Source organism: Melanostigma gelatinosum (genome assembly GCF_949748355.1).
Source record: "Melanostigma gelatinosum genome assembly, chromosome: 11".
NCBI lineage: Eukaryota > Metazoa > Chordata > Actinopteri > Perciformes > Zoarcidae > Melanostigma > Melanostigma gelatinosum.
In genome coordinates, this window is record NC_136644.1 from 22,602,846 (window position 1) to 22,720,507 (window position 117,662).

The window sequence follows — 117,662 nt, forward strand, 5'->3', positions numbered from 1 at the left end:
AATACAGTAAAATTACTCCACAACAAGTACACTTTTTAACTTGTTAAAGTATTAACAGCAAAATATATCAAAAGTAAAAGTATTCATTAGGCAGCAGAAGGACCTCTGTCAGTGTGGTATTAAATTATTGGATTATTGTGCATTTCTGTATCAGCAGCATTTTATGTTATAGCTGGTCACAGTTAAGATCACTTCTTTATACTGTGTTGGATAGTTTAATCTATAAAAACTCATCTATAATGCACCATACTTAATACAATTCGTATATTTTATACTGGAACCTTGATCTTCAAAGTGACTTGTAAATATAGTTGTGTGTGTGGTGTAAAAAGTAAATTTTTTGCTTCTGAAATGTAGGTGAGTAGAAGTATAAAGTAATATGAAATTGGAATACTTGAGTAAATGTTCATTTCCACCACTGGATTAAAGATATAGTATTTTTACATTCTCTGTGGATAAACAGAAATACCTAAAATATTGCAAAGATTTGGGTTTATTTTGTGGACATAAGTTCTTTAATTCTGACAGAGAAATGAGGAACTACAGACTAGTTATATATTCCTGTAACACTGTTATGCGCTATTATTATCCAAAGTGTTCCAACTAATATAAAAATGCATTAGCAGTTTGTTAAGTGTCTGTCAACAGTTAATTAATAATCAGTAAATACGGTTCAAACCATGAAATTCTGTTTCAATAAAATAGTTAATGTGACCTCTTAATATTTCTATATTACAACTACATATGACTTGTCAGCAGTCCATTCCACACAGTTAGATAATAATGAATACATGTGATGTATAATTACTTCTCATTCATTTAGATGTCCACATGATGGCATCATAAAAAGTTTAATAGTGAAGTGATACCGAGGCGCTATACAGTGTGTAACATTTAGGGGGATTAATTGGCAGCAATGGAATACAATATTCATAAATGTTTTAAAATGTGCAAAATGGTTGCAAAATGAAGTCAGGTTCTATGGAAGTCTAAGACAAAATGTATTTACCTCAGTTAACATTGTAACAGTGGCGGGCCGTGCATTTGATACCTGGGCCTTCACTGTTGTCTATTATGTCTTCACTGTTATTAATGGAGTCAAGGAACATTAATAAACACATTTGGCATGAAATAAAAAATAAAAAAAAATGTACCTGTAGGTCGGACGATGCACACTGGTCTGCACACCGGGGGTCCACCGGAAGCCATTATATCCAACAGGTATTGTTTGCTGTAAGTATTCAACTCAGTTCTCCAACAGTTTGTTTTCAAGGCGATCAGATCTCTGAGAGCTCAATCTGGTAGGTTTTACAGGTAAACTTGTTAGGTTCAAGGGCAACTCAGACAGGCCGTTTTTCGATGAGGTCACTATTATGTGGCCACGCCCCCTCCACTCACGCAGGGTTGCGTGTGTGAGAGAGATTTTATTTTGTAGTAAATTGTGTAAATGTAAATAGTTTGGACTGTGTGTGTTTACAATGGGTGTTTCCATAAATCCGTGATTTGTGTGATGATCTGTGATGAAACACTTCACATCATCTTGACCCAGAGCATACATACAAGGTTCAACCAAGAATGAAACATATCAGCAGTTTCATTTGTGTTGTTGTTGATTTAGATATGAATATAAAGGCAGTAGACATGAGTAGACACAAACTTAACTAACTTGAATCACTGCATGCTTCCAACGACATCATGCAAAGATTGCACAATTCATGAATTCCAAATTTATCGCATTTAATTGAGTACCATGTGGGGCTTTTTATTTGTCACTGGATGATACCGAGCAGCCCACGGTCTGTGATTTCATTGCTTTGTGAAGTAATAAAATCAGTTTTATTTTTGAATTGTTATTAATATTCAACTTTATATGCACATGGTGAGAAGATCACTTTGTGGTGCATTTTGCGACATATTTCTAAAAACAAGAAACACTAATCATGCATGTATGTCATCTGGACAACCTCCACATGATGGCAGTATTGTAACTTCATTCACTTTTTATTCACTGATATATTTTTGCCAACAGATGGCACCACAGTCTCACTTGCAGCACTACAAGTAAGAAGCCCTCTTTTCTTCTTCCAAACACAATCATCCCATCTCCCCAATGAAGCAAGACAACACTGTGCGGGGTGAAGCTGTAACATTAACTCAGACTGCAGACTGTGTTGAAAGTATTGTTCTCAGCCGTGACCTCATTTTACACGTTTAGTTTGTTGCTCATGATCAGTCGGTGGGATAAGTCTGGGAGCAGGAAGGGTGGGAGAGTCTTCCTCTCGCTTTACTGTCAAACATCTGTGTGTGATCATAACAATCCAACTGAGAGCTGGACTGAGATTTCTATCCAGTTCATATCATGCAAATTGAACACTGATTTGAAACAGCGTCTCCCCCCTGAACCAAATGTATTTACAAAACTCTGTTTCACTGATGTGGTGTTATATTATGAGTTCTGAAAATACTATAAGGTCACTAATGACTGTTGCTAATTGCAACAGCTTAGTACCACAGTCACATTTATGTCATATTAATACAATCAGTGATAGCTGAATACTTGAAATGCTACACATAAAGTGAGCCCATATGTGATAATGATGAATGCTAAAACAGTGAACATATCTATTTAAAGGTTACATTCGCCGCCCATAAACTACTGGTCAGACCAGACCAAGTAAGTATGTTTTATTTCTTCAAAAGCCTTGTAGTCTGGCATGAAAATAGTTTGGAATCTTGGCCACTCATGTGGGTCGGTTTCTTATGCTCCTGTATCGTTCTTATTTATTCAGCAGTCTTCTGTTTTTAGACCTTACTCATCAAATTGTAAATACTCTTCAAGAAACATTGAGAAAATAATCATCAGCATTAGTGACTTACGATTGTAAAACCAGCAATACATTCCAATGCAGAGGAACTGTTCTTAATGTATAGCTAGTATTTCTTAGGTTTCTCTGGAAACGGCCACAGTGAGATGATTGATATGTATTTATCCAACATTCCAGATGTTGTACATAATTATATAAATAGCTTTGTGATTCTGTTTAGGCCAGCAGAGAAGGCCTTGCAGGCCCTGACGGCCCGCCACTGCATTGTAAACATGAGTTTATGGTCTCAATCGCTAGTTTCAAGTCTTCAACACAGTATGTACATTTAGTAAATTATGGTCCATTTATAGTAAAACGAACCATAAAGCGGAGTATACTTTAGGACGGGCTTACTGTGATTGACAGTCCCTGTCACTCTGCATTCGTAATTGGTAATTTCCAGTCATCGGGTGCAAAAGAAAACATTGTTTCCAAGATGGCGACAGCGAAGTCGCCAAACTCGATGCTTCACAACGGGAGTCCACAAACCAATGGGTGACGTCACGATGACTACGTCCACTTATACCAGGCATGTCCAAAGTCCGGCCCACGGGCCAATCACGGCCCGAGGTCAGATTTTATACGGCCCGCGCCTTCTGTTTTAAAATGCATTATTTATGGCCCGCCAGCACAGTCAAAACGGAATGAATAAATCATACAAATTCAACATGCAATTCCTATTTTTATCCTATTTATTTGTATCCAGTCTGGCAATCCAGATCCTTTCAGCCCTTTTCCTCTGGGCGATGTTCCACCTGGGGTTACACTCAATGACAGTCGTTAAAACTGATTTCCATTCATGTAATAAAAAGTGTTTCACCAAAGGTGTCTCCATCTTTTTCCTCTTCAGTATATTGTGTTTGTGTTGCATGAAACGAATTGATATGGTGTTGCCTGTTTCACCCACATACTGTAAACCACACTTTTACAAGAAATGAGATATATACAATTTTTTGACTTCAGACTGCCCCGGGTCATTGTCTGAAAGACCTCTTTTGTGTACCGATTAGTGAACCAGTTTTGGTGTTTAAAATACTGGCCCTGTACTCTGGATTTAGGATCCGAGAGGGGTTTAATCTTCGCTTTTACCAGGAGATCCTGTAAATTCTTATTTTTCCTGAATGCAGCAATAACACTGTAGTTTTGTAATGTTGAGGTTCCTGTAATATGTTTGTGAAAGTTCCTCCTACTTTCTCTAATCAGTTCAACCGTTGACGGGTTAGGGTTAGGGTTAGGTTTAGTTAAAAGCGGGGCCCTCCTAAGAGGGCCACGAGGGGCACTGGCACAAGGGGGCTGTCCTTAAAAAGGCTTTAAAAAAACCCTAAGAAATAAAAAACAATTAAACAATTTTATTAAAAACAGCCCGACAGCAGAGCAACCGCCAGCGGGACAGACGGAGAGGAGATGCTAAAAGGGGAAGGGAGGTTAAAAGGCACAATAATTATATAAATATAAAAAGATAATTTAACATATAATAAATGTAAATACACACACACACACATCTAAAACTTAAAAAAATAAATAGATAAGTGCTTTTAAACCAATAAATAAGTAATAAGTGCTTTTTTTTTTTTTTTAAAGGAAAATTTAAATAAATTAAGTGCTAAGTGCTTTAAAATGTAAAAACATACAAAAATGGAAAAATGTCTAAAATTATGCCAAATAACCCTATCCAGCTTCAGCCACACGGTTGGGAGTCTAAAAAGTGGGCCTCGTCTGCCTGTGGGGGGAGGGAAGGACATAGGGTGCATCTCCAACATGGGAAGATTTAAAATAAATAAATAAATAATCAGATAATTAAAAATATAAATAAATAATTTAACAATAATACACAATTAAAATAGTTAAACGGGTGAATAAAAACATGCATAATATATTAAAACCACACGTGAAAGACAAGTATAAATATATAAAATATAAATAAATAAATAAACATGTATATAATATAAGATAAACACCATGGTGGAGATGTAATGGGGGTGAGAGAAGGGACAAAGGGATGGCAGGCGAGGCTCCAATAAAAACAGACTGGGAATTAATATTTTTCATTCAGCCCGTGAGGGTCTATAGTACCCAGTCTGTGGATCCATTTCCTCTCCGCTGCTTGCCGCTGTGCCCTGCTCCACTGCCCGCTGCTCTCCAGGCCCACACTTTGGAGACCATGTGAGCCATGGAGTTTAAAATGTGCATATAGGACGCTCGTGCCATTCCCACTATTGATCATATAGAAATGCTGCTTAATTCTAAGATGCAGCTCATTCTTTTAGGTTAGGGTTAGGGTTAGGGTTAGGGTTAGGGTTAGGGTTAGGGTTGGGTTAGGGTTAGGGTTAGGGGGTTAGGGTTAGGGTTAGGGTTAGGGTTTAAAAAGTTACTTTTTTTGTTACTTTGCAAAAAAAGTTACTTTTTTAGTTACTTTGTAAAAAGTTACTTTTTTAGTTACTTTGCAAAAAAAGTTACTTTTTTAGTTACTTTGCAAAAAAAGTTACTTTTTTAGTTACTTTGCAAAAAAAGTTACTTTTTTAGTTACTTTGCAAAAAAAGTTACTTTTTTAGTTACTTTGCAAAAAAAGTTACTTTTTTAGTTACTTTGCAAAAAAAGTTACTTTTTTAGTTACTTTGTAAAAAAAGTTACCTTTTTAGTTACTTTGCAAAAAAAGTTACTTTTTTAGTTACTTTGCAAAAAAAGTTACTTTTTTAGTTACTTTGCAAAAAAAGTTACTTTTTTAGTTACTTTGCAAAAAAAGTTACTTTTTTAGTTACTTTGGAAAAAAGTTACTTTTTTAGTTACTTTGGAAAAAAAGTTACTTTTTTAGTTACTTTGGAAAAAAAGTTACGCCGAAAACCGAAACAACTGTGTCTCCCTAATTTGTCATGAGACTGTTGCCTTGTTTAAGGAATATAATGTAAAGAGACACTACGAGACCAAACGTGCTAATGCTACAACAAGCTATCAGAGAGCGTCTGTGCTAGAAAAGTGAAGCAACTCCAAGATAACTTGGCCACACAGCAGCGGTCCCTTTCACATGAAAACATCATCAAAGTAAGCTGCGGAGTGGCCGTGGTAATTGCTAAACATGACAAACCTTTTACGGAATGTGAGGTTATCAAAGACTGTGTTATGAAAATAGCAGAAAACATTTGCCCCGAGAAGAAGACAGAGTTTGCTAATGTTTGCCTGGCTCGTAACACTGAAGAGCTATCATCAGATACGAAGAGACAACTTGATTTTTTTCGTGAGCCTGTTTCATGTGTGTTGAATTTAAATGTTAGACAACTTTTCATCACCCTCACTAAGTCATATTTAAGATTGTCTTGAGGTGAGAATATTGATCGGTTCCTATGTAATTAGCTTTTAGATGGCTTGTTCTTTGTTATCTGACTTTCAAGATGTGAAAGAAAGGCAGAATAGTTGTTGAGATGTGTTCACACATGAATGCTTACATTTGGTTACATTGCTATTTGCTGTCATTGAAAATAAAATGATAAAATAACAATGTATGTATAGGCTACTTGTATTGTTTAAAATAATGTCAGCAGGGACTGTTGGCCCTTGGGCATTTTCACATTATCAAATTTGGCCCTCTTTGAAAAAAGTTTGGACACCCCTGACTTATACAGTCTATGCTTTACATTTACATCATTTAGATGCATTTCAAATAAAAACTAATTAAAATTCCATATGTTTTTAAAAGCAATTATGTTGACATGTAGAAAGCAGAGTATTGATAAGAGTAGCTCCTAATTGTACTAAAATCCTAAAGGCCATCCTAGTTCAACACACTTGGGAGTGAGCAGAGCAATCTGCTACACACTACTAGATGGCACCAAATCTTACACGAGCCTTTAACAATCCACTTGATTTATGTCACTAAATGGGTTCCAATGTGGACAAGCTTTATGGATGGACCAAAAGACTTTAATATTGTTCAGAACTATTCCGATTGTTTCGTTGCTGCGGTTTACTTTCCTCCTGATGTAAATTCAAAGATGCACTTCGGTTTTCTTTTATAGTAAACTGGCAACTGCACATTGTTGTGCAGCCTTGGGTTGTCTAATGACAAATCCGTGAATCCTTTGAGACAAAGTGTAAATTTAGTCAGACTATACTTTGTAGGGAGAGCCTTTTGCCGTAGTAGTTTGAGACTTCTAATTAATCCTTAGGGTAGAACTATCAGATTTCACTGTTTCCGTAGTAAACAGGTTTTACCAACAGTAATAATGGCTGTTCTATTCAGTGGCCTAGTGAGCCATGCCAGTGTGACAATACCAGGACCTTGAAACTGAAGTAACTATGGAATTCAGCAGTCATTTTAACTTAGTGTGTGATTGATACAATGTAAATTCTGAGCTGATTAAAATGAAAGACACTCATGTAGACAGACTGGAATCTCAGACATGTTCACTTTATTGAGTAGTTTTGTACACAAGAGGCTTGAAGCCCCATGCACAATCCTTCCTACACCCCCATACAAGGTAGAAGCTTTGTCTTTTGCATAATGACAAACAAACAGCACCAAGTATTGTTTAAGGCTGAAAGTACAAAAACAAAAAGACTACATAATTTACATAAGCAATACTACAGGTCTGTTGGGCAGTGGGCCCACCAGAGAAAAACCTTCATAGAGGCAAATAAGGTGGTGAACAAACACATCTGGAATGACCTACACAAACACGACAATGGACATCATGTTCCTCTCACAGTCACACCGCCTGGGACGCTCTGTACTTCCTGCAGAGTTTCTCCCCATCAGGGGGCATGGTGCCGTAGCCATAGCGATGGGGGAAAATGGGAAGTGGTGGTGCGGGCTCAGCATATACCGGTGTGTTGGTGTAGGCATGTATGCAGAGCCAGTCGTTTGGGTTTGTAGCAGTGTGTGTTTCGGGGGAGTGGACTGACAAGTCTGTTTAGAAGCACTTCCTGTGGACAATGCTGGGGCCGGACTCGTCGTACTCTTGCTTGCTGATCCACATCTGCTGGAAGGTGGACAGGGAAGCCAGGATGGAGCCACCGATCCATACAGAGTACTTCCTCTCTGGGGGAGCAATGATCTGCAGGGAGCAAGATTAAAAACAAGGCGTCAAATCAAATCCACACAGACATCCTGCAAGTATTTCATTTACAGTTAAATTCAGGAGAAGCGAGAGAGCTTGAACGCTGAATTAACCACGTTTTGGCAGAGTTATACCTTGATCTTCATGGTGGTCGGTGCCAGGGCAGTGATTTCCTTCTGCATACGGTCAGCGACGCCAGGGTACATGGTGGTACCTCCAGACATTACGGTGTTGGCGTACAGGTCCTTACGGATGTCCACGTCGCACTTCATGATGCTGTTGAAAGTGGTTTCATGGATACCGCAGGACTCCATACCTACGAGAGGTTGTAAAGAAGAAAGTAAGTTTTTGTGTCACACTTAAAACTACAACCACCCCTCCTATGTATTTATTATCAAACTCAGTCCTTGAGTATATTTCAGCCAGTGCCCCGATTGAAACCTATTTCTGCCTTAAAAATAAGTTTCCCTGAATTAACCTACCAAGGAAAGAGGGCTGGAAGAGGGCCTCGGGGCAACGGAACCTCTCATTTCCAATGGTGATGACCTGTCCGTCGGGCAGCTCGTAGCTCTTCTCCAGGGATGAAGAGGAGGCAGCAGTGCCCATTTCTTGCTCAAAGTCCAGCGCAACGTAACACAACTTCTCCTTAATGTCGCGCACAATCTCACGCTCAGCTGTAAGACAAGAAAAGACATTTTACAGTCAGTCCCAGGTTTCTTTTGTCTCCCCCTGTCAGTTTTCCCCTTCCGTCAAAGATTCGTTTGTTTTGAGATCTGTGCCAACCTGTGGTGGTGAAGCTGTAACCCCTCTCAGTCAGGATCTTCATGAGGTAGTCGGTGAGGTCTCTGCCAGCCAAGTCCAACCTGAGGATGGCGTGGGGCAGGGCGTAGCCTTCATAGATGGGCACTGTGTGGGTCACACCATCACCAGAGTCCATGACAATACCAGTGGTACGACCGGAGGCGTACAGGGACAGCACAGCTTGGATGGCCACATACATGGCAGGAGTGTTGAAGGTCTCGAACATGATCTGGAGGAGAGAAGAGACGAGCGATGACTCAGTGAGTCAGCGTTACCTGAAGTAAGCTAGTATTGGTTAGTACAGAAAAGCACACTGGCCTGTTTTGAGTCGAACCACCATATGAAAATGAGTCATTACAATAACTTATAGTTTAGTCATATTGAATGTACAAGATGAGTGCAGCAACCTGCTCAGTCATCTGGTGCACCATGCAGACACCAGTGTAGTTAGATCCTCGTCATCTACTTTAGGAAGTCTAAAATGAGCCCAATTTGAAAACTGCAGTGACCATGCTGCAACAAAGTCATTCCTGATGCATCACAGTGCAGAGAGATAGAAACCTGAAGCATCCGCAGAGATGAAAAGATCAGCACAGGACAAAAGAAACCTGGAGATTGAAGGAGCAGGAGGAAATGGACAGATTGAGCAGAAGCTGAGATGCCCGAGCAGCAACACATTTTCTTGTTGCGGGGCCCTGCAGGAGAGTTGAGTTTCCTGTGTGAGGGGATAGGTCAGTGTGTCAGCCCTTGTTACCTGGGTCATCTTTTCCCTGTTGGCCTTGGGGTTCAGGGGAGCCTCGGTGAGCAGGACTGGGTGCTCCTCAGGGGCAACTCTCAGCTCGTTGTAGAAGGTGTGATGCCAGATCTTCTCCATGTCATCCCAGTTGGTGACGATACCATGCTCAATGGGGTACTTCAGGGTCAGGATTCCCCTTTTGCTCTGGGCCTCGTCACCTACATAGCTGTCTTTCTGGCCCATACCGACCATCACACCCTAGTAAAGTCAAATCAGAAGAAAAAACTAGTTAAAAATCTGGACAAAAACAAATGTATGATCGTTTTTACAAGCTTTGTTATTTACAAGTCATGATTTATACAATGTGTGGAAACTGTACCTGATGTCTGGGACGGCCAACAATTGAGGGGAACACAGCACGTGGAGCATCATCTCCTGCAAAGCCAGCTTTGCACATACCGGATCCATTGTCAACAACAAGGGCGGCGATTTCGTCTTCCATTGTCTGGGCAGAAGAGGAGACAAAAAGGCAGAGAATGTTGAACACTGATGCTCTGTGTGCAGCAGTTGTGAATGTTGAACACTGATGCTCTGTGTGCAGCAGTTGTGAGTTACAGCTGGCGCACACAAGCTACTCAGTTAAAGCCTGGTCGTTATAGAGACTGGACGCTGGATGTCGCAGTGGCGCAAGTCCCAGTCCTAATCCAGCGGCTCAGCAACAAAAGGCTCCGTTTCTCTCTCGGTCTGGCTATGGCCATATAAGGCAAAAGTGAGCGCAGCTGAGAGACTGCGGTAGCCCGGCCCGTGAGCCGTTAAACCTCAAAATGACACCGACAAGCACGGCCACTCCAGTCACCGGAACCACCACAAACTGTGTCCAAGATAACGGGCCACACACGGTTACGCACGCTTCAACACAGGCGTTTAACAGTTCATTTAAGGGGAATGAACTTCCACCCATCAGTCAGCAGGTGTACCGCTATGTCGTGACCACCACTGTTAAAAGCACACGTGAAAATAAAAAAAAATAAAAAACACACAACTTCTCGCTTTAATGTCAAAGCAACCATTTGGCATTTCTACGCGCATATCTGCCATTTCTGTTGCCGTTAAATATTTTAGATTCAATCCTTCTAAATGCGCAATCATCTGTCTGCGCGTGGAACTCGACCCAGAGACCGTGTCAAAGCCAAAGCAGATGCTTAACGTTACACGTAAGCGAGGTCAAGCACGCGTCTCTTTTTACGCAGTCTGATTTGTGAAACTGATGAAGTGATGACAGCATGGGTAACCGGGTTATTGCACACCAGCCGTTAGATATAAACGACAGTATGCCAACACGTATCTGTACTGAACTCAGTTAGTGGGGACCTCCACTCAAACCAACTCATCACAAACATTTAAGAATGAATGACCGAAATTAAAGTTAGCTGTTCCAACTGGTGTCTGCGTAAAGTCAGGCAGAAAACCTCGTATCTTGAATTAACCCGCCGGCTAAAACTATGACGCACACACGCATATGTTAAAGAACTGCATTTAAAACAACACAAAACTTCCATCTTCGTCTTACCTGTTTAAGGGAGGGTTATCGGCTTAGGCGGACTGACTGCGCGGTACACTCCGGTAGGGTTTAGTGTCTAAACCTGACTGCAATGGAGGCCAACAAATGGCAGGGTTTTATGAGAGCTCTCGCTGCAGCCCCTCTCCATAAAAGGAGATCTTTCCGCTTAGCGCTCTCTGATTGGTCCTGCCGCATCCACTGGGTGTGGCGCATGCAGATAACGCTCCTGCGCTCTACCGAGGAGACGAGCAACATGGAAACTAACCTATATTCTGTCAACTATTATTCTGGGGTCTTTCAGTGTTTAATAAAACACACTTTATATCCGTCTTCATCATTATTTATTATAATGGAAGCGATGGGAATGAAACACCCGCGAGCAACAAATGACTGCTGCAAAACACAGCAGACTCTTAAAACAAGCTGAAATATTTGTTTTCATGTTGTTGTCTATTGAGCTGAGTAGCACATTTTGATGTACTTCATACCACCCTATTATAGTTGAATCCATGTAATCGGGTGGAGAAGGGGCCTGCATATTTTCTCTCAGCCGTATTTGATTCATCTACTTGTGTTCTGTTTTATATTTGTGCATTGGAGCAAAAGTGCAGAACACAGACACACATTTAAGCGAAGGACATGCGGGAATGAGACAGAACGAGATTGCACTGAAGACTGTGCATTTGCAAATTCATGGGAGATACTCGTGCTTGGTAGTGCCGGGACGTGTGGTGGTTCCAGTCTCAGGGTCACTGACAGCACTGTCAACACCCTGATTAACATGTCTACCCTGGCATACCAGTCTCTCTCTCTTTCTCTCTCTCTTTCTCTCACACACACACACACACACACACACATGCAGAGTAAAGTGATACATGTGGTCAAGTTTAGCGGAGGTATGTTTACAGCAAACACTCAGGAGGCTGTAGATCACTTGTCACTTGTACAGTTTCAGTGAGTGTGTGTGTGTGTGTGTGTGTGTGTGTGTGTGTGTGTGTGTGTGTGTGTGTGTGTGTGTGTGTGTGGGGAGGGGGGGGTTCAATGAGATGAGTAATAGACAAGATAATGTGGGTTTGAAATGAAAACCGTGAGGCCTATTAGAAAGAAACTATTTATTTCTGAAACTATTTCGGAGGAATGTGACTTTGATATGTACGTACACATCTGCTCCACACACCAATATGTGCATACAGCTTGCCTGAAGTACTCATTTATATGAATTATTATGATAACACACTTGGACGTTTCCATGCAAAGCTCATCTTATTGACTAGAGACTTAAGTGCGTGGGTAGGGTTGCAGTTTTAACTCAATAAGGGCACCGGACAAAGACACATGAACTTATGGTAGGAATTCTCATTGGCTCTTTGTGTTCCTAATAAGGGTATATGGTAGCCAGCTGGCCAAAGGAGACAGGAAGTGGGTTTCACAGTGCTTCACTGCTACAGATGCACACAGGAAGACACCGCACAGATCCTACAAACACACACAAACGCCCGTATGTCACCAGGTACGGAGCAGCTAAGGATAACATAGAAGGGAGAGGGAGAGTGAATGATCTAATCAGGGAATTGGCTTTTCAGAGTGGCATTATCCTCTTCTAGACAGACACTAAACACACACACACACACACACACACACACACCAAGTATAGACCCAGGGCAGGACAACCATCCCTTTAAGAGTTCCTTTGGATGACATCCATATAAGGAGATATTGGAGCTCGTCACATGGGGGGGAAGAATGCACTGCTCAGGTCATGTGACCAGTCTGAGGAAATGAATAAATCTCCCTTTTTAAGGATGTGCATGGATATACTGAGTGTGAGAGTGCATGTTGCTATAGGTTGGATTTCTGTATCCTTCACCAGCACCCAAAGATTAATATGTAGAAAGTGAAATATGAATACAAATAGAAATTGTTTTTTAAACTTTGTACTCACTAACTCCTCCCTGACAGATATTTCTCAATGTTTCTTCTCATGTCTTTCTTCAAGCCATTTCATAATTTGATGGCGTGCGTGTCTCATGCATGCATTACATCACACACACACACACACACACACACACACACACACACACACACGTAGACACTCCCTGCATTGCTCACTCACACAGTCAGAGAAATTCACAGGCCTGGCTCTTGGCTCTGACTAAGACCGTATATGGAAGAAGTAGCAGGTAGCTTCTGTCCACCTTTCACTCATCCCCTGTCTCTAGCGCTCTCTCTCTCTCTATCTCTCTTCCTTAAACGCACATTCACTCTCTTCCTTTATTTGCAATATTTCCTCTCTCCCCGAACCAATCACTCCCTGATTCCTCTTCCCATGACAGGGACGATGACAGGAGAGCAATGCAGTGTGCGTATTTGCCAGTTTCACTCTGCAGCAGTCTTCCCCAGGCATTTATGGCATCACATTCCAGCTGAGGTTCATAAGCAGTATTGAGTGGAGGTGTGGCTTGTGTGTGTGTGTGTGTGAGTGTGTGCTTGAGTAAGACCGAGACAGGAAGATGGTATGTGAAATACTCTTTGAAATGTCATTTTAGAAGATGCAGATTTCTCAACAGAAATTCCCCCCCCAAAAAATTCCAACCTGACAAAGACTTGTGAACACATCTCACCAATTCTCAGGTCTCTGCACTGGCTGACCGTCAGTGTGTCATTAAACAGAGTTACATTTACTGCTACTTTACTGTGATTTAGGCCCAAAGACACTTCTGAATGTCTTTAACCAGATTAAGCCTCGCTACCTCTCAGGTAAACAGTTGTCTGTTAACCATAGTCCAAATAGAGAAGCAATAGAGAAGTTACTATGCAGCGCCACAGAGCTTGAACCGTGGCCTGATTAGGCAGCAAACTTTGCATTTGGGTTCCTAACCCTCTATTGCATGGAGTTGCCATATGGTTTACAGTTCTACAAAATCCACATTTTACTGTTTTGTTGTGAAAAAGGGGGTCTTCCACTTTGATATGACCAATAATTGATCACATCACATGAGCAGGAAATCCTGTTTGCACTTCCGTTTTTCACAGACACCTGACACTAGAAGGTCATGATCTGAGGACTCACAAAGTTGACGAATTGTTTAAGTTTTGTTTAACGCAAAATTCCTTTTAAAAAATCTAAAAAAGACATTATCTGGGGTAAGTCAACTAAAAGCAGTCTAGAGACCTTTTTTGTAAAATGAATTTGATGTCATATGTTATAACCATACGTGAATATGTGTTGTGTTCATTCAACCTATTGGACTATTTCATAAGACTAAGCTACACTGAGACCACGTTAACAGGTTATTACATTCAAAAAGAGAAAGAACATATATATATTTTGTAATTCCAGACATTTTGGAACCGTCCCAGTTATCTGGATTATACATTACACCACTGGTTGTAAAAAGGTTGCCACAGCCTTGTGCCACCTGATCCGGTAAGAAGGGACAGACTACTGGAGGTTGCAAACAAACAATGGAGGAGAAGCCTGGATGGAAAGGAGCAGGTGCTCCAAGTGGGCCACGTTCCTTTGATTCAGACACGACCCTGAGATTAGATACAGCAATAATCTGAGACACGCCTTTTATCTCTTGTTTGTGTTTGTATGGTTTATGCTGTGCTTTCTGTAAAATGTTTCAATGCATTATATAAAGCATTTTAACGACCTTTGTGTGAAAATGTGCTCCACAACTTTCTAAGCGATGACCTCAGAGTGCAAAGCTCAGTATGTTTAAAAGGACTCACATTTGTAATTGCCAAAAGCAAATGCATTTATTTTTGCCCTGAGTAAGATTTATGTTTATTAAAGCATGATATGAGGCTCTGCACCATTTAGACACACTCTTTTGTTCTTCTTTCTTTACAGTATATCCTCCATCTCATCAGAAGGATCAGAAACAGAACATGTAGCAAAAAATATACACTTATATACACATTTACACTTATTGTTTTTTTTACAGTTTTCATCAACAAAACAAGAACATTCGAGTTGACCAGTGTCAACTTTTGATTCCATTCTTCTTCACGTGCTTCAAGCAGTCCAGCCCTTCCCCAGGTCTACCAGCTCCATGCCTTCACAGTAGGACCGCGGCCTCGACACCCTCACCTGGTTTCACAGGGAAACATAATGAAACCAGATACACGTGCGCATATGCATACAGATATACCTGCCAAACACTCACTGTGGGAGTCCTTTGGGTGGCCAGTTTCTGCAGAAGGGGGAAGGGAGTCCACTGAATGGGTTCCACGGGCCAGCTGCAGACAGAAAGGTCACTGGCCTTGCCCGAGTCCAACACACCGTCGCCCATGCTCATCCCGCTTCCCCTCCAACCATACTGAGAGCTACAGGGAATACAGACAGCCAAGGGATTATTTACATAGTATACGAGTGAAAGAATACTTTCACACATACATTTACATTCTGGGAACTAAAGATTAGTTAGATTAGGAAAAGGATATGAATGTAGTTGTATTCATTGATATTGGCTTTAGTGATTTATTCACTTCATTTTTACTTGTATTGGGTTTTAAACATGTATTAAGCCATAGCTTGGGATACACTTTTTGTTCTATTTAATGTCACAAAATTGAATTAATCCAGTTGTTGTGTTTTATCTGTTTCTTTTATATCTTTACTTTATTGCTTTTGCTTTGATTTAATACAACATTTACTCATGAAAGTAGCATTCAATCGTTAAAACAGCTTTTAAAAAATATTTCTCCAGCAGCCAAAGGTGAAAAGGGGCAGATGAGAATGAAAACCTCGCAAAGAATTATCGCCCAATTCAGCTCTACAGGCCTGTTTTGTTTTTAAAGCATCTTTCAGGTTATGGTTTCGGTTTTACGGCCCATAACTTTAATGTTTTGGCTTTTAGTTCAGTCTGTCAACCTCAGCAGCCTGACTTCAAGATGCTGTTTTCAGAAAATGCTCTGATAAACCACTGAACACTACCTGCCTAGCGCTGAGCGATAGGTAGTGAGCAACTTGCTGATGAACACTGAAGCATTTAGCAGCTAAAGCATCAAATGCGTGGATCTGCTGCCCCCCAACTGGCAGCTGTAAAAGTGAGGTTATTGTTTTCTTGTAAGATTTCGTGGCTTCTAGTGCACCCCTCCTTTTCCAAGCTTTCCAAGAACAAAAGCGACCTTTAGGGAACATCAAAATGAGATGCTAGTGCCAGTTTTTGTCCTTACTGGGCGGCTGTAGAAACATTGTGGTGCAACATGACAGACTCCATGAAGAGGACCCACTCCCTATGTCGATGTGAAGGACTCGTTCTAAGCTAGCGAAAGCACAAAGATTCTTAGTTTCAGGCGATTATACACAAATGAAAACATAATTATGAATATTATATTCCATTTCTGCCTAAAAAGTCCCATAAAGCCAACACACTGGTCCTTTAAAAGTAATTATTCGGTGGGTCCAAGTTCAGTTTTTCTGTTTGTGTAATTGTGTGCGTGTCTAAGTTTGGGTTGCAGATCTAATGTCTGCTTGGTTGCTGAACTTTTCAAAAGTAGCCCGTTTAGATCTGCATTTAGCTTGTTTGTATCGTGTGTGTGTGTGTGTGTGTGTGTGTGTGCGCGTGTGTACCTGTGTGGGTAGATTGTATTGATGCGAGCCCCGTGGCTGGGGCAGGTGGAGGCCAGCGACAGCGTGTCGTCGTGGTAACAGCAGGTGCGGTCGAGCGCCTGCAGGTGCAGTAACTCATCGGAGCGCGTAAAGGCGGGATTATCCAGCGAGTCCGCCGATCCTGCCCACAAACGCAACCCGAACCGCCCTGACAGCTCATCGAAATGGTTGAACCTGCGATAGCTGCAGACACAACAAATCACAGTGTGAGGATAATTATTTCACGGCACAATATTCATATTCATGTATGTGCAAGACTAACACCTCACAGACTTGACGCGATGGCAGTGAACGTATCACGGTACGCATGACTGAAGTCCTTCAGGGGCTGTCTGCAAGTCTAGACGGTGGACATTCGGCTTCAACCAGACTGACTCCACATTTTCCAAGAGTTCACAATGCAGCCTTCATCCTAAATATGTGGTTCAGCAGCCAGACTGCGACATCTAGTGGACGTTACTGTTACTACAACTAAAGTGAGTGAAGTTAAACCCATTCTGTGCCAGGACACAATTTCCCCGAAGGTGTCCTTTGTGTTAATGGGACGTATGTCACATTAATCAGAGTTGTTTGGTGTCAACTGCATTTTCATGTTTACTCAGTTGACCATTTCATTCATTTTCAAAATATTTGTTGAAACAAAACACTTCATATTTCATGTTCAGGGTATCTGTGTGGTGTCTGTGAATCGGTGTGTTTGTATGGTAGCTTGAGCGCTGTCAGCTGTGATTGTGACGTGCGAGTCGGTGCATACCTGCTCCGAGTCTGATCCACTTTGGCCTGGATCAGAATGGCTCGGTAGCGTCGCACTGCCACAAGAGCCAAAACGGCAATCACTGTCACCATGACGAGTAAGATGGCAAGACACGCGCCCACGAGCCGCGCTCGAGTCATCCTCACGTCACACCTCTGACCCATGTACCAGAAGTCCTCTCCTACAAGGCAGCTGAAACACAAACAAGAAGACGTTTGTACAAAAACCTTCTTGGATGGAAGAGATGCAAACTGTATGTGTTAAAGCCTCTGTCTGGTCCTACCGGCAAACTGGGAGCTGGCCCGGGTGGTGAGTACAGATGCCATGATGGTGGCAGTAGTCAAAGTGGCAGACAGAAGAACAGCTGTAGTTTGAAGTGGCAGGGTTAAACACACACTCGTAGCCTGCTGGACACTGCAGTAACCAGTCACACACGTCGCCCTGCAGACCTGGAGGGAAGATATGTTGAAGAATGAGGCTGGTGGTATTCTTCATTTTGATTATTGCCAACAAATCCCATGAAACAACAACAACAACATTGTTTAGTCAGTCTCAGTACTTTGCTATCCTGTCTGTGGCACTCACTCCCAAGCTCATTACAACACCCACTGAGCAGCTAGATCTTAAATATTTGGCTTCATTTTTGATCACATACCACAGTAACCAGTTTAATATCCGAGTGAGCCAGACTTCATAATCAGATTTGCCATAACTGGATTGTGAGTTTAACTGAGTCAATCTGACTGCGTGATGATGTTTACATGAGTCTGCCTGTAACTGGGTGAATTAAGTAAGCAGGTTAAGAAAGGAATTCCCACAGAGGACATCTGGGGCAAGGGTCTGCAATGTGTTAATGTCTGTTCCCTTCACGCCAGGCTCTCTTTGATGCAGTACACAGGTTGCTGTACTCAAAAGGTGAAACTGCATAAAAATCTTCCCACAAATGTCACCAATTAGTGAGCAATGTGACCAAACAGAGGCAGATTTACTTCGTAGCTAAGCGTTATGCTTGAAGTTACAAGAATTCTGCGTTGCAATATTTAAATTCTGTTCAAAGAATTTAAAAGTCAGAATAAGACCCGATCCACTTGTGGTCATACTGGGGGCCAATGAAAAGTCTAAAAACCTACAGAGTGCACAAATCAACTCCTGTTGAAAGACTGGAATGCCCTGTCAGGTAAATGTTAAGGACAGTAAAGAGATGACGGGATATCAGAGGAGAGAGAAGAACGAGTTGCAACGATTCGCCTGCGACCACTGGTGCCTGAGAAGTTCAGCATCTTTGGTCAGCTGTGCGTAGGCTTCACAGCTCCTCACCTCCCAGTGTGATGTTGGTGATCTTGGATGACCTGAAGCGCCTCCCCTCGCACACAGCCTGAGCTAGTCCTGTTCGTTCCAACAGCGACGCGGGGCCAGTCATGCCGAGCCACCGCAGAGCCCCGCTGGTCCTGAACTCCACCAGACTCTGCACTGCATGGCCACTGAAAAACGCCAGCACATCCACTTTCTGTGGCTCTCCTCACAAAACCCGATGCAGCGCAACCCCACTTTGTGCCTCTCATGTTTTACCACCGTATTTGAATCACGGAGCTAAGCATCTTTTCTAAAAGATAAATACCTGGCCATCTATGAAACACCGTCAGCACTTTTGCTGTAGTTTGCACTGTTAGCACTGTTAGCGCTGTTAGCACCGGCTCATCCGTCACCATGTTGAGAGCCGTTGAGAGGCAATAGAATTCGCTGATGGACATAGTGGAGCATTAAGCAGCTAAAGAGACAAAATACTGTCACTTGAAATGTGTCACTTGACCAGAAACACAACTTTAAATGAAAGTTAATGTAGTTCCATGTCTGCTGGACGTGATAATAAGAAACTGTTTGCCAATAACAACTTGTTAGTGGGTCAAAATGTCTACGTCCTGTGACTTGACTTCAATGGTATTAGATGAGAGGCTCAAAATGGGGCGAAATGCAGCTCAGCTACAGTATATGTACTCTATACTAGGACTTCACCTGCTCCAGACTCCCAGCAGCTGGCTGAACCCCGGGGCTTTCTGAAGGTACGGCTCCACCTGAAGGAAACATGGAATGAGGACTTTGTAGCAGCCCCTCAATCAAACTCGAAAGCTATTGTATAATCACACGATTTGTTGGTGCTTTTCTGCATGCCAGTGTGTGTGTGTGTGTGTGTGTATGTGTGTGTGTGTGTGTGTGTGTATATAATCCCTCACCCAGGCAGCGGCGTCTTCCTCCAAACCAGAAGAAAAAGCCGATCTGGACTCTTCCACAACAATCTGCAGCAGCAGCTCAATTGACTCCACTGGACAAAACAGGAAAATAAATCCATTACAACAAGCCTGGACACAGAAAAAAAACGATTATTTAATCACACACAAATATGTACATTACCTCTGATGGCTGAAGGTTGGTCTGGCACGATGTAGAACTTGGGTGTGCGACTAGTTGTGGGGCTCCAAGTTGAGGTTAAAACAGAAGGTGCGAGTGCCAAACGGTTCCCCTGGCTAGGATGCAAGGTTGTCCACGATGGAGCTCCGGCTGCGGGAGTCAGTGTGCTTGTGCTGCCTGTAAACCATTGCCAGGACTTATCCTCTCCCTCTACTTCCTCTACCTCTCCATGTCCATAATCCAAATTTGCAGTTGTGAGTGAGAGCAAAGACGTCTGTGCAGTAGTAATGTGGTTGCGGGGCTGTTTAAGCGTAACTGGGACATCAGTAGAAGACGTCAAAGGCAGGTGGTTCCGTGTATGAGGCGTGCGTGAAGATGTTTCTGAGGGCGTGGGCGTGGTTTCGTGGTCGACGAGTGGCGTGTGGGCAGCGGATTCAGTGGTAGAGGAGGGCAAAAAAAGGGGTGTGTGAGATAAATGTGAACGACCAGGTGATGGAGTGTGTGTTTGCAGCGTGTATGGAGGCGTTGATGAGGGTATGGACGTACTGGACGACAAAGGAGGAACGGGAGTCGGTGAATTTGTGGGCGAGCTGTCGTGTGAGAGTGTGTAAGTGGGACGCAGCGTGTACGTTTCAGTGGTTGTTCCTGAGGGAGCTGAGGTCTGGACTACATCTCCCAACGTCAGCGGTGTCGAAGAAGAACCCGTGAAACTCAAAGTCCGGTCATCAACTTCGGTGATGCCAGGCGAGGAGGACATGGTGTCGGCAAAACGTTTGCGCGTGCTCTGCGATGCCGCTCGTGTCTCGTCTTTGCTCGTCTGTGTGAGCGGGGAGGACGTGTCAGGAAGTGGCGAGCGCGCAAGGCCCTCTGTGCTTTGGGGAGAGCTTGTTTCACTCTGTGTGGAGGAAGTGAAAGTGCGAAGGCTCTCGAGTTTGTCAGAGGACTCGAACGCAGCAGTTTGATCGGTGACCTCTGACGCAGATGATGCCGATGAGTCAGTTCCACTCGCGTTCGGATGAAATGAAGCAGACTCCACGGCACCAACAGCGGTTTCAAGCTCTGCGACGTGGGCGGCGGATGAATGAGTCCCGCTGGAGAGCTGTGAGGATGATGGCGATGGAGCAGTGGGTTCAATATCAGTGTGTGAGTCCCCCTGCTGAGGTTCGGTGGGGGATTGTAGAGGATCAGAGGTGACGGCGGAGGTCAGAGCCGAGTTAAGTCTGTCTGTGCTTCGCTGGCTCCTCCAGGAATGGGGGAGTTCCTCACCAGAAGCCCTGCTCACGGCTCCATCACGTGGGATTAGGACGGTACCACTCTCCCAGGTTGTCCTGGAAGTTGAAGCAAAGTTGAGAGGTGGGACTCTGGGGCTGGAGCGAGCTTGTGTGTCTGTAGATAGCTCAGATGTCTGAGTGGCTGTATATTTGTGAATATATGTGTCAAGCAAGGTGTTAGAGCTAACGGCTGTGGCATGTGTCACTGCAATCTGGGTTTGAGGGAGCTCGTTGCTTGATTTAATCCCCGTGTTTGTCGTGTGCGATGGTTGAAACAGCGAGTCTGTAGGCTGAAAATCGGGGCGTGCTCTCTCTCTGGCAGACATTTTTCCATCGGCGAGGTGAGGAGCTCCAGATGCATCCGCTCCATTGTTAGGTTCTTCCTCAGGAAGAGGGAGAGTTTCCCTATCAGCTCTCCCAGCCACAGTGAGTCCCTGCGGGGGTGAGGTGGGGTGCAGCGGGTCCTGAGAGGAGGGACTAGACGCAGACCGAGGCCCGGAGCTCCACTCCGGACCTTCAAAGAGGCGACCCCTGCCCCCGTCTGTCCCCCTCACCACGTCTTGACCAACAGGAGCGGCGCTTGTAAAGCTGGTTCCTGTCGGCGACCAACGCAGGAGGTCTTGGTCTGAACGTGGGCTGGTAGGGTCGTCCGAGGAATTCCTCTCATCTTCCTGGACTGGATGACCAAAACAAACAGAAAAAAACAGAGAGGGAGAGGGTGAGGACAGACAAGAGTGGAAATCACAACAACATAACATGTCTCACACCACAGTGAGTGTGATAAGAACTTTCCGACGGACTCAAAGCGCGGAACAATACATTTCCACAGTTTCACATAAGTCAAAGTAACTATAATAAACGAAACAAAACCTGATGTATTCATTGAGACAACTAAATAAGCAGCTTTTTCAACAGTTGGATCATACTCTCATGATCAGGGTGCAGGAAAGTGGGCCATCCTGACTCGATAAGTCAAACGAGATGATTGAGTAATGGTTGCTCACCATAATAGGACAGCTGCATTTCATTTGAGGAGCGTCCTGCTCCTGTCCAAGTGAAGGTGGCTTTGTTTCCATCACAGTGGGAGAGCAGAGCCGTCCCCCCGCTCCGCAGGACCTGATCTGCCTCGTTCAAAACACAGCGCACGACTACGCTTGAACCACTGTCCAACCACACTAACTTTAAAAGGACCGTCGGACCCAGAGGAACACCTATCGTCCAGGTGCAAACTGAAGCCGTCGGGGTTCTGTCAGACTGCTGGTTCATGGGGTTGAGTGTGTTGCTGGTGTCAGTCAGCAGTCCAGGTAAAGTGAGATTGATGTGACCAGCAGGCTGTTTGTCCAGGCTGACATCTCCACCGCAGTGGTGGTGCAGCAAGGTCAGTGTTTTATCTGAGGAAAGACGAGAAGAAAAAAAAGACACGGTTTTTTGAAGCAGGAAAATGTAAAAGCAAAAACCAGACAATTAGAGGAAAAAACTAACTCAATAAAAATGCACAGATCGTCCCCCTCTTTAATTATCTCTTGAATAATCTGATGACCCCTATATATTTGGATCAGGGCTTGAAGCAGGGTACAAAACTCAACTCTACAGAAACCTACCAACCTCTTATGTATTGACAGCAGCGCAGCGATGTTGTGACTTCATATAAAAGTAGCTGAAAACGAAACAGCAGTTTCAGAGAAAAGAAAATACAAAGCTCGGTGACAATAAAAGGCTTCATAATAAGATAGCAGTTTACAGCAGAGGTCCTTACCTGTTGTGATCATAAAGAGCAACAGGCAGGCGTGGAGCTGCATTTCCAATCCTGAGACATTTCAGTGTCGGAGACCTTATTAATCCCAAATCCATATAGCTCAGATGTACAGTATCTGTGCGTTATGATGAGGACGCGTGAACCGCGCAGAGCGAAAAAATGATCTCCGGTTTTCCTGCGAGCAGAGCAGTCCCAGCAAAACGCAGAGGCGTCAGAAACTTTCCTTCTCCATCATTTCCTTCCAACGGAAACCGCCGTGCTGTCAGGGGCACGGCGCCGCACGGTCACCTAAATGAGTTGCACGTGTGTCGGACGGTGCTCCTCGTAATGTGGGACGGACAGATGTTTTTTGTGCGCCCCCGGGCATGTTCCGTGCGCCAGTTTGTTTGAGTCAAACGAACGTTTCCAAAGACGAGAGGAAGGAATCCAGTGGTCGCGGCAGGGAGCTGGTTTTTACGCACATGCTTAAACGCAACACAGGAAACCTTTACCACAGGAGGCATGGAGACGTGACAGGGCAGTTTATTGGTGCTTTTACATTCACACCCCACTGTGTGTCAGACAGGGAGAGTTGTGACCAGTGGCCGGTAGCAGGATGGCTTCATTATCACTCATCAGACATGAAGATGAATTATAGAGCCGGAGCCTATTATTGTTTGTGCGCGTGGCCACATTGGGGCAGAATAACATCAGAACAAGCTGACAAACCTGAAATTAAAGGCAGGGTTGGTAATCTTCTTTTAAAATGTTTTTGATATTTTTGTTTAAAAATCGTATTACATCCTAACAGCAACATATATAAATGAATCATACCCTCTGACAAAAAATTTAAATATTTAGATATCTAAATATATAGGCTGTCAATCTTGGGTTGGTTTTTAGCAAATGTATCGGCTATCGGTCGTCTCTGGAGGATTGTTAAAATGCATATCGTGCTTTTCTTTCAAGGGTCTCACTGAGATAACAATCTTTATCTTTCTCAGTAACCATGTGACGTGACCTTTTCAAGATACTCTCATCCATAAACTACCATTTGAAAATGTATATGATCGCATTGTTTAATTCTGCTCTAAATCAACCCCGAAACAAGAGACTTATAAAAAGATATTTTTTTATTGATGCAGGAAAAATAATGACGGTGTTACAGGTCATCTGAACTTTGATGCTTTTAAAAGCTGCAGAGCTGATTGTTAAAACCTGGATGTTTTCAACTGTGCCATCTTTATCTTTGCATATCCTAAGGGAGCGGAAACATGCACTTTTCAAAGTGGATTATGTCAACAAATGATCGTTTCTTACTGGATATCTGCAAAGGATAACGAACTTAAATCAATGTGAAATGTAGAGAACTCAGAATAACAGCACTTTCTCAAACTGCAGCGTATTGGATGTATACTGTATATTTAAAGTATTTTAAACATCTTATGAATTCATTTTCCAAAACAAGATCGAGGATCTGTTCAGGCACACATACAGTAGAAATGGAAACGGTTACAGGAAAACATACAGTAAATGGTCCTTTTTGAAGACATGCACATACAAAAACAAACTTTTACAGACGCATTTTCAAACGCCGCGCATCGCGTGAAACTGTTTCCACGGGAGGAATCACTTCAACAGAGTCACAGGCACTCATGTTTTTATATAACGGTATTGCCAGGGTTAATAAAAGCTTGAGGTCTCACAGGAATAATCTGCGATACTGCTTGATGTTCAGTGTGATTTAATTGTTCGTACATGTCAAATAGCAAATTATCCCATTAAACTCTTGTTAATTGGGTGGTGTGGATCATTAAAATAAACTAGGTTGGGTTGGACTGTGTGTGAAGACTTGAGAGGAAAGTAAAGAATGTGGCTTCTTCCCGTCAACCAGTACGTAGGATGATGTGGACTCCAGATTCAGTAAAAACAGGACCGCTCATGTCTCCCACTTTGAGAGCAAAGGAGGCATCTTCAAAAGGCTTCTGCATTTGACCTAAAACATAAACAGATATATTATGTTGAAGGAATATTCTTTTATCCACGTTCAAATGAAAACTCACACATGAACATGTTGTAAATTGTCATCTGTGACCTGTGTGTGCACAGATACTTTTCTTAAAGTAAATTTGGTTTTACTTTCAACTGTGGGCGTGTCACTGAGGCACAGCCAGTCAGTGATGGTTATCGAGTTGGAAGCGTGTCAAATATTGCCAGAAATTAAATGAAAGTAAAACAAACGTCAAAATAAATTTCATTTGAATTTTAAAAAGCCTAACCAGGTACTGGAGTACGTACCTTTGCCAAATAATCCCAGATCTCCACCAATCTTAGCTGAGCTGCAGTCGCTGAACTGAGAAGCCAGGTCCTCAAACTTCTCGTCTCCAGACTTGATGTCTTCTATGTACTCTGCACAGAAGAGAGGAAAAAACAACAACTTTAACATGTTGATCAGACATGATCGAACCCCCCCCCCCCCTCCTCCAGTGCCTTACGTACTCTGAATGAGCTCCAGGGCCTCGTCTTTAGTTCGTGTGATAGTTTGTTCTCGCAAAGAAGATGGACGACGTGACTGATTGTGCTTCACCAGGAGGTGAGAGCAGCGTACCTGAGTGAGTGAAAAAAAACACAAACCGATCAGTGTCAAGAATCAATAAGACTGGTATGAATAAGTCAGTACCACCATCTAATACGACAGAGATACATCATAACTAATGGCTTTAGTGTTAATAAAGTCTGCATGTTTGCACTTCCGGTTCCCTCCTCTCAAAGTAAATTAGTTTCTTGAATGGGTTTTTGGTTAGAAACCTGAAATAAGTCGTTCCTGCAGCTAACTTTTCCCAAGTTAATGGCTAACTAGAAAGTGACAAACCCATGACTCTTTAATGAAGATGTAATAAGATCACCGTGCACATCCAAATCCTGTTGCTGGACAGATAGAAGAGAACAATGATAACATTAATGGGACTGTAGATCCCTTTCGTGCAACATACTGGAAAGTGAGTAAATGTTTTTTCTTACTTGAGTTGTAAAAGTCAGGAATAACTGATTGGGTCAGGAGTTGTAAACGTTCAGAATCTTTTAATCTCTCAAACCTCAGTCGGTACAAACTGACGCTGTTCAGTCAAAGTTTGTTTTAACCCCCCAAACTTTAATTGAAGTTCTAATTCACCAGCCACATTGACATTTTCCTAGCAAACCAAATGTTGTTGTGCAATGATTTTCTAAATCTTTAACAAAGCACCATTAAAAGTGTCACTAGTTACAATTTATAATCCTGTGTCTTAATACAATAACTAATTAAAAACCACCCTGTCCTCACGCTTGTGTCTGAAGTAAGAGGTGTTATTAAACACGTGGGACTGAAACCACAGCATGCAACCAGCAGGTTTGGCTCTAGTCTTACGGGGCTGCAATCATTTCTACAAACCACCACATGTCCCTGTGTTTTTTTATACTTTACTTCTTTTAGGCAGGAAGCCCAAATCTTCATAAAGCCTCGTCCACCCATCACTAATTTCAGTCGTCACTAAACTAGTTCAGTCTTCTTTTTATGTAAAACACTTTGTAACTCTCATTTTGAAAAGTGCTCTACAATAAAAGTGTGTTATTATAATAATAAATACATTTTAAATATTACACATAATAACCTTATCTGGCTCTCCACGGCCATCTCCCACCGGACGTTCCCACTGGCTGGCGTTGGTGATGTGGTTGAAGTAGTAGACTTTTCCTGCAGGACAAATGGTGAGAGTCAATAAAGATGCATTCAATTACTTTTAATACAAATGAAGGCAGCAAAACAAGCTGAAGACACATTTAATGGTGCTCAATATGAAATTCTGAACATATATATTGCCTCCACGAGGCTCTCAACATGGCAACATAAAGCATCGCTGTCCTGCGAGAACCACATATCTCTAAAGTCAACTTTTCATTAGCTCAGAAAAACTGCTTTCAGCTTTGTGACGGTGCATTTTCCAGCGGATCCAAGTGAGGTTTTAAATAGTTTATTTCGCTAGAAAATGCATTGTCGCAAAGCTGAAAACAGAGCTGTTTTTCTGAGCTCATACGTTGTGCTCACAGGGCGGCAACTGTATACAAACATATGATGATCTCATAGAATATGATGCATTGCTTTACATTAAACCAGCCAACAATATAGTTAAAATGAACATGGCTCAAACATCTACAGCAGTAAAATGCAACATAGACATTAATGCAGCACTGACGGGGACCAATTTACTGCTCAATGAGTACTTTTACTTTTCACACTTAATGTACATTTTAAGATTAAGATACACCCTTATTGATCCCCAGCAGGAAAGTGTTGTTGCAGCAGGACAGAAATAAATAATAGGCGGTACATTGAATAAGAAATTGACAGCGGTGTAATTAATGTGTGCATTAATAAAATTGAGTACTGTAACATATTATGTTATATGGTACATTATGATATAGTATGGTAAATATGAAACAGCGTAGAAAGTGCATCATTGTAATAAAAAAGTAGTAATAACATAGCAGACCTATATAGTATTTGCTCACAATACTTTAAAATGTAAGATTTTGAATGAAGGAATTGTATTTGTAGTAGAGTATTTTTAGACTCTCTGTATACTTATTCCCTTCACTGTTATGCTGCAGCCATGTAAACCATAAAATAGTCATGTTTTAATGGAATTGCAATCTACTAAGCTTGTTTTTTTGTCCTCCCAACATAAATATGTAAAATCTGCTACGGCTCGTGCAGTGCAGGTGACTGAGGCACTGGAGCAGAATGCCGTCATGCGGAGGGCCCTGCAGCAGCAGCCAGGTTTAATTGCTCAGCTCTGGCGCGATCATGAAGCAACACACCCCAAATAACAGCCAAACGACACATTTAGCAAAACACACCTATGAGACAGAGTTACCCGCCACTTGTTTCAGAACATCCGCATCAAAGTTAAAGTCTCGTCTGCCTCGTTTCAACACTAAACCACGATGCTGGGTCTGCTAGCTCGTAAGCTAAATCCATAACGGTACATATTACCATTTAGCTAAGTTAGCTAGCATATTTAGCTTCTCGAGGATTCTGTCTCACCTGAACTGCGGCTCATTCTTTTCTCCCATCCACCAGGTAACTTCTCCTCGTCTGCCATTAGTATTTCTGCAGCAGCGTTTGCAAATTAAATTTCAATGAAGCTGCCGTGTGTGTGACAGGTTGGGCTGCAGCTAAGCAAAGTACGACAGTTAGCAGCGTGTTTACGGTACGAATTGTTTGCAGAATCAGGTCCCGCCTTTTCACTGTCCTATCATAGGCTAATTGTGGCTGTCAATCACCGTTGTGCCGATTTCATTGGCTGAGAGGCTTATACTCAAAACAAATCAGCTTTACGGACGGAGAACAGTCCACAGAAAACCATCTAAAAGCAACATTTGTTATTCTGGTGTGAATTTCCAGGTAGGAATGTCACATTTAAATTAATTTAACACACTATCATTGAAATTTTAAAGACCGAATGTTGGTTTCCTTGTGTGCTTTGTAACATTACGCACATTGGTAAATACAATATACGCTAATATAACGTTAGCGTGTTGTGAGCTCTAGCTAGCTGGTGTTAGCTAACACCTAACAAAACAACCTGACTTATTTAAACAGATGTTTACAGTTCAGGCTCTGCTTCTCTCACGTGGCCACATGGCTGTAGCTTCTAACTAGCTAAATGTACGACCACCATTGTCTTAAGTTTTATGGACAATTGTTTTGGAGCGACTCAACATTCACACATGTTCATGCTAACCAACTATATTCGTTTCTTCTTTGGCTGACAGAAACTGAAAATGATCGAGGTGGTTTGCAACGATCGCCTGGGCAAGAAAGTCCGGGTAAAGTGCAAGTATCCTTCTCTGAAACTCTGGAGTTACTCCTGAATAATGCGTCCTGCCACACGTGTTGTACCCGGGTCCACGTACAGCTAACGTGGAGTTAGCTTGACTTGATTACAGAGATGCAAATGGGAATCTTGGATTTAAGGCCTCTTTTCAACTCAAAATATAGTATAAAAAGGAATAAAACAAGTAAAAAGTAGCCTCTAAAGAAGACATCAAATAGTGCAAAAGTTAAATGATTGGGATACAATATATCATACAGAGAATAATATATATTTGTGGTAGACTGGTGTGCAGTAGTTGCAAAGTGAATTAATTGCTATTTTATTTAGGTAGTCTTGAAGTCCTAACTTCAAGCATTAAAAAATGGATATTTTCAAAATAAGAGCACTCTGTAATTCAAGACAACTTCCTCCAAGATCAACAAAAAAAATATCCATCAACATCATATTTTGAAGAACCAAGTAAGGCTAGATGACATCATGTTAACCGGTGTTGGTTAAACCACATTTTAATTGTTTTTTGGTGCCATCATGTTGCTACTTCCTTAACCGCCATGTTTCAGTTCTGAAGACACTATTGGAGATCTGAAGAAGCTCATTGCTGCTCAGACAGGAACACGTTTTGACAAGATTGTACTAAAGAAATGGTGAGTTGCTTGCACGGGACACTGATCATAACAAGTGATTTTTGTGGCTGTCTTATTAGCAGTTGATTGTTCCTCCTCTGTGCCCACAGGTATACCATATTCAAGGACCACGTGTCTCTGGGTGACTGTATCCTTTTAAACAATCTTTGCAGCTGCTCCCTCTGAATTATTTGCATGAGTAGATCCCATTACCACTGATTTGGATGAACCTCATCTTCATAACATACTTGGAAGTTGCATGTTTTGAAATACTCTGAGGTCATTTTAACTTTGATGAAATATTTATTGCAGATACAGTAAGAAGTCTATATTGTGGATGTCAGCGGTAATAATGTATTTCTGTATGTCATCTGAAAACAGAAGAAGCATTTAATCATATTAATGGTAGCAAACTTTTACCAAGCGGAACTATTTTATCCTGATCGGTTGTACTTAACCACAACATCTGCAGATGAAATCCATGATGGGATGAACCTGGAGCTGTACTACCAGTAGAGGACCACAGGTCGATGCCACAGAAGACCCTCTACATCGGCACACACAGAAATAGGATTGGTCGCAGAAAACCACCATGATAATCAGAGAGAGCAAGAGCAGTATCTACGTAGACATTACATTGGTCTGTTTTAGCGTATGATTTGTTTTGCCTGGAAATTGTGTGAAAGACATATTGTGCAGTTTGTTTTTTAATTTTGGAATTAAAGCTGATATTTACCTACTAACAAGGCTGAGTGCTGGTCATTGCTGTCCTGTAAACTCTAGTATGAATTAAATGTAATTTTAAAAGCATACAACTTTAAAATGTTTGTACAGTGTGTCAAAAGAAATTAAGTCTTTGCTTTCTAGCTTTGGAGAGAATTGTCTGTGTGAAAATTGTTTAAACTTAAACCACAGAAATAACATGACCTAAGCTTATTAAGCAGAAGTATCAATATGATTGTGTACTTTTGGTCTCACTGGCATGAAGTATAGTACGTGTATTTACTTATCACTGTACAAACCTTTGTAATTCTACTCCATATTTCAAAGGTACTTGAAAGTACTTTACTCAACATGTATGATAGCTGGAGTTGCGTATTACAGGTTAAGATTTTTCATGCAAAAGATCTTGTTTGTAAAATGTAATTTGTTTCATAACCCTTTGTGTAAAGTACCCAGCTGTTAAAGTACGGTACAACACTGAAATCCTGCATACACAATACATCAAATTAGTTCTGATATGCCATTACTGACTGAAATAGCTGAATCAGGTATGATACATTGTTATAATAATCCAGTACATTTATATCTATATTTGTTAAATTTTGTCCTACAAAATATTTTCAAGGATAGTGCTTTTGTGACCATAGTTTGGAGAAGACCGTTTCAACATCACAATAACCCAGTCGTTACGCCAAACTAAGCTAAGCATTACAATGCCGCCATGCAAAAAGCCAGACAAAGAAGCAGTTCTGTTGGGGAAGAACTACAGCGCTCTGAACTCAACCCCATCCACACCTTTAGGATGATTGGAACACCAACTGCAAGCAAGGCCTCTTGACACCGAATGGGAGAAAATACCTGCAGCCAGGTTCCAAGATGTTTTGGAAAGCCTTCCCTCAAGAGTAGAGGTTGATATAACAGATTAATGCCCATTGTGTTGAAATGAAACGTTCAACAGTCACATGTGGGTGTAAAGTGTGAGCACATACTTCTAAACCAGGTTAGTTGTACAGACATGAACCAGACATTCAACCGGTCAGCTGGACAAAACTTTTATTCACAACACTAGACAGTCATTAGATCACAAGTAACAGCATCTTTCTTTCTCACTCGCACACAGCCACACTGGTGCATATGGGTTAATGCAATCGATGGAAACCAGGTATCACGTAGACCTCCACACATACAGTCTGGGTCTATACATCTCCTCTGGAGCCACATCAGCAGTAGTCAGAGTAGTCGTCCTCCACGTAGTTTGCTGGAAAGAACCCCACCTGGAAACAAAGGGGCAGTGCAGGTTAAGACAAGATGCCTCAAAACCTGAAAACCAAGCTACTGAGCTTTCTACTTCTTTTTATGTTTGCAATTTCCTCACCCGGCCGTACACCTCCCCTTTCCACCAACCACTGTGACCTTTCTTGGAGAGGATCTTGATGGTGTCTCCTTCCCGCAGCGACAGCTCTGAGCGGTCCCTGGCTGAGAAGTCATACCTGGCCCTCACCTGGCCCAAAGTCCCCAGGCTGCCTCCTGTCAGAAAAGGCCAACGTTGCAACACAGGCGAGCTTCAGAAAATAGTAGAGCATTTTGACAAATCACCTTATTGGCTTTTTTTTGCTGAGAAGATCGATACCACTCTAATGTCGATCTTCTCATTTGACTCTCGGCAAGAAAGCAAATACGCATATTTCCCAAATTGTCAAACGATTCCTTTAACATGATCATAATAGTGGGAATGGACAGAGATGCACTGTACCTGGTGTTGTGTTTGGCGTGTCGTTAGGCGAGTTGCTTTGCTCTGGTTGTTTGTAAGGCGTACACAGCGTGGTGTCCACATCCTTAAAGTATTCCTTCAAAGAGTTCTGCTGGTAAAACTGAATCATCTCCTAACACGGGAAGAAGAACCGCAACGAGAGGAGGAGGAGAGTATGAGGAACATGTGACAGGGATACACATAATATTAATAATAATCCTGATAAACTTTATTCATATGGCACTTTTCAAAACAAAGGTTGCAAAAGTGCTTCACAAGATACAATTGGTAGACAATTTAAAAGTTATATAACATTGACCAAATAAGAAACATTTGACAACAATTAAAACAATACAATATAAAATCATTAAAATAAAAGTCAAGAGACTGCCTTCTCTTCAGGCCAAAAACTCACAAATAAAAATGTGTTTTTAAGAAGGATTTAAAAGAGGTTAAGGGCGTTAAGAAGATGATGGAAGCAGTTCGACAGGAGGAAATGACTCAAAAACATAAAGAGCAGTTCAAGTGTATTTCCTCTGGTCACTGCCAGATGCAGTTTAAAAGAACAACTTACAATTATACCCTTGAAGGCCTTCTTGTCATTGATGCGGTACAGGCCTTCATTGGACGTGACCTTAATGTGTCTGGTGTCCATGTTGAACCTGCAAGAGCAGAAAGAGAGTTGTGGATAAAAGAGATTGCAGTAAAGTAGGTACTCCAAGATTAAAAACATGAATGAGACCCTATTTTAATTATTTGTCGAGAGTCTATGTATGATCACAAAGAGGTTGACGAGTGAGAATTGTTTCGCGTGACAGCTGAATGTGTCGGTGCGCCTCTAAAAAGGAAAACTTTTTTTCAACTTCTCCAAATATTAGTGGCTTTCATATGAGAATGGGTTTATATATGAGGTACTAGTTCTTTGTTGCAACACCTGCATTGTCCTGTTTTTGAGGGGAAGTGATACCAGAGCTCATAGGCATTCAGCAATTTATCTACGTTTAGTTAAGTCATCATTGAACATTGCTGAGCAAGCAATGTTCATGACTTTGATCATTTATAGGTCAACAGGCATCAGGTGTGTACTTTAGATATCTGGTTTACAAACAGGGCTGCGATCAACAATCACTTTCATTATCAATTAAACTGCAGATTATTTTCTTATATTAATCCTTTGCTCATTAAAATGTCACACAATTGTGAATAAAGCTCCCAGAGCTCAAGGCAATGTCTTCAAATTGCTTGTTTTATCCAAGCAACATTCGAAAACACAAAGATATTTCATGAATTACAATTAAAGATGAAGAAGAGCAGCAAATCTTTGACGTTAAGAAGCTTGAAGCAGTTACGTACTCGTTTCGACAGCATTTCAACATGTAGCTTTACAGTAGGACCTTCATCACAATTAAATATAGTCATTGAAATGTTGTGGCAACAATATTTTACTGAATACAACCGTAACATCTAATGAAATCTTCACTTTTTAACCAATTTCTGCCCGGTTTGAGCCTAGATATCTAGCTATCTATCGACTCGTAAATGACCAAATCAGTCACCTTCAATCTGTAAACAGAAAAGAAAAGAAAACAAACATTCCTCAAAGATAAAATTCTCTTAATCGATAAATCTGCAAAGGCTTACTTGAGGCTGATGGCAAACTCTCCTCCATCTTTCTGCCGCACGAGGAACGTTCCATCGGACCGGGGCGTGAGCAGGTTCTTGGCTGCGGTTCTGTCCATGTTCCCTGCAAACCTTCAAGCACAGCGAGAATCAGAACCTTATGATTTGCTTAAAGCAAGAGTCGAAAACGTTTGAAGGAAGAAATAACAAAAGGCCAAACTGTCCGTTTCAATGAAAGTTACAAAGTTTTGCTTTAAAGTTGCTTTAGCACTTTAAGTTCCTTTATTCAGCATTCATAAGAAGTGAAAAAATAATTGATAAGTGGTTAATAACGCACTATAATGTAATCGTACGCAGATATAAGCTAATTTCTAACTGCATATTAATATACAGTATTTGTCACCAGTTATAACTTCTACATTATTAAAACTGTATTTTACTGTATTATCATTCATTATCTGTTTATACACCAACTTCCACTTATGGGTGCCAACAGGAGTTAGTTGTTGACAAATAAACACTTTAATTCACTTACAACTATGTTATAAAACATTTATTAACTACTAGTTATGAATGCTAAATAGTGGGACATTAACTAAAGTGTCACCAAAGGGGTTTTCATAGGAAACGGACTGCTGCAGTTTTAGTTTTGTAGAAAAATGAAGTGGGTGACAATTGGTGCAGCCAGTAGATAACTTTGTTTTTTCGTTTCATTCCAGTGTCATACTTGATGTTGCCACCAGGAAGCACTAAAGTAACTCATTTTAAATCAAATACATGGATACTTTAAGGACAATAACCGGTTTCACAAGCTGTTTTTTATTTTATTTTATTCGTTGTTATTTGCTGCATTTTGAGTCCTCGAGCAAGAACATCATTGTAACGATAACGAGTATCATGATGATAGGTGACGAATAACCAAAGCTGCTTTAAAAGCACCAGCACTTTGCAGTATCTGGTTCTGTTGTGGGGGTTTTGAGGGTTTTCCGTGTCAGCTCTGTGGTCTTAATCCTTCCTTGTTGCAGTGGAACCGGCAGACTTGCAGCTATGAGCTTGACAGGGGTTTGGTGAGAAAGTTATGTAACCAAGTTCCTGTTGACACTCACCAGTTGAATCCAGACAGGTCAGGGGTCTGCCTCTGGGAAAGGGTGAGATCACACAGAGGTTAGATTTAAAACAAAAAGGTCTGTGGTCACAGTTGTAACTTTTTTATTTTTATTTTTTTTTTAAGAAGGTTTTCACATTATTTTCAGTTTGGTGGAGGGTGTCTGGTGTTCAGGAGCTCATGTTGGCTCGTGGTTCGTACTCACAGAGATGATGGGCTGAACCTTTTGGCAGGGGAACCATCCCATCTGACCGACTGTCAGGTTCCTTCCCTGAGTGTCACACACAACAGCAAATCACAGGCTGGACCAAGCAGTCATTGCAACATATAAATGAATAACAACATCAACAAGTAACTTAGAAACAAATCACCACCCCAAAACAAATGACTCATGTGCAGTTGATATCGATCTAAAATAATTTACACCAAATTTGGACGTAGGAAATTATGTTTTTATGTTCTAAAATATTTGCGGTTTTAAAGTCTGTTATCTGTCTTTTTATATAGTTTTTATGGACACTGGCATCTTGACCATGACTCAGGAGGTTAAATGAATAAATAAATCATGCAACCATAACATAACTGACAAAGAAAGTGTGAGGAGTCAACCTTCAAACTACAGTGTGCTTTTGTAAAAAAAACGATCAGCAACAATGTAAATGTCAATCTTTATCAAAGCAGGCGTTACTAATAACTTTCCCGATGGCTCTGCGCCATCAACCCTGAGACTGAAGCAGCTAAAGGGCATTCAGACATTTGATTTATGTTCCATATCAAAACCTTTTAAATGAATCACACGGCGGAGCGCTGGTTGGGCCTGAGGGAGGAAGTGGAACGAGATACATGCAGGAAAATGACAAAAGAGTCTGAAAGAGACAAACGCATCTCACACCTACACATTTACCACAGGAAGCAGGGCTTGAAAACACAACTAGATTACGTGTGACCCCCCCCCCCCCCGTCAGAGTGTATACGCTTGTATTTGGTTTTTAACGCTACCTCCCACCAAGGCAAGTCGGCATCCGCCCGGGTCAGCTCAATGATGTCACCTTTGCAGAGGTGTAGCGGTTGACCGAAGCCCACGGGGGGCGGAGGCAAGCCATAATACTCTTGACACACCTCCATCTTAGGAAACCCTGAGTGAGGAGGAGGAGGAGGAGGAAGAGGAGACGTTGAGGCGATCTCATAGGCAATGCAAGAACTTTGACTCAAGTATTTCATTTTGTCTTGAACATTTAGGAGGTTGTTTTGGAGAGAAAGCGTGACACATCAGAGGAAATGAGACCTACGGTCTGCTTTACACTCGCTACAAATGGGACAGATGCCTCTATTGGAACTATCTCCAGGGAGATTCAATTTAAACATGTTATTTCTTACCAGCGCTTGAATGTCCGGAGGACCTCTGTTTATTCTGGAGGAACAAAAGACAAAAACTAAATTGGAGGAACCGTACCTCAACTTTTATCTATTTGCACAAGTTAACTATTAAAAAGGACGTTAAAATGTCTGTAAAATAGTGTGCAGGAAGAGGAAAGAAGTCCAACAAGGGCTTATTCATCGCCTCGACAATGTCAAAGATAGACGTAGTCTTACCTTCTTCACAGTACCAGCATGATCTGTAATATAAAGAAGACAACTTAATGTGAGAGAAGTGATAATTATGCTAATTAGAAGTATTTAAACACACGCAGACAAACCTGAGTTTCGTCCGCAGGCAGGGACTCTGCCTAGACACTCTTTATGTGCGGCCATCTTACAGCGAGTGCAGCGATAGCCCTGGTAAAATATCCCTCTGCAGAAGACAGACGGAGAGATTCAAATGTTTAAAAAGATTTGGAGCCAAGAGTCAAACAGAGAGAAGCAGCGAGTGAGACAAAGTACCGTAATAGCATCGAGCAGGCCTTGCAGGAGGTGGTCTCCTCGAAGCAGTGCATCTGGAAGTCGTGGTTGTTGGCTGTGGCGTTATCTGGACACATGTTCGACCTGCAAAACGTACAACTGTTTTAACAACGCGGGGGTAAGAAGCAGTCACAGAGCGAGAGGGAGGATCTATTTGGTATTCCTGAGACTGAAGAAACCAACAGCAGCAACAACACAGTGCAGATTGCAAATAATCTACAAATCATGTGCATTTCCTACAGTGTTGCGCAATCAGCAAAGATGCAGCACAAGACCATGCAGCTAACATTTCGCAAACAGACCTTCTTTACTCTGATCTCTGGCAAGAATTCAGTGTGTGTATTTATTTCCATGTGTGTACATGTGCGATAACTCACTGAGCCATCTCAAACTGTTCCAGCCATTTCTTCTTCAGTTCTCTGGTTTTGAAGAATAAATCGTACCCACTCCGCCCGTTGCAGTCCAGCAGAAGGAACAAATAGGACCACTGTTCACAAACACACGCCGTTAGCTTCATCAATGCTTTATGGTTGTCTGGTATAATTGGTGCCAGAGCGGTAGAAAGACCTTCTTATTGTCTTTTTCTCCTGTGGTTTCGTCTCGTATCTGGTAGTACTGTAGTTCAACGATCTCCTTGAGCTCAAACGTCTCCCCGCTCTTCTTCTTGCAGATGAACATGGCCTTGTCGAAGAGGAACGCATACCTGACGAACAGCCACAGATCAGGTCAGATGTATGGCATTAACACACAAAGGACACGCTGAGACACAAACGACACACACCTGTCCTGTTTGGACTTTTTCTCCGGGATGCAGATCTTCAGCTCTCCGTCGATCTTGGGCCGACCATAGAAAGCTAGAGACTGAGTCTGAAGAGCAGCGGAGAGTGAGGACGATCAGTAGAATATTAAATACAAGCCTAAAATGAATTTAAAGTGAATAATGTGACCTCACCATGTTTTCTATGGACAGCTGGAAGGTGGTGATCTGTCTGATGATCTCGTTGTCTCGCTTCACCTCGTTCACACACTGCGCCAAGTCCTGCAAACACGCACACAAAGACGAACGAGTGAGCGTGTCGATATCCTAAATTAAGGTTGCTGATCAACATGAACACTTACTCTCATGGCGTCGAGAGCTGTGCGGAGGTTGTCCTTCTCTGTCGGGTCAGTGGTGTGCTTCATCAGCTCCTGCAGGCACAAACGGACAAATAATTGACACAAAATGGAAAAAATGAACAAACACAAGTTATTATATTAGTAGAGGATTATGTGACGACCCCTCCCTTCCACCAGGGGTCTGTGTCCTGTTTCCAGGTTGTCTTTCAGGATGGTAATCTGCTGCTGATGAGCCACACCTGAGCCTGCTGGAAGCCTCCCTACAAAGGCTGCGCCTCTTCTTTGCCTCTTCTTTGCCTCGGGGCGCATCTCCTCTCAGCCTCCTGTTTGGAGGACCTGGCTGGTTGTTTAGTTCTGTCAGTTGGTTCATTAAATAAATGTCTATTTATTACTTTCATCACTCGTCTTGTCTCCCTCATGTTACGACTTTTTGAGCCGGGTCGTGACAATTACAATTCATACATTATTCTAAAAGCAGAATCTTACTGTTGGTTGAGATATTTTGTGTAGGACAGCAGCTACTGATTATGTCTCATGGATTTATCTGCTGATTATTTTCCTGATTGATTGGTTTTTAAAACATCTCAAAATGGTGAAGAAAGCTCGTCACATTTACCCACACAGTGTGACAAAACACAATGCTTGTTTATAGAAGTCCAAACCTCAAAATAATCAAAAGAAAAAGCAGCAAATCCATGAAATCCTACAGTTGCCAAGTCAATTCGCTTATTGCTGTAAACTGTACGGTGTAACAAACAAAACATCATATTTCATAAATGCAAAAATCTTAATTTGTAAAGTAATTAAAGCTGTCAGATGAATGTACAATATTTCTCTGAAATGTGGACTAAAAGTATAAAGTGATCGGAAAACCAAAGACTTAAGTAAATCACAAGTACCTCAAGTTTGTACTTAAGCACAGTACTTCGACAGTAAATGGGCGTAGTTACATTCCATCACTCACATACACACACACACGTACAAACATACCTGTAACAGCAGGTGATATTTGAGGACCCTCTGCATTGGGACCATGAGTAAATCCCTGAGAGAAAAACGTCGACTATTTGCTCTGTTTGAACACTCCTGAAAGAGAGAGAGTTAGTTAGTGAGAGAGAAACTAAACATCTGCAGTTAACAGTCATGTTAAGAGGATGTTGTGCAGCAGACCCAGCTTTCCCAAACCAAACATTCCCCTGTAGCCCAGAAAGCATTTCCCACGTAGACCATCATTATAAACGCTACAGCCACTTTGTATTTTTAAACTAATATTTCATATTTGTCAGACCTTATTGAGACTCTACCTGCACAAATTTGAACCTTAAAAGTACCCAAAAACAGCGTGTCCCTTTCTCACCTCCAGTTTCATTCTTATGTCCTCCCTCGTAGTCGAAAGCTTGTCCAGGTGTTTTGATGCCGCTTCCACCTGACTACAGTAACGACCGTACAGTAAGAGCCTGAGGAGGGGTGTGTGTGTGAGACGTATATTAGAATATATTACAACATGCATGTATTTGGAGTGTAACTGGACAACAGAAAAAGACGTGCGTCTGTTGTGTACCTCTCCTTGTACTTCAGAAACACCTGGTACAGGTTCTTTGCTCCGTAATCGAGGATGGAGCTCCGGACCTCCTCCAACATATTGCGATGGGTGTCGGCCAAATCCTACAAATACAAAAAAAAAAAAATGTAAACGGGGCTAAATACATGAAGGTAAACATGAACTGTACACGTGACCAGGTGTGTAGCAAATCCTCTCAAGTACCTCTATGTTGATGAAGATACTCTCCATGTCTGAAACCTGGAGAAACTTATGAAGAGGCTTCATAAAGTGCTGCAGAAATACAGAAGACATGGTTGTTACTCTTGAAGAAATGCATGCTTGTGTGTGTGCATGCATGGATCTCCTTTTATCAGATTGTAAACGTGTGCACACCTGTAATATAGATTCCAGTGTATCGGAGTATTTCTCTTCCGTCTGTCTGATCTCCTGCAGGCAGCACTCTCGTTTGTCTACTCCGGTCTTCGGCTGCTGCAGAAACACGCAGAAGAACATGTGGAGAGGCATGACGAGACCGGACTGAACAGAAAGTTCATCTTTACATATGTTAGCTATAAAGGACACCATTTGAAGCATTACAACTTTTTCTTCATATTGGTAGATTCATTTATTTTCTTGCTTCTCCTACTGGTTATTCAATGAAAGTCATTTTTGAATTTGTTGTTTTTGGAAGCAATTGGTTCCTTTTTTCCACATAGAAAACAGTAGAAACAATTCATTGATGCATACATACAGTATTTGATAAAATACTGGCATATGACAAGAGGTCTCAAGTAAAAAAAAAGCTTAACTTTAAGGGGTCATAGGTCACAATTGTTGGAAATTTGGATCATCAGTCAGACTGGACCCTGGATTTCTGAACTGCTGTGGTCAAAGACAGACCTGGTGGCCAAAAGAAGGCCGAAACCTTCCTTTTAGTCCGATGTTCACTTACAGTGTCAGGTTGTTCATTCGTCCTCATCAAGTCTTCATAGATCTCGTCTCCTTCGTTCTCCTCGTCCTCCACAAAGTCGTACAAGTCGTCATCCTCGTCCACCGTGTCACTGATACACACCATCACAGTATAAACACCACGTTCTCACGCCACAGAGAGCTTCTCAAGTTATTAGCAAACACTGGGAGTGGACTCTGCTGTGTGCATTTTTAATTGACAATAATTTTCATCCTTTAAGGTGATTATTTTCACATTATGAGAAGAAGACTTACTCAATCTGGTCAGACAGGCCGCTGTAGATCTCATCATCAGGAGTGCATCCTTCCAAAGGGAAAGGCCTGGAGGTAGAGATAATGACAATGACTTGTATTCAAGTAATTACCGCTAATGTTCCTATTGAATTCACATTGTAGGTGGAGGTAGACAAGTTGCCATTACTGTCATGGCACTAAACACTGTCACGTATTAAAAGGATTTCACTTTTAAGTGCCAAGAAAACTTATGTGTTGAAAATATAATCATCAAATGCCATTAAAATGAAAGTTTTAATCTGAAAAACTTAAACTTCAACACAATATATTCCAGTTTTAACAGACAGAAGTCTTTTCTGCTGTTATCAGCTACTCCTACTTTGGAGCAAGCAAAAACAAACAACCTCTGCTCCATTAAAATAATGTTACATTATAAATCTCTATTTATTCCTCATCATTATGCAGCAATATAATATACATCATATATATATCGATATGAACTGAGCCATTCTGCACAATGAATCCTTTTGGGAGTTCAACGCAAATACTTTTGTATTTCTTCCACCACTTTAATATAGTGAAATAAAGTTGTAATAATGTAGAATATTTCTTAAACACTTAAGTGTCCTTATATCTGTGTACAACTGCATTACAGTGTGTTATAAACCATTTATAAAGTATTAGATCCCGATGAGCAGGTGTCACCTTGTATGTCAGCCTCTGCCAATCAGTGTGTGAATGTGTGTGTGTGAATGTTGGCGTGTAGTGTACGGCGCTTTGAGTGGTTGGAAGATGAGAAAGGCACAATATAAAGTCCATTTATCATTTATTAATACTGCTTATGAATGCTAAGAAGAGGAGCATAAAGTAAGGCGTTGTCAAAAAAGCAGCATGAACACTTTGATTACATAACAGAGGAAGGAAGTTACTTACTGGAGTCTTCCTTGTGTAGCAATGGATGAATGAGAGAGGATGGACAAAGTGTCTATAACCTGCCACACACAGAGACACACAGTATGAGACACAGTATGTAATAATATTACTAATATAATATTAATATTTTAGGTTACTCTGCTACTTGGTGTGTCTTGCTGCTGTAACATACAAATGTCCCCCTGGGGATAAATAAAGTACATAGCTATCTATCTATCTATCTGTCTGTCTATCTATCTATCTATCTATCTATCTATCTATCTGTCTGTCTGTCTGTCTATCTGTCTATCTGTCTATCTGTCTATCTGTCTGTCTATCTGTCTATCTGTCTATCTGTCTATCTATCTATCTGTCTATCTGTCTGTCTATCTATCTGTGTAACAGAGAGAGACACAGCCTGTTGGAGACACAGTAAGAGCCGTTTCACACTTCAAACATTGACGCTGAATAATTCTCTGACCTGGTTTCACTCTTATTCTAACACTATTTGACTGTTTAAGTGAGAACTGCAGTATCATGACATGAGTGATCTCAGATAACCAATTTCATGACGTCACACAGCCATCCAAATGAAATACTTTTTTTTTCCCTTATTAAGCAACAACGTGTCAGTGAGCTCTAATATATCTGGCTGGACTTGGTGTTATGTGTTTAAATGTCTTATAACTTCTCTCTTTCCAAAATCTAATTTGACTTCTCTTCTAGTCGAAACTCAGTCCAGAGTTGCAGTGAGAAACACATCAAAATCAAAAGCTGCCTCCTGAACAGAGGTTCTTTTCTTTCCGACAGACAAATAGAAAGAAGCTGTGCCCCTCCTGACTCTTCTGGGGACATGAAATAAACACACTGTCCGAAGAAAGAATACATTTCTTCTGCTGAGCAGCTTTAGTGTGGCTTCTAATTGTATTCAAGACAGTGTTAAGAGGGAAGAATTAACAAGAAGTGAGAGTCTGAAGGAGAAGTTTACGGGAAAACATTTGAACAGACCGGTTTACAGTCATACTGCCATCTGATTACCAGACTTTGAAAGGAAGACGTTTTGGGATATGCACTTATTCGCTTTCTGCTGGAGAGTTCGATTGGCATCACCATCATGTTTGTCTGTTAAATATGAAGAGTGGACTATCTACCGGACAAATTATTGACACAACCCCCATAAAATGGTCAGTTGCCCCCTTTTTTTTTATGCCAACACCCTTTTGAGAGCAGTGTGGAGGCAACAGATATGCTCCGAATATCAAATTTAGCACCTTTAAATTGTAGTGCCGGATTTTCAGTGTGGTAATGCTACTTTAATTCAGGATCTGAATACTTCTTGTACCACTGTCAATCATGCTGTTCAGAGTACACCATGCCAGTGTGTTTTCTGTATTTGATTGTACCGGTTGACTGACTTGATGCAGTTAAGTGAAGTGAGAAGCTCAGTGACAGTAACTGCCTGTAAACTAAACAAAAAGAACAAGAACTGTAAAAAGACTCGTAAAGTTTCAAAACTCCTATTGTTCACACTACACTGCTGTGGCTGCACTGCACCGAAAGTGAAAGAGAACTGTGAAATACTGAATTCCTTCGTTCGCTCAGTCGTTTCAATTAGAGAATCACCAAAGTACTTCCTGTTAGGGCTTTGTGGGTGTCTGCAAGCTGCAGTGAGGACTCTGTTCACGCTTCTGACTTCTACCGTAATGACAGTAATAAGAGGGCGCAATGCGTTCCCCTCGTACATTACTGTAATGGATGGACGGATGGATACGGAAAGATGAAGCGGTGCGATACCTTTGCGAAGTCCCGAACATCAAACAGGTCAAAGGCTTCAAACAGTTCATTCTTTCTGAGCTGAAACTTCTCCTGACAAACTGCCAGAAACGTCCGGATGTTCTTCAGGCAGAGGAACTAAAAAACACAAACGTCAGATTTACTTTTACTAAAACGATCCACAGAACATTTATCAACGACAATTTGGATAATCTATCAAGAGTTCAAGTCATGAACAACACTACAGCCACACTAGAGCTTCTCACTGAAGCTAAATGCTATCAGCAGCATGCTAACATGAACACAATAACAGTCAAATCAGGTATAATATTGACCACGTTACACCCTTACTGTGCAGCACGTTACCATTCTAACATTGTTGATTAGCTTCACAGTTTCAGTAATATTGCAGATTTGGTCATAAACTTAAATATTATATAAATTACATTTTTCACATGAATGGTGCTGAGAAAAAAGGATCACCAAAGTCAGTAGGATTCATAACGTGAAAACCATAAATGTCTGTACTGAATTTTGTGGCAACCATTCCAGTAGATGTTGAGATATTTCACGGGATAAGTGAAAACTTTGACCTAGTGGCATGCATACTAAATACAGAGTCGCACAAAGCGTACATAAATACTGCTCAGCCACACGGGCCACATGAAGCCGAAGAGCAATGTACCAACACGAGGAAATGCCGAAGCAGCATGAAGGGCTTTTTCATTTTAGAACCAAAATAAACCACCGAGAGCGCAGTGCACAGCATTGTCTGAACACCATGTCTGACATATCATTTGACATAACTTCCTGAAGCTGCTGCTCTCTCTCTCTCGCTCACTTCTGCGTCTCTGTCTGTTCAGCAGTGGGAAATGCGGAACTCTAATTTGAGAAAAGGGGAAACGCAGAGTTCTACCCGATACTGCTGCACATGTCGAATCTCTCCGTCAAGAGCGCGCACGGGGGCACATCCCTGCACCACAGCGTAGTGTTGCAAGAGCACAGGGAAAATCCTCTATTTGTGCAACATCATCAGGTGTGTGTGTGTGTGTGTGTGTGTGTGTGTGTGTGCATGTGCATGTACGTCACAGTGGACTCCCGTCTTCCGTTAATAACTGCATGTTGCTTCACCATTCTTGAGCTCATATGATTTCCCAGAGTTTCACATGCACGTGTAGAAGCACATTAACCCCTGCACACACACACAGGCACACACACACACACACACACACGTTTAAGACATCACGGTGAGTCCTATCATATATGATCAAGGACTTCCCGTGACAGCACGTTTTTCATACGCCTTTGTCTCATATTTTGCTCACAGCCCGATTTTGAATCCTCTCTTCTGAGTTCGAGTGCTTGTTTATTAGTTAACATGTCTCAAAAGCTTGACAACAGGTTTTCACAAAAGACAGTTAGCTTAGCTTAGCATAAAGACTGGGAACAGGGGGAAACGGCTAGCTAGGTTTTCCAAAGCTCAATCAACATATATCTTGTTTGTTTGATCTGTAAAATAAAAATTTAAATATGACAATTAGCCTTTTAGTGTCGGGTTGTTTCTTGGCGGAGAGAAGTTTCCAGGCTACAGAAAGTCTCAAGAACCTGTTCAGACATAACAGCTGATAATATTTTTCGAAAACAAGACTTTTAAAGTTGAATAATATAGATTTTGACCTCTCAGAGTACTGCCTAGCTGTTTCTCTTTTCCAGTTCTTCATCATCATCCCCTCCTCAATCTCTACAGCTCTACACTCCCCTGATGGGAACAGATAGAGATCACAGGATTTTCCTATCGGACGCCTTAGCGCTTCCGTGCGGCCTCCTGGTCGCTATGGAAATGGATCAGGAAAAGGTTTTTGTGTGCGTGTGCGCGTGCTACCTGGGACATCTGTGGGCGCAGGTTGATCTCTCGCAGGTTGACGGCCTGAGGCAGCAGGTTGTTGAGTAACTGGCAGAGCAGCACGCCATCTCTCAGCACCTGAGCCAGGTCACACACCTGGCACAGCACAGACGCAGAAATCAGACTGAGGAACCGAGACATGATGCGTGTTCACGTGCAGGTGTAAATGTGGCACAGCTGATTTACCTGGGCGCTCTCCAGTGTGACCCGGTGGTTCTCAGGAAGAACTCGACAGTCAATCAACCACATCGCACACTGCCGCCACAACTCCATCTTTGTTTTCTGAGGGACAGATCGGTTGATTGACACGCCAGATACATTATCACAGGCACAACATTTCAGTAACCACTGATCACTATCACTCTGTACAACATCCAGTAGTCAGGCATCAAGTTAAATCTCTTCCGACAATCAGAGATGGAGTTAGCTTCACGAGAAGCCATTTGTAGAGTTCACACTGAATGTATTCACTGTCAGAATTTGCACGCACAGAATGGAAGTGTGAGGTTTGCTCCTGCATTACATGAATAGAATTTGACAGTTTAACTTTTCCCATTGTCCTCAGTGAACTGGAACCTGGATATGGAAATGATTGATGTATTAGGAACAAATTAATTGGCCTCCAGCGAACACTGAGCAGTCGCTCTCACGCGGTCCCTTGAGTGAAATATTGAGGCGGCCCTCTTGAAACTCAGTAGAACAACAAAAAAAGAAACGACTCCATTAGAAAACGTAATACATTTCTAACTGTACATCAGTGTGGGATCACTACTACAATCCGCTCTCACCTTCAGTTTCTGCCGGCAGTTCTCTGTCTTCTCTCACGATGTTCTCCTCCTTTCATCCTTTCATTGTCTGACTTCTGCGCTCTCGCGCTGCCTCTCTTCCGTGGTGGGTGTTCTGCAGAGCTGCACTGTGTCGAAGACTTTTGACATCATCCCGCAACTTCCTTTTTCCTCTGACGCACCCTCACATTCACATGCATGCATACACACAATGCTGCTGCTGCTGCAGCCGAGTGGTACAAGTTGATAAAAGCAAAGTGTGAAACGGGGCCGTATTGTTTGTGTACCAAGAAATCAGATAGAATAGGAACGGGTGTGTATTCGTGCACGTGCAGTACAGAGTTTATCAAAAGACAATTATGTTGCAAGGGCAACCACATTATTAAGACCAGTGCTTCTCAACTGGTGGGTCGCGGACCCGTTTTCAGAGAGAAAAAAAAAATCCTGTTCTTTTATTTTGAAGGGGATTTTTTATGCAACGGTCTATTCACACTCAACAATATTTAGCGTTAATGCCTCGTAATGCTAATATCAGCAGCGGATAAACTGAGAACTATACCTCTGTCAAATGACACTCAGTAGGCGAATTGAAGACATGCCGGATGACAACAGACCACTGCTCGAATTTAGGAAAGTGGTCATTTTACATTACAAATGGACGAATCTACAGATGTAACAAACAGAGCAGTTTTACTGAGAATCTTAACAATAAAAACTCCTTCACATGAAACATCTCAAACAAAAACTCTTAAGATTCACCGATTGAGTATTACTGGATCAAAATATGTGTAAAACAGTATGTCAGCAATTCAAGCAGTCAAGTTCTGATGTACAACACAGCAGATTTGTTCAAATACAATTTTGAGGTATTTGTACCTTCTCCATGATATGCTACTTTGTTTGTCGACTACACTACAATTGAGAGAAATATTGTACTTTTTAATCCCACATCATTTTAAATGTTACTTTGCAGGTTTTTCATGCAAAAAATATATGATCAATTTAAAAACATTACATAGCATAACATTTCAAACGCCATATAAGAGACGCGATCAAGAGGGAAGGGTAGCTTTTACAGGCATGCTTGAGGGGTGGAGAATAAAATGCATTTATTGCTGTACAACTCGTGTGACAAAGTGGGTGAGAACACACCATTTGTCCCATATTACACTGATCTATAGATCTAAACCATGCTTGTCAATTGTTTGTGTACCATACCCACCATGTGTTCTCGAGGTTAAAGGGGGAGGCGCCCAACCATTTCCTCGATTTATACACTGGATGATGTCGTCAGGGATGTCATTGGGTCAAACCAAGTAGGGGGGGGGAGTGGAGTATGTACAGGTAGATTTGTAGGTTAGTTGTGATCTGTTTTACATTGTTGTGAGTGTATAGCAAATTGTAAACTATATCAAATTGTTGGCTACCTAAAGGGGTGCTGTAAGGTATAGCTTTTGACTGTTAACTATTGGAGTCAGTAATTGGTGTCACCTGCACTCATGGTAGGAACTAGATCCTGCTGATAGGAGGCTATATATAAGGAGATGACTTTGGCTGAACAGGAAGAAAGGAAGATTAGTGTGTAGCTGTGTGTGTGTGGTTATGTTACTTTATGTTGAGTTGAGTTTTAGTCAGTTAAAGGGGCCCTCCAAGGATTCAAGTATTGTACATACATAAAGTTAGGTGACCTATGAGAGATAGATAAACAAGAAATAGTCAAAATGGAAGCAGTAGAGGCTGAGATATCCAAATTTTAGAGCATAGAATGCATCAAGCTCCAAAAAATGCTTGATCCTACATTACCCATAATGCTCCATAGCATCTTTTGTTACAGTCCCTGCCACGTAAACGCCTACGTCTTTCAAATCAAATGCTGCCAGTGTGTCATCAGTCACAGAAAATACAAAACAATTGAACTTAGTCTGAGTGGTAATCCTCAGAGTAAATTCTGTGTCACTTTTTTCTTCAACACTAGATGTCAGCCTTGATCACATCACATTTTTTTCTGCAGATACTGTGTCTCCTAACATACTGCCTGGACAGACAGGTTTCTAGACAGACCACAGTGCATGCATGCCGAACTTTGACTTGACATGTCGCCTAACAGTCGTACATTTACATATCCCCCATTCTTGTTTTTCTAAACTCTCTCTCTCTCTCTTGTGACAGGCCTCAACCTGCCCTCTGTGCCTTCTGTGAACTCATGCTAATTCCTGCGCTGTGGTTTGCTGTTTGTGGGGTGTGCCCACTGCACGATTTGATTGGCCTTTTTTTTAGAGACCCTGCAGGTTTGAGGGGGAGCGGGCTCCCACTGGTACCACACAGACAAAGTGGGAGACAGTACAACTCAGATGAGAACAGCTGCAAAGGAGGAAGGAAACCCGAGGGAATGTAGGACGAGAAAGACACATTATGAGACAGAAATATTTGAAGGAGAGAGAGAGGAGTAATATCCCAGTGGGCCTCGGTGGACCCTGCAAACAGGTAGGCGTTACATACTGTAGCTGCTGCAAGGCAAACAACACAAGGGCTCTCTGCTTATTTGTCTGATTGGCTGATTTCTTACAGTAAGCTGATGCCACTTTACTCTTTCATTGGTACTTTACTCAGAAACTTCTGCTGAGAAAAACATGTACAAGCATGTGTGTGTGTGCACGTGTGCTGGTATGTAACCAGTATCTTCTCCTGCTTCTGCTGTTCAGACATGAATAATCGCTCCATCGCCTGGTGGCTGAAACAAATCGGCCTGCCCCAGTATATCAAGGCACTAGAGAGAGAATATTATGGTCTGGAGGTACGTGAATGTGTGAAAATGCATCTGTACGCGCTCGTCGATATCTCTTCTCCGCTTCAATATTCATAACCCTCCATTTCTCCTTATTGCTTTCTCACTCTCCCCGCTTGTGTTTCTCTCCAGGGTTTGCTGAGTGTAACGGACGGAGAGCTGAAGGAATCGGGGGTCGAGGATGCAACACACAGGGAGACCATCCTCAATCAGCTTTCAAGACACCGGCAGAGGCTGGAGCCGCACTCTGGTGACACTCACTGGCCGAGAATTCAATGTTCAAATCTTTGTGAAAATGTTCTAATTAACGGTTTATCAAGTGGAATACATATTGCATGGTATTGCATGTTAGCCCTACAAAGTGACTGAAAGTAAAAGTAAATAAAAAATGTTTCTGATAATTGTTATCATCCCGGCCTGGGTATCGTTTGACATTTTTTAAATATCCATGACATTCAGGTCCCTCACAGAATGCATTCATGTTTTCGCATGGTCCCGTGACATTTCCTGCATCATTCGGTCAAAAGTCTTTTAAACAAACAACTAAATGTCATTCCCATCAGTCTCAGCTGTACTTTGTGTTTAGTGCTAATTAGCAAACTATGATGGTGCACATTCGACCTGATTGACATTGATAGCACTGTCATCGTTGGCATTCTAGCATACTGATGTTAGCATTTAGCTCAAAGCATCACAGTGCCAAAGGTCAGCCTAAATGCTAATGCAACACAGGCTTCCTAAAAAACTGTTTTGCTTAAAGTGGCAATTTCAAAGACTTTGATTTATACTGCTTTAAATTAAATCGTCTAAAATTGGCAATTTTTATTTAAAAATACAACTAAGGAGAAGACAAGTTCAAGTTAATGAAACCGACCAGATATTCAACACCAGCTTTCAGCGTTAACAGACACATTTAGGTCGGTTACTTAAAAAGTTTTCAAGTTAGATACCCATATTGATAATGGAAAAGTATATTAGAGCAGTAGTTGTTGAAATCATTAATGCTTAGCGCTGGCACTTTGTACACGCCTGTTTATGAAGTCAAAACGTTTTACGAAAATGTGTTTTAATTGTTTACTGTCTTGTTCTTGTTTATTGTGATTCAAAGAAGTTGATGAAGTTAAATGTGACAATAGAGAGTAAGGCCTGAATGAATGAAAATGTCATATATAATGTTGTATATAGGCGTTTTTTATATATGCACACCAATTAAAGGAATAGTTCAACATTTTGGGAAATATGCTTATTAGCTTTGTGACTAGGAACAGGTGGGAATATCTGGCTAAAGGTGACTAAAGTTCATTAATTAACATGTTACGTCTCTTTGATTTCAGGTTCATATCTAACGGACGAACATAAGAGTGGTATGGATTTACAGGAGAGCAAACATGCATATTTTCCAAAACGTCAAAGTATTCCTTTAAAATGTCCACGTGTCCTCTCAGGTGTGCAAGTGGCGTGCAGGGTGAGCCGCAAGTACTCCCTGGGGTCGTCTATGGATCTGGTGAGACCACTAAAATTGGCGCAATAGCGCCACAACAACAGTTGACGTCAAAGAAATGAAACAATGCAAGCACGAAACACTGTTTGGGTCTCAACCATTTCCCGGCAGGTGAAGCCGAAGAAGGACCTGTTTCGTCAGAGTGTGCTGCCCCGCCTCCAACGCGTTGATAGGAAACACCGCCTCTCCGCCTCCTGCACCCAGCTCCGCCCCCTGAACGAGGACAACGCTATCAGCGAGGCAGAGCGCTGTCAGGATGGCAAACGCAGGTAAGATGACCTACAATGGGTGGTGTGTGTGTGTGCGCGCGACCCACTTTCTCCAGGTTCGGCTAATAATCAACTAGTGCCTCATAAAATGTCAGTTTGTAAGGTGAAGGTGTACTCACTTGACAATATGAATGAAATGCCTTTAAGGATATAAATCATGATATTTACATTACAGAACAGCTGCTTTTTGATGACTAACACAGTAAACAACACACCTTGGGACTTTGATATTTTGGTCACACTTTGCTCCCCAGTGAGCAGTCAAGGACTGAGTGACAAAGGCCTGTGTGTGTGTGTGTGTGTGTGTGTGTGTTTTGGAAGTTGTTAATCTTGAAGTCGCCCTTAAAAAGGTTTATTGCAGGCTCTCTCTCAGCATTAAAGGGCCAGTTCACCTAAATTACAGAAAGACGTGTTCCCTTTCACTCTCTCCCTGGTGATATTTAACCATGCAGATAGTTTGGGTTTTATGTGTTGAGGTTTGGAGATATCCAAACCTGAGATTTCTGCTGCCACGACCATACAATGCGAGTGATTGGAATTCAGTTTGTGGTCCTGAAAGCACTGAAAATGTACAGCAACTCCCAGAAACAGTTTATTTTGTCTCAGCTGCCAAAGATGTTTATAATTTTACTGAAGCCTGTACTGTGCAGCTGTATTATGTGGAAAACAATATATTGAAGTGCTCAGATTGTGTGAAACAGCAGAAAACATCATCAGGACTTCCCTACTTTGGTATGAACTGATCCAGCAAGAAATGTTCATTTAGCTCTGGTTAGGGCTCCAGACCTTTACTTTTCCACTGCACATAAAACCCAAATAATCTTCATGGCTAGATAATATAATTGGTAGGTGAAACAACACTGTATGAATTTGTAATTTGTGTGAACCAGCCCTTTAATTTAGTTTTAAAAGTTATCTTTCATACATAATTGAGTTATACAAGTGACAAGTACTTTAAGTGTATCAATGGAGGCTGGCTGTCAAGTTCAGGCACATCTCTGCTCACCAGACATAAAGTGCTGAATGCTAAAAGGTTGTAAACTAAACATGTGGGGCTAAGTGAAGTAGATAGTCCCGGTCCTCAGGGCAGTCTCTGATTGGCTGAGAAACGTTTGAAACCAGGTGTAAAAAACCCCACAGATACACACACCTAACCGTACAACAGATTACGATATAATGCTAATTTAAATATTAAATGGTAAGAATTGGTGTGGCTGCTAGTAAGTGTTGTTTCTGACCTGAGACTGTGCGATTTATGGGTACAAGCCACTCCGCACAGCTACCTGTCTGCAGCCAGGTGATGCGTTAGCTCGGCTGTTTGTGTCGGTATCCGAGGAATGCCAGGCAGACAGCCGTGTTTCAGCACCGGGGCGAGGGGAAGAGAGAGCGCGAGAGAGAGAGCGAGAGAGAAACTTGTGGGAACTCGTCTGAAAGCGAAGAAGAGGAGAAGGGAGGGAGGGGAGCAGCTGGGAGGGACCGACGGGGAGACGACCTCAATGTTGCAACTCCAGCTGCAGCTGTTGTTTGGCGGTGATAATTCGGACCACAAATCGTTAAAAGCATGTCCGGGTCGGGCGAGCTGTGAAGAGGACCGAGAGGTAGGACCGACTGTTGACTTTATCTTAACGCGAGACTTTCGATACAGTTCTTGACCGTTAATTTAACTTTCGGTGTGCAGTAAATGGCTTTATGAACACGTATGACCTAGTTCTGACGTATAGAGCTGTTAAAATCCTCACTGTTTAGTCTTTAATGTAATAGAGAAAAGAAGTCGTCAGTCTGTCGTTTTCTTCTTCTTACCTGTAGCAGTAGAGTCGACTACCTGTTGCACAATCTTGACTCATAAGAGAAACACGAAACCAGTTGAATGTAACAATTATATTACAGTTGGCTATCAGCGTTAGCGCTATTATACAGAGTTATACCATTTGGCTGGTGAAGCTCAATACAATGGTGTGAAACATGGCTAAATGTGGTGTCAGGTTATTTGTCTCTATCGTGGCTCTGCAGCACATTGCTCAGGTGTTTCTGTTGTGCTGCCCGGACCAACGCCCCTCAGACAGGATGTTGCACGCTCTCTTTCCTCGTAACAAATGTCACAGCTGTGATTTATCTGAATGTGTTTTTATGTGTGTGCGTGTGTGTGTGTGTGTGTGTGTCTGGCAGTGTTGTGGTTTATTAAATTGTGAACATTGTGTTTAAAATGTTTTAAAGAGGTGCTGTTTCAACGTTTATGGTGTTTTGGATTCTTAAGTTTGTGGTGGTTTTTTGATTTTTTTTTAATCTTGCCTTTAATTATAATAATACATTTTATTTACAGTGTTTTTTTCCTGATCATCTGACACTTAACATGACGATTTAGGTCACTAAAAACTGTACACAACACAATACAAGGGCAGAATAGTAGTGTAGAGTCGAGCTAATCACTCGATTAGTTAATCAACACTTAATTAATCAGCAACTAATTTGATAACATCAGTTTTCTTTTCAGAATTTGCTGTTTTTTAATCATATGTGATATTAAACTGAATATATTTGGGTTTGTTAGTCAGACAAAATAAGCAAGATGAAGACACAGCCTTGGATTTTTACAGTGCTATTGAGGACACCGGGGTAATGTTGTTGTTTTCTAAGTATGGAGGATTTAACAACCTTGGGGGACTTAATAACATTCTACAGTTAAAAACATGCATGTGGTGGGCGTGTAGTCATTCCTTTATTTTTACACTTGATGTGATCAAAGATTCAGTATTTCTCCCCTAAAAATGTCTGTCTGGTAGCATTGAGACAGCATTTAATCATTTATGTTGATATATGATTGTAAGAGTTAAGCCTATAAACTTAAACACAACTAGTTCATAGGCCATTGATACCCAGATAACCTTTGAAGCACAGCTCTAAATTTTGCTGAAAATATATTTCACCATTAAATTCAAGAAATGAAATATAAAAAAACTGCAAATTTAACTTATTTAGACTTTTGTTTTGGTGCCTGGGGGCCTCATGACTTCAGTGTTTCTAAAATGTTGGTATGACTCTGTCTGTGTGATAACAGGCGGCCTGTTATGGCTGGATTTGTAAAAAATGAGTTTATGGGGTTTATTTTTACTGCATCACAAGCTACACGGCCTCCAAAATGACCATGAAGTTGAATCAACAGCATTCTGAAACAGTTTTAATCAACACTAAATATGATACCCCTCATGAATGTCGGATTTATTGCAGAACTGTTGACCGAAGTAGTTTTTGTACCTAAATAAATTAGCAAATCAGTGTAATTAGAAGTATCAAAGTGTGTGTTTGTGTTGTGCTTCAGTGGATGTTGTATAATTAGTAGTTGTATTCAGGGTCACAGCAGGGTAAACAAGTAAGTGTCACACCACCGTTTGTGCATGTCCCTCCAGCAATCCCTGAACACATGATTTGTTCCACATTGTTAACCCATGTTAGAACACAGCGAGAGGCAGACGTGGATTTGCTAGAGTGGCTAATAGCTCATGTGATGGCTGAGGGTTATCTTGTTGAGCGGTCCTGCTGTGACTTCATCTGTTAGCCTTGTGTTTACAGAAACAGGAAGGTGGAAACTTGGGGAGGAAGGAAAGAGGAAAAAGAGGCCCGCTATTAAAAGGCCCTCAGTTTTTTTTTTGTGCCGTTAATGACGGGTCCAGACCTTGGCAGTGGCCTTCCATCCTTGTACTATTCATGTTTAAAAGAAAAACATTGCACCGTGATCTGTGACTCCCTATTGTTGAGTTTAGTAGCTCCAAAATCATCTCTTCTCTCTTGTTTTTCAGCAAGAGGAGGAGCGTCAGCGCATACTTCAGCCAGCTGAAGGTAAGAGGTTAAGCTTCTCCGTCTCTCACTAGCCCTCTGTAGCTGCCTCTCTGAAAACATGCAGAGTAACTGGGCGTATTGTGGTCCTTGCAGGTGTTTGGCGGTCGGAGAGACATGGACTCATTAAAGAAGGAGCTGGAGGAGGAGCTGAAGCTCAGCACCGATGACCCGACAAGCCATGCATGGTTCCACGGGCCGCTGAGCCGAGAGGTGCTCAAAGGACCATACTGTTCTCGCTGTGTTTGCACTTCAACACCACATTTTTACACACACAAGCTGAAGGAATAGAAGCCATTTTGGCTTTCTTGTGTTGCGTTAGATGAGATTAATACCACTCTCTCATCTATAGAGGCAGATTAACTTTCGACAGAGCCAGGCTAGTCGTTTTCCCTTGTGTCCAGTATTTATGCTGAGCTAAACTTTTGGCAAACGTTTCATACACAGTTGCCAGGTTATTTGGTACACATAGCTAAAACCAATGCTTGCTTCGTGAAGGTGTTGATTAACTTAACCTGCTGACTTGTCTCCAGGCTGCAGAGTCTTTGTTTGAGAGGAACGGAGACTTCCTGGTCCGAGACTCGAGCTCTTCCCCCGGCGACTACGTTTTGAGCTGCTTTTGGAAGGACGGGCCCATGCACTTTAAGATTATACGAGTGATCCTTCGTCCCAAAAAGGTATGTCTAAGTTATGCTTCTCCACGTGCTGCTAGTGAGGAATAATGGATGCATTCTTTAAATTATTTATGTAGCTACAATGCCAACTTTTCACTGGTCTCAGCTTCTTCAATGTGAGGATTTTCTGCATTTTATATCACTGGTTAATTGAATCTTTATGGGTTTTTGAGTGTCGGTCGACAAAACAGGTGATTTGAAGATGTCACCTTGGTCTCGGGAACTCACAATTGGCTCTTTTTTCCCCTCCCTAAATTTTTCTAGACAAAACAATTCTTCAAATAATCTTAAAAAATAACCAAAAACTATTTAATATTTAAAGAAGATATGTTTTAAATGGATTTTATGTGAAAATCCTCAAACCCCCAAAACAATCTTTTGTTTATTTAAACACCCAACTTCTGTACGTTGCTCTGAAACGTTTGTAGCTTTTTAGCTGCAGTCAGCTTTGATTCCCATTGTTTACAGTAAATGACTCCAATGGATGTCGGTACAAATAGAAAAATATCAAAGCGTCCATCGTAACTTCTCAAATCACACCTGGAGTGTAATCTACTTCTCCACCGGTTGGTCTGTATGTTCAGTATGTTTCAATCTCTCACTCTCAAAATACACTCTACTCACTATATAATCTATGTGGCACCGTTGCCCCCTCATAGCTCTAAAAAATTCAGGCAGAAATACTTGGCCATCAATTGAATAAGTCATGAGTGTTTGGAGCATACTGAGCATGCAGAAGAGGGATTTGAGACATTTTTGATGCTTTTAAAAAACAAATTCTGTGACTCAGGGTCACTATGTTAACTACAATGAGTCTGAGCTGACTTCCACAAAGCTGCAAGCCACAATAGCCACCTTTCTAGCCTCTGAGTGGTGAGTATCTGTTACTAAAAAGATGGATTTTTGTCGGACTATTCGTGTAAAAGCTCTGCTTGGTATATTCTGTCTGTGTGACAGGGCTACACTCGGGAGCTGTTCCAGTTTGAGGAGGATCGCTTTGACAGCGTTCCCTCTCTGATCCGGTTCTATGTGGGCGGGCGTCTGCCCATCTCCCAGGCCTCTGGCGCTGTGATCTATCACCCAATCACACGGACCCTTCCTCTGCGGGTCATCATCGAGCGACGTGGAGAGCCCACAAGCGGCAGCAGTGGTGCAGAGAAAGAAAGGCACACTCTGGCCAACAAAAGGCGCAGCTTCAGTTCTGAACACACCGACAGACTGCACGCCATCAATCCACTGCTAAGGTGGGAGGACGTCTGGTGAAATGTAGTCCAGTCACAAATTCAAATAAACCTTCTCAAGAACTGTATTTTATGCGTGGCAGGAGTGGAAGTCAGCCTGCGAACTTGGAGAACGTTGGACGCAGACCGTTACTTCAGTCTGCACAGTCTGACGGCAACCTACGAACTGGTACGTCATACATGCATGTGTCTGTCACCGCTAACCCGTAATGGCCACTGGATGCAGCTCTGTCGCAGTATTGTATTTCCAGAATTGAAGAAACAGGATTCTGCGACACCGTCTTGTTTATCTTTCACCTTCCCGCTGTCACTCTTCCTCATTCAGGCGTTCCACAGAACACTCCTTCGAAGGACACTGACCCCGCCCCCATCTCCCCAGTGTTTCGCACAGGCAGTGAACCCCTGCTGAGCCCTCGACCACGACACACGCGCCCCTCCCATCCAGGTGACAATGACAAGCATACAGACTTTTATTCATGGTCTGATGACAGAAAGAACAGCAGATATTTATTGCACGGCCAATAACTATTTTTGTCTGACCCTGCCATAATACACAATGTGTGGGTTTTAGCAACCTGAAGTAAGTTTTCGTTCTACAATTGATATTATGTTAGGACCCAACTCGAGCACGAGAGGCACTTTTAATTAACAGAATTTAGAGCGTGGGAAATGAAACACTTAATTTTAAGGGTCTGATACTAATTAAAGGGTAAAAAAGAGACAAAGTTCTCAATTTTCAGAGAAATTTCCTTGAAAGAAGAATTGTATTCCATTATATATAATATAATTGAACAGCTAATTATATGAAATGCTTATAATGAAACAGAAAATTAGAGACTTCCTAGGGGTGGAGGTGTTTTATGACTTTCACTTAAAATCTCAGTATTTCTAAGATCCTGGTTATGACCTCTTGGTACAGAAGGTACTAGTTACAGGTCAGAAACTTCACACAGGACGGTGGTAACAGCATCCTGTTGTGTATTCTGACTATTTCACTTGAACCTTTCTGGAACTTGTGTGAGAGTCAGCAGCTTAAACGTTTAAGTACCATAGCAGCGCCTCTTCTAAATACGGAGACTGCCAAAGACACAGACGCATAACTCCCTCCTCCGTCCCTGCAGGTGGTGGTGTAACTTTGCGAGGTTCAGATGGACAGCTGCACCCCAGAGCTCCTCCTAAACCTCTCAGGGTCTCCACAGTGTTTGCCAATAGCATCCCTCCCCCACCCACTGGCCGGAACGTTGACCCCTCCTCTTTCTACGACGAGCTGGTCATCCAGGTAAAGAACTCATCGCAAACCACAGCTCGACGGCTCATGTTTTTATACGTCATCGCTCTTTCTGTTCAGTGAAATGTGTCCTTATCCTCCATGGAGAGTTCGTGTCCTCTTGCTGTTGTGTCCAGGTGCCACAGGCCCGACAGAAAGGTCATGTGGACCGACTGCGTGCCGAGGAGAAGTGGCAGAGCCGCGCCCGCCTCACAGAGACTTCCTTTGGCTTTCTGGAGGCAGAGAATAGCGAAGCGTCGTCACAGCCGCCGCCGTTGCTGCCGCAGAAGAAGAGGGCAGAGGAAGTGGAAGACTGGCATTTTGAAAAGCCACATGTTTGTATAACATAGTTTATTTTTCCCGTCTCTCGGTTTATAGTTTCCAGTGTTTTGCAAGTATTAGCTTCTTAATCACGAACTATGTAAACGCCACACGGTTCGTGACTGTGAAATAACTTGATCATTGCACACCACAAAGGGTCTGCTGTGTACTGACGTTGTCGTATCCATCTTACTCCATCACAGGTGGAGTCGGTCTCGTGTTTCCAGTTGGATCAATTTGAATCGCTTCTCTTGCCGGAGAACAACCGGCCTCTTGATCCCGGCGTCATTCTGACGCTCAAAGAGCTCTTCAACCGCTCAAACGCCGACGCTACAGCTCTGCACATGCTCAGTGTCGACTGCCAGGTAGCTCTCAAATCGTCTCGCGTCAGAATCTATATACGTTTTCATTTGTTACGTTTGCACTCCTGATAAATGCAAAACAAAGGTGAGACATTATCAAATGCAAATAGTAGGCTAATGCTTCACTATTCTGAGTGATTCATATTCAGGTCACGCATTGTTCATAATGACCAATGTGTTGCAGGTAGCACGCATTGTTGGGGTGACTGCTGAACAGAAGACGATCATGGGAGTTGGATCAGGGCTGGAGCTCGTCACTTTGCCACACGGACGCCAGCTACGACAGGATTTGTTGGAAAGGTGCAACTGACAATTTAAGAGTTTATTCACACAACAACAAAAAGCATATTTCCTCACATAGTGGTATCCAGCCATGCAGATATCTTTGTTTGAATTTGTCCAGGTTGTACGGTATTTCTGATCGCTGACTTCACTGTAAACAATGCATGTGAATGTGGTTAATGGTCCATTAACCACATTGTTCTGGTTGGACTCCGGATAGCTAGAAGTGAGAACCCCCCCCCCCCCCCCCCCCCAGCTGCGTCCTTTTTCAATCTTCTACCCTCTCACACCTCTAATCTATACATTTTTCATTTTTTAGGCATCATCTAATTGCACTGGCAGTCGCAGTGGACATCCTAGGCTGCACAGGGACTGTGAGCCAAAGGGCGAACGCTTTACATAAATTTATCTTATTGGCTCAGGCCCTGAAAGAATACGCTCACAACCTCTACTCCTTCTCAGCTGTGATGAAGGCTCTAGAGTTCCCTCAGGTAATATGCTTGGTTATTCACTGTGATAACACGGCAGCAATCCCGTCAAATGAAACGAGTGGCATATAGTATGCCATGAGAACTGTCATTCTGTAGTACGTTATACAAAATAACATAAAAAGTCATGGTATGCCATTGCAAATGTCTATAGTATGCTTTTAAAAGGCATAGGATACTATATCATAAAAGGTCATTGTACAGTATGCAATGAAAAATGTCATATGACAGTGTGACATGCATTGATTTTTTTCAATGCATTTAAATGGCATATTTTTCTTAGTATAGTATGCTATATACATTTTGTTTATAAACAGTTATAGTATAGAGTGCCATAAAAAGTCATATCATTGAAATGGTATAGTATGTCATAAGAAATGCAGTAAAAAGGTCATAGTATAGTATGCACAAAAATATCATTAAAAGTTTATAGCATTTCATAATAAATGTTAAAAAAATGTCATCCTATAGTATGTCATAAAGTGTTATAATATAAAATAATATGATATTTGTGCATGCAGATAATGCGACTGGAGATGACGTGGCGAGCACTTAGAAGGAACCACACGGAGTCAGCAGTTTTATTTGAGAAGAAACTGAAACCCTTCATGAACTTGCTGAACGATGGAGACGGTGAGTGCTGCTGTTTGAGACACGGATGCATCACAGAGCACCTGAAAGGAGCTGCAGCCACTTTGTTTGTGTCCAATTTTAAAATTGATAGATTGAGTTTCTACAAATGAAATTGATCTGACTTCATGCTGCTCCCTCTGGAGCCACTAAATGCTTTACTTTCAAAAAAATACTTTGATGGATAAAATTCCCACTTTTTAAGTAGCACATGTACTGCATGGAGTCTTATGTGCGTCTGTTTTTCTGTAGTCTCTGTAGTCCAGGGTCCCATCGCCGTGCCACACCTGGTTCCTCTGCTGATGGTGATGGAGGGAGACGACCCGGTGGAGAACAGTGAGCGAGGCTGTCAGCTTCTCTACGATGTCCTCCAGTCGGCTCGCAGTGCCGCGCTGCATGCGCAAGATTATCGGCAGCACGCACAGTCTCTGCTCACAGGTACACGCACGCATGTTGCAGTAATGTCTTCTCTTCTTGTAGACGGTTACAGACAAATGGGCCTCACAACATCACTCTATTCTTATCCTAAATCTTTGCTTTTTGTCTGTGAGGTTGGTTTGCACAAATGTCAGCTTCACCAATTCTCTCTTAATTGCCCAACTTGTCATAACCTGATGAATGTAACCGGTTGTTGAGGTGTGAGTTACAGTATTGGGATTTGATAATTAGCATAAATAACAACTCTAAATTGCTGTATAAGGGGAACTGTTCTGCTCTGTTTAGGCAAGTTTAATTGACAAATGTAAAAAGATGAATTTCCTAACAATGAAAGATGAATATAAATGACCATGCCAAAATATGCCAATTAAATACTAAAATCTAGAAAGATTGCGACCCACAAATTGGCAAACCTAAGACGCTGATATGGTGAACAGAATATTTATTTTGCATGACTTTATTTTAGTTACGGTAAATGTAATTATTTTATAGTACTCAGTTATTTTATTATAGTATGATGCCTTAATCTGAATGAATTTGTGACAGAAATCCTAATTAAATAAACAAGTTAGACCAAAATATAAACGAGTGTAGTATACTAGTATTCTGTACATGACTTGTGCGACAGGTCTGGAACACTTTTGTTTGTACTGAGGAGAAAATTGGTGACGGCAACAAACTCTTAAATCATTCATAGCGTCACTCAAGAACAAATCTGTTTGTCTGAGTGCTTCCTACATGAGGCCTGTTTGTACTTCCTGCCAGAGCAAGTGTGTTCACTCTTTATTACAAAGTACGTGCATTGTGACGTTGATGTGAATCTGATCCGATGGCCGTCACATTGCTCCAGCAGGAAGCTGGGAGCCGGTCCCTGAGCTGCTGGAGGTTTTCCGGACAGAGTTCGCCCTGCGTATGTTCTGGGGGCAGGCGGGGGCAGCGGCCGACAGAGAGGAGCGCTACGAGAAGTTTGACAAGATTCTTTGTGTACTCTCGGATAAACTGGAACCCGTGGAAATCAGCCCACAGCAACCAGACCCTCTAACCTGAGCCTGCGGGGTCCGTTTCACCAAGTGAAAGGTGAACGTCAGCACTTTCACCAGCGGAAAGAAAGAGGAAAGTGAAATGTTTTTAGTTGAGCCTTGGGGCGTTGCGGGTCTCACCCCTGAGGTCACTCGGACATAAAAGGAAAAGTTATTTTTGAGTGAGATACTTTCAAGCTCGTCAACTTTAACTTGTAAAGGAATGAGTTGTGTCTTGAACGTGTGGGCCCTGTGCAGTCTTTTACTGTGAAAAAGAGCTGCGTTGGATTCAGAAAATCTGGAACAGTTTACCCCAAAAACTATCTGTTAACTTCTTGAAATGTGCATTTCTCATACTCAGACAGTGTTATCAATCCACACCACTCTGATACTTGAGATTCAAAAGGATCAACACGAGTGAAACCGCGTTAGCGCCCTTTGTACACGACCTGCTGCTGTAAGGGACCACACTGGGAATTGTTTTGCATTTGTTTCTAATGCAATAAATGTATGTTGCATGTTTGCATGTAATGTTTCTCACAAATGACACTGTAAAGAAACAAAGACGAGAAAAGATTCTTTTTTTCTTCCCGTTTACTTTATGACTCAAACAATACACGTAAATAGATAAATGTTCTTTTTTTTAAATGGATCATACAATAATACCCCTTACAATGCTCAGAAAACATCTACTGGTGCAGGACAGGGTGCTAGAGAAGGAGATGGGTAAACATTATGTGGCTCAATGAAACACTTGTATAGTCTGAGCTTCACAGTGCAGAATGAGTTTGACACAAGAAGTCGGCCGTATCGGCTGAAGGAGAAACGTTTCTCTGCGCTCAGATGTGTATAAACGAATGTCCAATTAGTTTTGTGAGTCTTAAACACTCCATATTTAAAAAATGCTTGAACTTTTTACTTTTCTCTTGATCCATTGAGGAGCTAAATCTTAAAAGTCCCATTTCCTTCCATTGAAATCGACCCAGTTATTAATTCAAAGGTTTTCCACCATGATCGATGTTTCAGAGAATTTGAGAAGGTCAACAGTGATAGTCTGGAGGCTCAAAATATGAAAGCAAGTGCTTAGAACCAGTCAAAGAAGAACCAATTAAGGACCAGAATTGAGATCACTGCAGTCTCTGTGCATCGCTGGAATTCAAAAGTGAAGACGAGTTGCACATATTTCTGTTTTTAATGACATTAGCGCTGTGATTATCTCTGAAGCAGCAACCTCAAACGCAGGCAGTTCACCAAGTATTCGTGGCAAGAATTATAACTTTGATCATTATTGCCACTGCTTTTCCTTTTTACACACACTGTCTTAAATTCACAAAAACAAACGCACGGTAAGTTTCCATTTTTCAGTCGTCTTGAAACAGTACTCTCATGCATATATGTACATTGTAGCAGTTTTATATGCGGTTATTCTTCCTGTTCATACTGATTATTTAAAAAGTCTTCCTTAAGTGCTTCTAATATAAGTGAGTGATGAAAAAAGTATATATCTTATAAATATAGAAGTTAATTTGTCTTTTTAGAATTCCATTCCTCCTGGTGTTTTCCTGCCGCGCTGTTGTGGAGGGAATTTTGGAAGATACCCACTTGATTAGTCTAACCCAGACTGCTTGAGCCTCATATTTTCAGAAAACCTTGACTCAGAATGAGATTCTGTCCCGCATCACTTACATTAGAAGCACATTAGGAATCTACTCATGGCCAGTATGAACCAGACGAATGATTGCAGCGAGCAAAATATATTTCAAAATTCGTATGGGCACATGACTGTTAGAAGACAGACGTAAGGGGCGACTGGGGCTCAGTGGTAGAGCAGGGTCCTTCAATCAGGGCTCGTTCCCCGGCTCCGCTATATCGATGTGTCCTTGGGCAACCCCAGCTGTGCCTACGGTGTATGAATGCGTATGAATGTTAGAGTCCTGATGGGCAGGTTGCACCTTGCGTGGTAGCAGTCAGTGAATGTGTGTGAATGAAGACAAGTAGTGTTAAAGCGCGTTGAGTAGTCGCTCTATAAGTACAGTCCATTTACCATTAAAACAAACATTTAAACCGATACTTTACAGTGACACTCCATGGTGCGATGTTAAGAGTAGTGGTTTTAATCCAGTTATAAGTCATCACTATAATAAAAAGACAAAACTCACATTGTCCTGTCAGGAGGGCCGGTGTTACACAAAGAAAAGGTTCAGCAGGTGGGGTAAAAAGTCAAGTGAATGGATATATCAACATAAAGATATGTAGCGCTTAAAGGCTACTATGGTGCTGGATATGTTACGCTAGTCATCACTTAACGCTGCAACAACAAACAAGTTCAGGTATACATTCACAAATTTGGATTTAAAAGAGCTGAAATCCATGAAGATCAGACCGTCTGCCGCAGAGACGGGGACTGTATGATAAGAAGTGTTCTAATCACTCACTCATCTCGCCATACACATCGGAGATAAAAGATGTAGAGAACTCCAATTATTGTGGATGTCTTTGTATTCACCTTTGGCTCCTAACCTACCCTACAAGATGTGTGTGTGTGTGTGTTATGGGGCAAGTTTGACATAGGATGAAGGTATATAGCCCTCATCTCCACTGGCTCTGAGGACTCTCATCCATCCATCTCCTTTATCGTCCTCCATTATACTCAACATCTCTCCCTCCGTAATGGAAACGGTGCCCTCGCTGTTGCCTGCACACAAACAGAAACATACACAATAAGGACACATACTAAACAGGCTGAAAATTAAATTCATTTAGGAACAAGTTGAGTGTGAATTATTACAACGTACCTTCAAAGGTGTACAGAGCCGTGCACTGGCCAACAGGAGTTTCTATGTCTTCAAACTCATCATCGAACTCTGAGTAGATGCTCTGACATTGGTCAGCTGCTCCCACACTGGAAATATCAAGAGAAGAAAGAATAAAGACATGTCATTTCTGAAGTGGATTTTGCAAAACACGTCCACAATTTAAAGAGAGAGTTTGACATCTGGCAACCTCGCAGTGATGACAAAGCTCTCTAGGCGAGGGGACGTGGTAAAAAAGGGTCACTAGGCTATTTTTCTGTAGCGTTGCTAGCTTCTATACTCGCACTGTTAGAAGAGGAAGAAGGAAATATCACAACTGTCCCGAAACAAATGTGTAAATGACGTGTAGCAGCCAGTTTCCCTTGAAATATTGTATTATATCTATTATAACAATTATGCAAACATAGGGTCCATCCAAAGAAATGTGATGATGAAGAGGAGATGCAGCAATGCCATACTATGATTTTTTTTATTTTTACATTTTATGACATACTGTACTATACTATGACTTTCTTCGACACACTATCCTATGACTTTTTATAACATACTATTCTATAACTTCATTCGACCTGTGATACTGTGACTTCTGATGACACGCTTACAGATTAGCTCCGTTTCTCGCGTTGGTCAAGCTCGTAGCGGTCCGTAGAAGTTTTCCTTGATTTTAGTCTTCGTGTTTAGCTAATCTAACCAGCTGCTGGCAGTAGAGTCTTTCTTCAACTCTTTTAAATAAAAGTCTTACCCATGTTGAGTATTATTGTTGATGGCGTTGCAAGATTCCTCTCCTCCCACTGCCTCTGACAGCCACGTCTGTAACAAACCAGCAATAGATGTTAAGACTTGCACAAACTCTATCCTGATCTGTCACGCACACATCATTGGCATGTTTAAGTGTATGTTTGTGCGATAACCTCATATTTGGCGAGCTCCCCCTTCAGGCGGCCAATGTTCTGGGTAGTTTCTGAGATCTGAGGCTCCAGACTGGAGGGGTCTCCCATCTGTGGATTCTGCTCGTACACACCCTTCATCTTCTCCAGTGCCTCGCTGAGGTCAGACAGGGGAAGGAAAAAATGTGAGTACTCATCAAGGAAATATTCTCTCTGGGAGAGAGAGATGTGGACAGGAGGGGATGGAGACAACTTGCTGAAGGAACATGTGGTACTAGTGTATACAACATTAGTGAGGTCAGGCACTGAGGATTGGCAAAAAAGGCTGGCTGGCAGTTCCAGTTCCTTCAAAAGGTGTTTGATGGGGTCAGGGCTGCGTGGACCAGTCAAGATTTTCTACACCAAACTGGAAAAAAACATTTCTTTACGGTATTGTCATGTTGAAACTAGAAAGTCTTTAACAAACTAGGAGCACAAATCACCGTATGCTACAGCATTTTAATTGAAACTCATTTTGTGAGCCAAAAAGTAGTTAAAAAAAACAACCAAAAACAGCCCCATGGCCAGAAGCACAGAAGCATGTTGGATAACTTTGGCCACGTACAGTAGTTTTATTCATGTAAACTCTGAGGCGAGCCAATGTTTGTGTGTAACTGTGGCAAATTTAATAAAAGTTATTTGACAATGTACGGTACATGCATTGCCTGTTGCACACAATATCAAATAGAAGATGTCACAATAAAGCTTATTTCTATCGTGGGAATATATCATTTGAAGGCTTGAAATAAAACATTCTGCTTTCTTTATTTCACATGAGACGTCTGTGTTCTTATCCGTCCTCTTTAATTACAGAGGTTTGCTTTGAATACCAGACACCTATCAGTCACATGTGATCAAAGCACCAAGTCCTGATGAAGCAGAGTAGTTCAATTTTAAACTATATAGTAATAATTAAAGTATTTTTCCCCAAAACTTTATTCACGACTAAATAAGTAGCAACTGAAGTTTTTCCGCATCATAGAGCTTTAAGAGTGTTTCTCCCCGATGCAGTCCCAAAGATCCTCCAATTAATTCAGGCTGAACTAATTAACCAGGAGATCCACTGATATTTAAAACATAAGAGAAGAGCTTCTCAGACAGGGTGGAAGTGTTTTTGCGGTTTCAAGCTTGCAGTAGAAGATAAACGTTGTTTTTTGACACCTACACCTGCTCCTGATGATTATTTTGAAGCATTGAAACTATAGTTTTTAGAATAACTCTACACTGATTTAAATAGTCGCTGACAGAGCAAAAACAGGGATACCGCCACGTGAGGTCCTATGCTAAAATTAAAGCCAATACTCGATAACGATTTGTGATGATGAAATTACAAGTCTGTTTCCAGGCCTTGGGGATGCCCGTTGATGCTGCGGGTGACGTTGTCACCTTTGGTCCTGCGTCTTCGCCAGCTCTTTGGTGATGTCGTCAATCTTTGCCTGAAGCCTCTTCTTCTTCTGCTCCGGAGGAAGGTGGGAGAAATCTTCTGCAGCAGGCGGCTACACACACACACACACACACACACACACACACACAGTAGTTATCCTGAGCATCAGACACTTATCAATGATCACCACCAGATGTCTCTCCTCCCTGTTTCTATCGGTCTCTCCAACACAGAAAGAAACCTAACAAGAGAGGGCGAGACACTTTATCTATCCGCGTCATGCAAACAAACCTTGTTCAAGGTATGAAAGTAATGTTTGGAAAACACACAGTTACAGACAGAGAGAGAGTGAGAGAGAAAGACAATGACATCCCCCGAGAACACTGAATTTCAGCTGTGCAGTGTTTTGGACTGATGCAGACTGAATGAACAGGTAAGAGTCTTTCTCCTGCGATGCCATACCAACGTACATTTAGGTAAGAGCAAGAATTCTGCTTAACTCAACGTAGCAACAACACTATTTCTGAAAGTTATATAGCAGTTTGGCATCACAGAATAAAGACTTGGTAGTCTAGTTTAGAGAGAAAGTTAATGCTGTTCCATGAATAGAAATGTAGTTCCCTGTGCCATGAGGGAAATTTAGTAAATTAAAAAGCACCTGCACCAAGGCAAACAATCCTGCTTGCACTGCCAACTAGGTGACTACATGCAAATTCATCAAGCTGTGCAGCGTCACAGCTGGTTGTGCTCACAGGTACAGTAGACCACAGCTGACACACACCCAGCTGTGATGACATGAAACCCGGTCACACCTGCAATTAAAAACGAAAGTGTTGCATCGGAATTAGCGACGTTTTTGTGGTATTTGCACCGATGACCGACAGCCATCCGTCTTCACAGTGCCGACTTTAAAGGGACCGGAGAGAAGGAGAGTCCAAAATGAAGGAAGCTATTGTAGCTTGTTGGCTATCTTTCTCCCTCCGCTTATATTTAACCGCTTCTATCAGAATATTAACTGCTCCACAAAAGACGAATGGTTTTTAGTCATAAGACAGGAGTCGAGAACATATGTCTTTAGAATAAACTCTGTGACTTTATAGTCGTTTTAGTGACGGGAAACCTAAACCCAATTTGTGTCTCATGTTTTAGTTGCAGCGCTGATGATCCTGCTTCACAAAAAAATTATTAATAATAATAATTCATCTTGGAAAAACCTAAACTTGTTAAAAAGCCTTACGTCTGCTCTGACAGTATTTCCAGAATTTAAAAAAATAAATATTTTTTATAAAGAGCATGGACATATGTCATTTGTGGTAAACTGGATTAGGAATTAAAAGGTTTTTTTTTCAGACAGGGGGTGTTATGTGCAGACTGTAAAGCCCCTTCAGGCAAATTTGTGATATTGGGCCATATGAATAAATTGACTTGAACTTGGGAAACAGGTTAAAATCATATTTTATCATTATTTTTCCATCCTGAGGGTTAGAAGAGTCTGAGGATTCTGGAAGTTGGCTGATTCTGCGTTTTTCCAAGATCCCGAGGTAATTACTTTTTTATAAAATCGGATGCTTGGAAAGAGCAATAGAGACACAAACTGGGCTGAGCTGGCGTGGCTTTTTATTTCCTCTCGAATTATCGAATAAAACGTACAATCCTGCGAACACAAAATGCCACAGGGCAGAGAAAATAAAAGGAATACCGAATGCGACCATGTTCCTGGCAGGCTAACATGTTACGTGCTAGTTCATCAGTGTAAGTAGCTTCTAGCACTTTCTCAAAGACGCGTGGATGAACATCAGTGCGTCACTTCCTGGTGTGACCGGGCCTCGACACATTTTTACCTGCAGACGTCAGTGCAGCACGATCCAGAGTATAGTACTTCCCCTTGAAAAGAATCCAGCACACCTTTATTATAGCACCTTTTCAGGCTCCCATGTAATGTTAATGAATGTTACCATGTGCTTTTCAGCATGCGCTATCTAGACAGAGAGAGACGGACATTCAGTATGAGATGCATGGATAAACTCTACATGGGAAACACTTAACAAGCACGGTATCTGTACGGATGTTAAGGTTTAACAACTTATTCAGATGAACACCATCAATGAGACAAATACATTTGGGGAAAGACATTTACAGACAGCATGGGGGGAGGACCTGAGGAGATGTCGTCACTCACCGAGTGCCGTTTGTGTCATATCTTTAAGGTGGAAATCCTGGGTTTGACAGAGCGATTAAACTCTCTGAGGCAGAGAGAGAGAGAGGGGAGTGCTGCAGCTTGGAGAGGGAGAGGGGGCGGCTGCCCGGTGGGAAAGGGGACAGGGGAGAGAAAGATGGAGGGGCATACTGAGGAAGGGGGAGAAAAAGACAAGGGAGCAGGGGAAAAGAAGCAAAAGAGGGAAAAATGACACCGGTGAAGACGGGAAAAGAAGAAGGAAAGCGAGTCAAACAGATGCAGAGAAAACAGGTAAAAGAGTTAAAGACAGAGCGGAGGATGTTATGGGGCAAGTCTGTGCAGCAGACTGGAATTAGAATTGGCCCCTGAGGGCAACAGGGTGGTGGGTTCAGACATGAATGGAATGTGTGTTGAGTTTCATGTGTGCGTGCATTTGTTTTAGTGCATTGTTATGAGAGCATGCAAGCGTCATTTTGCACTTCTACAACAATCAACAGGAGGAGGGTAAGAAGAGAGCTGGGCCCCCGATGTTGGTGGGTTTGACTGTCGATTTTTAAGCTCTTTAAAAGTATCGTCTGAAATGTATCGGCAACACGTTGTCAAACCTGCAAAGGAACAGGTTTATCCACAGTTAGCTGTAACATTAAACCTTTTCTTAGTTCGTAGTGTGTTGAGAAATGTTGCTGCGATCGGTTATTAAAGGATGAGACTGGTGGTGTTTATTTTTCTTACGTCAACAAATCCCATTAAAAGACCAAAACCGAGCATGAACTGATCCCACTAACAAAGCATCATATACTGTAGCTTCTTGCTCCGTCACATCAGTGAGCCACACTGTTGTAGGCTAATGGGTGACATGTTTCTTTTTATTTTTTTTTTTAAACGGGTTACTGTAAATCACTTTTAATCTGTCCCAAATAAACTGTCATAAAAAAATCCCTTCCATGCTAAATGTGTATTCATCCACAGCTGAAAATAGTTCCCAACAGATGCACCATTTCCTCCTTTTTGAGTAACGTTTGCTAAAAACTACAGTGCCCACGCAGCTGTTCTAAGAAATGATTTAGCCTTTCTTTAAAAATTAAACTATAGATTTGTGACACTTTTTTAAAAAAAGATTAACTTCACTCTAAAGTTGAAATGTCTGAAAGTATTGAGATGGACTAACACTTTGTTGGTTTTAGTTATTTCATCAGATTTGGTGACAAAGAAAAATATAATACAACGCCAGCCTTAAATGAATAGTTTTTTGGGAGCATTTATTTAGTATGGTGATTTAAAAACTAACATGTATTAAATGCATTTGCATCTTGCACATCAATTAAACCACTTTTAATTGGAGTGGGTTCCTAAATTATGTTTTAATTATAAAATCACCATCATGCATTTTTATCTCTGGTTTTAGAGTGTATTTAATTCGCTTTAAGACAGATTTTTGCAGGGTTTATTTTCATAATAAGAATATGTTGAAGGCTTCACATTAAACCGTGAAGCACTCTCTGATCATCACTCAATTATACGAGTGCTCATTACCGTTTCCAGAAATAAGAGCAAGTGGTGTCGGGAACGTCGAACGTTGGGAACGCCGTTGGGAACGCCGAACGTTAGCATAGCATAGAGAAATAGGGGCTGAATCTTTATTATTATTAAATTATTAAACAGCTATAACTTTGATTCTGTTTAGGCCAGCAGAGAAGGCTTAGCTGGCCCTGACAGCCCACCACTGATGTAATATCAACAGACTGCAAACTCACCTTGTGCTTCTTGCTGAAAGGCCAGAGCTTGGCGCGCACTTTGGGGGGGTTGAGGCTGGACTCAGAGGTTGCTGGTCTGATTCCTTGGGTGTAGTCTTCAAACTCTACGTCTGCAGGCCGCTCAAAACCAGACTTGTGCTGCTCTATGAACAGTAGCGAGTCCTGCAGGGAGACAAACGGAGACCGATAACAATATTGATTTAACACATAATCACTTACACTTTCTGACCACTACAACAACCGTAGGGATGAATCAACACCTCTGAGACAGTGTCAACAATAGGCCTTAAGTGTTGCATTGAATTGCTTCACTTAACCGAGTAAACCTGTGTACAAAGAAAAAGAAACTCATTACAGGACTTTCTATCATTTTACGAATTTATGCGCTTTAGGACACTGTATAACAATCAGTTATCAGCAAGAGTACTGTAGGATTTCCAAATGAAAAACCATTAAGATAGATTATATATATATATATATATAAAAAAAAAATCTGATTTTCAAATGTTTTATGAGGAAGGAAATGGACCAAACACGTTTGTTAGGATAAACACAATACATCTTAGCTTTAGAGGACTGGTTATTACCTTTGGACAGAGCCAGGCTAGCCGTTTCCCCCTGCTTCCAGTCACTGTGCTAAGCTAACTGGCGGGTGCTTGCAGCTTCACATTTAACCGGCATATATGCCAGAGATATAAATCTTCTTATTCAGCTCTCAGCAAGAAAGCAAATAAATAAATTAGCCAAAATGACAAACTATTCCTTTAAAACACCAGAAGATGAAACATCATCTCTGTAAGTTTCACAACAATAAGATCAGATGTGTCTTAGATACGACACTGGACAGACAGAGACAATTCACAGTCCCCTTATTTTAATCATGTGGGCGAAAGAGAATACAACAAAATGACAAACCTGTATATTCTAATAAACATCTAACATTTACCTGTTTCTCATTAATTTTCCTGCCTGCTGAAGAAATCCCTTCTAAACACTTGGTGATGATGGGCAGCACCTTCTTCTCGATGTCGGAAAACTGGCAGTAGCCCTCCGCCAGACTCCGAATCCTCCGCTCATCCATGTCCTGCATCTTCTGCTCGACACACAAACACACAACGGCCTCCTTAAATATCATAGAATATCACATTCCCATTCATACGAAGACACGGGAGAAGAGGATTACATTTTTGAAGGGGTGTGTTTTGGTTATCACATAATTGAAGCAGGTGTGTGAGCTCTGCCCAGCTTGTACTGCTTTACGAAAGTGTGTGTTTACGTGCGTCTTTGTCTCACGTTGTAGATCTGCGGTATCTCCGAGTAGTAGTAGAAGTTCTGTTCCTTGTTGTACTTCTGGAGCTGTGCTGCATAGTCGTTCCTGCACTCCTCCGCTGTGTGTGTGCGGGCGTGGGCATGTTGTTTGGCCTTCGGAGCGAGAGATAGGCGGAGCCACGGAGGCGAAAGGGAGGGGAACATGAAAGGGTGCAGGGAGCGGGAGAATAGATGCAAAACAAAATGCAAAGTGGGAGAAATGTGGGAGAGACGCAGGGAGGAAGCAGAGGGAGACAAGGAGGTAGAGAGGCCACGGAGGGAGAGACAAGAAAACATTATAAAAACCAAACATTAAAAAAATGTATGTCAGTGCTGCTCAGTTGTTGACGCTAACCTGTGTGTGTGTGTGTTTACCTTATCGACATCGAGCCTGGTGGCATTGACGTCACTCTCTGTTTTCTCTGCTTGTTGCGTGGCTTTTTCAGACTCTGCCCATTCCTTGGCATAGCGCTTCTTAATCTGCAGGCATGTATACAGTACACAGACTTTAACAAACTTAAATAAATAGTGTAGAATTCAGTAGCAGTAGAAATCCAGTCAGGGTATTCAGTCCCACTAGAGGTACCAAAAATGCAAAGGGGGAGTCCAACAAAACAATCTACATCAAAGGGTCAGTTAACACAATAGAAACAACATATGTATATTAACTGATTCACCTCTGGTGGTAGTAGTAACTAACCGACTAGTAACAGATAGCTTTAGTTTAAGTCGGCCTGGCTTTGAGATATCTGCCTCAGGGATTTTTTCTGGAAAACCCAAAGTTGTTTCTAGTCACGGCTTATAACTGATTTATAAAACATCGTTAAACAATTAATTTGCCAAAAAGAGTAATTAGTTCAAACTTGTAAACAAGAAAGTGGCAACAGACCTCGCTGTGAACCGTTTTAACTCGAACAGAATAGAAGAGGTTGCTGTTCAATTTCTTTAAAACTATTCATTTCCTTGGAATGAGGTGACATTTATTTCTAAACCTGACAAAACAAAAAGATGAAATGGTAACACTATGTTACGGCTCTGCAAATTTCAAGGTTTCTTGGAAAGAATAAAATGCTGTAAATTGGTGCCAACTTATATAGAGACACAATTCAACTCTCACACTCCGATGAATTAATTCCAAATACTTGTTAGTTTCCAAGTCTAAATTAATGATGAATAAAGATTTACTTTGGTTTCCTGTTGAGAAAACTGATGTTGAACTCAACAAAACAAAGCTTTGTTTGAGTTTCCTAGAACAATGATTAGTACGTAATCAAACAGCTCCTCCCAGGAAACTTTAAAACAAATGAAACGACAGACCTGTAAAATAAATCCACAAACACCACCTGCATGAAGATCCCACAAGAGGCGAGTGAGATCTTCTTTTCCCCAATTCCGGCAAACAAATTCTTTCAATGACAATCATGTGATCCAAACTAGGCATCTGTAAACAACAAACACAAGTGACTCACACTTTCTAGTTGTTTAAAGCTGCTCTCCAAAACCTGCTGGGCCTTCTTGGCATCAGATAGGTGCTGCGGAACAAAGAGGTTTCAGTTGATGTGCTGCAGTTTAAGATGATGACACAGCGTTCCGCGTAAATCTGCCAAATGGTTCCTGTTCCCTCCCTGGTGTTATTTTTTTCTCCCGCTCTCACCGTTTTGCGTTCCTGCTTCAGCTCCTGAAGGTACTTGGTGAGTTCCACACAGATGCCGGTCATCATGTTTTCAGCGACGAGCTCCCGCTGGCCGGCGTAGTCGTTGAGCTCGTTCAGGATCTCCTGGAGTGATGCGTGATTGCTGAATCTGCAGCAGGCGGGAGAGACAATTTGGAAACTCATCACAGCTGGAGAGACCGACATTTAACCGAATGATAAACCTAAATAGGACGACAGGCCTGTCAAACTTTGGATATTTCTCCATGCCAATGTGATGTGCACGGTGCACGAATAAGTGTGTGGTACTATTGTATGTAATAAACACATGAACAAAAGTCAAAGAAATGGATTCAACTTTGTGTTTATCTGCGTTGGTGGCATGTCCGGCTAACTAGCTTACTAACAACAGTCGAAACCTAGCAATATTTTCAAGATAGCTACATTATTTTGTGAGGTTAAAACGTCTTTAGAAAAATACATTTTCAACACAAGAACATCCACCCCGTGGAAGACACGATGCAGCTATATCAGAGTTTAGTTTAAAGCTGCTAAATGCACTTTAATTGCCTCTTAACGGCTCTCAACATGGCGACGCCTGAGTGGAAGCTAACGGCGCAAACTACAGCAACAGTGAGTGCAGAGCTAACATTGTTTGCCTGAACGACTTGACTTTGATGATGAAACGATGATCAATTCATCTTGACTATCAAAACTTTTAATTCCCATACTTTTTTTTCTTTCTCACTTACGATCTACCATTTTCAAAAAATAGCATATTTGTAAGGAACTTTTAATTATTGTTTTATTATTTACTGCACAATAATAAAACTAACTAGTATTTACATGTCTTCTTTAATAAAAGAAAATCAGCTGGTTAGGTTGCTGATTTTTTGTTTTTGCCTGGAATATGTAGCTTCATGTAGCTAGTATTTTAGCATTATATCATGTATCAACGTTAGCCATCATGTGCATATTTAACGTTAAAATGCTTTTACGGGAATATCAATCCTGGTTAACATTACCTTATATTAGCTAGCTACAAAATCCACAGACGTCGGCTAGAAAGGGGAAGCCTGCTTGTGTTTACTTATGGTTGTAGTAAATCTGCCACTGTTATCATTCCTACTGCATGTTTGTGGTGCGAGATTATAAAGCTTGACAGGCCAACAGCAAGGCGGTTTAGTGAACAGTAAATAGAAATTTTGTATATTTGCAAAACAAGGACAAAGAAATGGACATTTTATTGTTCTCTCACTTGCAGTCTTGCTCTTCTTTGCTCCCTCGTTTGGCATATTTCTTTGATAGACTCCTGTTAGAAAGTGTAAAAGAAGCAGTGTGACTGTCTATTACACACACACACACAAAGACACATTTAAGAAAATGTGTGCAAATATAAATAAACATTCAGAAACAAGCTCAAAAGGCACACCTGAGTTGTTTGGCGTAGCTCTGCTCTATCTCCGTCCGTTCCTTCACAAACTTTATGTAGCGATCCACCAGGTCGTGGCCCGACTGCGTGTGCTTGTCGATGTGATCATACTGGTCCTAGAACAAGAACAGCACAGAGCAACAGATGTTTTCATACACACACACACACACACAAACGCTGCTGACACGGCGCGGTCTAAAAGCTTTTTGGATAGCGACACATCTTTCATTGTTTTCGGCTCTGTGTTCCAGCACTTTGGATTTGAAATGAAGATAAATCTGAGGGTGATGACATCACCTTTTGTGCACAGTACAAATGTATGACAATGCAATAGAACATCGAGACCAAGGAGTTTAGTTTAGTTTTTTTTTTTAAAAAGGTCAAAAAGTGAAACTTTCTGGATTGTCCGAGTCAGTCACAAGACTCAAGTTTAAGTTGACATGTGTTTCACCCACCGAGGACCAGACTGAAAGCAAAAAGCGCTCGAAAACAAGAAGTGAAGCCGGCTGTATTTTATGCCCGAGAGCAACAAAGGGAACAAGAGTCTATCATTTTTTAAATTTTATTTATGTAACAACTGCAACCGGTCCATTGTTCAAAAGGTCTTTTATGTTTTTTGTTGTACTGTGTGTTCTTTAGTAGAAAGGGGTTCCGTGTAAGGTCAGTCTCACCACCTTCTCTAAGCATGTTTAAAGTGGTTGCTGACTAATTGGTTAATCGACTGATCATTTCAGCTCTACTGTAATAGTTTTCAGAACCTGACATCTGCAGACAGAGAACAGCCCTGTATTGGATTTAGGGCTGCGATTAACGATTGTTTTCAAGTTCACGGCACCGTAGAACCGTAGAACCAGTGAGATTTTGACATTTGTAAACAATTAATCAATTATTAACATATATGCTGAATAACTTTACAATAGTCAATCAACTAAGCGTCTCAGCTCCAACCACATTTCATGAGGCTGTGGATCTGACACAAACGGAAACTGGAAGTCTAAGAATAACTCTGCGCACGCACACACACACACACACACACACAGTATCCTCCTTTCTTTCAATTTCTCTCACACAAGTACAAAGGTGTAGAGCATAAAAGCAAACTATCCTTTCAGCATTCCTGTCTCGCTCTTTATATACATCCATCCTTCAAAACAGAAACTCACAACACACACACACACACAAACCTGTCAGGCAGGTCACATTTATCCTCTCTGTGCCCACTGGCTAAAAGAGTCCTGACATACAGTAAAGGACTCACTGAATGTGAATGTGACAAAGAGCACAAAGAAAGACTCCACCTTGTCATTGTTCGTGTCTGTGTGTGTGTAGGTGTGTCTGTGTGTGCGTGTGTGTGTGTGTGCGTGTGTGTGTGTGTGTAGAGAGGCTGCAGGGTCGTCTGGAGCCAGAGACATACATACTGAGTCCTCAGAGGAGGGGGAAGAATGGAGATCATCATAACACAGTTAATGTCCTGGATACGAGAGGGCTGGGGCGGCGGAAGGAACAGGATTAGAAAACAAAAAAAGAGGACGATGGAGTGAAACAGACATTTTGTACCAGGAAGGAGAGCGATGGAGGGAATCAGATGGACGAGAAACAGACTGCGATGAAGAGATTATGGAGCTTTGAGACATACTCCTGCCTCCATTTGCCACTTGTGTTGCTGCGCCCCATTGCTTCACTGCAACACATCTGCATGTTGTTTTGCACGAGAGGAGGAAACACTGATAGTGAGACAGGAATGAGATAATCATTAGCTCGGAGAGAACCTCCGCCCTGTGACTGACCGTCCCCGGGGCCTCTACAAATTCTGGAACCAGTCAGACTAGTCCCGCCCCTCTCCGTGGCGACTCCCGGCAGCATGTTTCCTCTGCTCCGAGCTCACCTCAATCAGAACAAAAGCTACGAAACTGGCTGCACCAGCTAATCCATTGTTAAGTTAGTATCAAGTGATTTACTGAATCACTTGATACCATCAGGACTCAAACTTTTAGCTAGTAAAGAATTTAGTAAAGTGTAAACAGAGCAACTCATCAAATAAACTAAACAACTACTCTCTATGTTACAACTAGTTCACCCAATCGAACTGAAAGTACATTTATTCAAGTATTGTACTTCGGTACAATTTTGAGGTACTTGTACTTCCATTTCGGAGGGAAATGCAGTACTTTTTTAATCCACTACATATAATTGATGACTTAAATTACTAGTTACGTATAGATTCAGATTAAGAATAAAATAAATAACCACAAACTAATTGTGATTCATTAATAGAGGATTTAAGACTATTGAAAAGGTATGAGCTACCGGCAGTATATTAAATAATTTAAATGAGCATCTCCTTTAAATGAATGCAATTATAACCCAATGACATGATGCAATATAATATTCTCACAATGGGCACTTTACTTTAAGTATACTTTGATGCGCATACTTTTGTACTTTTAGCCAATAGATCCCTCTAAATAACATTTTAAACGCAGGTGTTTCACTTCACACTGTCATACTTTTACTCAAGTAAAATGTCGAAGTACATCTATATCTTCCACCACTCTGTCAGAAATCACTCGGCGAAGTTTAAACTTACAGGAATCTGGTGCCGCCGACTTCATTGCTGTACAGATTTGACAGTATTAAGACAAATCAATCAGTCAAACGGCGTTCAAACCCACCAAACTGGACGTCCCAAAGTTTCCAAAGACAGCGTGGCTTGCGGTGATTTTTCCACCTTCAAGCTACAAAACTGCACGATATATAACTGGGATTAAATGGTGGACGTGCATCACTTTCATAATATCAGCTCGTCCGTGTGAGAGTACATGAGGTGACAGCTGATAAGAATAGGAATGTAAAATATTTGTTCTTTTTTTAGGAACTTCCAGTGAGGAACAGCTCAGTTTAGGGCTGCAACGAACAATAATCCTCATGTGCAGATTATTTTCTCCATAAATCAAACCTCATTCCATCTATATATGACAGAAAATGTCCTAAAGCCCAGGGTGACGTCTTGATATCGTTTGTTTCGTCTGACCAGCGGCCCTCAACCCAAAGAGTTTCACTTTATTATTATTAGGACATAGAAAAGCAGCACCTTTGAGCTGGAACTTGGTGATGTTTGACATTTCCGTAAAAATGACGAAAAAGTCACCTGTTCCAGCCTAACAGATGCGAGTTCCAGCTGCTTTTCTTTGTCCGATGAGCTGAATATCTTCAGGTTTTGGGTTGTTGGTCGAACAAAACCAGCGATATGAAGACATCAGTTTGGGCTTTGGGAGAGTGCTGATGGGCTTTCATGTTAGACCAATTCATGAAGAAAAACAATACAGGGATAGTGAATATAATAGTTTCTGATTTCTTTTCAGACGACTGACTAATCGACCGATCGTTCTCAGCTCTGGTGTGTTTTTTGGTTTTCTCCTCCTAAAGTCCTCCATTTGTCAGAACACAAGCAGCAGCAGTTGAACGATTTTGAACTTCAACTGTTTATCCACAAAGTGCCTCACCCAGTCTGTGACTGTGACTGTGGAACAATCCTCACAGGCATGTAGACTCTGAACACAATCACTGCAGGATTCTGGGCAAATTAGACGAGTTTGCTTTTTTTGTTTGAGCCAAGACACAGTTTGTACAGAACACGCACTATTTCCTTGAGGTCATCGTCCACATCTGTCTGTCTGTGGTCAGTGTGGAGCTGAAGTGACAAATCAATCTCCATTGGGACAACGAATCAGGAACTCATTTTTGACGATTAACCTTTTTTTTTTTTAATGGAGCAATAAAACACTCTAGTTTCAGCTTCTGAAATGTGAGGATTTCCTGCCTCTCTGTGTGGTGTGGGGACGTAAACAGGATGTCTTTGGGTTCTGGACTGCTGATTGGACTAAACAAGCAATCTGAAGACACACTCTTGTCATTCTATTACTCACTCCTGACTTTTTATGGACCAAACTAATGACTGATTAACCAGCAAACAAATCAAAAAGTTGATAATTGTTAATTGCAGCCCTAGAACATGTGGAACCAGTTCAGTCCTTGTACTCTGATGCTCCCCAGAGGGGGCACATGGTGGTCGGGGTTTGGTCTGAACCTGATTGACTGTGATTCACAGCTGAGAGGGACACTGACCGGACAACCGGGCCACAACACAAACCAGCCTTCAGGACACTTCCTGAGAGCTGCTGTCACGAAGCAAAGCTCCAAGTTCGTGCATGGAGGAGGGGTGGGGGAGGAGGGGTGGGGGAGAGAGGAAAGGTGTTGGAGTACACCTTTAGCCTACAGCGTGTAGATAAGGTGGGCAGACGGAGTAATAAAGCTCTCCTCTTCCCCCTCCGCGTATAGGAGAAGGTATGCAGGCAGCAGGAGTTGCGAAATCCTCGGGGCTGCAGTCTTTACAGACTCCTGCTGCCGCCTCAAGATTACTTAACCCGGGCCTACCGGGGGGAAACAACAGCCCGTGTACATAACATGTCGACAAAAACAACAGCGGGACTACTCTCAAGGGAGGTTCACGGGTTTATTCCTATCACTCATCCCAGAGGACTCTTCTCGTGTCAGCTGTCAACTTACCCAAAGATCTGTTCCCCAGTCCATGTCTGCAAAAGCACGCAGGAATCCTTGTCAGAGGACGAAACAACCAGGTGGTGGTGGTGAAGGAAACAAAACAAAAAGAGATACAAAAAAAGCTCCTCTCGTTACAAAGAGCCCACAAAACTTGTGAGTCTCGAAAGCGGAGATGGCGGAGGAAATGTTTGGAGGAAGTCTACGCCTTCTCCTTGGCACGGAGGACACGGCCGTCCTGTTTCTTGCAGCGCAGCGAGAGAAAAAAAAATATGTTCGGGCGCTTTTTCCTGAAACAAGTTTGGGTCCCGGAGAGAGAGAGCGAGCGCGAGAGAGGGAGAGAGGGAGGAGCGGTGGGAAACTACCGTCTCTGTTTGTCTTATCTTAAAGAAGCAGCAGGTTATTTTCATCAAAAAAGCTTCTTAAATCCGGAACCTTTATACACACATATGGAGTCTGCCCCGGAAAAACAAACCACACGAATACACTTCAACACAGCTCATAATGCACCTGATTAAATTAACTTAAATAAATGAATATATTGGCCGTGTCCTGACTCAATCACACGCCTTGTAAAATACATTGCAGGGACGATATTTTGTGCGCTCTGTGCTGTTTTTTTTTTTTTTTTAGGAGCTGAAATGTCCTGACTTTCCTGAACTATCGGATGGAGTGCCATGCATTTTGACTTATTTGACATTTATGGATGAATCCTAGTTGTATCGCCACCAGCAGGTCAAATTGGTATCTCATAAAGTGGAATTTCTTTACATCTACAATATAAATTGGTGTTAAATTTGTACAGATATACACGTGCCATGACAGGACAAATCCTAACTTTGTTGACCTAGTGGTGGAAAGTAACTTAAGTTCAGGAGACCAGTTAAGTGGTGAATGTATTTTTATTTAAATGTATTTATTCTGCTGTTTAAAAAAAAACATTTTCATTGTTATTTGTTTTGTTTTGCTGCCTGCCAGGCCTAGTGTTTGTGTCTGTATGGTGTTGGTGTGTCTGGAGGAATACAAATTGAAATGAAAAAGAAATGAAAAGTTCAGTGAAACACGCGTGTCATCTTTTGATATAGGAAACATACAGTATATATGTGTAATAATACAATTTATATATTTTGCAAGAAGTCAAAGAAACATCACTTAAATATAAAACGGATGATAAAATGTTTAATTTAGTTTCTTGTATTGTTCTAACAAGGGCGTGGAGCAAAAACCAAATTGTTTAAACATGGAATGATTGTGTAATATGCTGACACAATGTGTATGCATATTCATGATATGACAGCTTTTTATTGTGTCGTGCTGCTGTCTACTACAAAACTTAATAACAATAACAATATTTGTACTCCAACGATAACATCTTGATTGATTCCAGTCGGAGGACATGTCCTCGTCTTCATCCAGCAGCAGTGGAGGATCTTTCTATGTTTGGACTCTTTTTGCTGTGTGAGATTAAGTCAGCCGGCCTGTTGGGAGACCACACCTTTCCTTCCCATACAGCAACACCAGAGCGACACTGTGTGTTTAGTCAACACGTCTGTTATTAACCTGCCCACCTAAGAAAGGCTTGTCTCAGACAGTCTTCAATGCTCAATGTGCATTTAACATCCGTTGATCCTGCTTTGATGGTCTCTGAAGTATGTGAGGGAAGGGAGGTATGGGAGAACCAGAACCAGAATGGATAGGGGCAGAGTGCCAGACCCTGCTGCAGTAAAAGGTTTTCTAAAGGGACTCTGGTGCTTGAAAACACTACCACTTTTGTCCACAGGGACCCCCAAAAACAACACAAAATGAAAATTGTGGATATTGAATTCAGTAGTAAAAACACAAACAACCTCAACATCAAAACTCCCCTCACCTGTAGGATGAAGTATGAACACAATCCGGTTAATGCACAGATAATCTGCTTACTGTGTGCATGTACATGTAGCGACTGATCTGATCTTCATGGCAAATCGTCTTGAGGGAGTATAGTTCGGGCCTTTCCACGTTCGCCAAATGTTGAGGACGCTGTCATATGCGATGGCACCATCAACATGCCGGCGGGGTTAGCCGAGTGGCCTTTTCCGTACCAGAAACCTCCTAGAAAATGCTGAGCGCAGTTTTTATCCCGCTGGTCCTGATCTTTGTTAAACGTGGTGAACTTCATGTTGTTGTGTTCCTCCAAACCACATGTGTCAAACTCAAGGCCCGCGGGCCGAATCCGGCCCGCCACGTCATTTTATGTGGCCCGCGAATCCGCCAGCAAAAAATAAAAAAAATATTTTTATTTTTTTAGAAAAATAATTAAAAGTTAGACTTGAAAATAAAAGTATCCCCATGGTCGAAATGATGAGATAGAAAGTTGAAATTATGAGATAGCATGTTGTCTGTGTACCGACATTAAAACTATCACAACAGGTGGACAGGAGAGGCAACAGCCTGAAAAGAGGTTTTCCAACGATTGAAAAAGATCGACAAATAATCCCAAAATGTCCACGAAGAGAAAAATTGATGCAGCGGGAAGAAAATGTAATGAAAGATGGGAAAGCGAATACATGTTTGTGCTTCAAGGAGAACAACGGGTCTGTCTTCTGTGTTATGAGGCGTGTCGGTGATGAAGGATACAATTCACGTCGGCATTTTGACACCAAACGCGGAGCTAAATTTAGCCTCCAAGAAAAACATCAAACTGTCCAAGAATTAAAAGGCAGACTGCAATCACAGCAGAATATATTTACACAGCTACAGCCCAGTGCATGCTGAAGGTATGTGAGCAGAGCTCCGACCAGATACAGACTTTTACAAATGTCAGTTTGTGAAGAAACACCATCGCAGACCGAGTTGATGAACTAGCAGCAATCTAACAACACAGCTAGCTAAGAGACGAGCAGGTACTTGTGTTTCTAATGAACTGTTGATGAAAGCACAGACAACACGGATACATCATCTATCCATGTTCATCAGACCTGACTCTCAGTGAGCAGCTCTTGGATGTAGCTGCATGCACAGGACGACGACAGGGAGGAACATTAGTGATGCAGAGAGGTGACACAAACAGCTTTGAACAAAGTTAATGTAATAACTTGTGTTTGATATTTGTCTTTGTTATTTTCTTTAATAGTTTGATCTTTGATAGTCATGTGGGTTTCTTAACCCTCAATTAAAATGATTTATGTTATAATAACAGAACTGTGCTTAAATATCATTTTTCATTTATATAACTGCATGTACAATATTTGTAGACTTGAATAAACAATAATAAAATGCAGAGAGAGTTATTTAACAATATGTTAGGAGAAGTTAGTTGTACAGTCTTACAGTTACAACCGGCCCTTTGAGGGCGACCGTGATGCTGATGTGGCCCAGAGTGGAGATGAGTTTGACACCCCTGCTCCAAACTGTCCCCTATAAATAAAGTTAGTTGAATTTAAGTTGATGTTTGACACTCAGAAGCCCTTCTACTAGTGCTACTGTGTCCTCATTTTGCCAGTGAATTATCTAAGTTACCTTTTTTCTTTGTTTTTATATGCACTGACGTACAGTAATGATTATGTAAACAAAGCAGAGAAACACACAGAGGGAGAGACTTCTCTGCTCATGTAAACATAACTCCACCATATCCTCACACAGCTGTTGTTTGCATCGTATAGAGATCCTTTAACAGCTTTAGTCACTTTTCACGTTCATATCTTACATAAAAACACATGTGAATAGCGTTTCAAATACAGTAAACTGTTAAATATTAAACCAGCGGTTTCCAATCGTTTAGATTTGTGTTTGAGCCTCAAATTTTTTTTTAAATGACACCAGGTAAAAGGTAAAATGATCCAGTATTTCACAAAAAAAGCTCATATTTGAGAAAAGTCCAAAAGAAGAATATACATTTGTGAATACTCAAGACCCCTTTAGATGTTTCTAGTGACCCCTAGGAGGGTTCCCAACCCCAAGGTTGGGAACCTTGTATTAGTACAGTAACTTCATGCTTCTGTCATGGCCTTAAATAGAGGATCCAGTCTGTTAAGAGTAATACAAGCAGACAATGCTTTCTTTCACTTTCATTGTGAAATTGTCACCGTGACATTTAAAGCTAGACTTCCCAAAGCAACACAGTAATCCTCACCTGCCGCTCCGCCAGTGAAGCTGCACGTGAAGATGATAACCATGCGTCCTCAGAATCGATGGAGGAGGAGGAGTACTTCCCTCCCTCCCAGTCCTCCATGTCGACCCGCAGCTCGTTCGCTCGTAGTCTAACAAAAGACATTAAGATGGAAAGAAGAGTGTGATCAAGTGTTTTGGTCCTGATGCTAGTATCAAAGAACACGTTTCATCAATACTTAAGCTGTAAACACATCCACCTCCACTCCTGTACTTTCGCTGCTCGATAATTCACGTGCATTGTGAAAACTACCAACAGTTACAACATTTGGGGTTTCCTGCTGAGTTATTCTGAACTCGTCCCACTGGGTGTTTGAGCAGAGGTTCATTTTAAAACAGTCACAAAACACAGCAATCTATCCACATCTGTTTCCTGTGCGGTTTCATTTGACATTGTAATATTTTATTTAAATTGTTGCTTGCCGTTTGTTTCAGCGAGTTCACAGATCTGACAACTGGCAACAGATAATATGTGTTCACTGGGGCTGACAGTGTAACAATAACAATAACAATAAACTCCTCAATAATATTAATCAACAAGTACGCATTATAATAACAGTGAGAAATAATTTGCCCATTTTTTTTGTTGTTGATTCATTTAACAATAGCAGGATTAAACTGTTAAATGGTTGAGATAATCTATAAGAAATAACTTTAACTTCTTGCCTTTACACTTCAACTTATAAACAACAAACCTTTGACTGTAAACTGTGAAACACATACATTTGCTTCACTGAATAACATTCGTACATTTTACCTCAAAATCTCCGCTGAAGTTCTGGTTTTTGAAATCTTGACAATATAAAGCTGCTCCCACAGACATTACTAGTTCTAGTACTATTACTACTAATGACATTACTAACAATCATGCTAATCATTAATATGATACAATCTTAATTATAGCACATGATAAGAATGAGGCATTTGTTTTAGGAAATAACAAACATTTATGAAAATCATTTCTAAGTATCAAGAAAATAGAAGCAGCATTTGTTTTTCATTATAAAATAAAAAATAATCTGGTTTAAATGAACCTGTAGCTCTTACCTGCATCATCATCATCACGGAGAGGAAGGTTGGTCTCCGTCAGTTGAAGTAAACCTTCATGGGAAACAAGGCACTTTTAAACAGTCTGCTCGGCCCGTCTGGTGAAGCATGTGACACTGATAAGCTTTGTTTACACAGACCAATGAAGTTCATCATTATCACTCAAAGGTCTGCAGAAGCTGAGGTCATATTGCTTCATTGGTTCTGGTGATGAGGTGGTTTTACAGACTGGAATTATTCTACAATTACACAACAAATCCAGAAAGCCATTGCATATTATTAATGCAGATTCTGACATCTTTGATGTGTTTGAATTTAACAATTTTTAGGCATAAAAAAAACGAAAAGGAAAAGTAAATAGATATTTTTATTCAGGAAACTTGAATAAACATTTGAATGATGTGCGAAAACGTCGTAAAAGTCATAAAGTCTGAACATTCTAACCTTCTGGGGGAAGTTGAACTCGTGGAATTTGCACTCCTGACCTCAGTATTTGAAGTCCAGAGAGAGAATTTCCTTATCTAGCGTGTGAATAACGCTGATGACTCATTTTACAACGTAATTTACTGTTAACCTCCATGCAGCAGACCCCGTCCTGTGTGGAAAGTAAGTTTATGAAAAAGCTGTCACAAACGAATCACAACATGTGGTATCAAACAGCGGTCTCTTGGTTGTTTGTTGAAACCATCGTCTTACCTTCTCACACATCATGAGTGCTCGACTACGTCACCAGCTCTGGATGCCTTTGAATTTGAGTCCATCACAAAAAAAGGATCCAAATTGACTTTTCCATTGGCATTGTTTTTCATGCTGAGTCTGAGGTTTTGTACTTCCACAATGAATTCCTTGTGTTTACATGTTGACCTTTCCCACGACGCATATGTTCTTTGCATAGCCGTGGGTTGAACCACATATCACATTTGACATTTGTTATTGTCACACAGATTACTGCCACATCAGCAGTAATGTGTGTCAAACTGTTAGTGGTTCTGTGTTCTTCCCATCACTCATCTATGCTCATGAGCTTTGGGGTAGTGAAAGAACTGAATTTATTTGGCAGCACTCGGTTGTGTGGAAACGTTTGGAGGGGAATCGCTGATTCTGTGCAACAGGTTTGGGACAACTGATGAAGGACGCCTCCTGGACATCACAGTTACTCACACTGGAGTGGATCTCACCGCTGCAGACCCGAAACACTAGAGGGATTACACTGTGTATCCCACTCGGCCTCATGGCTCAGAGAGGACGTGATTGGAAAGATGTCTGGGATACCTTCAGACCTGGATAAGCAGCGGAAATATGGATCAATGGATTCATTTAGAAAAGAAAGAAAAGCACAAAAGTGGGATCAGCGATGTCAAAAGAATGTATCTTCTATTGGCCGACAGACTGGCATTGCAACTGAGAGCTAGACACCAAAAAGAGTCTTCAGTGGTAATAGTGGCCTGTTCATTGGAGCTACAAAGGAAGATTAAATGACGCCTCATATATCTTACTCGGAAGCCATCATAACCACATTGCTGTTCTGCTGTGAAGACGGAAGCAGTTCAGTGAAAAGTATTTCTTTTGGACGTCCACACTGACAGGCACAGACAGGTCGTATTTCATCCTCTCTTCGTTGCACTTTTACTGTTTCAATGCTGAATTTTATAAATATATCTATGGGCTGAAAATGACCAACTGATGCTGATAAACTACAGGTATGAATATTCATAATCATTTGGTCAGTTGACCATTAAGTAGGATGTATGAAACAGAGTCGATGGTACAATAAAGACTCTACGGTAAATTGATTTGAAACCATCCATTTGTTCCTTTAAGTGATACATCTTGATCTTTTTGTCTTCTTGGGCTGACTATGAATATGAAGATTTGTAATTTCGGCTCACCTCTGTAAAAATGAGTGACCAAGAAGGAGAGGAAGTGCGTTCATCCTTCAATCGGTCATCAGTCACCAACCAGACCAAAGACGACGGTTTGACCTGTGGTCATGTGTACAGGTCAGCCTACCTCTTCTTCGTGGCGGTCCACAGTCTCGTGTTTCTGGTGAGTTTCAACAATTCAGATTCATTTCCTTCGTCAACACAAGACACACAAGTGTCAGTCTGTTCAGATGTTTTATGCCTTTTTTCATGAGAGGAAACATTTTCATAGATAATGTTACATCGCCGCCAACAGGTAGGCCAGTGTGAAGTTTGACTCTCTTGTTGCATAAAACAGACTTCACAATTGTATCACTACAAACAGGAACACACCAATTTCAGGTTGTCAGTCCTCTCTCTCTCCTCTGCAGGTATCTGAAGGTTGTTCGACCTTTAGGAACTCACATCCTGCAGACGGTGCGGGCTGCTGACATTTGCAGGATGTTGAGCAGCGCACAGGTCACCATGCACATGGAAGGATCAACATCGGCAGGAAGACTGTAGTATGTGTCGTCATCGCATTACCACGAATCCTGCGGGGAACTGTCTGTACCAAACTTCATGACAATGCATCCAATAGTTTTAGACATTTCACTAAAAACCTCCAAGTGTTACCCTCGTGGTGGCGCTATAGAGGAAAATGCATTCGTCTTTAGTCTTTAGTCATTAGTGTCTGTACAAAATGTGCCATCCGACAGTTGATATTTCAGTCTGCATCAGAAATAGTGGTCGAGCAGACCAATAATCCCAATAACCACCATTATCTTATAAATACTGTATCAGTGTTTCGTTTGACTTTGATGTCCTGTACTTGAAAACAAGAAGAGAAGCTGTGTAACTTCTCTCCTCTGATCTCCCGACCAGAGGAGCCGTTTGACTTTAACAGCTCAGTTATTGATGGCTCTTCTCGAACACGGAGAGAAAAATCAAACCCAGGGCCTTCGCTGAATGATGAACCGAGAGAAGGCCAATGACGGTCAATCGTTCTTCTGTTCTCATATATTACTCCGTCTTCTCTCGCTCGCTCTTTTCATCTCAATCTCTGTGTCAGGTGGCGCATTGGTTCAGAGAAAAAAAGAGAGAGAGAGAGAGAGAGAGAGAGAGAGAGAGAGAGAGGTGTAGCTGCTGATCATCTGACAGGTTTTGTTCCTGTCGACATATAATCCATGTTAATAAATGGCTTCTGAGGTCATCGCGATGTAGCCGGAGGGAAAATAGAAGAGATAGAGCGGCAGGCAGAAAATAGGCTTCTTTGTGAGAGAGAGCTTTGAATAGGGTGTATATTCTGATGTGGACAAAAGTATGTGGACACATGAACATTTCCCCCACATGAGATTGTTCCACGAGATTTTGGACTGAATAAATATATGATTTAACGTATTTATATTAGTTAGAGGTAAAGCAACCCTACTAACAGCTAGGATAAGAACAGGTGTTAACATTATCGATGGATCTGAGAGTGACAGCGAACCAGAGGGCACGATAACAGGACCCTGGAATTCAGACATCATTAGTAGTTTTTGAAAAAGGCCTTTCACAATTATCACAATCAAGAGTTCCAGGAACTTATTCTCAAGAAGAAAAGTGGAAAAATCTTCATTATGTTGACCAACTCGTCGCTAACTGTGTCTGTTTAACGCGTAGTGCTGACCAAGTTGTGAGCAGTAGGGGTATTAGAGCTTTATCGCTGAAAACACAGGCACAACGAGATCCGTGAGACTGAACCAAAACAATGAATTCGCGAGCTATAAAACAAAACAATGAGCGAAAAGACACCAACAAGTCATGTGATCCATTGTCAACAAAGAAAACCATTTTTAACAGCTTTCAGTTGCTCTGGCTGAGACTAAAATGTGAAAAACTGTGCGTATAAAAGTTATTTTGGCAATACTGTATGCTGTAGAATATTGTCCTTATTTATAAGTTGTTATTTTTGTTATTTTAGTTTTTCTTATGAAAATAAAGACAGAGTGTGTCTCGGGGACCATATGTTGACTGATTATCAGCGTCTGTTCCAAAAAGAGGGCTGAAAGGAGTCGACTGTGTTTTTGCGTTTGGCTCGTGTATGAATGAGCAGCACGCTTTGTTAACACACACATACAAACACGAGCACACAGGAACAGATGTTGATCAATGAAACAAGGAGAGGAACCCTCAGTGCTGCAGCATGCCTCTGCACCACTGGATGGCACTGCTCCTCCTCTCTCCTCCCTCCCTCCCTCCCTCCCTCCCTCCATGTACTGCTCTTCTCTCTCGCCCTTTCCCTGCGTCTCCTCATCTTGTGTCGGAGGAAGATTAAAATTGCCAGAGAACACGACGAGGATTACCAGATCGATATCGGAGACAATCTCTATCCCTTCCATTTCCCTCTGCCTCTGTCACTCACTCGCTCTCTGTGGTTCATTTGTGTTTTCACCCCCTGCCCTTCAAGTCACTCATTACTTTTGAGTGCATGAGGTAAAACCAGAGAGAGAGAGAGAGAGAGAGAGAGAGAGAGAGAGAGAGAGAGAGAGAGAGAGAGGATTGAGGGTGGGGGAAAGAAAAAGACAGATACAGCTGTGAGACAGAGATGAAGATGAGAGATTGTGTTTCTTTTCACTCCACAGATACTATTGATTCACCGTGACCTGCTTCCACGCACAGTCATAATATACAAAAGCTGTTAATTCATCACACAACGGCAAACAGGCTTAGCCGAGCCCATCTCATACACGGACACAAGACTCGTAGCCGAGTGGCGATGATTATTTAGAAAGAAACTCGAGGTATTTCTCTGGGGGGGGGGGGGGGGGGGGGAGGAGGAGGAGAGGAGGAAAAGACAGAAATAAACACAGGTGCACAGATCCAGACAGGTTTAAATAAGTGGAACCGAGGAACCTTGTTTGTCCAGTTCCTGAGCACACAGAGAGATAGCAAATTAAATCCTACAAAAAGAAGATTAGTCAATAAATTCAGGTAAACACTTTTAGATATAGTGTGTGTGTGTGTGTGCGTGTGTGTGTGTGTGTGTGTGTGTGTGTGTGTGTGTGTGTGTGTGTGTGTGTGAGAGAGAAAGCGGGGTGGAGAGGAACTCATCTTTTATGTATGAGTGTTTGTTTAGCTGCACTTGCAGCTGTGCCTGGTTACTGCATCTCGGTCACACACAGCTGACTAATAAACCCTCTCACCACGTTTAAACCCACCACTCGACTGAACGTCACTGTATTTACAAAATATTATGTTCAAACAATGCATTCAGAAGCAGAAATAAAAAACATCTACCAGTGTGAAAAGAAGCATAAAATAATCTCTTCAATTAAGTGTGGCGCTGATTAATGGACTTGTTTCTTTGCTTGTGCATGTTTTTTCTTTTTTTGCAAGTGAACAGAATGTCTGTGTGTGTGTGTGTGTGTGTGTGTGTGTGTGTGTGTGTGTGTGTGTGTGTGTGTGTGTGTGTGTGTGTGTGTGTGTGTGTGTGTGTTCACTGGCCACCTCCTTGGTACAGAGTTCTGCCTGGGACAGTGTGCCTAACAATCATCTGTTCCCGACCAAATATGCATTTCCTGTATCCAACTGAGATCCAAGCTGGCCACACACACACTCACACACACACACACACACACACACACAAACGCTTGCATAATCAACCAAAGTAAAGTCTGCCAAAAACTCATGGCCGAATCAACACATGCAAATATCAGAAAGACTGATGTGAATAACGCGGACGTATGCAGTGACACACACAAATAAAACATGACTATACAGATGTGTGTGTGTGTGTGTGTGTGTGTGTGTGCTCATTGATGTGCATGAGCAAAGGCGTGTTATTGGTTCCTGCGGGCTCGTTTGGGGCTAATTAGAGAGAGTAATGAGATAAGAGGAGTGGGAGAGAGCGGGAGGCGATGCTCTGATGGATGTGGGGAAGGGGACGGCATCTCAATGAAGAGAGACTCCGAGGGAGGCAGAGAGATCAAATTAAGAGGATGAAAGGGAACAAGAGGGAAGGTAGCGAACGGTGGAGTAATGCAGAGAATCAATAATGCAGGTCGAAAGGGAACCTCGGCGTCCGGGGCTAAACGTTCCCAACAAAGTAAATCATCTCCACTCTGCAGCAGATTTGATTCAGCACACGCAAACTTCAGTCTTGTGGATAATCTCAATCAATTATTTATTTTTCACGACCGTCCCCAAGTTGACACTGAGAACCGTAAAGTGGTGTTAGGGTTCACCCTATGATCAATAATCGTAAAATTCATGTGAACAAAACTATAAAAAGGAGTAAATTTAGAGGGAGCAGAGTGACAGATGTGGCATCTTAGAAACAGCATCACTCAGACAAAAAAATAAGGAATAATCTGTTTGAGAAATACGCTTATTTGCTTTCCTACAGAACCAGCAGCTGGTTAGCTTAGCATTAAGACTAGAATGCTCCCCCCCCCCCGGTAAACCCATTGGCTGACGTTTTCACCCTGTGTTCAGACAAAATGTGAAACAACGTTTTGAGGTCAGAGTCAATGGAAATTTGTGATTAGCGCTCTGGGCAGCGCAAGTTAATGCAGCGACCCTTCCGCCCGCGTTGAAAACATGTCAACTTGAGTGAAAAATGAATGCGAATCCCGGGGCTTAATGAATCTGCTTCATAAACATACAGAGAAGAGATGAAAAATGAGATTGACTGGAGGAAATGGAACTGCTAAAAAACAAAGAACTGGAGTTCCTGGTGAATTCAGACCGAGGCTGATCCGAACAGACACGCTAATGTGTCCTCTACTAGATAGCTTACAGCTAACGTCTGCACAGTCGGCCCATTGGCTGTTTATGGCGAACAAATGACATGGACACTACAAAATTTGTCGTTCTTCCGTAGAGACGTGACTGTGTCGTACTTATGTTCGGTGTTGAAGAAGAACGTTAATTCAGAAGGTGTGTTGTTGATTTCAGGTGTTAGAATATTTCCTTTATTTTCTTTATCTGTGATTCCGAGATTGATTTCATTGAGTCAAATATCTCTCGTTGCAAAAGTTAAGACATACACCGGAAAAATAGGTTGTGTGAGCATTTATGACATCAATAAATCGGAAAAAAACGACAACAAATTAGAAGATCAAAAATCGGAAGTGTTTTAAATGGCGTCACAAGAAAATGTATGCACCGCAATGTGGAGCTGCTTCATATACATTTTCGGTATCTGCAGGCTGAACATATTTGTATGCGTGGCACAACAACAACACCTTCATCATCATCATCATCAGTCATCTGAGCCGAGAATACTGCCGTCTACATTAAGTTTATGTTCCCCCGGTGATTCCGCAGTGCAGTCTGCGTGTTGTTTGTTTGATGTAAGCAAACGTTTACGTCGCCATTTAGCTTTCACTGCCTTTAAAACTCAAAGTTTGCTGACACAGCAGGTAACGTTCCCAGCTAAGATGCCCAAATGGAGCTTCATTTATTGCAAGATGTCTTTTGTTTTTATTTTGATTGATTAGGTTCTAAACATGAGAAAACCTTGACACAATCAAGTTTAAATTGTTGTTTTTGTCATATTTCATGCAACCCAGGCAGCCTTTACCTTCATAACAGCTCAACTTTGTTCCCGTCTACACTGATACCATCAGGACTAATTGAATTCTTGGCCAGGGGCACATGTGGATACGAGGAGCTGGGGATCGAACCACCTGCCCAGTGATTAATTAATTGACAACCACTTTTGATTGATTCAATTACTCTTTCACTTAAGTCTCTCCTTATTGAATTGTATATATGATTTATGAAGTGGGCCTGGACTCATGGGGGAGAACAAAAGGGCAACCTCTTTATGCCGGCTGACGGGTAAAAGTAGATCAGTCTCTGCACTGCAACCGCGGTCACACAGGAAACACCGAAACCAGATGTAAACCGTGTGTACCAATTTGTTATTTCACTGCTGATTTACATCACCGCGACCACACAAAACCCCCAAGTGCATCAGAGCCCCTCAGGCCCGAACGAGAGAACCTGTGTGGCACCGTTCCTGCACACGACGCACCGACCGACCAAACGTCGTCGGTGAGGTCGACTGGGTTTGGATAACGATGCCTGCGGCTTCCCATGGAGGTCTCTGAAGAGACGAACCAGGTGACAATACCAGCAAGTCTGACAGGTTTCTGCGTGCATGTGTCTGAGGGTTTACCACTGGTAGTGCAGCTTGATTCTAATTGGCTGGTTTCCCCCCCCAATGTGCTCTGACTTCTATTAATAGAACAGCAGCTCGGGTGGAACCTGATGCCTCTCTTTTCTCCCTCAGACCCCCTCATCCTCTTTGTCGCTCTTTTACACCCTGAATTCTTCTCCTACGTTCAACGAAGGAGAGCAAATTATCTGCCATCTTTCTGACGTCCTCCTCCTCCTCCTCCTCCTCCTCCCACCCGTTGGTGTCTCCCTCCCAGGCTAGTCTTTCAGCCTGTGTCCTTGTTTAATAGGCTGATCCCTCCGTCATTAATTCGACATGATCACGGGCCATGTGTCTCACTGTGCTCGGCTGTGAGTTTCGGCTGCGCATCCGTCTCCTCCTCTGTTTCCTCTCTTCCATATCAGGATTTCCTTTCTCAACAAAAAGGTCTCTCATCTCTCCTTCCTCCTCACTTTACCTGTCCTCGTTCTCTTTTCTTCTCTCCCTCCTCTGTCCCCCTCGGGTGGTCTCCTTTAACAGCAGTACATTATTCATCAGGCAAGATATCCGCCCAGGAGACCGAAGCCAATGGATAGATGGACAGATAGAGATGAATAAATGAAGAGGTAAAAAATGATATATCAGGCAACGTTTTGTCTGAGGATGTGTGTGTTTGCACGTAAGCCGTGTGTGTGTGTGTGTGTGTGTGTGCATGACTGCCTATCCCCCTGTGTGGAATTCCGGCGGGACTTCCGGAGAAGCTCTTCCACGATGCAGAAAATCAGAGCCAATGATGGTGATAGATGGAGAGAAGGGATCCTTGCAGCAGGGACAGTGCCAAGGCGACTGGGGCATTGCCAAAGGCAGCCAGGAGGTGGGCAAACGAAGAAGAGGGAGAAAAGAAAAAGAGAGAGAAATAACCGTATATAGAAGCACAAAGGGATGGAGGGTAATCGAGCTAAAGTCTCAGGGAGTGCGTACAGTCTGCCAGTGCAAAGTGAAGCAAACGACATGCTCACTTGTGGCACAAAGCAGACAAACTTGTTATGTAACGCGTCTGCCACGATAACATCACACTGCAGTACTGGACATGGACTTGTCGTTTGCTGTGTGCAATAGGCTGCAATGAGACGTCGCTGAGAGAGGGATCCTTAAACGTGCTTTAATATTGTGTAAATTAAAGAAATTTAAAAAAGCATAGTCGAAACTTTGTTTAAGCTCATTGCGTTCATGTTCCTGGACTAAAAAGGGTTCGAAAACAACAACTGTACACTCCCTGCTCAGCAACAAACAGCAGACAGACAAAGTTAGCAACAAGCTGGTGAAGATAGTGGAGCATATGGAAACTAAAGACAGATATTTCTCTCAAGAGATGCTGGAGACCAAAGATTGGACTCACATCAATCAGGTAGAGAGAGACACGACTCTAAAGGAATGCTTCGGTTACTCTCAGCGCAAATAGGCAACTGCAAATAGTCAATGTTTTCTTGTTTGAATTGAATTGATGCAGAAGTTGGTTAAAGACCGGCTCCGTCAATTCTTACAGTACGACCTTGACGCAATGAAGAAAACCTTGTTAAGGTGTTTGTATAAGCGCTGTAATGATGTGACCGTCGCCTCGTTCTGGTTTTAATCAACTAATTACTGTTGTTGGAAAGGAAATGAACAGCGGCAGCAGGTTCACACCTGTTCCCTCTCTCTCAGGGCTGTTCAGGAAATCACACACTGAAGAAGCAGAAGTCAGCGGAGCAGGCCGAGGCTGCGACTCTTTCAAAAAAACGTGAACTTCACAGTTTATTGACATATGAGATTGGATTTAGTCCCCTCGGTGCACGGATTATTAATGTGTCTGCACGGAGAGGCTTCCATTCATTTTTTTGCCAACGTAAAAATGTCATCAGTCTAGTAATTAAATGTCTCTTATTAAACAACGAGGTAGAGAGAAAACCAAGTGGAGGATGTTTCATATATCGGACACAACATCGTTACGGTCGCTGTGGCAACAGAATGGCCATTCGTGATGTTTGCACGATTAGATCCACATGTAGCCCGAGCTCCTTTATTATCCTCCGTCGCTTTGTATCGATCCAGAGATTTTAATCCCATCAGTCTGTCACACCTGCCGCTTCGTCTTTGTGTCTGTAGGTCTTTTGTGTATCTACAATATGTGCTGTGTGTATCTGTGACCTTGTGCGCTGGTCTATGACAGCGTGTGTGTGTGTGTGTGTGTGTGTTTGCTGGTCTCCACCAATAGTATCGACTAATCTCTGGGGGCGTCACCCTCCGTTTTCAGGACATAATTGCCACTTAGACAACAACGAGCATTTTAACCTTTGCATCTGTGCTTGAACCAAAATCAAAACAACGGTCTCCTTTGAACTGGGATCCTCCATAACTCCACTTGGATCTATTAGGCTCAATGAAAACATCATTACACAAAGAGAACATGCACAGTAATTAACACCGATCCTTCGATTGTGACTTCAACGAGAGCTCCAGCCAAAGACACAAAAGCTATCTTTTATGCCACGCGCGTCGGCAATGCGACCCCTGTGACAAAACTACATCGACTGAGAGGTTATTGATGCGTTCCCGAGGTGAACGGTTTCGACGTTTGTGACACACACAGCTGCTACCTTTCAGCGTTTGGTAGTTCTGCCTGGGGTTTCTGTCGGGCACGAGGCCTACTCGCATGAGACAGTTCATCTCTATTTGAGCTCTTGGGACGAGCAATGCAGCAACTGCACGCAGTGTTTGGTAAGTGTTTACGTCATCGTCTAATGTGAAACACCGGACAGAGCTGTGCGTGCCGGGCATTGATTCACCAAGTCTTCAACCTGGTTTTTTTTCTACTTCAATTATGTGCTTTGTCGTGTTTTGCTTGATATTTGTAGTCGTGTGTGCCAGAAGAATAGCTGCCAACAAGCACGAATAGAACTTTTGTCTCCCGAGCCTGGTGGACCGTAGCAAAGGAGGACACGCTTGACTGCTCGTTTCATCTCGTGCAAAACGCCTTCTCGGCCGTGACTTCATGCATTGTTTTGGTTTTGTTTTGGTTTGTTGTTTAGGGCAAAACTTCCATCCATCTGACGACCGTCCAGATTTGTTTTTTTTCTGAAGTCCAGTTTGATTTCTGTGACATCCCAAGTCCCTGTAATCACCATTCTGAAATCATTCAGCCAAGTGTGTGTGTGTGTGTGTGCGGTCCTGCGTCTTGATTAAATCCTCTGCTGCGTTCTTACGATTAAAGTATTAAAAACAAGTTAAACATGTCGTTCATCCTGTGGTCGACCGTGATTTTTAAAGGGTTACTGAAGCTGCCTCGGAGGTGGCACTGCCTTAAAGTCAAGTAACAAAAGTATCCTGAGTTTGATGAACGCCACAGACTAAAGAACAGACTGGAACATCATAGACTGCAGCAACTGTGGCTATTTTAAAGGTGTATTGTAAATCCCCCTGCCCAGAGATTGGATAGTGTGGTGGTGTTATACTAACAACCTCTGTTGGCATTTCCTTTCCCTTTGTTTTGTTGTTTTCTCTCACCTCTCAAGACCCTGACAGTCAAAGGAGAACACCTGAGCTGATTGTGTCCAGATGGAGAGTAGAGGAAGAGCGAGCGAGAGAGAGTTTGGGTGTCATGGTCTCTATTTGAGCCATTGTTAAAAGGTTGTAAAAGAGAATCAAACCTGTTTTCTGCAAGTTCAAAAGCTCCCCTCTCCACCCTCTCTGCTCCGAAACAGAGAAGACAGTCTTGACAAAGTTTGACAGTAATGTTTATTGAATGAACAACCATGCTGACTGAACACGTCCACGATCACATCACAAACCCAGAACATCTCCATCGGGTCCTTCGTTGGCGCTCGAGGTTAGAAGCGAGTTAACATTCAGGTCACGAGCTGCATTTTTTATAATTTGTATGTTGGGATGATACGACCTCAACTTCCAAAATCAATTATTGAGACACAAGTGGAATGAAACGCAACCGAAAATGGATGAGCGTGAACTGTCTGATTTCTTTCCGTCAGCGTCTCCGGAGCAGAAGCGGTTCATTTTCCTCTTCATTGTGATGAATACTCTTGACTGCGGCGCGTGTTCCACAACTGAGTTTTGTGTTTAGTTATTAGCTCAGTGAGCTGTCGCAGTCTTCAAGTCATTCAAATTCAAACTCAGAAAGCATTCATTTTCCTGTTGACGTGAACGGCCATTGAGTGTGTGCGTGTGTGTGTGTGTGTGTGTGCGTCGTAAGTTGCAGTATCCTGTAATGACCCATTGCCTCCGTCTCTACAATAACTCCCTCTCTTTTCTTTAAAACATTTACTATGCGTAGATCTATCCATCACTCCTGATGACGTGAAACAGTGTGACGTTGTAGAGCACCTGGTGTCCGTTGTTCCAGGTGTACAGCGCTCTCTCTCTGGGGTTGTAGTCCATCATACTGATGTGGGAGTACTGGTTGTGGAAGGGGATGTCGGTGTACTCGTACGTGGAGGAGTTGGTGTGGTAGGCGAAGTGTACTTTGGCCCCGGCCAGGTGGGAGTTGGTGACATAGAGGGTGCCGCAGATCATGAAGGCCTCCCCCGCGCTGCGCTTAGGAAACCCCGTGTCCCAGCTCCGGAGGACTTCCAGCGAGCGAGAGTCCAGACGACTCACCTGCAAACAGAGAGCGACTGTCGGTCACAGAGATCAGAAAACGGTTCACATGGTTTTAAAAAATCCAATCAAAAGCTGATTGAAGAGGTAAGCTGCTGTTGTGTAAGACAACAATCTACAAATTTCCTGTTTTTACAATACCACGTTTCTTGAATTGAACGAGAAGAAGACTTTTGCACTTCATCACATGGTGTACTTATGCACAATCTTTTTAAAAATATCAACAAGGCCAATAAATCTGCCCATATTGGCTGACTGTAGATATATCTGTATCGGCACGTATGCCAGCCGGTAAGCAACAAGCAAATGCAGTGCAGAAATGACAAAAGAAATGTTTATTATCATCAATGTTTATGCAATCAGGCTGGCAAAGCTTGCTAGACCTGCTGTGCCTGGTTATGAAGCTATAAGTGCGTTTCCATCCACATGTTTTTCTGCACATTTGGAATATGCAAATAAAAAACAATTCCTGAGTGGAAATGTTGAAAAACAGCTTTTACATTTGGCTGAGGTGGAAAAGTTGGTGTATGAATGCAAAAAAGCCTTGTGAATAAATCATGATGTACACGTGACTTCAATGTCGACTGATTGTGTTTTCTTTTACCCGAACCTTAAACCAAATCTTCACCCTAAAATGTAACGCTTTACATTATTGTATTTTTTCCCCATTTTGTCCCCAAAAGGAAGGCGAGTCCCCACAATGTGACTGTGTAATCAGACTTATGTCCCCACAAGACCAGTAATACCCACACACTCACACACACACACACACACACACACGCAATCTTCTTGTCCCCGAGGTAAACACACAGGCTTGTAAAAAGAGAAAGAGAAAACTAGGCGTTTACAGTTTATTAAAATCACGTTATGTAAAACTACAATGCACCTGGTGTTCATTATGATAAACTACATTATCAACGCAGCAATCTGCCTCAGCTGTTTTAATGGATTTTTAAAAACCGTGCGAGTGTCCGACTTTTGTAAGGTAAAGCTGCTGACAGCAGTAAGTCCAGACTTGAACAAACACACCAGTGGGTTTAGATTAGCTGGTCAGTTAACATTAAATGTCTCTTTTTCAAAGAGAGTGATGTTTTTTGCTGATTATTATGTTTAGTTATCACACGAGACTGTACCATAATGTTTCCAGCGTTTGGGATGGAGGTGTAGACGGCCCAGAGTCCCATCTCATCAGCCATGAGGTCGATGTCAGAGGATCCTCCCCAGCTGTACGGGAAGGTGTTGTTGTATCCGGCTCCACTCAGGCTGCGCTGCAGCAACACGCTGCGAGAGCGGAAATGGTACTGAATCTGGAAAGACAAGACGCATGCATCTCTCACTCTGGCCATCTTTCAAACTGTTACTTCTCCTGCGTTTCCATTCCAGCCAGCCTCCTACCAGGATGTTGCTCTGGTGTTTGTTGTAGTAGAGCGAGCCGTTGTAGACCACGTGGCCGGTTCCTGCCCAGGGATGGGGCAACAGATGCTGCACGAAGTTCTGCCCCTTTGTGAAGTCCCCCATGGTTCTGTACTCCAGCACACGCCTGCCCTTATAGTAGCCGTCCATCGACCACACCTGACGGAGGAAGAGGGAGAAGGTTTACCTCTGATCTTAACTCTGTATGCGGGATGCTAAACTAACAATTCTGTTTCATATACAGAGATCCGTAACGGTCACCTGCCATGCTTCCCAGCTACTTGGTTAGATAATGACATGGTGTTTGGCTTTCGGCTGGTACTCAGACGGCCCACCTTAAGCCAATGAAATCAGTGACAGAAAAGCATTTAACTGACCGAACGGCGGTTGTCTGATCATAGCTTAGCAACCGTGACACGGCACCGCAGGTCTGCACACATGCTAAAGAGGTGTGCATGGGGCTGCAGTGAGAGTGATACTCGATGAGTTTAGAGGGTTGTGCTTTTTAAATAGTTTTTTAAAAACTAAAAAATACAAGCAAAAGTGTTCGTCTAATGTAAGCTGCAAACGTTAGCATACCCGGAAGTAACCTAACCTGCAGCGTGAGTTCTGAAACCAAGGCGCTCAGCATTAACTACATTTCTATGGTCCTGGATGCTGCTAACTGTGAGATGTCAGGGTAATATTAGCGGCTCTGTCTTGCTCTTTATTGTATTTGTGCAAATTCAGCAACCCCAGCCAAACCCGTTACACAAGATAGTGTTATGTTTGTTCAACACCCTGGTCACCCGCAATGATTTTACTCTTGTAAAAATGAAAATATGGAGATCAAAGAATAAATCTGTGTTGCGCCAACAAGTAGGTTATGTTTTACTATAATGAGCATCCAAACAGAGTTCTGTTACATCCTTATAATTACTGCATTATAGTACACGGTTTCTTTTATTTCTGCATGAACCATCAACTGCTGAGGAAGCTGAGTTTTTATTGGGCCGTGCAGCTTTAACCTCAGTCTTTCACCGTGATATCATGCGTGTAGCCATCACGTCCATATCTGTCGAGTCAGTCGGAGACCGTTTTCAGCCCACACGGAGTTAACATTAATTAGGTAGCAACGGCTAGCTGCGCAGCTAATAAAATCTGCTAGATGGTTCTCTCCTTCGTCGTCCATAACCATCAGAGATCCCTGGAGGAACAAAGAGAGGGGACAAAGGGGGTGATTGCGCATCGCCAGCATGGAGGATTAATTACCCAAGGGACGAGAGGTGAAAATAGAGGGAAGAAAAGAGCAGAAAGTGCTGGCGAGAGAGCGTGTTGTTGGCGTTGGTGTTGGAGAGTGTTGTTGGCGTGTTGTGTTGTGTGTGGCAGAGAGAAGTCGAGGGCAGAAGAGATGGACCGGATGAAAAGGACCCGTTTTTGTCGTGGGTCAAAGAAAAGAAAATCTCTCCTGCAGTGGCAGCGCCATTTTCAAAATTCGAGCTAATTTGTAGTTGCACGATTTCAAATTCATATTGAATGAATTTGAAATCATTCAGACAAAGGCAATTGATTGCAGTGATTCTGAGGGCCTTCAACAACAGTGTTTCTCTCTCTCTCTCTCTCTCTCTCTCTCTCTCTCTCTCTCTCTCTCTCTCTCTCTCTCTCTCTCTCTCTCTCGCTACCACCAAAACTCTCTCCTCTAAATACCACCATCACCAGCTAATCTCATGAGGCTTTCGCTGTTTTAATGTTTCAAAGGATCTGGAGTCCCTTTGTTTTCTGGCAGCTGTAATCGTCTCCCATTTGAATGCACCACATGCTCTACAGACACAAGCCCCAGACACCGATTATAGGTCCTAGAAAGTGAGCAGGGAGTTTTCTTTTTGTTGTTGTTGCCGTTTCTTGAAATCACACCTTCGGTTTTACAGATTGTTGCACCGTTTTCTTTATACTCCTTCCCAGTTGGCCTGCTCCCATACTCGCCTAGAGGATAGATTTAGTCTGTCCTCATACAATACTTGCATGCCGTGAAGCGATCTCGTCGTGGTGACACCACACTGTAAAAGGTAAACAAAAGAATCCACAGCTCTGGTTCTGTGCTCATATTTAGTGTTACGTTCGGCTCGTCAAACAAATCAAGTTGGTGTCATTGCCTGTGCTATGTTTTCTGCTACCTGAGGTCACTTTGACACCTGTAGTTCAGTTCAGCTGATCCAGAACAAAGAAAAGCATGACACATTGTTGCCCTTTAGTTCTGGTCCGGTTTGCGTTATGCTTTTGGGTTTAACAGTAGTTTTGGCTTTTCAAATCTTGCTAAAATTGTGCATCTACTACAGCAAACAATTGCAACTTACTTCGTTAGCTAGTCATATGCAAATGTGCAATCCTGCTAGATTATTTAGTAACGCTGAAGTCATGAGTCTATGTGGGTCACAGAGACTTGCAGTGCGACAAGCAAACTGAATGGAAATTTTAAATAACACATGTTAAACTAAAAATGATAAGATGAACAATTTCTAATCCTTACATGTGGCATTGTGTGTCGAATTCAGACTGATAAATGTCATCTTCAGTTGAACTTTTGTCACCACTTTTAAACAGGACTACAGATATTGTCCCTTATTTCTTACAGTGGAGTTACACTAGGAAGGGATCGCTTCACGGTTAGTATGGAGAAGAAGGATTACAGCAACAAAAAAGATGATCTTTAATGTTTACTGCAATATGTCTTCAAGCCTCTCCCCCTCTTCCTCTCTGTTGTTTCTCTTTGTCATCGCCTCCCCATGCTTCTTTCAAACCATCCTGCCTGTCTGTGCCGACTGCTGCTCGTTTGATCAACCTTCTCCCGCTTCCCCCCTATACTCTCTTTGTTTCTTCCTCTTTCTGTCCACCCACTCTCTCATCCTCTCTCTCTCTCTCACACTTTCAGCAGAGGCATCTTGAGAGATCAGGGGATATCCACACCTCAGCAGCTGTTCTCAAAGACAGCGACAGCTGTGAGTGCATGCGTGTGTGTGAGTGTGTGTGAGTGTGTGAAGTACAATGTGTGCACACAGTCACACACTGATGAGCTAATGAAGAATTCATCAATGCCAAACTGGGACCCTGTGCAGACACTGTAGTCATGGATACTAAAGGATGGATGAGAATGACTTATTGTATGTGTGTGTGTGTGTGTGTGTGTGTGTGTGTGTGTGTGTGTGTGTCACTAGTTCCAAACAGCTTTAAGTGATAAGATACAGGTTGTCCTGCCTGGAAATTCACTGATAGATTTATACGATTTCTTTTTTTTTTTTTCAAACAAAATATAATAAGAAATAAAAGCATTCCTCACTTTGTAGCTTAATGTCACCGGCTTCCCTTGAAAACGACTTGCAGTCGTTGCTGCATCGCTCGCAGTGTGAACGCAGCATTACAATCACGACCTTATGAAATATAAGCGGCTGACAAAGTCACCTGCATGTTAGAATTATTCACAACAAATATTGTTTGGATTTGTGTTTATATTTCTTGAGAGAGAAAAATTGCTGCATTGCACAGACTCCTTCGGTGTATTCACAGCTTTCGTAAGAATGAACGGGGCTCCATCTTCCAAAGCGGTATCCAGTTCTCCTTTATACAATTGATAGAGGAAGTTAGTGCCGCGAGGAAACACACTCTGCATTTTGGTAAGACACACCAAATGTAAACATTTATTTACAAGAGAACGCCACATAGTTCCTTCAAGGATGATAAAAGTGTAATCAGCAGATTACAGCTTTTTAGCTTCCCTATCTTGTTGATGATACAAATCCAGAACGAGCATTTACTGGATGTGTCTAGTACACAGCATTAACTCACAGAGAGAAGGAAAAGCTTCCTATTCTTTGGACAAATATGCAAACAGACACTGGGACCAGGAAAGAGCCCCAACCCATAACTGTGACAGTCAAACTGGTAGAAGGCAATAACTGGGCTACTGCTGCTCTGTGCGGCTCCTTGTCATCACCAGGGAGAAGCTCTAATAGGGAACAGGCAAGGGTCACCATGGCGATATAAATCACACCTGGCAACTGGGAGACAGTCTCCTTGACAACTAGCTTAACCTGCGCCCGAGTGTGTGCGTGCGTGTGTGTGTGTGTAGGAAACGGGTGAAGCTTGTAGCGAGAGAAGACAAAGTGGACTCTGGAGTCATGTTGGAGAGGAGGCAGAAAGGCAGAAAAATGCATTAAGAACAATACAGAGCTTAACTACCTTATGACCACATTTACAACACCTGCTTCACTTGTCATGTCCACACACACACACACACACACACACACACACTGTACACCTACCCTGCTGTCGGAGCTGGGAATCATTGAGTCAGTCATCCAGGAGCCAAAGCGGGACCCCGAGGCTCTCACGGTGATTGGGGTACTAACTGCAGTCAGACGACCACAACCTGTTAACAAAAGATGGACGGAACACGTCAAATCTGAAATGAAACGTTCAAAATATAGCGAGTTTTATATGTGCATATATAGTGAAGATTATGGAAGGGAAGTAACAATGCGCGCTGATATTTTCTGGATTGGAGCGAGTGATTCTGCGTGTTAAGGTCACCTGACCTGCTTGTTTATGATCGATTTACCAAAACTTAATGAAGTCTATTCAAGTGAAATCGGTTTGTGTCAAAAAGATGTACTGTTAAAGAAATGTGTTTGCGTACCAAAAAGAGTCCACACAGTTCATAACGCCAGTTTGTCGTTAACTAACCCCGGTGACATCAACAGGGAGACTTTTTCACACATTTTCGATCTAATCTGTGGCGTTAAACCCCTTAAATACCTGACATTTCACGTACTCTCCTATTCAACCTCATGACCTAATTGGAAGGCAGCGCGAGTACAACTTTTTCAGTGTATTGATCAGAGTATTACTGTTCCGTACCAAGTTTGTTCATGCAGCTGTGTAGCCTCGTCTCCAGCAGTAAAACCCTCTGCTGGAGCTCCTCGTAGTCGTACGCTCCGACCTCTTCCTGAATGGCTGTCAGGATGACGGACAGGTTGAGGAGCTGCAGCCGCAGGGTGGCCAGCGTCTGCAGGTCCAATCTGTACTGCTCCACCACTGACAGAAGGGGTCGTAGCTGAGACATCTGGCCCTTTAACTCCTGTGGGCGCATTAAAGACAAGAGGGGGAAATAAGTTCGAGGGAAGATGGATTCGGCCGCACGAATGCAACTCTGTCTTTTTGGCTGAGGCAGCTCGGAGTAAAGGCACCGCCCCTTCACAGCCGTCCGCGGCAGTTGATGTGTGTGGTCAGGATGCCCTCTGAGTGAGACTTCTTCCCTGTGGATGAAGAGAGCACAGAAAACACTCGAGGTGCTTTCCATTCAGCTAATCAGGCTTCCTGTCCTCACTCCTCCATCCTGCAGCCTGTGACCCACAAATTGATCTGGTGAGGAGGCTTCCACAGGAAACACAGGATTTTTATATGTGGATGTTTGTTTGTTTTGGGTTTTTTTTACCAGAAAGCAAGTGTCTGGTGCAGTGTTTATTCAGCTGACAGGAGTCAGAGAAAGATGCTCTTTCGTAGCCAACAACATTATTCAAAAATGAACGTCACTGCATGATTTTTAAACGCTGTAGATAAGACAAACTACTTGTGGAAACCGGAACGAAAGCACCAGCTGCGACTCTGTTATTCATTATTCATAACATTTTAAAAAACGGATTAGTTGCTTATATAATCTGAATGATGAATGAATCATAAAAGTTCTCTTGCAACTTTGGCTCTTTTTCTTCAACAGGTCATTTTGTTGTCTTCTTCAAGTGCACGTTGGCTCATTCAGGAGAAATATACAGACATACACTCCTTCATATCCACACTCTTATTGTTGTCCTATAATTTCAGCCGGAGTCTGAAAAGTATCAGACTTACTGTGTCCTGTGTTTTTTCAGACAAATTATAAAAAAATCTATGAAGTAACTAAAAGATAAAGTATTTTCGTATTGCTGGTAATCCATCGCACACTGAAAATACAACAGATCTCTAATCAGTACTGGAGCAGCAGTCATCAGCTGCTTTTCTTTCAATTTCCCTTAATTATTTCTAAAAAGTACAAAATGGGTTCCCACTCCCAAATCAATTAAGACTGTTCCTTTAATCAGGTTTCAATGTCAGAGGGGAGTGTGTTTCAGTGAGGCATGTCTGACGACAGGCAGCCACCTGCTGCATCTGTTGGGAATACGTTGATTGACACTCATTGCTGGTGAAACGTTAGACTTAAACACGAAACTGAAGGACTATCGCACAATGGCATCGTCAGAACGTATGAGCATTTCCTTCCTGTGATTAAGTTTCACAGTGAAAACCGAAAGAATGGATCTAATTGATTTGGGTGCGCAAACCTCTTTCTTTCTCTTCTACTTCATTATCTCCACACATTGGAGAGTTGAAATGCTGTCGTAATTGCTGTCTCCAACCTCGCGTCTCTTCCTTTGCACCTCTCTCACCCAAACCCGTTGGGAGGAGCTGTGACGCGAGGAAGAGAAGCGAGGAGCCAAGTTAGCGAAATGGAACGCGCCCCCGGGAAACGCTGGAGGGACGACATATCCCATCTGGCCCGAGAACGCCTCACAATCCCACGAGAGGAGGTGGAAAATGGGGATGAAGGAAAGTACGCCTGGGCTACTAGTTTGCTGGCACTGCGACCCAGATTCTCTGTTTAGGTCTCGACACCCTCCGAAAACAATTTCCCTGTGTATGAAGAGAGGATTTGATGTGGGGAAAAAGGGAAGGATTAAAAGAATTGTCAAAAGAAGACAAAAACCTGATCATCTCGTCAGAACACCTCACACACAAAGAAATCATTCTCTGCATTTGACCCATCCCTGTATATGTCGGGAGCAGTGGGCTGCCAATGACAGGCGCCCGGGGAGCAGTTAGGGGTTCAGTGTCTTGCTCAGGGACACTTCGACACAGGCCACGGTGCAGCCGAGGATCGAACCGGTGACGTTTCGGTTGGCGGACAACCCTCCCTACCCGGTAAGCCACGGTCGCCCCTCAATTGTAAGCTCATTAATATGCATTCAAATCAATCTCTCGCAAATGCTGGAAATGTCACGGCCTGTTAAATAGTAAACACTTTACCTCGTTAATCCCTCCCCTGCCACGTGTCCTCCTCCATCTTAATCTCTCTCTAATCTCTCCCCTCCGGTTTCACTCTTTTATCTCTCCCCCTCTCTCTGCCTAACCGTTACCTCCCCTCTTACTCCCCTTTGCTCAGTCCTCTCATCCCTCCCTCCCACAGGGGAAAATGGAAATAAGCAATAAGCCACGTCTTTCTCTCTATTTGCTCCCCGTTTCTCGTCTCTGAAGCCCTCCATCTATGAGCCCACCTTAATCGCTCTCTGTTTGACCTCCTCTTCCCCCCCCCCCCCAGGGATAAAAATACTGTTTAGTTATTGATAAACTTACTGTAGCTGCACATCGCATAAATATTCACCAGTTCTGCCTCTCAGTGCAAAGGCAAAAGCTTATGACTGTGAAAACCCCCAGGGAGCAACAAGCGTGCGCACACACACACACACACACACACACACACACACACACACACACACACATAAGCTAACTGCACAACAACTTAAAAACAGACCCCAGAGCCCTGCGATGTTGTGAAGAAGATGCTCGGCAAAAGATGAAAGCCAGAATGGATTCATGGGGAGGCAGAAATGCTCTCTATTTGGGGAAGTAAGGGGTTGTGCGTGTGTTTGTTTGTTTGTAGACCCCCTATGGAGCCTCTGTCCAGTTCATATGGCATCTCACGTCTTTAAATACTTGATATATTATTCTATAATGTTTAGGGCTGGGTCTCGTTGAGAGGATTACGGCACTAATACCAATACAAGTACCCTTAAAGTGATACCGTTACCAGACGCCACAGACATGTGTTAATGTGGGTTTCTAGCTGCTGTGATATTGGGCCAATCACATGTCGCATGATGAGCGTGCAGTGATTGGCAGTGATCTTCCAGATCTGGGAACAAAAAGGATCAAAAGCAGGTATTGTTTGGGTGTTTCATTCCTTCTTGGGTATTTTGGTCGATACCCAGCCCTGATAATGTTGGATTAATGAGCTTCTAATTCAATTTTTAGATTCATCTTTGTTATGTTCGCTCTTTACAGTAATATGTAGCTCAAGTCATCAAGCGATTAGTTCAACAGCTTCGGGGCAACCAACGGAGACTCCAGGAAGTTGCTGCTCGCGGCCAAGAAACAGTCCGATGCGTAACACCCACGAAATTGTTTTTTTTTTTACACTTCAGCATTTGTACAGATTAAACAAACATGTTTATCAGTTATCTTTAGAAGTCTAGCAGGCAGATGTAGTCGTTTACCCCTGTTTACAGTCTTTATGCTACGATAAGCTAACTGGCTGCTGGCTGTAGCTTCATATTTACCATACAGATATAAGAGCGGTATCAAATCAAACCAATCCAATTCCCAAAGCGAATCCTTCAACACTGTATTTATGGCTTTTCTATTTTTGACGCCACTGGAGTTTAGTATCAGCATCAAAGGATATAAACACTCAGTAGGCCTACTTACTGAACAAGTACGTTATGAGTGAATTAAAGTACAGAAGTGACTATGTTTGCCTCCTTCCTCACTGAAGGCAGTGCATTTTGGTCTGACCGCATCATTAAGCTCATTGTGTGATGTCTGGCCAAAAATGTTTCAGGGAGCCAGTAAGCCCTGAATTGGCGATTTGCACATCAAACGAACTCGAGACATCTGGTTTAAATACGGTCTAAATTTAGTTGAAAATGACTAAAGTTAAATGTGAAGCATGTCCTCACTACAGGCTGAAATATAATCATTGAAATGCTGTTAAAACAGCTGTTAAATGTGACCTCGATATCCCAAAAAAAGTTTTCACTTCTCCCCAAAATTCAGCCCACTTTTCACATTCAAGTCCAACAAGACATACATCTCCAAATCAATGCTGACTGGGAACGTTGCATGCAAGTGAAGACAGTTTACAGGGTTGTAGTTCAGTGTCATTAGGAGTCCTCAGCTGCCACTGTAGCAGACATGAAACCAGCAATGTCACAGCTGATTTAAGTGTTCATTCGCTCCTCAGATCCACAGCCTTTCATTCTCTATAGCTCGAGAGATAATCTTCCACTTTCCTGCCTTTTTTTTTTTTGTAGTTGGCACAGACTCCTGCCAGCGGCGTCATGGCAGGAAACACACACTGATGAGATTAATACTCCAAATGTAAGGGGTACAACACATTTAGATTTCCCTCAATAAAAGGCAGCTTATTCCACCTTCTTATCTTCTCTCCTGCTAATTTAAAACACTGACACCAATCTGAAAAAAATTGCATGATTTACATGAGCTCCCTTTGCTTTTTTGCGTGTGACTATTATGTAAATGTCATCACTAATATTCAAATGTGAGATTCATTCCAGACAGATTCTTTTTTTTCTTCTTCTTTTTTTTGGACAGCTCAAAGTCTTAATGTGCGCAGTGATGCTGCAGTGTTGCTGGCACCTTCGAGGCCGTGTAACACTTTTACACAGCGGACATGAAGCCAGCGAATTGACAGCTTCAAGACTAATTTCGTCCCCTTCATGAAAGATGCTCGCGTGTCTGAGTGCAGGCAGGAAACTTCAGCTTGGCATGCGTGAAATCAATGTTTTCACACCAAAGGTTATGTTCCCTACAGCGACTGTCTTACACTGTGTATGTCTGGGTGTCTGACTGTGTGTGTGTGTGTGTGTGTGTGTGTGTGTGTGTGTGTGTTTACCTGCAGGCCCTTAGCCGTCAGAGCGCGGGGGTTGGCGACGTAAGTGTGTAAACGTCCGTCCACTCCTCTCAGCAGGGGCTCAGAGTCTCGGACGTACTGCAGGTCTCTGGATGTCCGCAGGTCTACCACCTCCATGGACTGACTCACGTTCTGAACCTGACACACACACACACACACACACACGGTTGATATGATGAGTGATTGTTGTGATTGTCCTGCATCACCAGAAATGCTTATGATTGGTGTCGGCTGTTCCTTGATTACTGCCACCTGTTATTTGTTTCCAAACACCTGTTGTAGTTCAATATGGCTGTGTGTTGATTAGATGGAATATTTAAAGGGTAGGCCCAGCTGCAAAAAGACACATTTTCTTACGCATGACATCGCACGTGCAAATAGTTTTATCTGTCCCATTGAAATAGAAGAGAAAAATGGAATTTCATGTGTGCTACTTATATTTAGAAACTCCCTTTGGATATCTTATAACTATGTAATAATACTGTTTACTATCTGTTCTTCTGTTTAAATAAGTTCGATGTGAGTTTGGTTATTATGTCACTGTGACGATATTGACTCAATTATCTAATCTACAAGACTTAGAGTCATCAGCCTTCCTATTGGCTCTGTGAGGCTTTACTTGAGTTCAGCAGAGCTTTGAGTTTAATGCTGACGTGCTGATTTTTAGCAGGAAAATGTTCACCATCTTAGTTAAGCCTGTTAGCGTGCAAACACATATCATATTTCTCTTTGAAGAAGCTTCTCATTAGATCCATTTAACACGTGAAATCCTAGTCTGCTCTGAAGAAACAAACACTCCCACGCTTCTCCTCATTAACCGCACAGAAATGCTAACAGACACGTCAGATCTCTTCACATTTTGAATACAAAAACAAGCATGAAAAACAAAAGAAGATAATCCAGTATAATAATGACCCAGATATGCAGAAGTGATATGCAAGCAAACAAACACTCACAACCCCCCCCCCCCCCCCCCACACACACACACACACACACACACACACACACACACATCTCCCACTGTAACACATGCCAGGGTGGAAAAGTCCAAGCAGAACACGAGTAAACCCTTACAGGAGCACACACACACACACACGCACGCACGCACACACACACACACACACACACACACACATTCACACTCACACACACACACATCTCCCACTGTAACACATGCCAGGGTGGAAAAGTCCAAGCAAAACACGAGTAAACCCTTACAGGAGCACACACACATGCACACACACACGCACATTCACACTCACACACACGCGCACACACACACACACACACACACGCACACGCACACATCTCCCACTGTAACACATGCCAGGGTGAAAAAGTCTAAGCAAAACACGAGTAAACCCTTACAAGAGCACACACACACACACACACGCACACACACACACACACACACACATTCACACACACACACACGCGCACACACACACACACACACACACACACACACACACAGACACATCTCCCACTGTAACACATGCCAGGGTGAAAAAGTCTAAGCAAAACACGAGTAAACCCTTACAGGAGCACACACACACACACACACACACACATTCACACACACACACACGCGCACACACACACACACACACACACACACACACAGACACATCTCCCACTGTAACACACGCCAGGGTGGAAAAGTCTAAGCAAAACACAAGTAAACCCTTACAGGAGCACACACACACATGCACACACATGCACATTCACACTCACACACACGCGCACACACACACACACCAGGATCGAGGTGTCACTTCCAGAGACATGCTGAGCTAATTAAGATTCATAAATACAGAAGCCTCCCAACAGGAGCAGAGGGAGGAGGGAAGGGAAGTTATTTCAGATGTAGTGTTCATCTTTTTTTATTGCTCTTTTTTGGCGTGAGGTGAGGACAGGGTGCAACACCAGCAGTGACTGTACATAACCCTCGTGATGTTGTTATCGTTAGTGTGCCACGGTTCACCTTTTACTTTGGCGAGAACACGGGATGTATATGTCCTCATGTGTGAGCCCTGCAGTGGTGCATGCTTTGTGAAATGTTTGCCCGGTCTGATGGTGTTCAATAATTCATCAGCTTCTGTCACAAATCACTTTTATTTCTCTCTCAGGACGCACACACGCATTGAGAGAAATGTGCTGACGCAGCCAGATGCATATCCTCACATTAATGCACACATACATATATATATGAGCTCATAAACATTGGATACTCATACAGAGCTGCATCTTATCACGTAGATATGTCAGTTTGAACCCTTCTTTTGCATGTTGAGTGACTGGGAGTCTGTAGAGGATACAGGTCTCACTGACAGATGTATCAGGGATACATCTGTCAGTGAGACCTGTCTGTTCGTGTGCGTGTCAAAACAAAGAGACAGTCCAGTGAATATTTCATTCTAGTATGCTGCCTTTCTTCTCTGTTGCATCGCAATGTTGACCAATGAAACATGCAGGGATGCACTCAAGAGTCAAAGGCGAAACACAAACAGATACACAAACAGACACACACACACCTGTTCAGTCAGCAGGCGTAGTTGTCGACTCCGAGGGTCTCGTTTGCAGAGGTTTCGTGCCGGAGCGACCACCGTGCAGACACACCTGCCGTCGGGATCTGAAGCCGTGCTGTACACCTGCCAGCCCTCCTCCGAGCCCGGGTACAAGCCCTGCACACAAAGCAGCTCTGCGTTAACGAAGTCACTGCGGGAGGACCATGTCAGCCGTGCATTCGACAGAGGAGAAGGTCAGCAAAGCAATATAAATGAAGGGGTTTATTATTTGTTTCTTTTGTTTTTGTCCAAAGGTCACATTTTATTCATGTTATCTCTATTGAATTAAAACACACCCTTTTGTAAATGCATTTCAGTCTGAGTTTTACATTCTACATTGTGAACAATACATTTCTTCCAGGAAGCATTTATGGCCTTCAATCCATTTTCCTGTGATATTTCATGCTGTCTTATCCTGCTAAAACAATACGTTTTTTTGGCGTGAGGTGAGGACAGGGTGCAACACCAGCAGTGACTGTAAATAACCTCGTGATGTTGTTATCGTTAGTGTGCCATGGTTCACCTTTTACTTTGGCGAGAACACGGGATGTATATGTCCTCATGTGTGAGCGGAATGTGAAGTCACCATGGAATCTGGGATTTGATTAACTGAGAAAATAATCGACAGCTTATGCAAAAGTGACTTTTCAAAATAAAATGTTTGCCCCCAGCTACCTCTAAATTATTGGAGCTTGATTTGATGTGTAAAATCTAAAATGTGTCCATTTCCGTACAGTCACTGTGACCAAAATGAGACAATTCACTCAGATATCATACTGTATGTTAAATTAAAGTGTGCTTCAACCAATGCGCAAACACCACCAGCTCCATGAACTTTGGCAAGCGTGTAATGGAATATGTTGCCCTGAATCACATCCCTCAGGACCTGCTTCCCTTCAGGCGTTCAACTCTGGTACAGCATGTGTTCAAAAGGCACATATAGTATCAGTATATAGGTGTACAGTATATAGAAGATCTGCGTTTTTATATTAACGTGACAATGTAACAGAAATAATAATTAGAGTTAATAAGGCAGTGAATTATGCGGTGCTTCTTTGAAGCACAGATGAAGTGACCATTAAAGCTATAATTCAAGGACCTTGAAGTGGTTGAAGTGTCCTGTTTTTCGTGTTTGCTGTTTTGTTGATGTGTTTTTCGGGAAAATGTGTTTTTCAAAAAGACCCGAATGAGTCTGAAGCAGTTTCTCTTGTGATTTTTGTCGAACACACATTTGCTCAGCATCTCAGCGTGTTATTCAGGTCAGGATGTTGTTAGAAGGGTGGACAAATATTTTCCTTTCAAATGTTTCCGTCTATTTCTACCCGAGCAGGATTTCAGCAGCTCTTTACTGGAAGCATATTGTGATTTCAGTGTCCATTCACGTTCAAAAAACTTTGTATTTGTATTGTACTTGGCTGCATCACAGACAGCTGTGTCTAAATCAGATATATTTGTTGCAGCTAAAATCGGCAGTGATGTCGTCGCCCCCCCCCCCCCAATTCCTGTGTCCAGGAAAGCTAGCAGCAGAGCTGGAGAGCTTCCACCCTCCGCATCCACAGATGCCTGTTCTCTCTGGCAAAAAGTCACCAGCTCCCCAGAGCTCCCAGAAATCTGAACCAAAAAAAAAAAAGAAGATTTCTACCCTACTCACAGTCCATACAAATGCACAATTTTGCTTCTACTCTTGGCGGAACCATTGCATTCACACACTGAATACACATTTCATCGACAGACTGCATGGTTTCTTCTTTTCCTTTGCACACGGGGGGTGACAAGTAAACATGAAGATGCAAAATACTTGCCTGTGAAAATTTCAGCGATGCAAATTTTGTGGGAGTTTGCAACACTTTTTCAAAATAAAGTTCCAATAGATCTGCTTTTATTGTGAAAGGTGTGAATGGAAGGAGTAAATCTGGTATGCGCTGTCTCCTCTCAAGGCTTTATGGGTTAAAGCGTTTTTCTATGCACACAAAATACTTATTCATCTTAAATGTTAGTGAGCACTTCCCCTCTGCCAGGATCACCCATCCATCGGACAGGTGTGGCACATCAAGACGCTGATTAAACAGCATGATTATTATAAAGGTGTGATTGGGCTCGTCACAATAAAAGGCCACTCTGAAAAGTGCAGTTTTATCTCACAAAACAACGCAACAGACGTCGCAAGGTTTGAGGCAGCGTGCCATTGGCGTGCTGACCGCAGTGATGTCCACCAGAGCTGTTTGCCGTGAATTAAATGTTCATTTATTTCCCATTAGCCGTCTCCCAATGTCATTTTGAGAATTAGGCTGTAAAACCAACCAGCCTAACAACTCTCCCCTCCCTCCCCTTGTGGGGACCAACAAAAATGCTTATCTGTAGCCCTAGTCACAGTTCAGTCCCTGAGAAATCACTTTTTTAAAGATAAGAATATACATTTCATTCACACCTGTGTAATAATCACGCTGTCCAATCAGCACCTTGATATGCCACACCTGTAAGGTGGATGGAGGATCCACCAGGCTGCTGTTTTCAGCAAAAAAAAGGTTCTGAAAAATGATTGTACGCTGCCGGCACAGCACCAAAACTCAAACAGACACAGTTAGCGGCTAGCTGGTGAACAAAGTGGAGCATTCAGCAGCTAAAGAGCCACATATCTCCCTCAGGAGTTGGGATCGACCAAAACCAGAGATAAAAGAGAGTGAACATTGTACTTAAATGTATCCGGTGGCACGCCTCCAATTGAATGCCAATGTGTTAAAAAGCTGACAAGCTTGCAATATCAAGTTAAAAAGTGTTCGGATGTCAGTGTTGTGCTTACAGCTTGTTTACTTTGCCTCCAAGTAGCCAAATCAGTTATTGCAGGTTTGAAATCTAGTTTTTGAAAGTGTACCATGAAACGACCTTCTGAAAATTGAGAACACGTAAATTAGAATGGTTCTCTATGTAAAATATTTAAATTGTATAAACACACTGGTATTTAAATTTCACAATTAGGTATCTAGTTGGAAGAATAGTGCAAATACTTTTTTAATGAGAACAGCGATTTTCAAGGCTGCAGTACAGAGCAAGACACAAACATTTATCAATGGTTCTAAAATACTACCAATGTTATATAATGACATGTGTTTCTTTTTTTGGGGGGGGGGGTGGGGGTTATTAGGTAGGACTGAGGTGACAGCAATAGTTCCCTGAGGTCTAAACAACCCATTCATTTAGAAAACAACTCGGTCTTCAGTTTGACCTACTTAACGGCAGTGTTAACATTTAGGAACAGTGTAAAGGTACGGCTGAGCTCAACCTGACACGCACCAGCCTGTCACAGTAATCTGCCTCAGAAGCTGCCCTACAAACCCCGATAAAGAACAACGACAGAGGAGGAACGGGAGGGGGAGGAGGAGGCCGGGAGGAAAGGTCTGATAAATCAATCAGCTGGGTTTGGTGTGGTAACCTTGAAGTCCCATTTACAATAGAGCTGGGGGGGGGGAGATGAGAATGTAAGCATTGTGCCTACCGCTCGATGTAATTAAACAGAGGAGGACATACGGCACCTAAGGGCTCATTTCACACAGGAAAAATCTACTCAGCTGATTGTGATCAGAGCAAATAGAGAGAGAGAGAGAGAGAGAGAGAGAGAGCTGAAGGAGCTAAATCCCTGCAAGAATTCAACAGACGTTGGCAGAGATAGGACAACGTACAACAATCAAAAATGTGTAACAGCGCACAGAAATCTAAATGTCTACATGTTGTCATCAACCAATACTTGTATACCTCAAGAAGATAAGCAAATGTCACTTTGTTTTTTCAATGAAAAATAAAAGCAACACAACCCCGGCGGGCTTCTTCGTTCTCACGTGGGCCTGAGCCGCTGCACTGAATGCACCACATGACAGGAGTCATGTGGTGCAATAGGAATAACTCAACAACAACTGTCATGATGGCAGAGAACTCGGCCGCAAACTGATTTTATGTCGCATTCAGTTAAAAAGAGACGTCCGAATAGTTTGAACCCATGTGTGTTTTTTCGGAAAGGACATCATTTTTGGCCAATTTTGACAGCCCTTTTAATGCAAAAGGTCCTGATCACTAAGTATTACCAATGAGAGCGCATGAAACTTAGTTAGCAAGCAGGCAGTCTACTAAACAGTCCGCTTAAAGTAATGGATAAATAATCACAATAGAGAGATAAATGTAACGGATACATGCTAAAATAGATCGCGGAAAGCAATGGATAAATGGCTGAAATACATCAAAGCAATGGATAAATGGCTGAAATACATCAAAGCAATGGATAAATGGCTGAAATACATCAAAGCAATGGATAAATGGCTGAAATACATCAAAGCAATGGATAAATGGCTGAAATACATCAAAGCAATGGATATATGGCTGAAATATTGAGCTTAAAGTAAAGTATTAACAATTGAAATACTATAGTAGCTAAACATAATGGATGAACTTGGCCAAAACAACCAAAACAAACTCAATTGCATGAAAAGAATACTGCAACAATATCCACTTTTATACGATCATAAGTGGTAAATAGCACCTCGTTTTGAACATGACAGGTGGTCCATGAAGGAGACAATAAACGTTTGGGAACCACTGATATATATACTCCTCACTATACAATGTATACTCTATTGTCTGTGTATTTATATATACATACTGTTTCGTCCATTTTCTGTCTATCATCCCCTGACGTGGCCTGAAGTAGGAACACTACCTCTAACATCTCTGTTCTCAGCCAGCTCGTGTGTGTGTTTGTGTCTTTCTGAGTGTGTTCTCAGCCAGCTCGTGTGTGTGTTTGTGTGTTTCTGAGTGTGTTCTCAGCCAGCTCGTGTGTGTGTTTGTGTCTTTCTGAGTGTGTCTGACTTTGACTGTAGGCGTCTGCTTGCATGAGACTGCATGCACTTTGCTGAACTTGCAAAGTGCCGCCACATAGCAGCTGTGAGCTGCCTCTCGAGCCAGAAAGCTAAATCATGCAAAGCCCAAGCGTGCACAAAAACACAAACGCACACACAAACCTGGGTTATGTGTAAGAGAGACCTGTATGTGCGCTGGTCCAGCACCAGGGTGTTTCTAAGGCAACAAATGCTGGCTGTCCCACAGGTGAGTCAACCTTCCCCAGGAGAAATATCACCCCAGTAAGTCAGAGAGAGAGAGAGCAATCCTATCACATCTAATGTGTGTGTGTGTGTGGGTGTGTGTCAGTTGGTGCATACTGTACATGTGTTCTTTATGACTCATATAAACAGAGAAGATTATTTATTTATTGACTTATTAGTGCTATTTGTTCCTCATATTGGCAACACACTTTTGTTCAAAATCGGCTCCTCGAAGCGTCTCTTCTTTCTTGTTTCTTCTCCTCCTTTGCTCTATTTTCTGCACCGAAAATTTCGCTCGATTTCCACCATAATTCTCGATAGTCTTGGCCGTTTAGCAATTTCTCTAATACAATGCAAAGAACGTCACATTAGAGACCTCGTGCAGTTATATATGCTCAGAGAGTGGATGTTGATGTGTAGAACACAGCTGAATGAAGCGTGCATGCATGAGTGCACATTGAAATAACACAAGATAACTTAAGCTGCTGGTGGACACAAACATCTTCTGTTCAACTGACTGACTCCTTCATATTTAGAGGATGCGAAAGATGAACTTCTGGTGACCAAAATAAGCATTTTTTTGTTTTGTTTTGGAAAATGAATGATGCAAACACTGTGTTTGTCTGTAGTGTGTATAGACAGAATACGTACGCTGACGATCCGCTCATGTGTGCCCTCAGAGGAAATGACGGTTCCATTGAGTCCAACCAGCGATGGCAGAGTCTGGGACATCCAGTTCGTTACCATAGCCATGGTGCTGAGCACCGCGCCAATCTTTAACATGGGAACACTCATCCTGACACACACACACACACACGCGCACACACAAACACAGAAACTCTGTCTGGTTCTCACACGCAGTCCAAACTCTTCACAGCAGTCATGCTAAAAACGATGCGTACACAACATGATGCTACAGGTAAAATCTTTCTGTTCACGCCCGTGAGTGTCCAGCTCCAGAATCCCCCCCAAAAAAATACAGCCAGGATCGTCCCACTGCTGAAAGTCTTCGCCACTGCACTGCCACAGGTTAGAGGATAAATCCTGGAGCACAAGTCACTCCAGATGTGTCCACGTGAAGACGCATCGAGTCCAAACATCCAGCGCTCGGCTCAGGCTGCAGGAGTCGCTCCTGGACACCGCTGGTTAGGTCCCACTGATCCCTCTCTGTGTGTGTGTGTGTGTTTCCTGGACTCCTTCCTTCCCCTGGCAGTAAGAAGCTGTGGCTGAGCCAAGGGCTGCTCTCTCATTTATCCACTAACTCTCTACACTCCCTCCCTTCCTCTCTCTCTCCCTCTCTCATCAGACACACTCCTCCATCTCTCCCTCTCACTGATGCTCTCGTCTATTCTCTCAACTTCTCCATCAAATGAGCACATTCTCCTCCTGAACAATGTTCCCGAAACGAACAAGCGGACAATCTATGAAGTAAGGCGACTAAAAACCTGCTTATTATTTATCCTCTTTTCTCTTCTTTCCTCCTTTTCCTGCACACACTCCCTTTCTTCATATTCCCCTGTCCTCTAATGTTCCCTTTTCATCTTAATCGCAGTGATCACATTTTTTCCTCTCTGTGCATTCCCCCCAGTATTTTCCTTTCCATTGATTAAATACAAACGTCTACATCTAAGCACAATGCTCGAGTCTAGATTGGCCGGTTCCTGATCTGTGTGTGTCTGATGCAACAGTGCCCCCGTGTGGCCGGCAGTCACATGTCCCAAGTTTAAACTCCGTATCAAGCTGTTTCACATTCAATTGAATCAAACTTCAGATGGAGTACAAGATGTTCAGATGATGATTCATTTGATCTGTGTCTGCAGCGTTTCCACGGCGACATCAAAGTCCCAAAATAACATCCAGCCAGCCAATGTGCCACAGGAGTATTATGGGGTGTTTGTATGTCGACCCGCCAAGGGCCTGCAGATCAAAAGGAGCTGGTAGCTCTGCTGCCGAGGCGTCCCAGTTCCACACTACATGCTGAATGTATGCAGCAAACACCATGCACTTATTTGCTTAGTGTGCTCTATTTGCACTTAGTCTACAAAAAATGAATACATTTAACTTTTTTCTGTCAGGAAGTGACACAATGCAGGCACGGATGCGTCAAACTGGAACTTTGTAATGACAATGCAGATTCAACTTCACAAATGGAGCTTTTCTTTTGTATTTCGGCGCCGACATAAATA

The 117,662-nt window shown here is 42.3% G+C and overlaps 9 protein-coding genes across 11 annotated transcripts; 2 read left to right on the top strand and 7 right to left on the bottom strand.

The window, feature by feature from the left end:
• Positions 1–7,245: 7,245 nt before the first annotated feature.
• actb1 (actin, beta 1) lies at positions 7,246–11,108 on the bottom strand. Its single transcript, XM_079278479.1, has 7 exons — positions 11,023–11,108; positions 9,832–9,957; positions 9,471–9,710; positions 8,699–8,945; positions 8,398–8,589; positions 8,050–8,231; positions 7,246–7,912 (listed from the first exon to the last, which is right to left on the bottom strand). The coding sequence occupies exons 2-7, from the start codon at positions 9,952–9,954 to the stop codon at positions 7,769–7,771; spliced, it is 1,128 nt and encodes a 375-aa protein (XP_079134605.1). The 5' UTR covers positions 9,955–9,957; positions 11,023–11,108; the 3' UTR covers positions 7,246–7,768.
• Positions 11,109–14,790: 3,682 nt separating this feature from the next.
• LOC306785056 (uncharacterized protein) lies at positions 14,791–22,863 on the bottom strand (the record flags this gene model as incomplete). Its single annotated transcript, XM_079279280.1, has 11 exons — positions 14,791–15,109; positions 15,186–15,345; positions 16,595–16,816; positions 17,388–17,579; positions 17,671–17,836; positions 18,705–18,868; positions 19,401–19,459; positions 19,619–19,707; positions 19,797–21,740; positions 22,069–22,455; positions 22,821–22,863. The coding sequence occupies 11 exons, from the start codon at positions 22,861–22,863 to the stop codon at positions 15,035–15,037; spliced, it is 3,501 nt and encodes a 1,166-aa protein (XP_079135406.1). The 3' UTR covers positions 14,791–15,034.
• Positions 22,864–23,911: 1,048 nt separating this feature from the next.
• pin1 (peptidylprolyl cis/trans isomerase, NIMA-interacting 1) lies at positions 23,912–28,042 on the bottom strand. The gene is made up of 5 exons (XM_079278118.1): positions 27,883–28,042; positions 26,450–26,532; positions 25,299–25,407; positions 25,098–25,208; positions 23,912–24,795 (listed from the first exon to the last, which is right to left on the bottom strand). Exons 1-5 carry the CDS (start codon positions 27,938–27,940, stop codon positions 24,686–24,688), a joined length of 471 nt encoding a protein of 156 aa, XP_079134244.1. The 5' UTR covers positions 27,941–28,042; the 3' UTR covers positions 23,912–24,685.
• A 107-nt stretch (positions 28,043–28,149) lies between these two features.
• Positions 28,150–30,044, top strand: ubl5 (ubiquitin like 5). Its single transcript, XM_079279116.1, has 5 exons — positions 28,150–28,242; positions 28,614–28,678; positions 29,236–29,319; positions 29,409–29,446; positions 29,771–30,044. The coding sequence occupies exons 2-5, from the start codon at positions 28,623–28,625 to the stop codon at positions 29,812–29,814; spliced, it is 222 nt and encodes a 73-aa protein (XP_079135242.1). The 5' UTR covers positions 28,150–28,242; positions 28,614–28,622; the 3' UTR covers positions 29,815–30,044.
• A 1,058-nt stretch (positions 30,045–31,102) lies between these two features.
• On the bottom strand, positions 31,103–45,733 carry vav1 (vav guanine nucleotide exchange factor 1). 2 transcript variants are annotated; one of them, XM_079279236.1, is made up of 29 exons: positions 45,634–45,733; positions 45,032–45,127; positions 44,825–44,941; positions 42,964–43,080; positions 41,191–41,249; positions 40,279–40,344; positions 40,007–40,115; positions 39,448–39,543; positions 39,277–39,345; positions 39,073–39,176; positions 38,869–38,968; positions 38,502–38,597; positions 37,515–37,583; positions 37,348–37,434; positions 37,177–37,262; positions 36,963–37,098; positions 36,773–36,882; positions 36,378–36,479; positions 36,194–36,288; positions 36,090–36,112; positions 35,874–35,907; positions 35,616–35,632; positions 34,702–34,767; positions 34,498–34,529; positions 33,413–33,523; positions 32,346–32,433; positions 31,775–31,904; positions 31,397–31,548; positions 31,103–31,295 (listed from the first exon to the last, which is right to left on the bottom strand). In XM_079279236.1, exons 2-29 carry the CDS (start codon positions 45,116–45,118, stop codon positions 31,242–31,244), a joined length of 2,412 nt encoding a protein of 803 aa, XP_079135362.1. In that variant the 5' UTR covers positions 45,119–45,127; positions 45,634–45,733; the 3' UTR covers positions 31,103–31,241. The 2 variants fall into 2 exon arrangements, with proteins under 2 accessions (XP_079135362.1, XP_079135361.1); XM_079279235.1 differs by having other exon boundaries at positions 35,496–35,632.
• A 2,218-nt stretch (positions 45,734–47,951) lies between these two features.
• sh2d3a (SH2 domain containing 3A) lies at positions 47,952–61,284 on the top strand. 2 transcript variants are annotated; one of them, XM_079278170.1, is made up of 20 exons: positions 47,952–48,114; positions 48,333–48,424; positions 48,548–48,665; positions 49,750–49,779; positions 49,861–49,919; positions 50,028–50,185; positions 53,980–54,019; positions 54,113–54,229; positions 54,550–54,693; positions 55,648–55,934; positions 56,015–56,100; positions 56,257–56,376; positions 57,053–57,210; positions 57,336–57,533; positions 57,723–57,884; positions 58,066–58,181; positions 58,483–58,654; positions 59,173–59,284; positions 59,534–59,719; positions 60,570–61,284. In XM_079278170.1, exons 2-20 carry the CDS (start codon positions 48,335–48,337, stop codon positions 60,764–60,766), a joined length of 2,550 nt encoding a protein of 849 aa, XP_079134296.1. In that variant the 5' UTR covers positions 47,952–48,114; positions 48,333–48,334; the 3' UTR covers positions 60,767–61,284. The 2 variants fall into 2 exon arrangements, with proteins under 2 accessions (XP_079134296.1, XP_079134297.1); XM_079278171.1 differs by having other exon boundaries at positions 60,573–61,284.
• Positions 61,285–61,333: 49 nt separating this feature from the next.
• trip10b (thyroid hormone receptor interactor 10b) lies at positions 61,334–78,996 on the bottom strand. The gene is made up of 14 exons (XM_079278710.1): positions 78,749–78,996; positions 74,183–74,298; positions 74,009–74,062; positions 72,754–72,901; positions 72,569–72,631; positions 71,475–71,579; positions 71,085–71,213; positions 70,738–70,884; positions 69,792–69,953; positions 65,864–65,973; positions 64,463–64,595; positions 64,294–64,361; positions 63,534–63,640; positions 61,334–63,433 (listed from the first exon to the last, which is right to left on the bottom strand). Exons 1-14 carry the CDS (start codon positions 78,770–78,772, stop codon positions 63,288–63,290), a joined length of 1,512 nt encoding a protein of 503 aa, XP_079134836.1. The 5' UTR covers positions 78,773–78,996; the 3' UTR covers positions 61,334–63,287.
• Positions 78,997–80,658: 1,662 nt separating this feature from the next.
• LOC306785057 (ficolin-2-like) lies at positions 80,659–86,330 on the bottom strand (the record flags this gene model as incomplete). The annotated part of the gene is given in 6 exon segments (XM_079279281.1): positions 80,659–80,786; positions 80,789–80,912; positions 82,807–82,876; positions 82,878–82,894; positions 82,896–82,980; positions 86,263–86,330. Coding segments are annotated over 6 exon segments (492 nt in total).
• A 9,486-nt stretch (positions 86,331–95,816) lies between these two features.
• LOC306784995 (noelin-2-like) lies at positions 95,817–116,588 on the bottom strand. Its single transcript, XM_079279214.1, has 8 exons — positions 116,128–116,588; positions 110,357–110,506; positions 107,805–107,960; positions 102,938–103,157; positions 102,343–102,449; positions 98,030–98,206; positions 97,768–97,941; positions 95,817–96,634 (listed from the first exon to the last, which is right to left on the bottom strand). Exons 1-8 carry the CDS (start codon positions 116,269–116,271, stop codon positions 96,314–96,316), a joined length of 1,449 nt encoding a protein of 482 aa, XP_079135340.1. The 5' UTR covers positions 116,272–116,588; the 3' UTR covers positions 95,817–96,313.
• Positions 116,589–117,662: the final 1,074 nt, after the last annotated feature.

What these genes read in the sequence shown, in the direction of transcription:
- actb1 (XM_079278479.1), bottom strand. Translation starts at nt 9,954, where the DNA reads ATGGAAGACGAAATCGCCGCCCTTGTTGTTGACAATGGATCCGGTATG. An exon ending in ACAGGGAAAAGATGACCCAG is followed by an intron (nt 8,946 to 9,470) that starts GTAACAAGGGCT and finishes TCTCTCCTCCAG; the next exon opens with ATCATGTTCGAGACCTTCAA. An exon ending in CTTCCAGCCCTCTTTCCTTG is followed by an intron (nt 8,232 to 8,397) that starts GTAGGTTAATTC and finishes AACCTCTCGTAG; the next exon opens with GTATGGAGTCCTGCGGTATC.
- vav1 (XM_079279235.1), bottom strand. Translation starts at nt 45,118, where the DNA reads ATGGAGTTGTGGCGGCAGTGTGCGATGTGGTTGATTGACTGTCGAGTT. An exon ending in TCACACTGGAGAGCGCCCAG is followed by an intron (nt 44,942 to 45,031) that starts GTAAATCAGCTG and finishes GTGCTGTGCCAG; the next exon opens with GTGTGTGACCTGGCTCAGGT. An exon ending in GAACAGTTTGAGATGGCTCA is followed by an intron (nt 36,480 to 36,772) that starts GTGAGTTATCGC and finishes TACGTTTTGCAG; the next exon opens with GTCGAACATGTGTCCAGATA.
- LOC306784995 (XM_079279214.1), bottom strand. Translation starts at nt 116,271, where the DNA reads ATGAGTGTTCCCATGTTAAAGATTGGCGCGGTGCTCAGCACCATGGCT. An exon ending in CACATGAGCGGATCGTCAGC is followed by an intron (nt 110,507 to 116,127) that starts GTACGTATTCTG and finishes CTTTGTGTGCAG; the next exon opens with GGCTTGTACCCGGGCTCGGA. An exon ending in CAGCTGCATGAACAAACTTG is followed by an intron (nt 102,450 to 102,937) that starts GTACGGAACAGT and finishes TTTTGTTAACAG; the next exon opens with GTTGTGGTCGTCTGACTGCA.
- sh2d3a (XM_079278170.1), top strand. Translation starts at nt 48,335, where the DNA reads ATGAATAATCGCTCCATCGCCTGGTGGCTGAAACAAATCGGCCTGCCC. An exon ending in AACGGACGAACATAAGAGTG is followed by an intron (nt 49,780 to 49,860) that starts GTATGGATTTAC and finishes GTGTCCTCTCAG; the next exon opens with GTGTGCAAGTGGCGTGCAGG. An exon ending in GGCATTTTGAAAAGCCACAT is followed by an intron (nt 57,534 to 57,722) that starts GTTTGTATAACA and finishes ACTCCATCACAG; the next exon opens with GTGGAGTCGGTCTCGTGTTT.
- trip10b (XM_079278710.1), bottom strand. Translation starts at nt 78,772, where the DNA reads ATGGACTGGGGAACAGATCTTTGG. An exon ending in TGAAGCAGGAACGCAAAACG is followed by an intron (nt 72,632 to 72,753) that starts GTGAGAGCGGGA and finishes TTTGTTCCGCAG; the next exon opens with CACCTATCTGATGCCAAGAA. An exon ending in CTTTCAGCAAGAAGCACAAG is followed by an intron (nt 65,974 to 69,791) that starts GTGAGTTTGCAG and finishes GTGTGTGTGTAG; the next exon opens with CCGCCTGCTGCAGAAGATTT.
- ubl5 (XM_079279116.1), top strand. Translation starts at nt 28,623, where the DNA reads ATGATCGAGGTGGTTTGCAACGATCGCCTGGGCAAGAAAGTCCGGGTA. An exon ending in AAGATTGTACTAAAGAAATG is followed by an intron (nt 29,320 to 29,408) that starts GTGAGTTGCTTG and finishes CTGTGCCCACAG; the next exon opens with GTATACCATATTCAAGGACC. An exon ending in CCACGTGTCTCTGGGTGACT is followed by an intron (nt 29,447 to 29,770) that starts GTATCCTTTTAA and finishes CAACATCTGCAG; the next exon opens with ATGAAATCCATGATGGGATG.
- pin1 (XM_079278118.1), bottom strand. Translation starts at nt 27,940, where the DNA reads ATGGCAGACGAGGAGAAGTTACCTGGTGGATGGGAGAAAAGAATGAGC. An exon ending in AAGAATGAGCCGCAGTTCAG is followed by an intron (nt 26,533 to 27,882) that starts GTGAGACAGAAT and finishes TTTGTCCTGCAG; the next exon opens with GAAAAGTCTACTACTTCAAC. An exon ending in GCCGTGGAGAGCCAGATAAG is followed by an intron (nt 25,408 to 26,449) that starts GTTATTATGTGT and finishes TCACTCACTCAG; the next exon opens with GTACGCTGCTCTCACCTCCT.